The following is a 144179-nucleotide window of genomic DNA, read 5'->3' as shown; positions in this document are numbered from 1 at the left end:
TGCCCCTCAATCGTCCCCAACTGATGTTTATTGTGACAGCAAAAGTGCTATTCAAATTGCTTATCATGATGTTTTCTATGAAGGTACCAACACATTGATATTGATTGTCATTTTGTCCGATAACGCCTTCTTATTGATGTTATTCGTCTCGTAGCTATTGGAACTCTTGATCATACTGCTGATATCTTTAGCTCCTACTTAAATTTGAGAGGGAATGTTAGAGTATAATTAAGATCAATTAGATCAATTAGCATTATTTAGCATATCTGTATATTTATCATAATATATTACGCTTTTATTACTTTAATTCTTCTAACATTTATATATACCCTTGTATATTGTATCATTTTCAACTCACTCAATAATACATCATATTTTTTTAATTTAATCTCTTGTTTCTAACAATAAATATTTGACTGTTTATACTTTTTTAATTTGTAAATAAAATATTTAATTAATTTAAATAAAAAAATCCTAATAATCATCGGAGCCAAAACTTATTATAATAAAAAAGGCGTACATGAACTGCTGGCCTATATTTAATATATAGATGACTTACGACACGAGTGATGACTGTAGTATATATCTAAAATTATTTTACAAAACTAAATTGTTACTAAACACATACAGAAAGATCCAGGGCATTAGAATATTGAGAAAGTCACCTTTATTAGTAGCATGATCATAAATCATAATACAATACTAAAGAGGAATTATGGACTTCGTTAATTATTAATTTCATACTGTAGGGTGAATGAGATACATAAACAAGAAACTTGTGCGACACTTGAAAATTGATATATAGAACAAGCAAGTATCTTTTTGACCAATGCAAATTAAAACTTATTATGATTAAAGCATATGTTGAAGCAAAAATCTAGTTAGTACGTAATCGCCATTATTATAGGTCAAGCTAGCTTCTCCCTATAGCTTAAGCCCCATCAGCTATAGCTAGGGATCGCAACAGATTAAATTAAACTATATATATATGATGCAATATGCTAATTCTAATAAAAAAATTTCTACATACATAGTATCGTTTATTTTATTTTAATTTCACTGGTTCTTTTCACCAAAACTTGCTCTTCAATCTTTAATTTCTGGGATAATGTTATTTATGTTAGGAATTTGGTTTGTTAGTAATTTAAAGTCTAAAATCTTTACTTAACTAGCACATGATTGAGGTTATTTAATCGATAAAGGGAGCTGTTCATCACGGGGATAATTAAGCATTAAATCCGTTCTTAGACTTTATGTGGGACTTGTTGCTCATCTAATTATGACAGGGAATGAGTACTTTCAATTTCTTAAAACAATTAAAGAAATAAAATATAATTTTTTATTATTAATTTTATAGGTGAAATTAAAAAATATATATATAAAAAAATATATTTAAAAATTAAAAAATATATTTTATTTTTTTAGTTATTAAAAAAAATTAAGAAAATCCATTTCTGATTCCCTGGCTAGTTTCCTTCCGGATACATGTTGTCAGATTTAATTTTTCTAACATCTACCTTATCAATAATTAAATGCGACGATTAATGAATAAGTAAAGTTATATGGCCAACAAAATCTATTAATTTTAATCAATATTTAATTATCTTTAAATATTAAATTTTAAATTCTAATAGTATAAAAATAAAATATTAATCTATAATATTAGCAAATATTAATGTAATTAAAAATATATATTTAAAAATGTTTATCATAATAAATAATTAAAAATGTTGTTCATAAAGCATGCATTAAACATATATGTTTCTTGTAAGTATTTCTCTCCATCCACGTTTATTAACAAAAATGTTAAAAAATATATATTTTTTATTTATCGTAAAAATAATTAAATAATACTAAATATAATAAATATATAATTATAAATACTACATGTATAAAATTATAAATATTAACTTAAATAAAATAATTTTAAATTATTATCTTTCTATAATAACTTTCTCTTATATGTAAAAAAATTAACTACTAAATTAACTATCGATATAAAATATATATTAAAATATAAAATATACATTAAAAATAAATTTAATAATATATATATTTGTATATAATTATATGATAATTAATTTAATGACTAATTTTTTATATATGTGTTCATAATATTTTTATAAATAAAATCCCACCATATGCACCAATTTAGTAGTAGTAAGTTAATTAGTACAACCAGAATATAAGAGATAATCTGTAATGCTATTATGTTCTCATTCATATCTTATTAATGAGTTAGCCATTTGAATTTTTATTTATTATTAATTTGATGATATTATAAATTTATTTTTAATATTTCTCCATTTGCATTATTGGTAGGACATGTTATTCTATGAATTAATTAAATTTTATGAAAGAGATACATGTGCACATATACAGCCCCAACAAGTTCTGTTCTGTTCTGTTTGTGAGCTCTGAAATGGCTAGAATATATCATGGTAGGAACATGACAAAGGTGAGGAGTGCCACAATCATAATAATGAGACATGGCTAAAATATTTATGACTTTGCAAAAATTAAAGGAAATATAAACAATTTATGGGGCTTTGACACTTGGCGTAGATGAGTACGTTAAACTCTAGTTATAATAAAAAATTAAAAACAAACCAAACCCCTTTACGATTTATGGTTAGAGGGAATTATAGTTTATATATATAACGCATGCCATCTTTTAATCATAATATATATATCTCTAGTGTGTTATTAGTGTTAAAAGTTCTAAAATAAAAAATATCTTTTCGGTGTTGATTTTGGACCAAATTAAAGCTGCACAGAATGCGAAAGATATATATAAATTAAAGCAGGCTAACATGCACACTATATTATATCAAATTAAATATTCAATCCTCTAACATTTTTAATTATTCATTAACTGTTGTTATATATGAAAAAAAAAACTATAGGGTCACTAAAATTTATTATTTTTAGTTAATAATTAGTTAATAATATTTAAAGATATAAATTAAAAGTATATTATTAAATTATTAAATTAAAAAAATTAAATTAATGGCTAAAAATATTAGACAAAAATAATAAACTTTATTAAATCTTAATATTTTCTCTTTAAAAACCGAAATGTTGTCATCTAATAAGAGAACACATAACTAAATCTCACTTAACTTGTAAAATATAGAAGGCTTGAATACAAAATTACAAGTAATATAAAATCCTAGCTAGTAACTATTAATTTATATTCTATAGAAGCTCAAACAATACCACCTTGTGAGCCGACACACCAACCTCGGAATTAAATATTTATTGGTTGATAATAAAAAAAATGATATATGCATCATTTTTTATATATATTTTTATATACTTTTATTTTAATATTAAAATAATTGATAAAAAATAAAATATTTGTCTTTTATATTATTATAAATATAAAAAAAATACACAAAAAGTAATACCTAGATCGTTTGTCAATAATAAATAGGTAAATATCAATTATTCAACTATACTATATATATACTAAAATTAGCTATTAAATTTAATTATTAATATATACGTTATAATATAAAATACATATTAAAAATAAATTAAATAATATATATATTTATATTAATTTTAGTGACTAATTTTAATATACAAATAATATTTTTACAATTATCTCTATCCAAAATCAATGTTTGATTGAATTTATTATTTAAAAATAATAATAAATACATAACTATTTCTAACCATAAATAATTCAAACGCTGATAAAATTAATTATAAAAAAAATTAAACAAATGTTATATCCATAGAAGATTGATATGTTTGACAAAAGTAATCCATTATTAAATTTTAAGTTTATTCTATTAATAATTTTTTTTTTAAATTTTCCAAATAACTCTTTTTATCATCTTCTCCATCCTAACCCCTTCAATCTAACCTCTTTTAAAATCAGAATCAACTCTAATAACCCTTATCCCTCACCTAATAAATTACCTTCCTCATCCATTCTCGCCCAATTCAACCTTACTCACTCAATCATAATGACAAGCTCATCTTTTAGTAACACTATCTTCAATCACCTCCAACTCCCCATATCGTTGCTGCTGTATCTACTTCTTCTCGCTAGCATCGTCATCTCGTCGTGACCATTGGATTACTATGTCTATATAGCTATAACTATAATTGCAACAATTTTTTTTTTTTATTTTTTGAATTTGAGTCTAAATTTTATGGAGGTGCGGAGCCTAAGACGAGGATGGAGCAGAAGCATAGATGGATGTGTGGGAGGTCACGGTAAAGTAAAGATTGAGAATGAAGGAAAATGAATATTCTAAAGAACAAGAGAAAAATTTCAACCTTTTTAACTTTTAATGATCATAAGTTCATAACAATGAAGAATCTTATTGATTTATCATAACATTTTCATTTTGTCCAAACAATTTTACATATAATTGTTAAAAAGCCACAAATTCTAAAGGTTGAGAGGAAATACCGTTAATTTCTGCAAAACAAACTTTTGCAAATCCATAAAAATAAAAGGTAATTAAGAAAACTACAAAGAACAATACCCAACTATTTGGTCACAATAAAAGGTGATTTTTCTGCTGTGTTATGTTATTTTGATGACGTTGCTAGTGATGTTAGTAGTAAAGGTGGTGATAAAAGAGGATTCTGGTGATTTATGTAACACTCTTATTTTTAACATCTCATTATTGTACTAAAAGTTTAATCGTTATTTACCTTTAATTTTTTAATTTGATATTATATTTATTTAATATTAAGTTTTGTGAATATGAACCGAATATTTAATTATGAATATTACATTCAACTCATCTCATAAAAATTTTTGTCCTCAAAAATTAAAATAATACATAAAATATTACATAATTTTGATACATTACTTTTAAATACTTTAGAAAAGTAAAAAATTTTGGTATATACATAAATTTTCAAATACCGAATAAACCATATAAAGAAATTTTTTTGAATCTATGTAGGGAAGTATATGCTAAATAAAAAGTGATCTCATAAAAAAATTCAAAAGATGATTGGGGAACAGAATTAGACAAGAAAAGAGTCAATTCAAAACTTTTTCAATCCGGAACAAGAACTCTAGAAATAGATTGTAAGGAATGATGCATCACACCATAACAAGCTCAGTTTACGTCAAAGAATTACACAGATCACATAGAGGAATTCAAGGTCAGGAACTATGATATCAAAAATTGAAGAGATAATCAAGAAGATGGTCAGATCTCGATATACATTAGGCATGAAGCAAAAGCATCAAATTACATGATTAGCTTAGTTTGAATCATAACTTTCAAAGTTCAGACCGCTCAAGATTTAAGGATCATGCATTGCGCAAAATCAGGTTCAAGATAAGATCAATAAGCACTGAATTTATGAAGAAGAGTATAATCAATGATAAAGATGGATATTTTTGAAAAACGCAAGCACACTCTCAAGAATACAATCAAGCAAAATTATGGACGAATAATAAAATATGGTTGGAGAATGGTCAAATCATGGTTCAAGAAAGGAATCTGAGTCAAGAAACTTCAATGAAAGTAGTAAAGAAGAATTGATATGCCAACTTAAGCGACGCAAACAAAAATTCGAAAGTCGAAATCAAGCACGAAAAGTGAACTCTAGCATTCCTGAACCACGTGACTCGCATTACCCATTACTTATCAATTTCAATTTATCTATAATAACCTATTAACTTCTCCGTACACATAAATCATCAACATTAAATTGGCTAGACTTAAAATCAACAGATATGGGATGGTAAGCTAACATTGTTAATTAATAGACAGTCATGTACATAAAGTTCTAATTCTTGTTATCTAGACAAGACTTACAACATGACAGACACTCAAAGTATGCAATGAAGTATAATCAGTCTATTTTTAAGGCTCTAATCAAAATGAACTGCTCTAATACCGTAATGTAATACCCTTACTTTTAACACTGCATGATTATACTAAAAGTTCAAGCGCTACTTACCTCTAATCCTTTAATTTGATACTATATTTATTTAATATTGACACTTTGCGAATATGAATCAAATCTTTAATTATGAAAACAAAAAGTCTTTACGGAATAAATATATTAAAATTAACTTATAATAAGATTTTTTAAAAATTTTGGATCTTACAATTTAGAGTTTTTAAAACGGAGGGTTGGTGGTTTTAATTGTTGTTGAACATGTTAAGAGATTGAAGATTATGACATGGGTAAGGTGTTTTTTTAACATAGTTAATGCAATTAGTTTTGTCTAACAGAATTAATCTTTTATGACTATAATATTAGTTTAATTTTTTCATAGTCAGTTTTGTTAATATTCAAATTTTTTTTAGCAAAAAATTATTATGTGCTCATAATAATAATAGTAATAATATTAATAGTAATAATACATGCGATATGATAGTATAATAAAAATATATAATTTTGATATATTATCATTGTAAAATAATTTACATATATATTTGTAAAACAAAAACTAATTACTTTTTATTTTGACAGCTTGAATCATTATTAAAAAGTAGATATAATTAGAGGATGGAGTAAAATATATATTATACATGAATCAAAATTAAATATTATAATAAGACAAGTCATTTAAATAAAATGATTGGAATCCAAATTTACTATATTACAATTTTTTAAAATAGCATACGTCATTGCAACATTTTTATATCTATATAAATTGCTAAAGCGTGTAGTAGTTTTTAAATTGAACGTAATCTGCTACAAGCATCCATGGTTTACGTAAAAAAGTGAGCTAGGCAGAAACTACTAGAGGTTGTAGCAGTTTTTGAAGGAGATAACACTCTATATAAGCCACTGTTTGCTATAGCAGTTTATGAAAAAATATTATGTTGCTCAATCCGTAACACACTGTAGCGGTTTTATGTATAGATGAATTCTCTATATATACCCGTGAAAGGCAATTAGAAAGAAGTAGAGTGTCCTTTTTACATATGGATAGTGAAAAAAATTTTCTAGCTCTAGTGTATTGCTTTGAAAAAATTCAGAAAAGTAAAAGATATGGTGTTAAGTTTTCGAACAGGAAACTGTTGAGTGTCTTTATCCGGTCATCAAATATCTTGCCAGAGCTAAAGATAAGTATATTACAAAAGTTGGAAGGTGTGTGAGACAAAGTGGGTGACAAGATTGTTTTACAATATCTCTATTACTGTTGTGTCAACCGGTGTGGAGTATATATGATACATTTATCATAGGTTCCGATGAAGATATGCACGTCTTGTTTCATTGTATGCAAAGTTTTCCATAAGTTAGATTACACGAGTTATTTGCCAAGTTAGAAGATGATGTCAATAGTTCTGGGGCATCAGCCCCGAATCTTCAATCGGTTACGTTGGGGGGTGCTTCAACCTTGATACCTGTGGTTGCATCTGCTTGTCCGTTGGTTGATCCTCCATGTATTGTAGTTGGAATGGCTAGTTTACTTCGTCTGATTCTTAATTTTATAGTTGAGGGTGGACCGGATCGAGTTGAAAATGCGATGCAAGATGATGATTCGGATGAAGAGCCCATTGACATTGTTGGGGACAGTGACAAGGATACTCTGAGAAATTCACCTACACATCATGAACCATCGAGTTTCGGTACACAGCAACATCCTCCACATTTCTCAATCTTGAACTTGGAAGCCATCGGCTAACAGCCGGACGTAGATCCTTCTTTTGGGAGTCAAGGACTGCATGATAGAACCGCTCTTATAGAATTTCAAATTGGCCAGAGTTTTCGAAGGAGGAAGCTGAGTTGAGTGAAAAGGATTACAGCATCTATCGTAGAGTTGAGTACAGGGTGATAGAATCAGATCATCTTAAATACCATGGGAGATGTAAGTAGTTTTGTAAAGATTGCACGTGGTTGATTCGCATTACACTATAGCAACGAAAGTGTACTTGGGAGGTTAGAGGGTACAACGGACCTCACACTTGCTTGGCTACCTTGATTTCATGCGATCACCGGCAACTTGATTGTCATGTCATTTGTGCGAGGATCTTTTCGTTGGTTAGAGATGATGCCGCGGTTACGATAAAGGTGTTGTAGCAAGCTACAGAAGCAACCTATGGATTCAGGCCTAGCGATAGGAAGGTCTGGATGGCGAAGTAAAAGGCAATAGCACAAATCTATGGAGATTGGGAAGAGTCTTATGGCGAGTTGCTTCGATGGATCTTTGGTGTGCAATCCATCATGGAGGGAACTATTACTCTGTCGAAGACTTCTTCAATTAGAGTTGTTGATCAAGTTGATGAATCCTCTACCTTATACTTTTATCGTCTCTTATTGACTTCTCCTCCTTGTATTGAGTCTTTTTAACATTGCAAGCCACTGGTCGACATCGATACTACTCACTTGTATGGCAAGTATGGAGGTACTTTGTTCCTGACTTTCGCGCAAGATGGAAACTCGAATATCTTGCCAATTGCGTTTGCACTTTTGGAAGGGAAAAATGCAGAGTCCTGGAATAGTATCCTCACTCACATCGGCTAGTAGCACTCTAAACATCTCGTGGAACCATGTGAAGTGGACTGTCATCTGCTTGACCTTATTTGGCGGTGGCAGCTCATCGAATAATTCCTGAAACCACTTCCAAGCTGATCTGCCGTCCTCCATAAAATTTTCAAAGTCAGTGAGGCACCTACTAACAGCTTTTCCATGGATGGGCAACCCCATTTGATGCGCGACATCTTGCAGCATGATGGTACACTCTCTGAACGGCATGTGAAAAATGTGCGTCTCAAGACGCCACCTCTCAATGAATGCGCTGACCATAGACTCATCCAACTAGAACCAACGACTGTTCAGCCTGGACAAGTGGTACAAACCAGCCTTCTCCAAATAAGGTATGATCCTTTCATGCATGGGTATATTCTGTTGCCTTCGAATGCTGTAAATAGTATACACCTACTCGGCTGCATCATGTGATAAAAATAACTACACCGTAATTATAATCAAATACTTTCAAGCCTAAACTATAAATTATTACTACAAATGTCCTAATCTAGTGCAATAACTACGTAACTGTTTTCTATCCAATCCTTTAGAAGTGAAAATAAGAAACATAAAAATTCCAATATATTAAAACATAATCAATAAATTACTGATAATTCTAATATATACATTAATCACATATTTAATATATATGACTGTCTAAATAATAAAATAGAATGAATGCTAATGTATTTTAGAATAAGTTACAAATTCATCAGTTTTGAATCTTAAATCTTAAATTTTAAATATTAAATTATAAATTTTAAATTTTATATTCTAATTCCTATATTCTAAATACTAGATTTTATATTCTAAACTCTAATACTAAAAAAAACAAATTAACCTCTTTATTAATGCCTCCAACAACGTGAATAACGCTGTTGAGTTAGTACAAGCGGTCTTTGTCCACCATGGTCCCACTTAAATATCCAAATGAAAGATTCGTCGGTGGCTATCGCGGTTTTATAATCAGCTTTCACGTAAATCGCGACATCTTCTAACAATTTATGACCGCCGTTGTTTTTTTCATAAATTGCTATAGACAACAACTATTTATGTAATCTACATTTTTTGTAGAAATTGTTACAGTTTTTAACAGTTTTTATCCAACTCGTTTGTTTATGTAGATCGCAGATGTCTATAGTGAATTATGTTCAATTTAAAAATTACTACAGTACTACACCGTGCAGCGGTTTATATAGATAAAAAAAAAAGTATACGTATCAAATTTTACAAAATTATAATATGATAAAATTGAATTTCAATAATTTTATTTAAGTAAGTCGTCCTTTATATAAATTTAAAAATTTAGGATCGCGTAGTAGGCACGCTCCGGGATCATGAGTGATCAAATGTTTCAACCTATTATATTTTTATTCAATTTGTGTCCTTCGAAGAAGAAAGCTTATTAAAACATTCATTTCCCCAACCAATTATTATTTGAATAATAAAGTTTTGTTTGGCCAAACAAATGACTGCGTCTTAGTGTTTGTCTCCTCCTGCAACTCTCTCCTCCTCCGTCTTCTTCTTCATTCCTTTTTCTCTCTGTGCACTCCATCCATCACACCCTCCTCTCTCCTTTGTTTTTCAACCCTCTCTATCTCTCTCTCTTCTGTCTTCTCCATTTCTCTCTTCTCTCATCTTTCTATGCATAAACTAAAAGCATTTATCTGATCCAATATTACATACACACACTACTTCCCTTATTTTAAAGGCAAGGGGGGGCAAAAGAACAGTTTTTATAAGGGAGAAATTTATTCAATTCACTCCTACTTCAATTCCATCCTATATTATTAATTATTAATAATATAAAATACTATATATATATTAAAAAGTTTTTACTAGTTTTGAGTTAATATATAATTCATTCTAATAATAATAAAAATAAATCTCTCTTTCTCTCTCTTGGGTTTGATGTGTCTATGGCTGGTTTGGATTTAGGAACAGCTTCACGCTTCGTTCAAAACCTGCACAGACCAGAATTCAACCTGCATCACAACCATCATCATCAACAACAACATCATCATCATCATCATCACCAACAAGATTCTGAAGAAGACGCCAACAACAACCACCAAGATCACTATGAGGATGATGCTCCCCACGACCACACGGGTTTGGACCTCGCAACGGCCTCCGCGGGAGATGTCGTCGCACGCCGTCCTAGGGGTAGGCCGCCGGGATCCAAGAACAAGCCCAAGCCGCCGGTCATCATAACCAGGGAGAGCGCCAACACGCTCAGAGCACACATCCTCGAGGTAGCCAGCGGCTGCGACGTCTTTGACAGCGTCGCCACCTACGCCCGCCGCCGCCAGCGCGGGATCTGCATCCTCAGTGGCAGCGGCACCGTCAATAACGTCACCATCAGGCAACCAGCCGCCGCCGGAGCAGTAGTCACGCTCCACGGCAGGTTCGAGATATTGTCCCTCTCCGGCTCGTTCCTTCCGCCGCCGGCTCCCCCCGGCGCCACCAGCCTAAGCATATACCTCGCCGGAGGGCAGGGACAGGTGGTCGGAGGGAGTGTGGTTGGAGAGTTGATCGCGGCGGGGCCGGTGATTGTGATCGCTTCTTCGTTCACGAACGTGGCTTATGAGAGGTTGCCTTTGGACGAAGATGAACAGCAGCTTCCAGGTGGCGGCGGCGGTCAGGGTTCCGGTGGTGGTGGTGGTAATAGTCCGTTTGGTGACCCGTCCTCAGGGCTTCCTTTCTTTAATTTGCCGGTGAATATGCCGAATAATGTTCAGTTGCCATCAGCAGTGGATGGGTTTTCACGTCCACCACCACCACCACCACCACCATTTTAATTTGATTACTATTGCACTCTTAATCTAATTAATGTGGATGTTCAAAGTGTTGATCCAGCAATTTTTGCAACTGCGCGCCCCTTCATCATGATCATGAGTTTGCCTTTCTTGAATTTGAGGTCAGCAAAATCAAATCGCGGACTACATATATATATTTGTTCTTCTTCTTCTTCTTGTTCTTGTAGTGTGGTTTATTCAGTGAGTCATGTCATGTGTACTTTTTTTTATCACTTGTTTTACTTACTTTCTTATATGAATTAATTAGTGTTTGTCTCAAATGTTTTTTATTTCAATTTTCAGAACTTTAGCTTGCCATTGAACTATATTTATAGTATGTTAGTCTTCTGTAATGTTGATCTTTTTTTTTTTAACTTCAAATTTCGTCTCTCTAATTAATTACTATCTAAATAATCATATCCACTGGTGCCTTCTATTTTATATACCTACATATCCCTAATTAAGGAGGATACATATATATTTGATATAAATATATAACAAGCGATATTATAGATACATTAGCGGTCTTAATATAATTCCGGCGTTGAATGTATATTAATAAACCGCAGCATAAGATCAAATATATAGCAGGTTTCTTCCGTATAAGAACTTCAAGTTGGTGATGCACAAGAATATAATATATAATCATCATGTACTCTAATTACATATAACACATTATCAATTTTTCGTCAATAAATCTTTATTAATGTTCCGCATGTTCACTGCCACACTCTATATTTTAGTTTGGATTATTAAGCCTATTTTTGATAAGCTTTCCCCACTGCAATAATATATCTATAGAGAGAAATGATATATATAAATAAATAAGCCTTTACCAACTCAAAAGGCTAACTTATATATATGCCATGCATCATCAAGCTAAGCTTTCCTGTCATTTTTGTTTAATTTGTGGCTGCATCCATGGAAGTCAAAATTTGTGAACCCAAAATCTGATGATAGTTTATTTTAGAATTCTTTTGATTGTTTTTATGAGACCTAAGCGTTTCATAATTATGTAAAAGAAATAAATTAAGGAAATGTATGCTTTTTTTTTTACTTAAAATTACTTATCTTAAAAGTTTAAAACAATAAAATGAGATAAATATATAATTATATTTTTAGGACATATTTTTATATAAAAGTCTCTTTAGAATTGATATAAATTTTGTATAAATTTCGAATTCTAAATTTTTTTTGTCATAAAAATATGAGTAAATACTCTTTTTAATTTATGATTATTTATTCGAAAAAAATAACATCTTTTCTATAATTCAAAAATTTTTAAGTAGTCTTCAAGTAATTAGTCTAAGTAGTTTTTGTAAATAAGTACCTGTTGAAGTGTTAAGGATCGGTTAGTCCAATAACAAAAACTATTTAGACCAATTAATTGTATAGTTGGAGACTGATTAAGAATTTTTGAATTATAAAAAAATATTTTTGACTTTTTGACAAAATAGTTAGAAATTATAAAAGACATTTATTCTAAAAATATTAAAGAGAAAGTTTTGGAGGTTAGCACTTTTATTAAAATTTGGCTAATATTTAATCAACAAAAGAAAAGTGATTAATTTCATATCATTGGACTCACACCATTTAAAATATTACTGATGATTAATTGATAACTACAAATCACAAAAACTACTCACCCTAACACTCTTCAATAATAATACTATTTTATAAAATTGTTTGTTCAAAAAATTTAAACTAATAAAAAAAACTAACACAATAATACTTCTTAGCCTAAGACTTGGACCAAAACTCCTGTCAATGAAATCAAATTAAACCCCAAAAAAATGCAATCATAATGAACAAACATAGTTAGGTATCGAACTATAAGTCAAATAGTGTAATTTCTTCATTTTTATTTAGAAATTTAAAATTCGAGTCTCGCTCTTAATTTAAAAAAAAAAAAAAACAAGTATAGCTATTTGGCTAATCCACTTGCTTAATTAGTATTATTAATATTATCTCAAATGAAAAATGTTGTTAAAAACGCTTTCTAACTCTACCAAGATAATTAATTACAATTAACAATATTATATAACTAGTAAATATTATCATTTTAAATTAATACGTAATCAGTAATAATTTATATTTAAAAAAATTTACACACATGAGATACATAATTTATATTTGTATTTATTAGAATTTATATAAATAAATCAACATAATTTATACCTACATCTGCTAAAAATAATAGACCAAAATTATTAAAATCTGCTTACTCCTAACACTTTCTGAATTATAAATTGTGAAATCGATTGCGTACAACCTACCAAGTTCCCCTTTGTTTGCCGGAATAGCACTCATCTTATTACAACTAAGTTTTGAGAAGCATGGAGGGTCTAATTTCGAAGTTCAACGACTCATGAATTATATATATGTTTTAGATAAGCAAATAATTATATACGAGTAGGCAGCTAGGTTTCCGGCGCCCAAAGGATTTTAATATAGCAAACATGTAATGTCAACTTTTAGTTATTCCCCACTATATTATTATTTTATATTTATATGCTAAGTGGGTTGCATATTTCTCTAATGGACAAAGTGCTGGGTTTGCAACCATAGTAGCTAGGGAAACCGTACTACACTTTGATCAAACAAGCCCTTCTTTCTTTCTTTATATCGTATCCTCCCCCTCAAATGCATTTGATTCCATAAAGCACTTAGCTTCGAGAATATGCTGCCAAAATAAATTAGTTTGCCCCCCTCCAACCAATGATCTTTGGTTACTATTACGTACCTTATTAGATGGTTATAAACATCTAAGATGTTTTCTGATCTCAGTATTATTTGAAAATGGAGTACTAGCTAGCTAGTTCAAGTGAAAAAGCAAGTGACACTTGAAGAATTTTAATACTAGTTTCTTTGGATATGACACTTAATTAATACTTTAGTAGTTTTGTAGAATATTTAAAATTATATATATCTTGTTGCTATTTTAGCTGCATTTTTAATGTTTAGATCTGAGCATTATTGAATGACTGTGTTTTAAAAATCTCTGACTTTATTAATTTAAACAAAACTAAGAATCTCTAGTGACGATCAAGTAATTAATAAGGTATAGCTAGCATAAATATATAGATTCTCTTTGACAATCAATTTTTTTTTTGATGAGCAAAGGGGGGAAGGACCCCAACAGCAAAAGAAAACAGAAAAGAAAAAAGCAAAAATAAAAGAGCAGATCAGGACCCTCTTAAACGGAGGGCCCCGTAACAATCACAAAAAAGTGCATAAGTAATATCAGATGGTGCTCTATCAAACAGGTGTAAACCAAGAGGCATGTCTTGCCCTTTTTTGGCTAGAAGGTCTGCTACAGAGTTAGCTTCACGAAGGGAGTGTAACCAAATAATGTGCTGCAAGCGAGCTGCCATGATACGAATGTCCTGAATGAGGGGGGCACAGGGATGAGTTGGGGAGCAGCCATGATTGATGAACTTGATAGCCGCAGCTGAATCAGATTCTACGACAATGGACTGGTATCCGTTAACTACCGCAATTTGTAGGCCATGGACGATTGCCCATAATTCAGCATGCATAATAGAGCATCCACCTAAATTACATGAGAAACCTTTCAAAAATCTACCATCTGCATCTCTAAACACTCCACCACATGCCGCATTGTTTCTATAGGCATAAAGGGAGCCGTCAACATTAAGTTTAACAAAATCTGTAGGGGGTCGAGACCAAGCAATGTAACAATTCCCGGCAGCCTGGAGGTTCCTGGGTAGAATGTTGCTTTTCGTGACTTTTAGAAACTCCTCCGACCGCGCTTTAATTCGACTCACCGCTGTGACCATAGGAACAGACTGGCCATTAAAAATGAGCTTGTTCCTGAAGTGCCATATAGAGGAGGCAGCTACACCAAAGAGACATGGCCAGTCATTCTTGCTAGTGAGGTTCTGCATCAACCAGTCCTTCAGATCCGTATTGAAAAAAGAGTTCACAAAATTGGGAGGGAGAAGATATTTCCAAATGCATTGTGCGTAGGAACAGTCTCGTAGCACATGAATAACTGTTTCATCATGATGATGGCACCGTGGGCAGGAATCATCGTTCGTCAGGTGTCTTCGCCTTCTCTCTGAATTAGTAAGGATGGCATTATGAGCCACCAACCAGAGGAACGTTCTGATTCGCTCCGGACCTTGCCAATTCCAGACTTGCCTAAAAACTGTATTCGGAGTATGTTGCTCTTCAGACAAGCTCTGGTACGCTGACTTGGTGTTGAACAACCCATCAGGGGTGAGACCCCAAGCTAAATGGTCAGTACCCTTCCATGGAGAGGGAGAAGAAATCGCCACTATCTTTTTCACCACATCCTCCGGTAATAGTTCTTGTAGCTTCCCAGTATCCCAATGCCCTGAAACGTCAAGAAACTCCATCAGTGAATTTGAGTAATTAAAATTACTACTTACCTGGTTTGCAACTCTATCGAGACGACCTAATCCCGGAACCCAGTTGTGGTCCCAGAAACGAATTTGGGCCCCATCCCCTATCCTCCAAATGCAGTTACTTTGGACTTCCGGCCACAACTGACAAATTCCTTTCCAGAGATTCGAGTTGCTCCTCTTCCTTTCTACTCTAGGAATGACATTGTTACCACTGCCATATTTTGATCTAAGAATTCTGACCCAAAGTGCGTCTTTCTTCTCAACCAAACCCCATCCCGCCTTCATCATGAACGCCTTGTTCATTTGGCTTGCATGTCTAATACCCAATCCACCAGAATTTTTCGGTTCACAAACTTTCTTCCAATTTAGCAGGTGTATCTTCTTAGACTGCTCTGTATCTCCCCAAAGAAAATTCCTGCATTTACGATCAATCATATCACAAGTAGAAGAAGGCAAATAGGCAGATTGCATAGTATAAGAAGGCATAGAGGATAAGACAGATTTCACCAGGGTAACTCTTCCCGCAAGAGAAAGAGATGAGGCTTTCCAGGAATTGAGCCTGGTATTGAGTTTGTTGATGATATCTTCAAAGGTATTTCTTGAGACTTTAGAGTGAAGAATAGGAACACCTAGGTATTTCCCTAAGTCATCAGTCCTGGCAAATTGCAACGTGTTGCTTATCTCTGTTCGGACATTATGCCCCACATTCTTGGAAAAGAAAATACGAGTCTTTTCTTTACTGACTTTCTGCCCGGAGCTTTCACAAAATGCCTCAAGGCACTTGTTAATAACATTGGCTTGATCTAGACTGGCTTCAGCAAACAGGATAAGGTCATCTGCAAAGCAGAGATGAGAGATAGGTGGGCCGTCCTTTTTCAGCCTGATAGGCTTCCAGAATTTATGATCCACCGCTGCACCAATAAGCTGGGACAGCCTCTCAATACAGAGAACAAAGATGTAGGGAGATATAGGATCTCCCTGTCTGATGCCTCTTAAGGGGGAGAACTCTTCCAACTCTTCACCATTCCACAGGACTCTCATCTTAGCAGTTGAGATGCAGTTAAGAATTAACTTTATAAACATTTGGGGAAGACCAATATCCATAAGGGTGTCACTGATGAAACTCCATTTTAACCGGTCATAAGCTTTCTCCAAGTCAATCTTGATGGCCATCCATCCTTTCTTCCCTTTTTTTTGTCGCATAGAGTGGATGACTTCTTGGGTGATGATGATGTTATCGGAACTGTGTCTCCCCGGAACAAAGCTACATTGAGTAGGCATCACCAATTTATCCATAATTTTTCTCAGGCGATTTGCCAAGATTTTTGTAACCACCTTATAGGATACATTACATAGGCTGATGGGCCGCAATTGTTTAAGGTGAGTAACAGGATCTACTTTAGGGATAAGAGTAATAAGAGTTTCATTAACCTCTCCAATCTTGTCAGGTTGGTTGAAGATATTCTTTATCAGGTTGCAGACATCATCCCCAATTCTATTCCACTGACTCTGATAGAAAATGGCTTGTAGACCGTCTCTTCCTGGGGCTTTCCAGCTTCCAATACTAAAGATAGCATCTTTAATATCAGCATTAGATACCTCTTGGTTCAAGCTTTGCAAATCAGTACTATTAAGATTGGGAAACATATTATTTACAATGTAAGGAACATTTATAGAGTTGTCAGAATAGAGATCCATGAAGAAGGAAGTAGCCATAACCTCGAGAGTTGCCTTGTCTGTGACCCAATTTCCATTATCATCCTGGAGAGACACAATCTTGTTTCTACGTCTTCGGATCATAGTTGAGCCATGAAAAAATTTCGTATTGCGATCCCCAAACTCAATCCACTTGCACCTAGACTTCTGGAACCAAAGAATTTCTTCTTGGATAAGGATATCTTCATACTCTCGCCATAGGTCCTGTTGTAGCTTATCAAGAAAAGGATTTGAATTGTATATCAAACTGCTGGTTATGCCTTGTAATCTTCTAAGGATTTTCTGCTTTCGTTTGAAAATATTCCCAAACACCGACCTGTTCCAATCCCTGATATGGTCTTTAAATGTCGATAAACCCTCAGTCCAGGAGGTCTGAATATTCCAAGAATTATTAACCACATTTCCAAAATCAGGGTGAGTAAGCCAAGAAGCAAGAAAGCGGAAGGGGCGTCGACCTCTATTATGATCCATAGGAGAAAGAAGTTGAAGGCATATAGGTGAATGATCTGACTTGAGCATGGGCAGATGCTTTATTCTTGCTTCAGGAAAAGCAATTTGCCAGTCCAGATTACTCAACCCCCTATCCAACCTCTCCGCAAGGTTCCCTCTCTTCCAGGTGAAGGGCCAGCCAGAGAAACCCAAATCGACTAAACCGCAAGTGGAGACACAGTCTTGAAAGTCCTTACAGGCACTTTGACCGTTATTAATTGCCCCTCCCTGCTTCTCATGGTTGTGTAGCATCGCGTTGAAATCGCCCATCAGACACCAAGGAAGGATAACATTATTGGCATACTCTTTTAGAGAATTCCATAGAGACCTCCTATACACCTTATGAGGATTGCCATAAATAGCTGTAAGGAGCCAAGGGTTATGATTATTACCAGATATTTTGAGGTGCACAAATTGCCTATCGTGTTCCAGCACTTCAACTATCCATTTAGAAGAATCCCACAAGCACCAGATACCACCAGCGCGACCCACTGCTTCCACAACATAAGACTTATCAAAGCCCATCTTATCCCTAATCTGCTTCCCTCGATCACCGCTGATCTGAGTTTCAAGAAGGATGATGAAGTTCACCCCATATTCATGTCGAAGATCTCTGATGAGGGAGGGGAAGGCTTTACTGCCAACACCGCGGCAATTCCAACTAATGATGTTCATCATTAAAACTAAAACGTAGAGGAGGGGTCACATAGGACCAATGTCATTTACGGCCAGAGGCCCTCTGATCTGGACCAGCTTGGTCCCGGGAGGTAGACTCCTCTTTCTTGCCATCCATCATAACATCACCCATAGTGGTGTCCGCATGTTTTGCTAGGCTGCTAGTAGTTCCAGCGACCACAGTTGGCGCCTCCGTTCTCATTTGGTTGTGCCCAGAGTTGAACAGAAGATTGTCTCTTATGGTATGGTTTCCCAAATTAGCACTAGCCTTCTTCAACACTTCGGAGGCTTCCCATTGATCTTTCTCCATACGTTTCATATATTCCCTGACGACAAGCTCCATGTCTTCGATTTCAACCTTTTTGCCTTTCCCTTTCACGGAACTTGGTGAGGCTTCCAATCCTTTAGGGTTCACATTAGAGTCTTCAGGAATTTTAATTTTGTTTCTATTTCCTTTTCCATTTGGGTCGGTTCCAAGTTTTGGATGGGAGATTGATTTCCTTTGATTTTGTGGATTTTTCCCGGCGCCTGGTCTTAGGATCTTTTTTTGCACGGATTGGGTTTTACCATTCACAAGTTGGGCTTGTGGCTTTTGAGGCCCACATTGATTTGGCTCTTCTTGGGCCTTTTCCTCATGATTTACAATTTCATGCATGTTCTCTTGCCTTTCCTCATGTAATATAATAAATCGAGACCCTGATTCCATATCTTTCTTTCTTGGAGAATTATCCTCTTCGGAATTATATATAGTGGCATGATCTTGAACGGCGGAGGATCTTCCTTGCCTTAATGGGACTTTCTTTTTTTTACTATATCTTTTAACTAGCATCCAAGGTCCGAAGTCAGTGGAGATATTTTCGGTACTAGGATCACGCTGATTGGATGAAAATTCATTCTTTCCATTTTGGTTTTCAACCGTTGCAGCCTTCCCTTCCGTTGTGGAGCTTTCTTCAGCAGCTGCTACGTCCACAGGATCACCGTTAGCCACCGGATTCTCCATACATTGCTCCGCCCTATGACCATACTTGCCGCAGGAAAAGCAGATTTGGTAAAGGCCTTCATACTCCAGATGAAGTTCGCACCCAAGCACGGAGATCCGCGGTACTAATTGCTTAGCAAGGTCTATCTCGACACAAATACGTGCAAACTTTCCCCTCGAATGAATGGATGTAGTACGATCAATTTTGAGCATATGTCCGATGGCCGAGCCTACCCTCCAAAGAAACCGTTGGTTGTATAGCTCAATTGGGAGATTCGGAATGCGAATCCAAGCGGCAATTTTTCTAACTTCCGTTGAGCCTGCGAGGAAGAAGGGTCTCCATCTTTGCACAATGAGGTAGTGTCCCGCAATCATCCAAGGTCCTTCCATAAGTGCATGCGAATAATCCTCCTCATCTGAAAAGTGAACTAAAAAATAATCACGATTCATATCAATAACATGAATCTTACCTTTATTAGCCCAGTCTCTATGTAATCGTTGCTCCATGAATGCAAAAGACATCCTTTTTCCTAGAACCTTGACCATGAGTGCACTTTTCCATGGTTTACACCATTCTTCAAACTCCTCCTTTGACACTGGGATCGTGGGACAAGGGTCAAAAGGTTTATCTTCGTTCTCTCGTTCTTCATTGTCTTTGTACCACTTATCTTCAGGATTAGGACCATCATCGTCTATGTCTATTGGTTCATCTTCCTCATGATAGCCTCCCAAACCAGGGCCAGTCAAAAGAGTATCCTTATAGGAGCCTTTTGGTGTTGGTTTTATGGCACTTTCATCACTTGGCATAATATCCATACAGTCGGGAGGCTTGTGTAGTTCCACCTCTCGGCGAGTCTTCACTTTTTTCGTGCTTCTTTGCATTTGGTCATCCTCTAGTGGTGAAACTCTAGGAGAGCGAGTTTCCATTATTTTGACAATCAATTAGTAAAGTATATATGTTACTTTTGTTTTTGAGTTGGCTGAAATTGAGTATTGTGTTTGATAATTAGAATTTAAAATTAAAATTTTAAAAGATAGAGATTGAAATTTTAATAATATCTTTTTAAAAAATTATTTTATTTAATTTTTTAAATTTTAAATTTATCTTTTAGTCTTTATATTTATCTTAAATCAAATATGATACTAAAATATATTTATTTTAATACATTTTATATTAATATATATAGTACAAAAACTTAATTTAGTTTTTGTGTCTTATTCTTAGACTTGATTTTATAAAATTTTTCGAAGAGATATTTGTACTTTTCAAAAGTACAAGCACCTAATTTTGCATTTGGTAAATCAAAAAATTTATGTATTTGTACTTGTAGTTTTTAAAGGTTAGGAGTGCTTTTAAAAGCATCTAAAAGAAAACTTTTTAAAGTTGACTTGTGTTTATCAAAATTAAAAAGTTTAATATAATTTTATATATTAATTAATATCTAAATTTTAAAAACTATTTTAAAAGTATTTATTATCTATTATAGTATTTTTATATTTTAAAAATTATTTTACTAAATACATTTGTTGTTGTTTGTATTTATTAAAAGTTATTTTTAATTTAATTTACTAAACAAAAATATTACAATTTTTAAAAAATTAATTTCTAAAAATTAACTTTTATAAACTTCTTTTAAAAAATAAAATCTTTACTAAACTAATATTAGCCTTTCTTCCAAATGTAGCGATAATAATAAAAGACATTCTCTTACCTACTACCAATATAAAATTTCTTCCAAATTTGAAGAGTGAGACAATAATCGCCTCTAGTATTAATTTACATTAAGCTGGTGAGAAATTTATTGATTCAAGAACTAGTCCCCATAAAAAAAAAGAATTATATATAGATTTATCTTGAGGGAACTTATTCAAGTCTTCATAATTATTTACTAGTGAAGGTTTTAACACACAGTTGATGAGAACATATATGAAACATGGTACACGACACCTGAAGGGGTTGTTGGGAAGGAAGATTCCAACTCCATCCCGAACATAAATTATTAGTGCAAGTTTGGTTAATTAATAATTAAGTTTTTTTTTAAATATAAAAAGAAGAAGATAAAATAGTAGTCTTGGATAAAAGAATCAAACTGAGACTTAGTCGTGTGTGGAATTTATTAATTTAATACCATTTTATCCGAATGCTTGCACCCATTTGATTCTAAGATGTCACCTTTTCAAATATAATATACCACAAGATAGAGCAGTTGAATTTTATACTTAATTTCAAACAGAAAACTTATTAGTTTTGTGTTCAATTTAATTAAATTAATTATACTAGGTGTATATTATAATTATTTATTAGAGTAGTACTAGGGAGCTAATGACCTAAATGTACAATGTGTACAATCACCTATATTATCCAGAATAATCATCCGGATACCAGGATAACCATCCGAATTCGAACTCTTGACCTTCCGGATCTGAAACTCTAATATCATGTCCTGAAACTATTCATCCCAAAAGCATAACCTGATAGGATAATGTAACACTAATAATCATATCTCTAATACTTTCTAAACCTTCATTGTACACATTATACGCTTAGGTCATTAATTCTCTATACTTTTTCTATTTATTAAAATAGAATATATATCATAAAATAAAATATATATTAAAAATATATTAAATTATATATTTATGTATAAATATATAATAATTAATTTTAGTAGCTGATTTTGACCGTACAGTATTAGTTTTGTAATTCAATATTATATGTTGAAAATCAAGAGCGACAAAGCAAAACCACGTTATATCGAGGGCTGTTTTATGATGTTTGTCGTATAGTGACCATTATGAGATGAGGCCAAAATTACAATGATGTCAAAGTACTACGGAGTTGCTTTGGTCTTATATTTGATCAAGCTTTAAACAATAAAAGGGCATAGTACATATAAAATTCAAGTAATGATGAACATACACTTATGTTAATTGTTATATATATATCACCATGGGACATGGGATGAAACTTGAAGGTCTACTTTTCCTAATATATATTCTGGACATGCTGTCCTAACTCCAAAAGATGCTACATATCAACAATATAATATGGCTCCATTTCATCACAAGTATATGAAGTAATAATAATGTAACCCCATTTCAGGAACCTCAGCAGCAAACTAGTTAAATATTATTAATTTTTTATAAATTATAAGCATTATTTTTTATTAAATATATATAAATATAATAAAAATAGAATTAGTTGAGATAATAATTAATTTATAATTTATCTAAAAAGTTTTAGATTTAAATTTTAGAAAGAGAAAAATTAAAATTATATATAAAAAAAATATCTAAAAAAAAAGTTTCACACCAGAGTATCGAATTTTCATCCATTTGTACCGACTTGCATTAGTTTTTCTATATCTTTATTAGATAAAAAAAAAAACTTTAAACTGTCATATTTGAAGGCTGTACGGCAACTACGCCGATAGAGCTAACATGAGGTTTGTTTGACCCTTCAATCTGCTAAGAGGAAGATAATAATAACCTTTTGGGTGTAGGTGAGTGAAATACGCTTAAAGATGTCACAATCTGAAATAATGTTTAAACTTATGGGAGAACACTGTATCAAAAGTTTCCCATAAAGTCAAAGACGATTTTTGCTTACTTTATTCTTCGCTTTCTTTGATTCTACCCTTGTGTTCTGATTTGGCCGAATTAATCCAACTTCTAAATATTGGGTCAAATTTGAACTGTCCTTCCTTTCTTGCTTGATTGAAATATGTGCTCCAATCATTTTAGTGAAGGTAATGCAAAATGTGACATAATAAAAAAGAAGAGACTTTAAGAATAATGAAAGTAAGGGAAAAAAACCTTACATGTTCAAATGAGATATGTAAACATAACAACTAAACTATAAGTTCAACCTTAATCCCATGCACCACTTAAAAAGAAAAATACGTGGAGGCAAAATTATCCATATTAACATTAGAAAATTTTTCAATGGTTATTTTTATCAGATAGATCGAACAATTCTCAATTTTAGAAAACTACATGATTATTGTCAAGATTTAAATTCGGGTGTAACATATTAAGAAGTAACGCATATAACTATTCAACTAGGGGTGATAATGGGTATGATAGAGTAGGGTTTGGATCCAATCCTAATTTTATCCACGGGTTGAGATTTTTATATAAATTCAACTCTTTTTTATTTGTGAGTTCAGAATATCCCAACCTTAACCCTACCAATTCTTAATCTGTGGATACCCGACCCTACTTACTGGTTAAAAAAAAGATGCAACATTATTATATAACCTGATGATAATTTAAAATAGAATTGACTTTTATGTAAAAAAATATATTAAATTAATGATTTCTTTTAGTGATTAAGGATCTTTTGCATTTAGTGAGAGGACTTTAGTTTAACATCAACTTAAAACATATTTTTATATAAAAATATAACATATACATATATAAGATGTGAGTTGGTCGGTAGAATTGTGACTCAACCCGCATGAGAACTCTACCCAATTCGCATGAGAATCCTACCCGCACTTTACCCTACTCATTGCAGATCGAGTTCACAACTCTACCCGACCAGGTTGAGTAGCCACAGTAGAGTGCATGTTTCCACTACTACATTCAACCAAAGCCTCAGTTGCCTTCAATGGTTTTTGTGTACAAACTTTTTCAACCTTTTTTTTGTTTCTCTTTTACTTTTTTTTTTTTTTTTGGTGTGGGGTTAGAGGCAGTGAACAACTTGCTGATCCCAGTTAGCCCAAATTTGAGAAACTGTGCCAAACCTAATTGTAAGATCTGTAGAAAACTAATATTGAAAAAGGTGAAGTCCAATTCTTGATATGGATTATGAATTTGAGAATGTTGACCAAAATTGTTTGCACCCTTTTTTAGAAAGAAATGACTCCATAATAGTTATCCATCATAAAAGTGGGCCTATAACTTTTTTTATTCAAAAGTGGGCCTATAACTTGTACACATGATTTCTACTTTTGAGCCCAACACATTTCCCATTTTCCTAAAACAAGCCGAAAAGCAAAATGAAAGCTAAATCTTGACCAAAAAAAAAAAAAAAGCTAAATAAAATAAGCACGTAGTTTCCTTTTCATGGTAGCAAACTAGCAATGTAGAAAAAATGAAAAGATAAAAGCAACAAAGGTTCCTTTCATGGCGATAAAGTATAGATTAGCTGATAATTGACAGGGGACCTACAATTTTAATATGGTTTTTAAGTGTCTTTTAGACACCAACAAAAATATAGTTAGAAATTTAAGCCTTTTAGATTGATCGATAGAAAAGGAAAACTACATGTAACATGTCTATATCTTGCATTAGATGATGAGCATGAAAAAGCCTTTTGGAAGTTATCAAGAGATGACGCCAGCAAAGCATACATTTGAAGAAACAAATTTATCCAATCCGCCGTATAAAGAAGGGTTACATTACAAGGTAAGAAACTTAATAGGGACAAATCCACAGCCCCAACAACAACTTGAATTACTCACTCACAAATCACAACATAAGATAATTTAGAAATCAATAACACTATTCATACACTAAACCCTCGTAATCGGTTGTTATTAATTGCGTATGAGAACATTGTTACAAAAATCCTAGCAGGATTCTTTTGAAATTATCTTATCTAGAGGTGTTTATGGTGCAGTTCTTTTAGAAACGAACCGAATGGTTTAGAAACTGCACTAAACCACATTCTTATATAACAAAGTGACTTTAGCCTAGTTTATAGTAAGGTAAAATTAAAATTTAGCAAAAGAAAAGAAACAGGGGATAACATATTAATTATGAGGTATATTACTGAAATCTATGAGTTATATTATTACATTAAATATCCTGAGAATAGAAGTCAATGATCTCCTTCAAATTGAGCTGGAAGAGAGAAGAGGCATCATTTTGCATTAGCCACAGCATATGCTCGAACAATATTGAATCCACATCCACAAATATCACTCTTCTTTCGTTGCTCGTGAAGTGGAAGTGATCCTTCTCCGCCTTCTTCATTGAAATTTCCATCAAAACCCTGAATGGATTCTCTCGCAAGATGAAAGGCTCCACCATGAACACCCTCCTCTCTTTCCCAACCACAACAGTCACCGGCCTCTCATGATCATCCAACAGCCCATCATTGCCCAGTGGCCTATACCCCATCCGAGAGTTCACGGAGCGTCGCCGGATCAACGAGACCGGCATCACCAAGCAATCCATGGAAGGGGCTAGAAGAATAGAGATTGAAAATTGGAACAAGAAGGGAACAAAACAAACTTAGCAATTTGGTTATTTATGTTGGTGGGTTAAGTAAGTTTGCATGGAAAGTAGCCGTTGGAGAGTGCTTACGCGTGTGAGGAGGCGCGTGGTGTGAGTGTATGAGGTGGCCTCTCGCTTTCAGTGGTGTTAGGCTCCTGGACACGCAACTTATATACATAACCCATTGTTAACTTCGTTAGCCAGCACCGTCTTTAATGTTAAATTTTAGTTACCATTTCATATTCAATGTGGACATAAATATGTACCCAAAAAGTGTATAGTACTTATAATACTAATATGATAAATCATGTGACGCATCAATTCAAGATTAGGTTTTCAACATTTAAAATCCCAAGTGATATCCACATGAATATTTTTAAAAAGGGAGCTAGTTGTCGTTTCGTGCCCCTCAGTATCCGTTTAGCTGGATGAGAATGACATTGACGCCTTACATCAGAAATTAATTAATACTACTGCGTTTTAATGATTCCTCATGAAACTAACACAACAATTAATTGCAAAAGCTATTTATTAAAATATGGAAATAAGTTATTCCTTGCTGAACTTGAAATATAGCGAGTATTTAAAATTTTGAAAACATCTGCCAACTAGATTGGGAGTCAAAAGGCCAAGAAATATATTGAAAAACGAAAATGAAGAACCGAAGAGGGTTGGGTATTGTGTTGGTACGTCGGCGAGAAAATATTGTGGTGCATCCATACACGGTACATCAACATAAGTCGTCATGCAAAGCCATATTCTAAGTGGACTTAATCAAACTTGGTCATTATCATGTTGCTCTACACTTTGCACGGTTTTTCGCCCATTTCATACCATAGGCCGTAGTGCAAACTACCAACCAAAATCGTGATTTTGGCCACATATAGTGCTCCAATTCCTAAATTACAATTCAATCAAATCACACATAAAGCTTGGGTTATTAAACTCAGCCATTTGTATATAAAATATATGTATTTCTACGTGTCCCTAGTGTGATGATCACCACCTTATCACCTATGGCTTACTTTAAAACAACTTTTGCACCCATAACCCATCACAAATATTAGAAGAGAATAAAAAGCTGACATCTCAACTATTAATGGAACCGCGATACTCATCCCATAATTTAATAATGCATGTCAAAGGACAAATTTGGCTGCAAAGTTAGTCTTGGTTGACCAAACCACATCTTTGTCAAAGCCAAAACAACCAGAAAGAATTTGACTCAATCTATGGATGAGGCAGGATAGCAATTTGATGTCCATTGCCAGAGCGCTTTGGTAAGCTTAACTGCTTAAGCAAAGCCAAAGAGATATATACCACACAGCATCTAAAAATGGACACGTACCTCAGAACACAATACAAGCACCTAATGAACACAAACGGATCAAATTCCGCAACAAGCTCAAAAGACTAAAAGCTATCATCACTGGCAACGTTAGCATCACCTGAATTATGATTTTAAAAACCCTAATCAACATAAAAATGGAGAGAAACAAACTCCAGCCTTAGGATAGGCTCTTCGAAATCAGTCCCAATAAGGCATGTTAGCATTTTAGAATTTGACCTCTAGCCACTACATTCAACAGTCATCATGAAAATACCCCGCCCCCGCACTGCACTGAACTCTTCAAACCTAAAATCTGTCCTCACTGCTGAGTTTGGCCAGCCCATAGTTGATGATGGTACATCGACATATTATGAATGGGCTGACTAGCATTATTGTAGAGTCCAGGCCCCCTATTAGGAGGACTCTGATCATTGTCGTCAGATGATTCCGAGGAAGCCCCCTGAGAGGTAGGACTGGTTGGAGTCATAGGAGCGCCAAAATTTAGCATTTGGGTTGATGGCGTTGACGAAGGCCCTGATTTATTGTTACTTGAGCTATTTGACTTTTTGCCATCTTCAATAAAGCTACCCACAATGACCTGTTAATCATTTTAAATAAGCCACACAGTTTAATCATTCATGCCGAAAGGGGAGGAAAACCCTTCAATGCCTATGAGGTGATGAACTATAAACAATTTTAGATAATCTATACAGGGTTAAGGCCGAGAACCATTATGAAAAATAGATATAAATTTTCTACCCCTTAAGAGCTTTACCTGTACTGGTGATGCTGCAGTTAGCATTCCAGCAACTCCACCCCCTAAAACTCGTCCATCGGAACCTGCAAGGGAGACATTCAAGCCGCCCGGTCTGCTTCGATCACTATTATTTTCAGAATGTAGTAAAGAACCCGACAGAGATATAATTTCAAATCGGCCCTGTAACGAAAACATCAAGTGAAGAGAATTATTAAACCTATATGCATAATAATGTAATCAGCCAACAATGTCAAATAATGACATCTTCAGATCTTTATATAAATTTAAAGCTATATGTAATGGAAGATTCTGAGAAACCTGGTTCCTTCTCAAAAAACAAACCGCCATAAGTCCAAACAGTGAATTTGAAAATAAATTTTAAGGGGTAAACCTGAATGTGATGTGAATCAAATTATTCCAACAAACTTGTTTCATTTTCAGTATTATGTGAAGGAAAAATTGAAAATAAGAAATGAAAACACCTTTTCATTGTTTTCTTTATTCTTCTCTTTGTTAAAATTTAAAAAACAGGAAACATAAATCGCAGAGACCCTTAATATGCTCAATTATGTGTTCCAAAACTTGGTTCAGTGAAGGTCAACACCACCAACCAGGAATGAAATTAAGGAGCATCTACAAATAGTAGTTATTCTCAGAATTAGGAATTAGGACAAAAACCACACTCCAAAATGTACCAAACTACTGACCCCCCATCACCACTACCCAAATTATTATCAGACCAACAACAACTGGTCTAAGAAAAACAGGTTAAAACAACACTTGAAAAAAACACGCAAAGTGTTTGGTATCTATTTTCATTTTCTGACTTTCAATTTTGGTGTTTTTTTTCTTTTCAAAATTTTGTGATGGAAAAAGAATAAATAATAAAACATTTTTCTAATTTCCTGTGTCTCATAATTCCCTTCACAATCCTAAAAACAAAAAATATAATAAATGAGTGCTGATCAGAGGATTAAATATACATCAAGAAAATGAGTGCTGATCCATGTGTTTATTTAACATTTTTAATTAAGCAACCATGAAAAATTCTCATCAAGATATTCTTATAAGTAATACTTCACGTAAAGCTTCACAGCATTCTTAGTTGTTGGATCAACAGAAAAAACCTGAGATAGACAAGAAAGGGAGTAGAAAGGTGATGACTTTTAACCTGACAAATTAAATTGTGGAAGGCACTTCAAAATATGAAAGATCTTTCCTTCGCTGGCCAAATTACATATGGATACAGAATCCTGGTGGAGCTGCACCATACAATGTAAGGTCCAGCTCCCTCCAGCAGGAATAAATGTCCAAAGAACATATTTTCCAGCTCATTCATGGATAAAAAAGAAAAATATGAAAACATTTCATATGCATCTCATAACTCAGATTCTAATCCAATATCATTCAAATCAATTTTAAGGTTTTTAATTCTAACTGAACATGCAGAATTCAGTATACCTTTTGAAACCTTTTCTTAAAGTAGATGTGCCTAAATAGTTCCAGTAATTCAAGATTTTATGATTCCAAATATCTTCAATGGCACAGAAAATAACGCTTGCAAATTATTTAACCAACCAAAACGACGGGAATATAAAGAAAGGATGTTAAATTAAAGATACAAAACTATTATTTCAGCTGGTATCCCACAAGGTACACAGGCTTTCATGTTTTATTACGAGGTAAATGAAGCACTATGATATATAATACTGATAGATTATACATTTACAAGCAAAATAGTGGAGAATATGGAATATGTTGATTACATGCTAGACAACAAGAAATGCATGTAGTTTCATGTCCTCGCCAACCCATACTTTTAGGAATATGCATATCAATTACCAAGCAAGTATATATTATACCATATCATTGATATAAACAATATTAATAAATCTTTCATCATGGCAGATAAACAGTTGTTAATATATTGTAAAAGGGACCTAAAAAAGTACCTCGTATGTCACAGTACCCCCCAACGTTGTCGGCTGCTTAAGGGTGACATTACAGATTGCACCATTAGCCGAAAGAATGACTACAGTCCGAGGTCCTTGCTGGCAGAAGGCCATAATTTTAGCTGCAACATCCTGCAAACAAGAGAAACATGCCAGTGAGAAGAAGGATATAAGACAATGGATACTTAAGAAGAAGATGATTTACAAACCCACCTAAAAAGAAAGTAATTCACAATATAAGATTGCAATACAGATACAGGTGATCTACACTATCAATGCAATTTATAACATAACCAACCTTCAAAATCCTGAAAGCGAAGCATTATATCCATCATCACTAAAATGGAAAGAGGCAATCCAATAACACGGTACCAACATCAACACTCAATGAATACATGAAACCATCATGCCACTTCCATTTACCAAATATATTGAGATACTACAGTAAACAAAACAATCTAAACTCATTGCAAGTATTAATTCTGCTTCTATTTCAAGCATCCATTGAACCAAATAGTAATCAAAACCCAAAAAAATGCAACTAAGAAGATAGATAATTAGTTAATATCAGTGATTTGTAGACTATATAGAACTCATAATCATTAGCTTCATCTATGTCTCAGTGATCCTACTGCATACCTCACCAGACTCCACTAAGATCACGTGCGGAGTAAAACCTATCCCACCAGCTCCTGCACATTCCAATAAAGAAAGCCATTAATCGATAACCAACGAACCAATGACATTAAAAAGAAAATTACTTCAAACAAATAATAGTACCAAGCGCATCCATCTGCTTTTTGCCGGAGCCAGGAGGCCTCCCTCTGTGCTTCTTGGCCAGAGGCTCCGATGAGGGGGTTGCGCCACCGCCACCAGAACCTCCGGCAGAGAATCGGCGCGTGGTGGTACTGCGGGAGAGGGAGAGGCGTGGGTGGTAGAGAGTCCCAAGGCAATGTTGCCGTCTGGGGAGTACTTCCGGGGTCGGCCCCTCTTCTTCTTGGCGGCGGAGGCGGAGTCGGTGGTGGGGAATCCGCAGGGCTTAAGGGCGGAAGAGGAACCGTCGTAAAGCGCGACGGTGTTGTTGTTATCGTTAGCGGCGTTGCCGTTGTTGTTGGTGGGTGGAACGGGCGGCTGCTGGTGCTGGTGCTGGTGCTGGTGCTGGTGGTGCTGCTGCTGTTGCTGCTGTTGTTGTTGCTGGTGCTGCTGATGCTGGTGGTGGACGACGGAGGTAAAGGGAAATCGGGCGGTGGTGGGGGCCATCATGGAGGGAGAGTATTGGGTGGGTCCCATGCCGACCATCATGTTGGGAGGAGGTGGTGGTTGCTGGTGGTGGTGGTGGTGAGGGTGGTGGTGATGGGAAGGTTGGTGGTGGGGTTCCCGAGAATCCATGGAGAATGCGGTTACGGGAAACGAGAGAAGTGAGGTTGTTGGCGATGGTTGCGGTGCTGCCTCTAATTGAAGGGAAGATTTGAAGAGAGAGAAAGAGAGAGTGGGATTTGTATAAACAAAACAAAATACGAGTGAGTATATCACTGACTCGGCTGACTGGAACAATGGGAACGCGGACCCCAACACTCTCTCTCATTCATAAATACACACATTGCCTGGGAAACCTTCTCTTCCTTCTTTCTTTTCTTTGGGTTTATTAATTTAGGGTTTTGTAATCTCTCTTAGATTTCCATCTTATTCCCCTCCTCCTTTTCGCCTTATTTACTATTCATCGTTACTGGGTTTGTTTAGCCGAACTTCTAAAAAAGATTTTTTTTAGTTATTTTTTTTTAATCTTATGATATAGAGGTAATTTTATATTTATATAAAAAAAATTTATTTATTAATTATGTTTGGATATAATAATATAAAAATATTTTTTTATTTATTTCCTACATAAAAAATATCTTTTTTTTAAATTAAAAAAAATGTAAACAGAAAAGATATATTTTTATTTTTCTAGTATTTTTACTTTTATTACTAAAAATTTATCAAATACGTTAAAAAATAAAAAAGACATTTTTTATCAAAATAATAGCGTCCAAACAAGCATATTATCTTCACTAATGTTAGGCTTTGTTTGGTAATGTTTTTATTTTTTGAAAGTAGTTTATGAAAGCTACTTTTTAAAAGCTGCAACACTTGCGTTTAGTAAAATCAAATTAAAAATAATTTTTAATAAGCACAAGTACCACAATTATGTTTAATAAACATCTTTTAAAACTTAAAAAAATTATAATAAATATGTTTATAACGAAAAATAATTTATTTTTTCAAATTCTTTAAAATTTTATATAATATTTTAAAATAAAATAATTTTAAAATAAAAAATTCATAATAAACAATTGTAATAAATAAACTCTTTTATTTTTTAAATTTAAAATTTTATATAAATATTAACAAAATTTATTTTATCCTAAACATTATTATTAAAAATACTAAATTACCTAACTCAAATTTTAGAGACTAATAGTTTAAATATTTACTTGATTGTACTAATATAAATAGAGTTATCATTAGTCAATAATAAAATTTATATGTATATTAGCTCACCTCTACAGATCACAAAAAATGGGACACATATCTCAAATAAACTACTCTTATGATTATATATCTATATATATATTGTTATTATAATTTTGACTAATGTTCTTGTAAGAAAAATTTTATGATTAGTTTTCATAAACCAAGTCAACCTCTTCACATTTCAAAGAAAAGATAAAAAACAAACAAACATAGATCTATTAAAAAAATACAAAAACAACGCACAAAAAAGTAATATAAATAGATAGAAGTCGATACCTAATATGTGATAGAGATGTATTTGTATTGAAATTTGTGAAGATCAGGTTAAAAAATAAAAAATATATGAAAATTGTGTTAGAATTTATGAAGGTGATGAGAAGTTAAAAATATACGAGAATTTCAATGTCAATATAATAATGAAAAATATGTGCTGAAAAATAATTTCAAAATATTTTAAAATACGATAAAAATATCCAATCATTAAATATATATTTTCAAAAATTTTAAAAATTAAAATTTGATATCATTTTTAACAAATATAGAAAAATGATATATTTTTATTCTTAAAATTTAATATTTAAATAAATAAATTTTTTTCCATATTTTTTTTATAAATGGACTAAACTATCTTTAAAAATAAAAAATTTAAAAATTGAATTTTAGTTTATTTTTTTATACATTTTTTAAATTGTTATTTAAACATTCCTACCAAATTTAGGATCAAATATACAAGTGGTTTAGTAAATACAAAAGACTTATAAAAAAATGTACTTTTGTTATATTTCATAACGTAAATAAAGATAAAAGTATTTGTTAGCCAAATTTAAAAATTAAATCTAAAATTTAACATAATCCAGTATATATGTTATTTGGATTTTGGTGGTATTATATAGAGGTGACAAATGATTTAAAACTCATCGGACCATTTTTTAAGATTATGAATTTTTAAGAGTGTTAATTTTACTTGTAGCACCATTTTATTTAAAAAAAAAAATTGACTCTATATTTTGAAAAAAATAAATCCGAACCTTCTGATTTTTAAGGGGAAAAAATCGAGCTTTTTAATTTCTATTTTTAAAAAATTAAAATATTTTAAATTATTTATTTCAAATCGAATCAGACCTTTTAATTTTTACTTTAAAAAATAAAAAATTTAAAATTTTGTGATTAGATTGATGATCAGACAGTCAAAAAAGGCGATTCGATCAACGAAAATCAATTTATCCAAAAATTGCATAGATAATAATCTCTATTGTTCAGTAGGTTAATCTTTAAAGTTTTTCGATGGAAACCAAAAGAACTCTATAGTAGTGTTTTGCGAGGTTGTAGAGCGGATAATTCTCGTTCGCCTAAAGTCGTACAAGCGACGACGAAACGATGAAGTAGGACTAAAATTCCTGGTAAATATATATAAAAATGAGTTAGTTTATTATTGACAAGTGCAAATATGATTAAAATTATGTATTAAAGTTTATTTAGAATTGGACGTTAAGGCTTTCTTTTACTTTTAAACACTCTGATTTTTTTTAAAAATAAAAAAAATTAAAATTAAAATCAGATCATTTGATTTTATTTTCTGCTAAACTATCTCCATATTTTGGGGTGAAAAAATAATATACTTGAAAACTCAAGTTTTGGTCCTATATTAAAATTGTTCCCCCTCTTTGGCCCATAACCATCTTAATAAGTGAAAAGTTATCTAGAATTTTACCCTATGTGTAAAAAGTTTTATGAACAATTAAAAGACATGTCTCATAATAAATATATTAGAATCGAAAAGCAACGAGAAAGAGAATGACAACGCAAAGGATTTTTAGTGTGTTTTCCCCTTTAACCTCTAATTTGAAGGGTCAAAATAAAAAAGATAGAGATTTCAAATAGATGGCAATAGTAACTACTAACGTTTGTGCTTGTTCGGTTGCTATTAAATTGATAATAAAATTTTTCTTAATAAAAAGTATTTTTTTAATATATTTAATAAATTTTTAATAATAAAAATAAAAAAAATTAAAATTTTTTTTTGAAAAATTACAATTTATAATTTTTTTTAAAAAAATTTTCTTAAAAAAAGATGTTTTTACATAATAAATTAACAAAAAGTATTTTTATTTTATTTTATTCAAACATAATTAATAAATAAAAAATATTTTTATATGAGATATCCAAAAATAAAATTATTTTTATTTTTATAAAAAATCTTTAAAAAAAATACCATTGAAAAAAAAATTTTGTAACTCATTCATCTTTCCCCCACTTCCTTCAAAACAAGGCATCCTTTAACTTTGTCCATTATAATTATAAGTGAGATTTCTCATCAAATTTTAATTTTTCAATTTGAATAAACTATTTTACAAGTTAAAAATCACATTGAGTCAACCATTCAATTTGAGGACCAAAATCCACATCACTTGGAATTGATTATATTGGAATTGGAATATTCATTACTGTTGAATTTATCCGTTTTTTTATCCTGATTTATTATTACACTTTAAATTGGCATAGAAACTCGAAAGGAGAGCGTGCATCATCAAAGCAGATTGGTGTCGTTGCTAAGTCTCTTCGTTTCGCTGCTTCAAAATTTCTAAGCTTGCGTGCAGAAAACACACCAATCAAACCAAACGCTGCTGTTACTGCTGCCACGACGTCGTTTTCTGTATTCCATCTGACTAATGGGATTCTTCAAAAAGGTAGCTGGATTGTTAGGGTTTTCGAAGGACGAACCCCATGACCACGATCCCAGGCACGATGCCGACGCCGAACCCGATGCTCAACCTCGTGCTACACCGCTTCGCGTCCAGGAAACTGGGCTTCCGAGAAGGGGCTTTAGCGTTCCCGCCCAAGTCGTCGTCGATCGCCCCCAACCTGGTCCCGTTATCACGCCTTGTACCTCCGGCAACGGCGGAGTTCAGGTCCGTCAATCGTCAATTTCAATTAGCCAATTTTATTTTTTCCCCTTTCACTTGCTTGAATTGAGGGTAGTTTTGGTTTTGATTAACTTCGAATCGAATCTAATTTCCTGAGACCTTGAATCTAATTTGCGCGACCAGAAAAGGGCTTAACTTGGTGTATTCGGGATGCTCAATTTATGCTTTTTATTTACCTTCTGCGCTGCTAAGTATCTGAATTTCAGGGTATAAATTGGTAACTGTTGTAGTGTTTGTTTTCATGGTCATGATCATGAAGAATGCAGATCATATGGCCCTTCCATTGTTTTTCACTTGGAGTTCCAGCATCTATATATAGAGAGTAGAACTGCTATTGACTGCTACATTTTTTTTGTATCGTGTTTTTGGTTGTTGTGAGAATGTTATTACTATCATTCTTAAACTAGGAAAATCTTATTCTTGTGGAATGTGGAATTTTGCAATATCGTTAACCTAATTTTTTTTTTTATGCACTTTAATGGGGTTTGGCTGACATGTATTGACTGAAAATAGAGGAATTAGGTACTATGGTAGTATTGGTAACATATGAGGCTTGTGCATGCTTTACTATCTTCTGCTGGATTTAGTTTAACTATGTATGTTAGATCAAGCATTAAGCCTATTCTGCTCACCTTTATGTCACTTGAATTGTTCACGGTGAAATTTTAGACTGCTCGGTTTGTCATATGCCTTGTATCCAAAATATTTCACTGGCCTTGTTAATTGCATATCAATGGGCATTGTCCTGCTTGATAAGAAAGAATTATCGTAACTTTTCTGGCCTGAGATCTGGATAAGGTTTTGCATTGCTTCTTGCTTATGCAGTTTCCAGTGCTTCATTTTTTGCGGGTTCTGCTAAATCCAATTGATGCATTTATTTTGTTTTCTCAAATACATTAGGGGAGTTGCATAGTTAGATGACATTTTGCACTTTTAAACTTTTTCCCCTTCCTTTGTCCAGTTATTCACTGATGAGCGCCTAGCAGGTCATTAATCTTTTTGAGTTGTCGTGTTTCTCTTTATCAGGGTCTAAAGTGGTATGCAAAGCGTCTTAGGATAGATGAAGATGGAGATGTAGCAGACGAATTCATTGAGGAGATTTCTTCAGAGTCATCAGCACCTGCAGTAGATCATTATCAAATGGAGCCAAGGTTTAAGCTGAAGTACAATACTAAACTGGTCAAAGTGAGAAAACAGATCATGTCAGATGAGAGGAAACTTCAGCATTGTGTGGAACACCAGGGCAGATTGTTGTTGGTATAAAATATCCTTACATGAAACCGGTCTAGAAATTGATTCTTTGGACTTTCTGTACGGTGGGGGAAGTTGCACAAGAAAGGGTCTAAAAACTAGTGTTTTAAATGAGCTTTACTTGATGGTTCCTTTTTGCTCTTTGGATATATCTTAAGTTATGAATATGCCTGGGAAATGCTTGTGGGGATTCAATGTAAAATTTAAGAAAGTCCGAGTGAGTCACCCTACAAATTAAGCTTCTGAATCTTCTCTCTAGTATTATACACAGCTTTTGTGTCAAGTTTCTGCATTTTTTGGTACAAACATTGAATAATGTAATGTAGAAGGGTATTTGATTGAACAGGACCATGTTTGAGGAGAGTTATGGAGCTCTTAACTTCCAAGCTCCAAGTAGTTTTCCAATGAAGCTCCTTCCGAGTTGCGAGGAATGGCAGTGTTCTGTAATTATTGAAATGTTGCACGTTTGATTCTGCTAACCAAAAAGCCGATCTGTTCTTTGTCTCTTTCTAACTACTGTTTTAACTGTTTGTTATGCTAAATAGTTTGATATTATGTGAATGTCAAAATTAAGGGTATAAAAACAGGCCATCGATAAGGAGGGTGGTTGTTACCATCTGATTACATGTGCCTGGCTTGTGTCTCTGTTCTCTTCTTCTACATAATATGTAAACTAAACGTAAATGTTTCATTGATTTGTCTGCCAAATGAGGCATTCATTAGCGTATTGAATTGAATTACCGATAAGGTCATTATAAGATTAACCATTGTAGGGAAACGCATTTATTTAACAGTAAAAGCTTTTGTTCAATTATTGAACCATATCTTTTGGCATACTTCTTAGTCGTTGTTTTGCTGTTGTGAGTTTGCCAGAGCACACTTTTGCATAATGCAAATGCAATTATTAATTCTTGTTATTTAGTGTTGCTTGTGGTTGTGGGTGTCAATTTTATACAGCTATAAATTGATACTTGGTGGTCCAAAATTTGGACCATACATTGATAAGGTGAATGTAATTTATCTCTTGTGTTGAAGAAGTTTTGGTGGGTATGGTGACACTTTGGTCCACTGGGAACTATTTTTTTACTCCCATTTAATTGGAGCCAGTAACAACAAATTAACCAGATTAAGGAATAGGATTTTGAGATTTTCAGGACCTAGTTAGTAAGATGGTTTCTTCCTCAACTTTGCACCCATAACCACTACTTTTGATATTTGATATTTCTTTTTCACAGGCAACTATGCAAAGTCATCAAGTTAAAATGATGCACGCCTGATGAACACAAAATAGTAACTTTCAATTGATCCTGACATTCTTGTAATGATTGAATCCAAATATATAGTGGGGTTAGATAGATTTTGCTACCTCCTAATGGTTCAAGTTGAAGACAGAACACGGGAAGATCGGCACAGAAGACTCTGAAAAGAGCTTTGATCTATCTATATAACCAAAAGGCTGCATATGTTGCTGTGATTGTTGTTCGGTTTAAAGATACATTGGCCTATTGTCTATTCAACATGTCTGCAACATGCTAAATTGAGTATTTATCCATTTTGGTCTCCAAACATTTTCGGACTAGAAATTTTAGTCCTTAATTAAAATTAATTACTCGATTGGTCTCTAATAATTAACTCCGTCAGTTATTTAGGTTTTTTGTTCCATCAACTTTAATGGGAGACAAAATAGTTCCTAGCAACTCTAATAGGAGACAAAATGATCCCTGAGCCCCTCTGTTCGGAAACGATATCGTTCTTCCCCAATTTCCATCATATCTCGTATAACCCTAATTTTTATACTCTTCTTGTCACCTTCACAGTCTTTTTATCCATCTTTTCCTTCCTCCTCTTCAGCTTTAAGATCAAGTCATAGTGTAATTGTCACGCGTGTCGCACCTACCTCAACATATCATGGACCACACACTTCCTAAATCTCTGTGACTGGTACATCTACCTCCTCCGCACTTTACCCACCAGAAACATTCACCTCCACGTCCTGATAACAGCATCACCTCCAACCCCGATAACATCCACTACATCTTCAAGACCAAGTTCCTCAACTATCCCAAGGACACGCCTTTCTCTACTCTCCAACAAGCAATATAGATTATTGGTCATTAGGACATCATGAGAAGATTCTCCTTCGACATCATATGCAAATTCTCATTTGGAATGGACCCTGAGTGCTTCATTCCTTCGAGTCCAAGCTGGCAAACAGTTTCGACCTTGCATCCAAGCTATCAGTACAGCGAGCAATATCGTCATCGCTGCTTATATCGAAACTGAAGTAATTACTGAACATTGGTTCGGAGAAGAAGCTAAATGAAGCGATCAGAGTGGTAGACAAGATGGCCATGGAGATAATAGGGTAGAGGAGGAGGGAGATAGTGACGACGACGACGGGTCTTAACAAATTGGACTTGCTGTCTAGATTCATAGGATCCATCGAAGACGACAAGTACTTGAGAGACATAGTCATTAGTTTTTTTAGTATGAATTGGTTAAGAACAAATTGAATATTTTTATTCTTGTAAACATTGAAGTTGCAGAGTGTACATTGTGTAACTTGAAGTTGATGAGTTAAACAGTTAGAGCTATGCGATATATGCGAGATATGATAGAAATTGGAGGAAGACAGTGTCGTTTTCGAACAGAGAAGGTTAGAGACCATTTGTTCGCTATTAAAATTACTAGAGACTATTTTGTCTTCGTTAGAGTTGACAGAGCAAATGATCTAAGTGACTAACGGAACTAATTATTAGGGACCAATCGAATAATTAATTTTAGTTAAAAACTAAAATATCTTGTCCAAAATTCTTTAGAGATCAAAATGTTTGCTCTCTTCACCACAGTTTTCTGTCTCATGAAAAATTTAATTGAAAAGTTGCACTATGGTCACATTCATATTTTGATAATAATAGCCTCAAAATTTGAATGGGAATGCGACTATCGATTAATCAATTTGCCTTCCTAGAATACTGGTGGCACCAGTCATGCAAGTCAAAAATCAGTTGTTAGTAACCATGGAACTTAGATTGTGGGGCACAATCTTCTCTCACATTGTTCCACAGAATTGGTCCATTGGCTATAATCAACTTGGAAGTTGGGGGTGACAACTACAGGAGTTGGGACAGGTGAAATTAATTAATGCATTGGACTTATTTTGGATCTTTTCATGTTTGCTTTTAGCAACAAAACATAAGATATTATTAGGCTTTTATCTTTGGGGGTTAAATTTGGATATATATCTATTTCGAACTGTGAATATATATATACACAATTAGAGTTAGGATAAAATGAAACCTATGTCAATTTATGTAAAATTATGTCGCTTATAGCATTTTAGATGATAAATATTTTATCTAATTATTAAATCATAAATAACATACAATGAATATCATCTCTACTAGATTTCACCAAATCGGACATCAATAAAAATGTAATTAAAGAACACTTTATTTATGTATATTTCGAATAAATATATTAGGTCGATTTTATAGTATATATTAAAAAAGATACCAAACAATTTTGAATTGAGATGAATTTTTCTTAGATATGAGCCATGGCATATAAGCTTTTAATCTAACACTTACATGAAAAATGATCCTCTCATGAAAAAATTAGAAAGTAAAAAAGTGATGGTTTAATCACTATTAAATTTTAAACTTTGATAACGTATAAGTTTTACTATCTTGATTCATAGATGATTAAACTGTTATTTTCTCATTTTACCAAGCTCAAGGTGGAACTTTTTAGTCTTAATAGTAAAATTTAAACGAGAATCACCGTTTTGATATATATTCTATCTCTGATATAAAAATGATATGGGAGGAGTTTGATGCATAAATTTCTTTTTCTAAAATACTCTTTATTATATAGAATAATGATTAAATATTTGAATAAATAAAAATTGAAATATATGTTATTTTTAATATCAAAATGATAAAAGAACTTATTTTAAAATTAGAAGAAAAAAATTAAGAGAATGAACTAATACTTTTAAATATTTTTCTATTATTTATAAATTATAAAAAATATATTTTTACTATTTTGCAGACTCAAACCCAAAAACTTATTAGAATATTAAAGATTTACTAAAATAATTTCAAATTTGTTACTATTATATATTTAATTCATAAAAAATATATATTACTAGACAGATTTCTAGTATTTATGATGTCAAAATCTAGTGATTTTCTCTTGTAAGTCACTAAGTTGGATCATAAATTATTGCAAGTACTATGGATTTTGAACAGGAATCTGTATGTATGTTGGATTTCACACTCAGATGTTATCCTGTCGAATTTATGGACCCATGTGGGCTGTGGCGTTTTATGTAATGAAAACCAAGATTCGGTGGCCGTACTTGGACCTTTTGTTGTTTGAAGGGGCAGGGGAGAAAAAATACAACAAAAAATTAAATTTCTTCAAAAGCACCCAGAAGCAGGAAAAACATATAATGATAAATAGTTTATCCTTACACCCCAATAATAATACCAAAACTATTTAATCAAATCACTCGAGGGAAAAATAGCTCTATACATGTGAAGAGAATCTCCTCCATCGTACTCGTCTTTTATGCGCTTGTTATTCTCTCAAGGGTGATATATTATAATATATCATATGTAATATGGTGTTTATATATATATATATGTCAATAGCAAAACCAAGGTTTTTAGAGCTTGTGCTGAGTTATCAAGTGCTGAATTTCTGCTCTGTGGTGCTTGTTGATGAGTCCTGCAATGCATCATTCCCAGTTACATCATATTAAACCATAACACCAATATATACCTTATAACAAATAATTTTGTTTAACTAAAATATCATCTAATTACTTTTAACTATCAATTTCAGATGGTAAGTTTCACTTCCTAGAATACTAATTTTCAATTCATATTAGCTTACTACTAATAATAAATAAATGGTTAAATTAGTCTATAAAAGATCACTCGTTTTTTAATTTGGTCTTCAAAAATTTTGTTTTAATCAAATTCGTCCTTTAAAGATTTTAAATTAGTAGTAGTTCTTTTTCCATTTTTTTTATTGATAGTGTCAAAATGCGTTAATATGGCACCATAAGTGACATCACAACACATTTCTAAAAGTCTCAATTGACTATTAACATAATAAATTTATGAATTTAGATCAAATCAAAACCTAATTGAAAAAAAAAACTTGAGATATTAAAATTTTTTAATTTGGAATTGATTTGATCTAATTTATTAAATTAATCATATTAGTAGTTAATTAGGACTACTAGGTATGTGTAGTAATATTAATTAACGTACCATATCAATAAACTTTTTTTTATAAACTAATTTAAAAAATGAATGATCTGGACTAATTTGACTATTTACTCCACTAGTAATAAAAAAATACGATATTTAGCAAGTGATTATTAGGTGTGATTTGCGGGGAAGCTAAGTTGATTATGAAGTTGAAACTGAAGAGAAAAGCAGTGTGTACTGACCCCAACAGAGGTTACAAAACTGCAGACCGCACATTTCACGGATCTTGCTCCATATTGGTACATCAGCAACATCCTACAGTTGCCACAATTAACATGCGCCACTTGATTTGCTGTTACAACAATCACAACCATACATTAACAAAACATTTAGATAGATAGACATAATAAACCCATAATAACATCATCGTACCTTCCAGTGCTAGATTGACGGTGTGGCAACAAGAGCATTGTACACTTGTCGCTCCGCGGATGTACATCAGTAAAGTGTGACATCCTCCACAAATTAACTGGGCCATTTCTGTGCCTGCACACATTAATAAAATGCTTGGTTCTTTTGAGAAACAAACAAAACAGAGAAATTTGTGAATTGGATCATACCAGGTGGTGGCACTGCTGTCACTGCATTGCAAACTGCACAACACACTGACGTGGCTCCAACTGGATACATCAGTAGGTTTCTGCAACCGGAACACACAAGTTGACTCTGTGCACCTACTTAGACCATTCACGTTTTCACATTATCTATTTATTCATAATAATATCAACATCTAACCACTTATTAAATCAAATCCAAACGTCACTAAGGTGTTTCACAATAAATTAGAATATTAGTCTTCAAATTGGAATTTCCCAAACAGAGAGAAAGAGTGAGGAAGATACCATTTGATGGAGGCGTAGTATATGGAACCGATGGTGTTGGGTAGGGAGCAAGTGGAACTGGTGGCATTATAACAAAACTCTCAAACAATATGTATTTTTTTTCTTCTTTTTTAGAACTCTAATCAGAGCATAAAGCTCCCTCTTTCTCCCATTTTCACAGCTCCTACAAAATGTGAAAACATTGCAAAGCAAAGCATCAAAACAAGTGATGATGGGGAATAAAAAGGCATGAAGAAAAGTTAATTAGTTAAGAGTTTGCCATTAATTAGTACCAATTAGCAGCAGCAGCACAGAAGGAGAAGAAGAATAAGAGTGGAGGCTTTGTTGGTTCCTTCAACCATGCATGGAGCTAATTAAAGAGAAGGAAGCACTACCTAAGCTAGGCCCTCTCACCAGAAAAAATGAGACTTTTTTGGTTGAATAATGTGAAAGTGGGGGCGAATATGCAAACTTGCCTTCACAGCTTGCTCTAGATAAGGTGGAGAGAGAGACACATACACTTATAAATGAAAAGGGCCCAAGAAAGGATGTCACTTGGGGAAAAACAATCATTAAATTAATTTAATAAACGTTAAGGTAGTACTAATGGGCAATGGCCATAGGTAAGTGAAAGAAGAAGAAGAAAAAAAAAGAACTCTTTTCATCTTCTTCACTATTTAATGGTCTATTGTAATTTGTAAATAATTAAAATTAAAATAAGTATTCTCGAGATCAAGTCTGACATGGGAAGGCTGGTCCTACTTTGTAGCTTTGAAGCTCAGCCATTGGTGGAATAAGTGAATAACAGTGGAAGCACTTGAGTTCAGCAGGAATGTAATTGTTTCTTTCTTCTCATGGTTAAGATTTGATGGTTCACATTGAACCACGTAGCCTGAACAGTTAAAGTTAAATGAGTATTGTTTGTATGAGAGTGATTTGCATTATATTACTATTATTATTCTGTGTGCTGGGATAATGCCTCTGATTGTAATTGTGGTCCTGCACAAGTGCCATTGAAGACTCTCATTTCCCTTCACCTGCAAACTTGTAATATCACAACTAATTTCGTAGGACATTTTTAAAGATTATAACTTCTCATATCTGAATTAGGTATTGTGGGGGTGGGGGGAACAGTTCATGAGTAACTCTCATGGTTTAGGATTCTGCTTAATTATCCTTTCTTCTCTTATTATTCTATTGAACAAGCGAGTGATAATAGGATAAATCACAAAAAAATGTATTCGAATAATTTTGTTGTTGATGAAAATGTATTTAAATTTTGTTATTGTCAAAAATGTTTTTAAATTATTTAAAAATGCGATAAAAATACCCAACATTAAATATGTATTCTCAAAAAATGTTTTAGAGATTGAATTTTAATGTAATTTTTTATAAGTATGATTAGAAAATTGAGATATTTTTATTCTTAAAATTTGTGATTTTCCGTTAAGTATAGATTTTTTGTGTGTTTTTGTCAACAACTAATAATACTTTTAAAAAATTACAAAAAATATATAGCTAGCGAAAAATCACCAAAATTTAAGAATAAAAATATCTGAACTTTCTAATTATGCTTGCGAAAAATTGCATCAAAATTCAAGTTCTAAGTATTTTTTTAGAAATACATATTTAATATTAAATATTTTTGTCGTATTTTAAAATTATTTGAGAGTATTTTTATCAATAACAAAATTTGGGTATATTCTTCTCAGCAACAAAATTATTCAAATACATTTTTTGTAGTTTATCTGTGACAATAAGTAAATTTGTAAAAATGTTATATGGATACTAACGGTGTACTAAAAAATGTCATTAAATTAAAGTTTAATTATTCTACCGATTCTTATAGTTTTATCAAATTTTTAATTAGATTTATATTTTTTTCAATTTCGTTTCTATATACTATATTAAATTTTGTAACTAAATTCATACCGTAATAAAAATATTAGAATTAACAAAATATTCTATTAAATTATACGGAATATTTAATCCAGGCATATTTATTTTGTTTAACATAATATTTTATTAATTCTAACAAAAAAATATAAAGATATAATTAAAAATTTAATAAAACTATATATAGAAACGAAAAGAATAATTAAACTTTAAATTAATCATTATATTTATATATATATATATATATATTAATTAAATTATTTTTAATTTATATTTTATATTTTAACATGTATTTTATATAAATAATTAATTTTTTGTATGTACCAAATACATAATCTCGTTATATATATATATATATATATATATTTCACTATTGTTGAATTGTGTTTATTTCATAATAAAACATAAATTATTTTCTTAAGTTTATGTTAAGAAAGTTATTTTATTAAATTTGATATAATAATAGTAATAATAATTACCATACTAAAAATTTGATTTTATATTAAAAATAAATAAATAAATAATCCAATTCAATTAAAAAATCAATAAACAAGGGTAGTGAACTTTATGACCGTAATAAAAGAAAATTAGTTTTTTAAACATAAAAGAAATTAATAGTTTTTTTTCTTATTTTCAATAGTTAGTTGAGATAATAAATTATATTATCTATTTTTTTAAAAATTATGCCATCATATTATAAAACTAGCTTTTGTAATTGAATAGTCGATAATGAATAGTTGAATACTTGTTTTAGAACATATATTAAACAGTGATATTTAATTATGTTGGAAATAAAAAGAGATGAATAATTGTAAATTATTTTTTAGTTTGATTATTTTGTTAGTTCACATAGTTTAACTAATTATTTAATCAAGTTCTTGTAATATAAAAGTTTATAATTAGATAGATGTACTAGATAAAAAGAGATATACTACACGTGTAAGATTTTTTGTGAACTAAGTTTAATTAAATTGAACAATAAAATTTGAGTGAGTCGGTGAGTGAGAGTGACAATTTTTTTTTATTGATATTAGACTAATTTAGTTCAACTTAACTAATAAAAAAATTTATACGTATATTAGTTAGATAAAATTTTTAGTTAAATTCTTACTAGTAGTTATTTAAAAAGAATAATAATTATAAAATATTCGTAATTCACCTTACATCAAATATAAAAAATAAATACTCCAAGAATATTTCATATTTTTCAAAAAAAAAATTAACAAGGACTAATTGAATTTTTTTTAAGTTTTATCTAACGTATAGATTTAATTATAAACTTTTAAATAATAAGGATGACCAAACTAAAAATTTCTTAAAATGATAAGAAATTAAATGATAGAATAATTAAAATTTTTTAATTATTTTAGATTAATATACTTTTTATATATAGTTTGATTAAATTCTCTAATATTTGTATGTAGTTCCAGTTTCAATTGATAAACATATTCATGCCAAAAGAAAAAAATTATCCTTATATATTTTTGCTTTTATAGAAGAAAAGATTTTAGTCCTTCATTCAATGTATATACTCTCATCACATCAGCATATATATTTATATTTAATTAATGTCTGATGTATGTTTATAGAATATATATGTCCTGCTATCAAAATGAACACTATAATCAGAGTTGAGAGAGACTTGGAATATAATGTTTGGTTATTTTTACTCCATTTTATCTTAATGTGGTTGATATCCTCCAAGATTCTTCTTTCTAATTTAGATGAATAATTGAGATATAAACAGAGGTGGAGCTAGATAAAATATTAGAGGAGTTAAAAATATTTATACAATAAATTAAGACTAAAATAAAATTTTAAAAAAGAACTAAACTGAAATTTATATATAATTTATATGTAAAAAATTAAAATTAGAGGAGGTCATCGCTCCCCTTTCCTACCACCTAGCTCCGCCCCTGGATATAAAGCACAGCAGCAAGATTCTACTGCTGCTTCCCTTTCTTAAAGAGATTACTAATGTGTACATATTTAAAAAATACTACTCATTCCTAACTCCTAAGTAGAAGTAATAAGATAAGAATCTCTTTAATAAAATAGAGGAGGTAGCATCAAAGTGGTCCTTGAAGTTGTTCTCGAGAATCAAAGTAATCCCTGAAGTTAAAAATTTGTCTAGATCGTCCCTGAAATTGATCTCTGGTACTCATAGTGGTCCTTCTGGTGAATTTCGTCCACCTGGCGCAACCGGAAAGCTAAGTTGGCATCGTTGGTGATACGTTAGCAGGCCAAAACGACGTCGTTTGTTGGGTGGCGCCAAAAAGGCATAAAACGTCGTCGTTTTATGCGAAAAAAAAACCCCACCCTCAACGTTTCACTAACGTCTCGTCTCCCACACTCAAACACACAAACATAACACAAAGCAGAGTTATCTTCTTCTCCGTTACCTTCTTCAGTGGCGCCAATGCTGTTGCCTTCACCAGAGCGTATTTGGGTGGAGAACGTAAGCTCCAGAGGATCGCCTTCATCATCTGCATCAGGCAGAGAGTTGTGAAGACGGGTTTCTCTGATAAAGGTACGCAAAAAAATTTAAATGTGTGGTGAAGCTCTGTTTTTTGAATTTTGTTGTTAATCTATTCTTCAGAAGGGGAAAAAACGTTTTCTTGGAGTGTTTTGTGTTGGAATGCATGCTTGTGTTTTGAGGTATTGGCTAGGGTTTGATCGGGAGGAGGTTTTTTAATGGCTAGGCTAAGTAAGGGGGTTTTTGTTAAGACGGAAACTTGTTTTTTTGTCCAAGGGTTTACTGCTGTTGTAGTTTTAGTTATGGAGGTAGTAAGTTGGTAATGTGCTTGAAGTTTAGGGAGGCTGATATAAGATAAAAAAAATTAAATTGCAGATGGGTGATGATTTGCTTACCATCCTATTTCACCATGGAGGATCATTCATCACTGATGATGGAGGTGTGACTTACAATGGTGGAGATGTCTCTGAGTTTCCAGGAGTTGATACAGACAAACTGGACGTCTTCTTTGTCCGAGACTACCACAAGGATCTTGGATATGACAAGGTCACTCAAACATGGTGGCTGGTTCCTAATAGGCCGTTGCAAAATGGTCTAAGGGTTCTAACAAATGACAAGGAGCTAATGGAGATGTGCTACCTTGGTCAGCAGAACAAGGGGGTTGTTCATGTTTACTATGAACATGGAGTCTCAGAACCTCTTTACATTGAGGAAGAAGAGGCAGTTTCATCTAAAGGGAAGGAGGTTTGGTGATACAGGATTTGAATCCCACCCCAAATCCCACCACCAATGATAATGCAGAGCCAATTCCCACCACAGCAGCATCTACTACAACCTCTGTACCAATTCACAGCACTATTCCCACCGAAAAACCAAACTCAACTACAAAGCTTCCACCTATTTCAATTACTGTTAGTAAACCAGCCAAAAAAATACACCACCACCCCACTGCAACTCCTATGCCAAACCCCAATCCACCCCCAAAAACAGTGACTCAGCCCAGTAAAACCAAGCCGAAAAATCCACCCAAAAAAATGTCGCTACCAACTGAAATGCCTAAACCATGGTCGAAATCAAAAGAGTCCAAGAAGTCTGCTGTACCAAGAAGAGGGACTAGGAATGTAAAATCTGCAACACCAAAACCATGTGGAAGGAGGCCATTAACAAGAGCAGCTGCTATTGGAGCTAGTGTAAGAGGTAATGATAAAGGAAAACAGCCCAAACAGAACATGTTGCATTGTCTAGTTCAGAGGATTCCTCAGATAGTGAAGCGAGTGATGGTTGTGAGGAGGATGAACCATATCGGCCTGATGGTGATTTAGTGTCTAGTGAGGAAGATGTGGGTGTGGAGAGATTAGCAGGAAATAAAAAGATAAATGTGAAGGAGAGAACCAGGAAAGCTAAGAAAACTTCTAAACAAAAGAGGGATGTAATGGTTGAGGATGATGGTCCTGTGTGTGCTGACTCAGGCTCTGAGGATAATGCACATTTTTTTGGACCAATTCCTAGGTTCGGGTCCATGGGAACATATGATGATGCCCAAGATGAAAGTTATGAGGAATCTGATGGTGGAGACTCATGGCACTCAGAAGAACTGAAGACTCCTCCAAATTCTGAGGATGAATTGGAGGAGGTTGATTCGGATGAGGTTTTCCCTGTGTTTAGAGATGTAGGTAGGTTTGGGAAGCTTAGGCTTGCTGTTGGAATGACATTTACTACAAAGATGGAGTTCAAAGAGGCTGTGCGTGAATATTGTATACAGGAGGGTCGGAGGATTTGGTTTAAAAAGAATGATAATGTAAGGATGAGAGCAGTGTGTAAGGATGAGAACTGTGGATGGCTTGTCTATGCTGCTAACAACACTGAGAACAATTACTGGCAGATCAAGACGTTCAAAGATGATCACACTTGTGCAAGGGAAACCAAAAATAGATTGGCTACTAGAAAGTGGCTGGTAGGAAAATTGGTAAAGAAGCTACAAAAATATCCTAACTTAAGACACTGTAAGGCTGCTCAGTATTTTAAGACAAAATGTGACTTGGAACTTAGCAAGTGTTCACTGACTAGGGCCTTAGGAGATGCTAGGGCTGTTGTGTATGGTGATGCTGCTGCCCAGTATAGGATGGTAAGGGATTATGGGCTTACACTGCTTAGGAGTAACCCAGGCTCTACTGTCACAGTTGGAGTTATCCCTCAGCCCAACCCTGATGATGAACCAATATTTGAAAAGATGTACATCTGCTTGGATGCCTGTAAGAAGGGATTTTTGGCTGGCTGCAGACCCCTCATAGGCTTGGATGGAGCTTTTCTGAAGACCCAGCATGGTGGCCAGATCTTGTCTGCAATTGGACAAGATGCAAACAATCACATATATGTGATTGCATATGCAATTTTCCCTATTGAAAATACTAAAAATTGGAGGTGGTTCTTGGAATTACTTCACCAAGACTTGAGAGATTATAAGCAAAACAAGCTCTGTTTCATTTCAGATATGCAGAAGGTACGTTTTATCCATTTTTTATTTAAATTTTGTTGTTGTATAATTTGTATAGGCTGCTCTAATTTTAACATGAGTAATTGCATAGAGTACATAATTTGTATAGGCTGCTCTGATATTATTTGTATAGGCTGGTCCATGTTTTTGTTGTTTTGTTGTTGTATAATTTTGTTTTACATATGCTGAACTGCTGTGTTGTAATGAACTGCTGTGTTGTTGTATAATTTTGCTGTAATGTACAAATGCTTTGCCTAAATAGATGGACTACTGCTGGATGAACTGGTATATATATATTGAACTGATATGTACTGCAACGAACAGGGACTAAATTGATGTCACTTATAAAACTTAAGGGACCAAGTTGATGTCACTCATAAAACTTAGGGGACCAAATAGATGTCACTTATAAAACTAAAGGGATCAGTTTGATGCTCGATAACTTGTATGTCACTATTTTCTTTTTTGAAATCAGGACCTAATCCATGCTGTTAAGGAAGTTTTTCCTGGTGTCCATCACAGATTCTGTGTGTGGCACTTATGGAAGAACTTCAATAAGCAGTGGAAAGATCTCTAGTTGAGAGGGTTGCTATGGGAGTGTGCAAGGTGCACCAGCCAAGATGGGTTCCTAGAAAGTATAAAAAAGATTGAGAGAGTTAACAAGAAAGCTTGGGAGTATTTGAACAAGTGACCTAGAGACTCTTGGAGCCGGACTTTCTTCAGCAACGCACCTAAAATAGACAATATTGCAACAATGCTTGTGAAGTCTTCAACTCAAGGATCAAAGAAGCTAGAACCAAACCTATCATTACACTGTTAGAGGAAGTCAGACTGTATGCAATGAGGTCAATCGCTAGGAACAAAGTGAAGCTTAATTCCAACAATGGTATTCTACCACCTATACAGCGCAGCAGATTGGAAAAAATAAGGAAGGAGTAAAAGAGTTGGGTCCCGATGTGGTCTGGTGACTCTGAGTACGAGAAATTCGAGGTTCACGGGTGGCCGACTATCATGGTTGTTGATCTGGAAAAGAGGCTTTGCACATGTGATTTTTGGCAATTGAGTGGTGAGCTACTTTTACCAGTTTCTTCCATTGTTATTTTTTTTCTTGACTGTTGGCTTAATATTGGTAATATTTGGACTTATGATAATGTTATTTAGGGATGCCGTGTGTGCATGCTTGTGCTGCATTGGCAAGGGTTGGTAGAAGACCAGATGAATTTTGTCACCAATGGCTGACAATGGAGGCATATAATAACACATATGCCTTCCATATCAACCCAATTTCAGGTCAAGCCCTATGGGAAAAGTCACCACATAACAGACCACAAGCACCTAAATTAAAAAAGAAACCAGGTCCACTTACGAAAAAAAGAAGAAAGAATGCATATGAGGAGCCAAGTGGGGGTAAAAAGCAGAGGAAGAAGATGAAAAGAATCTATCAAAAAGGTCACTGTCGTTATTGTGGTGAATCAGGACACACCAAGAGAAACTGCGGAAAGAGAGCTGCTGATGAGGTGGCTGCTACTGCTGCTAAGGCTGTTGCTGTCCAACCTCCAGCTGCTAATGGTGGTGAAGCCAGCGTTGTCCCAGAACCCCCCACCGAAATTCAACTTGAAGCCAGTCAACCACCATTGTCACAAACCGATGACTCTCAAGAGGTTACAAAATTATATCACATTCAATCTTATTATGTGCATGTTCTTCTCCACTTTTAGTAACTATTATACATGTCTTCACTAATAGGTCTTGCCTCCTCCTGTGAGGCCACCAAAACTGCCTCCCCAAAAGGAAGTCATCCAAACAAGAAAAGGCAACTCCAGGAAGCAGCTTTCAAGCAGCAACCACTCCACCTGCTGCCACCCCACCAGCAACCACTCAACCCATAACTCTTCCTCCGGCTCATCCTATGCAAGGTGCATCACAAGGGACCGTAACAAGACTTTTTAACTTCATGAAGTTTGTTCCGAATCCTGGATTCAGACCACCAAGAAACAAAAAATGAAGACTAGGTTTATTATGTTTAGCAGAACATTATTTTGTTTAACTTTTTTGATGAAGCAGTGTACTTTTTGCATTTAGAACCCAAGTGTTGGGAATTTTTTTTGTTCAAAACTTGTGTTCTCAATATGTTGAGAACTGCTGACAGACTTGCACAATATTGCCCTGGCTCTTCCTTGCCTATTTTGTATATGTTTACTGCATTAATATATGATTATGGATTATTATGGCCTCATTGAACTTGAGCTGTACCATATTTTCTTTTTGTTGTTCTCTAATATGCCATTACGATTAAAAAAATTAGAGGATTCCATTAGTCCTGCAGGAACAGTTATGTATACATATAACCTCTACTTTATTCAGATTCCAAATTACTCTTGGACAGTCATGTAAAACAGTTTAATCTGCATTCCTTTCAACCAAAATGACAAGTGAAATTACATGAACAGAACAACATATGCATATCACATTTCACTTAGTTTTTGGCTAAATACAATTGACTATGCTGCCTATCCAATCTTAAGACAAACACAACAACTGTAACCAGCAGCATCAGCATACATGTAAACAAGAAAATCCCCCCCATTTTCAGAACTCTAACTTCAGACTCTAGTCTTCCAAGTTTCCAAGCAATCTTCATCTTTCATTCTTCGTTGTCGTTTGAGGAGCTTGTTCTACCATCACATGTCACCGTATCTTCTTCCAGAATTTTGTCCACCCAAAGAAACAACCCACACCACCTCTTACCTGCAGTCTAAACCCAGGAAAGTGAATCAACCAACCTCTAGATTTACCACAAGGAACAGCATCAAGCACTTACATTGTAGTTTGGGAAACCCACGAACGGTCTCCGTGGATTAGAATCCGTCGCTGACCATCGCAGCACTGGTCTCGCCCCGCATGCACACCATTCTGGCAGACGTACATCTCTGTTTGTATTCATCCTCCTCATGATGCTTTCAAATGATCTTGGGTTGTTGGAGCTCCCAGCTGCGTTGCTCACGCTAGCCATCAACACTGGTGTTCGATGATGAAGACAACACCGAAGACTCACCTCTGGTGCGATGGAGAGGAACGGAGAGAAGATGAGAAAAGCGTGTGCGATGGAGAAGAAAGGAGAACAGACTCAATTTGGGGGTTAGGGTTTTTAAACTTAAATTAAGGACCAAATTGACTCCAAAACGTTTACTAGGCCACGTCAACTAGCCGTTGGGCTGCTAACGTGTCACCAACAATGCCAGCTCAGCTTTCTGGTTGCGCCAGGTTGATGAAATTCACCGGAAGGACCACTATGAGTACCGGAGATCAACTTCAGGGACGATTCAGACAAATTTTTAATTTTAGGGATTACTTTGATCCTCGAGGACAACTTCAAAGACCACTTTGATGCCTACCTCTAAAATAGAGTGAATTTTTATTCAAATTACTTAGAATCTCTTTAATAATCGTTTTATAACAAATGTAACGTTTATTTGGAGCGAGTGAGTTGGGAGCTTGTTTGTGATCATGTTGATACTACAAATTAAAGTGGTCCATAGATAAGCATGGAAGACAGCAAGAAGGATGGGGACCACAAAGTTTTTATGCTGTTTGTGTTGGATCCATCCATTGTAATAAGCATGATTCCAAGTGCATATTCCTTCCCTTCAATATATTGTTCTAGATAGAAATATCAATCAATAATTCAGCTTTTAATTTGGAGAAGGAGCAACTTCCACACCCTCATTAATGGACTAATGCTACCTCCTCAGAAGAAGCTGAAAACCATGTATTTTGTTCTTTTGCTCCCAAACAAAACCAAGATTGCTAGTATCTTAGAGAAAATTTAGTTGGATTCTAGCATGTACCAAATGGTTTAGGGCCTAATAGTATGTTTTTTCTGTTTACTTTTCATAATTGAAATATTAAATAAGTTAATGAGTTAATAATCAATTAGTCTCTAAAAAATAAAATATTTTTTAAATTTATTTTTGAAAAATTTTATTAATCAAATCGGTTTCTTAAAATTATAAATTAAATTAATCATATTCGTCCTCTAGTTATTGTATTAATAATTTTCGTCAACGATGAATGATGTAGAATGTTAATTGACAACTTACATAACATCTAATATGTCTAGGGTTTATGTTTGAGGAAAGATACTAAATTAATAGATTTTAATACATATATTTGGTCAATATCTATTGGACATATTAGGTGTCATATATGTTATCAAATTAACATTTTACATTATTAATTGTTGATGAAAATTGTTAATATAACAACTGGAGAATAAATATGATTAATTTTAATCTTTAAAAAACTAATTTAATTGATAAGATTTTTCAAGATCGAATTTAGAGAACGCTCCATCTTTTAGGGACTAATTTTACTATTATCTTCGTAAGGTAAATAAATTAATTATAATTGATATTTATCATATTTATTTGAATTAATCAAATTAAATCATTAATATAATAAACTAATTATAATTGTTGACTCAATAAAATAAGTTAAATAAATAAAAATATCTTATGTTTATGCAAAAATTATAACAATTTTAAAAATTATCAATAAAAATATATAAGACAAAAAAATTAATACAAATTAAAATAAATTTTATTTATTTATTTTAATTAAATCAAATAATTGATATAATTAATTAATTATAGTAAATATGGTTAAACTAAATATTAAATAATTTAATATTTATCTCAATCAAATTAAATAAATAATGAATTATAACACATTTAATTAAAATCATTAGTCAAAATACTTAAGACAAAAAAATTAAAATAAATTAAAATAAAATTAATTTATTTATTCCAGTCAAATAAATAACTAATATAATTAAATAAATAGTCAATTAATTAACGCATTTAATGAATCAAATAAAATAATAATAAAAACCTTCAACGTCGTCATGTTAGGTGAACTATACTATTAATTGAAAATATTTGATTTTAATAATATATAATAGAAAATAGATAATAGATAAGTTATGAAATATAAAAATAGATAAAATAAAAAAGAATAAATAAAATTACATTTTTTAATTTACAATCATATAATTGATAATAGATAAATAGCTATTAGACAATAAATTACAAAAAATATTAAATTTGATATTAAAATAAATATGAACAATGAATAAAATTTTAAAATTTAGAATCAAATTATTCAAGATAAAGAAAAGAAGAGAAATTTTTGGTAAACAACGACTCAAACATTAACATAATAATAAATTGAATTATTAACATATATTTGAATTAAATTAAATTAAATAAATAAAAATATCTTATAAATATGTCACGTAAAAATTATAACATTTTTAAAAATTATTAATCAAAATATATAAAGCAAAAAAATTAATACAAATTAAAATAAATTTATTTATTTATTCTAGCTAAAACAAAATATATGGTCAAATAAAATATTAAATAATTTAATATTTATCTCAATCAAATCAAATAAATAAATAATTATAATACTTTTTAAAATTAGTAATCAAAATATATATAATAAAAAATTAATACAAATTAAAATAAAATTATTTCATTTATTCTAATCAAATAAAAGAATTATTATAATTGATTAATTATAATTAATGTTATAAAAAATAAATAATTTGATTTTAATATTAATTAAATTAAATAAATAATCAATTAATTAATGCGTTTAAATGAATTAAATAACATAAACAAAAAACACCTTCAAAAATATATCAAAAACATATCACGTCAGTTATGCTGTTAATTGAAGAAATTTAATTTTAGTAATATATAATAGATATAATAGATAATACATAAATAATAATTTTATCTTTTTAATTTAAATATAAATGTTTAATTTTTAAAACAACCAAACAACTTTAATCTCTCAAAAAGATATTTTTATCTTTTTAAAATTAATTACAAGCTTATTTTACTTCTTTTAAAATTAAATTAAATTTTTAATTCAAATTAAAATAATCTTAATTTTAAAGGATATTTTAGTTTTTTTTAAATTAATTCTAAAATAATATTATTTATCTTTCATTTCTTTTAACTTGTTTTTGTTTATAATTTTATAATAATCTAGTATCAATCCCAAAAAATTAAAGACTCTAAGTTCAATATCACAATAAATTTTAGAATATTGTATTTAATGGTATTTGTACGGTATTTTAGAATTTTAAAAATATTTTAAATGGTTCTAAAATATTTTTAAAATATTTTAGAAGATTCTAAAAATCCTACAAAATTCTATGAGATTTTGAAATGTCATATAGCATTTTAGAAAAGTGTAAATATATATAAAAGTATAAAGAGTGGTTTAGAATAATTTAAAAGTATTTAGATAAATGTAGTCAGTAAAATATTTGTAATAAAAATTTTAAATATTTAATCTAGACTATTAATTAGATTTAATCCTAACTGTTTATCAAGAAAGTAAATGACTATAAATAAAGAATAAAAGTTTTAAATTAATGTATGTAAATTATTTATAATAAACACTTTAGTAATAAAATATTTTTTATCAATTTTTTTTATATTTTTAATTTTTTTGCTAAATATTGATTAAGTTAATTTAGTTTTAATTTAAGAGAGTAAGTAAATTCAAGTACTAACATTATAGCATTAGAATATGTTCAAAATTACAACACCAAACTTAATTTAAATGCAAATATACAAATTTAAAAAATAAAAACAATTACTTTCGCACAATTTTATAAGTGTAGCTTTGATGCAAAATGTCACGGTAAATTTCTAGAAGGTTAGATTTAACAGTGTTTGTATAGTTTTATGGAGTATTTGAGAATACTCTAGATGGTTCCGAAACATTCTAGAATGTTCTAGAAGGTCCCGGAATACCCTAGAAGGTTCTAGAAGACTTTAGAAGATCATGGAATATTCTAGAAGAGTGTGGATTGATATAAAAGTATGAAGAGTTGTATGGAACAATCTAGAAGTATTTAGAAAGTAGTAGTATGATAGATATTTATAAAGAAGGTTCTAGATGATTAATCTAGACCATTGATTAGATTTAATCATAACCATCCATTGAGGAGGTGGATGGCTATAAATAGGAGGTAAGAGTTAGTGTGGGTGTGTGTGAATCATTTGTAACAAACACTTGAGCAATAAAGTGTTCTTTCCACCAAGCTTCCTTTCTCTTGTGTTCTTAGCTTTCTTGCTAAGTATTGAGGGTTAGGCTGACTTGGTCTTAGCTCAAGAGGTTGAGTAAGTTCGAGTGCCGGCACGGTAGCGTTGGAGTGTGTCCAAGGCCGTGACAACTTGGTATCCGAGCAAGGTTCGAGAGGGAGCACAAGTGGTTTGTGGGTATGGCTTCAAATATCACCATGGAGCATGTTGAGTCACAAAGGGGAAGGGATACTATTCCTTCTCAATGGGGAGGCAAGAAGGTACGTTCTTCAAGTGAGCCTAGAGGTAAGGACCCTAACTTCTTAGAAGAAAGAGTTTCTATGTTGGAAAATATTCTATCCTCTATGGATGAGCGGTTCCAAAGGATAGAACATGACAAGGAGACCCTCGAGGCTCACGTGTTAGGAGAACTAGATGCTTTCAAAGAAAACATGCTCCAAATCGAAGAGAAGCTTGAGAATTCCTTGAAGCTATTTGAGGAAGTTCAAGTTTGGTTCGAGGAGGCAAAATCTCGACCAACCATTATAAGGGAGATGACAAAGATTGATCTCCCAAAGCCAAAGGAGTTCAAGGGCGTGAGGGACGCTCGAGAGGTGGAGAACTTCCTATGGCAAATGGAGAGGTACTTTGAAGGCCAAGGGGTGGTCGAAGAAGCAATAAAGGTACGCACTGCAGCTCTCTACCTTTCTGATAATGCTACTTTGTGGTGGAGGAGAAAGTGCGTAGATATGAAAAAGGGTACTTGCAACATAGCCACATGGGAAGATTTCAAAAGGGAATTGAAAAGACAATTCTTCCCTAAGAATGTGGTTTATGAAGCAAGGAAGAAGTTGAGGGAGTTGAAGCACAAGAGTACGATTAGCGACTACGTAAAGGAGTTTACTACTCTCACGCTTCAAATCCCCAACTTAGCATCAGAGGATGCATTGTTCTTCTTCATTGATGGACTCCAACCTTGGGCAAAGCAAGAACTACAAAGAAGGAATGTTAAGGATGTCGATGAGGCCATCGTGGTGGCCGAATCACTCACTGAGTATCATAGGGGAGACTCTAAACCCAAGTCTTCCTCCAAGCCTAGTTTTGCTAAAGGTGGGGGAGACAAGGGGAAGAGTTTCTCAACCAAGAAGGAAGGAAAATACTCTTCAAAAAAAGAGTACGAAGAAAAGAAGAAGGCTTTCGTGCCCAAAGGAGGATGCTTCGTGTGCAAGGGACCACACCAAATGAAGGATTGTCCCAAGCTAGGGACTTTGGCATCTATCGCTGAAGAACGAGAAGCTCAAACTCAAGTAACTGAGTGTGTTGGATCTATCCAACACATAAATGCTGTGAAGGCCGAAGAGGCAAGCATTGCAGAAAAGAAAGGCTTGATGTATGTCAAAGCCTTTATCAATGAAAAACCCGTCATGGCTATGATCGACACTGGTGCTACACACAACTTCATCACACCTGATGAAGCAAAGAGGCTTGGGTTGAAGATCACCGAAAAGAATGGCTGGTTCAAACCCGTGAATACCAAGGGTAAACCCCTTAAGGGAGTAGCAAAAGGGGTTGAGATGACTCTTGGTTCTTGGAAGGGCCTTGTGGATTTCTCAGTAGCACCCATGGACGATTTTAAAATAGTCATCGGACCCGATTTGCAAAGGAAAGCAAATATAATACCTATGCCATACTACGACGTAGTATGCGTCATGGAGAAAGGGTCTTCATGCATGGTCCCTACAGTATCTAAAGTTGGCGGACCACCGATACTATCTGCCATGCAACTCAAGAAAGGGTTCAAGAAGGGAGAGACTACATATTTGGCTCTATTACAAGAGGAGTCAACATCCGAAAGAGAAGACGTTCCTCCCAAAATCAAGGAAGTCCTTGAAGAAAATAAGGATGTGATGCCTCCCGAGTTGCCAAAACAACTACCACCTAGGAGGAAGGTGGACCACAAGATTGAATTGGAGTTAGGAGCAAAGCCGTCCGCCTCAACACCTTATAGGATGGCACCGCCAGAACTCGATGAGTTGAAGAAGCAACTCAAGGATTTGCTAGATGCTGGGTTCATCCGTCCATCGAAGGCACCTTATGGCGCACCAGTCTTGTTCCAAAAGAAGCATGATGGTTCATTGAGACTATGCATCGACTATCGAGCACTTAACAAGGTAACCATCAAGAACAAATACCCCATTCCTTTGATAGCCGATTTGTTTGATCAACTTGGTAGAGCTAAGTGGTTCTCAAAGCTAGATTTGAGGTCAGGATATCACCAAGTGAGAATTGCCGATGGTGATGAGCCTAAGACCACGTGTGTCACGAGGTATGGATCGTATGAGTGGTTGGTGATGCCTTTTGGCTTGACCAACACTCCTGCGACCTTCTGTACCTTGATGAATGAGATCTTTCGACCTTACCTTGATCGGTTTGTAGTGGTCTACTTGGATGACATTGTTGTCTATAGCAATACTTTGGAGGAACATGTAGAACACTTACGAACCGTGTTCAAGATCTTGCGAGAGAATAACCTATATGTGAAGAAGGAAAAGTGTTCCTTTGCAAGGGACGAAGTCCACTTCTTGGGACACATCATTAAAGATGGAACTCTCTGCATGGATCAAGGAAAAGTGAAGGCTATCAAAGAGTGGGAACCTCCAAACAAGGTATCCGAATTGAGGTCATTCCTTGGGTTGGCTAATTACTATCGGAGGTTTATCAATGGATACTCCGCCAAGGCTGCACCATTAACTGATCTTCTCAAGAAGAACCACTCTTGGGAATGGTCAAAGGAGTGTCAAAAGACTTTTGATGAGTTGAAGGCTGCTATCACAGAAGGACCAGTACTAGCACTACCCGACTACTCAAAGGTGTTTGAAGTCCACACTGATGCTTCTGACTACGCTATTGGAGGAGTTCTGATGCAAGAAGGACATCCTATTGCCTTTGAGAGTCGCAAGTTGAATGATACAGAGAGGCGATACACTGTCCAAGAGAAGGAGATGACCGCGGTGGTGCATTGTCTGAGAACTTGGCGTCACTATTTGCTTGGTTCACACTTCATCGTCAAGACAGACAATGTGGCTACAAGCTACTTCCAAACTCAAAAGAAGTTAAGCCCCAAACAAGCTAGGTGGCAAGACTTCTTGGCTGAGTTTGATTTCGAATTCGAATACAAGTCAGGCAAGACTAATGTGGTAGCAGATGCGCTGAGTCGCAAGGCTAAGTTGGCGGCCATTTCTATGGTTGAAGGAGTTATTGTGCATACCATCAAGGAAGGGTTGCATCACGATCCATTAGCCAAGAAGTTGGTGGAGTTGGCTAGAGAAGGTAAGACCAAAAGATTTTGGTTAGAAAACGACCTTCTCTACACAAAAGGGAGAAGATTATACGTTCCTAAGTGGGAAAATCTGAGAAGGAAGTTGGTAAGAGAATGCCACGACACCAAGTGAGCTGGTCACCAAGGTCAGCGAAGGACCTTAGCACTCATTGAATCTTCTTATTATTGGCCTCAAATGAGAGATGAAGTGGAGAGTTATGTGAAGACTTGTCTTGTGTGCCAACAAGATAAGATTGAAAACAAGACACCAAGTGGGTTGTTGGAACCTCTGCCTCTATCAGAGCGACCGTGGGAAAGTGTCTCTCTAGATTTCATTTCTGCTTTACCGAAGTCTGAGGGGTTTGGATCTATTCTCGTGGTAGTGGATCGATTTTCGAAGTATGCTACCTTTATACCCGCCCCTACTGACTGCACTGCAGAGGAAGCAGCACGACTATTCTTCAAGAATGTGGTGAAGTACTGGGGATTGCCTAAGAGCATCATTAGTAATCGAGATCCACGCTTTACAGGACGACTATGGACAGAGTTGTTCAAACTCCTTGGGTCGGAGCTTCATTTCTCAACAAGCTTCCATCCTCAAACCGATGGGCAGACTGAGAGAGTGAATGCCTTACTTGAGTGTTACTTGAGGCATTTTGTAAGCGCTAATCAGAAGGATTGGACAAAACTCCTAGACATTTCCCAATTCTCATACAATCTGCAAAGGAGTGAGTCTACAGGGAAGAGCCCACTCGAGATTGTGACTGGACAACAGCCGCTTACACCTCACTCTCTTTCTTCCTCTTACTCAGGGAAGAGCCCTGGAGCTTATCATATGATTAAGTCTTGGGAAGAACAAGCAGATGTCACTCGTTCTTATCTCGACAAAGCTGCAAAGAGGATGAAGAAATGGGCAGATAAGAAGAGGAGGCATGCAAGCTATCAAGTGGGAGACAAGGTAATGATCAAACTTCTTCCACAACAATTCAAAGCCTTTCGCAAGGTTCATAAGGGCTTAATCCGCAAATACGAAGGGCCATTTGAGATCATTAGACGTGTTGGGGAGGTTGCTTACAAAGTACAACTTCCTCCCTCTATGAAGATTCACCCGGTCTTCCATGTGAGTATGCTTAAACCATATCACGAAGACCAAGATGAACCGAGTAGAGGTGATTCGAGTCGTGCTCCGCCTGTGGTGATTAGATCCTTCGATAAAGAAATCGAAGAGATCTTAGCTAATCGCGTTGTGAGACGAAGATGGGTACCACCAAGTATTCAATATTTGATCAAGTGGAAAGGGCTCCCGATAACTGAAGCTAGTTGGGAAGCTCGTGAAGATCTGTGGAAATTCCAAGAACACCTAGAGCGCTATCATGAACAGAACGCGACGAGGACGTCTGCGCATTAGGTGGGGGAGAATGTCACGGTAAATTTCTAGAAGGTTAGATTTAACAGTGTTTGTATAGTTTTCTGGAGTATTTGAGAATACTCTAGATGGTTCCGAAACATTCTAGAATGTTCTAGAAGGTCCCGGAATACCCTAGAAGGTTCTAGAAGACTTTAGAAGATCATGGAATATTCTAGAAGAGTGTGGATTGATATAAAAGTATGAAGAGTTGTATGGAACAATCTAGAAGTATTTAGAAAGTAGTAGTAGGATAGATATTTATAAAGAAGGTTCTAGATGATTAATCTAGACCATTGATTAGATTTAATCCTATCCATCCATTGAGGAGGTGGATGGCTATAAATAGGAGGTAAGAGTTAGTGTGGGTGTGTGTGAATCATTTGTAACAAACACTTGAGCAATAAAGTGTTCTTTCCACCAAGCTTCCTTTCTCTTGTGTTCTCTTGTGTTCTTAGCTTTCTTGCTAAGTATTGAGGGTTAGGCTGACTTGGTCTTAGCTCAAGAGGTTGAGTAAGTTCGAGTGCCGGCACGGTAGCGTTGGAGTGTGTCCAAGGCCGTGACAAAAAGCTAAAAACAATTAAAAGGGTATCCACACCACTTGTCCCTTGCCACGTTTATTAAACATATATCCATCCCCCGCGAGAGCGGGGAGAAAATAGCTCTCAAATTTGTTCTTCGACGAATAAATTTTTGTGGATATCTGTGTCATCTAGGAGCGAAAATAGGTTAAGTTAGGCTAGATTTTATTTTTAACAGGCCTAATTTATTATGTAGTTAATTGTCCTGATTTTAATTTATAGTTTGTTATAAGTTATTTATAAAGTATTAGATTTAATAGGAGTATTTAAATTTAAACTGATCTAAATTAAACCGTTTATTTAATCTAATTCAAATTGAAAATCGATTAAAACCGCACTAATTTGGATTTGATTGGATTCTATTTTTTGCAAACCGTTGGATTGGATCGGATTTCGAATCTATTTTTCATAACCGATTCAATCCAATCCAAACCGCACAATATGCTATAATGTTATTATTTTATTATTATATTTACAATTATACTTATAACATGTTCAATTTGTTATACTTTTTTATTATTCATGTATTATTATTATTTAATAAATATTTTATGTTCAAAATATTATTTATTTATTTATTTTAACTAACCTATAATTTTATTTCTATTGTTATGTTATTGTTGGCTTTTTAAGATATTGTTAAGACTTGTTATATCATTGTTAGTTATTTAAAATTTGATGTTAAGACTTTATATATATATTTAATTTTTTTATTTAAAAACCGCAAATCCAAACCAATCCAAACCGCTTGTAATTAGATCGGATCGGATCGGATTTTCAAAAAAAGTTCATCCAATCCAAACCGCACCGCACATAAATTAAGCGTTCGGATCGGATGACTTTTTTCCTTAAAATCAAACCAAATCACACCGTGAACACCCCTAAGATCTGACCTGTTATTTAATCTAGTCTAACTTAAAGTCTATTAAAAAATCTGATAATTTATTTTACAAGAATAAAAATATTATTTAAAAAATTATTTTTTAATAAAAAAATATTTTTATGTAATATGTCATATTTAATATTTATAAAATATTTTAATTTTTTAAAGTATTTAAAACATACAAAAATATTTATAATAAAATATAATAAATTTAAAATATTTCATAATTAATTAATAATAATAAATTATTTATATATTTAATTATGTTTTAACAGATTTAATCAAGTTTGACAGGCCAATAAAATTAATTAATAACTTTAGATCTGATCTACTAACATATTAAAACTTTTAAAAAAAATTTAAATATGTACTTATTTTATAGCAAGTCAAATCAGACTAAACTAAGTCAAACTGCAGGCTGCTAGCTTTTTTCCATCCCTAGTTTCATAAAAAAAATTGCCATTCCTAATCCATCAGCCTGAATCTTTCAGTTTATATTTGTTATAAAATGATTATTATCATGCATCATATTATAGAGTATAGAGTGTTATTATATATAATGGATTATGGAATATTATCAACTAATAGGATATAGATTTTCATAATGTATTTTAACTAATTAGTAAATGAGTTATGTAAATAATATCTTACTATTATTTATTTTAAAACCTTCCTCTACAAATAAATCTTAAAGAAAAAATTTCAAGACACACAAATTTTACAAAGTTTACATTATCTTAGTTCTTGTATTGAATTTTTGTATATTATTTTTATGTAATAAAAAATCTATCTTCATAATTACTAAGTGTTTTATTGAAAAAAATAGTCATTTTCTTACCATGAATGATTTAGGAGCTGATAAAACTAACCTTAAAAAATTAAAATTAAAATTATATCCATAAAAAAATGAATTATGTTTGACAAAAATATCCAATCGTTAATTTTTTATTAATTTCGTTAAAGAATGAATTAAAATACCTAAAGTATTCCTATCTTATTATCTTTAATCTTTCTTTTTTATCTCTAACACTACCATTATTATAAGAGTGACAACATATATCTTATCCGTGAGTATCTAATTCCAAGAGTATACAAGACTCGATCCGACCCAAAGATCCATCACAGACCCAAAGATTTTTGGGACATGTTGGCACAGACTCGAAGTGGCCCGAAAATGACCCAAGAAAAAAAATAAAACCAAAATGGGAGACGAAACTGGGACTGGACCATAGCTCATGTCACCTGGGCCGGCCCGGTGGGGGATCATAGTTTCTAATTTTCGCTACTTGAGTTAGGGGGCACGCATTCATTTCACAAGCTTCACTCAGTTTACTGCTTCTATGCCTCACAAGCCCTCTTCTACGCACTCTAAGCCTGCCACAGTGCCACCTTCAGATCTCAGTCCCCTCTCAGTCCTTCTCTTCAAGCCTTGACAGCGTCGCCGCCAACTTTTCCATCGTAACCATCTTCCTGTTAGTATTTTGATTAAGTCTTTATTATTCTTTCTGTTATTGAAATTTCTTATTAGAAATTTTGATTATTAAAATTTATGATTTTGATAGAATAGAAAACATAGGAACATTATGATGGTGTTGAATGAAAAATTATGTGTTTATTGTGTGTATTTGTCTTGTTTTTAAAATAGATTTGTGTTTTATAATGTGTATAAAAGTGTTGGGATTTTGGAGTGGACGAACATTAGAAATTATGGACAGTGGATATAGATAGTTTAGACATTAGAGGTTTAAAATTTGGTGGAGAATTCATAAGATGATATTTGATAGTAAAAAATTTTTATATATCAATTTAATCGAATATGCCAAATTACTTATAAATTTTTAACTATTAACTTCTAATGAAGATGTATATGATTTTTTACCTTAAAATTAAGAGAAATTTCTAATTAACTCTTGATTTTATTTGTTTAGGATACGAACAATGGGAGAAGGAGATCCTTCACCAATTAATGAAGAGAACAAAACAGTAGAAATTGAAAATTTGAAGTTTTTTCTTTTTATAATTTTTTAAATGAATTTTATTACGTTAATTGTGAAATAATGGTTAGAAATTTGAAGATTTTTACATGCTAAAGACTCGATCTTCACCCAGTTCGAAGGTGTGTAAGTTTCATCGGATTTAGGGTTGGGTTTGGGTCTAAAATTTAAGTCCGGTATATATTTCGAGTCGGGTCTTTGTTAGGCCAAACCCGGTGTGGCCTGACCCATGTATACCTATCCAATCTGGTCAGATAGGATTGCCAATCTCATTCTGCAAGTAGTGACGTAGTGTTAAGTGCGGAGTAGATTTTATTAATGCAAAAGACGTCTCACTTAATGTAAAAAGTCTTTACCATTGAGTTAAGATCGTCAATTATTAATTTAACAATTTTGTTTATATAAAAACTAATTTTATTTTAGTGATATATAAATATAACATTATATCACAATATTTTATTTGTGTTTGTGTTATTTAAGTAAAAACTTTTATATAGAATTAAACATTTGATGATTATATTGTTTAAGAGTAATTGAATTGTCCTGTGGAATAATTGTATTGTGTATATTAATTTTTTAAATTGGATGCTCGTTAGGTTATATAATAACTGCCACCACCCTTACATTGTTAACCATTCTCAAAAAACAAGTTTACATACAGACAAACCACCACCACTACTACTGGTATTGAACTACAGTAGCGGTAGCCGAAACCACAGCTGCACACATACACACACCACACTGCTATACACACACCGTCGCTGACGACATTGAAAAGGCCAAAAACGTGACTCAAACTACTACCACTGCCGCCAACATTAAATTACAACAGTGACTTCATATAGGCTGTATTTGTTTACAGAAATAGTACACTGAGACAGGAACACAAAGACACAAAATTGTGTTTGACAGATGAGACATAGACAGAGACAATGTATTCAGAAACACTGAATTAGTGTATTTTGTGTCCATCCTGATAGGAAAGACACAGAAACACTAACAAGAGATACAACTTACTTTTTATTTTTTTCATTATTCTTGTTAATTTTTTATAATTATATTTTTTATTATTATATTTTTCATCTCAAATTTTTTGAATGAAAAAAAAAGAATAAATTGAATTTTTATAATTTATTTTAATTTATTGCCAAACATAATACAAGAACACAAAATTTTGTATCTTTGCCTATCAGTATCTTGTCTGTTCCGTTCTTAAAAACAAACCAGCCATACAGACACACGAACGGCTACTACCACCACCAACATTGAACCACATCAGCGGTGACTTGAACCACCACCGCGCACATACACACAAGAACCATCGCCGCCGACATTGAACCAATTTGGCTCATATGCAAGGGAAACGCCATCAAACCAATTTAGCGAAGCATGCTGCTCCTGAAGCTAAAGATGCTCCAACTCAACCTTAACCTCACAAGCGCAAAGTTTTCATTCGCAAAACAGTCAGGATTGGTCGGTTTGGATATCGAGTGATAAAGCAATATGATCAGAGACAAAGCAAAATATCTAATTTTTCAGATTGAATATCCTGAGATTGAAGACCTAACAAAACCAAGTTACCGATTTATATCTTCTTATGAGCAGAAGGTGCAACCATTTGATAAAATATATCAATATCTTTTGTTTGCGGTTGAACCTTATGAAATCATTGCTTTCAAGGCCCCTAGAATGAAGTTTGATAAGTTTACACTAAATTTTTTCTTACACTATGACCCAAATTTAAAGATGTTCACGCTACAATTATATTTTAAATCCAAGTTATCACGGGCAAACAAACCACATCCCTCATCTATAGCGAATGGTGCAGCAGCACTCGGTGTTCCACCAAAGTCCATGCCTTTGCCACCTCAAGCTCCACACACGAAAGAGAGGAAAGATTTGAAAAAGAAAACCGTTAAAGTAGGAAAGGAGGAAAGGAGGAAAGGAGGAAGAATGCGTTGTCAGAGAAGATTGTCGTCAGCTCCGTCTTGCCTTTTTTCTGATCTGAGTTTTACTTTCCTTTTTTTTTTCTTTTGAGAATAAAAAATGAAAAGAAGATGCAGGAGATAATAGTGGTGAGGGAGAAGACGTAAACAATAATGAAATTAGAATGATGTAATTTTTTTTTTCAGATGGCTAACAATGGTGGTGTCAAAAAAAAATAAAGATAGAGTTGAAACGAGGAAGATAATAAGACAGAGGTAGTTTGAGTATTTTAATTCATTTTTTAACGATATTAATAAAAAAATTAGGTATGATTGAATAATTTTGTCAAATATAATTTATTTTTCATAAATGTAATTTTAATTTTTGTTTGTATGATCAATTTTATCAGCGTCTAAATTATTAATAACCAGAAATGACTATTTATTTCGTTACATTGTGAGAATATGATCAAGATACAACTTTTTTATATTCTCATATTTAAATGTTTGCTCCTATTTATCTCATAGTTGTAAAAACTGGATCGGACCAGCCGGTTCGACCAAAAAATCGGTGAACCGAATCTTGTATCGGTCCAATTTGGTATATTTTCCGCTTAAGAAAATGGAACGGTCAAAATCGGTACGAACCGATCAAACCGATTTAAACCGGTCAAAACCCACACGGATCAGAACCGAACCGATGCCGTCAACGGTCAATCTGCGTGCTGATGACGTCATGCTGACGTCAGCATGCGGGTTGAGAAATTTGGAAAAATGGATTGCAGCGAGTAGGAGTCAAACTTCGGTCTTCTAAATTGAAGACCAAGTTGACAACCACTGCATTAAACCGTTTCTTTAGTATTGTTAATGCTTTTATAATATATATTTTCATTTTTTATAACTAATACATATATATATATATATATAATATATATATATATATATATATATATGAAAATACTTAACTCAATATTTTTTAAATTAATTATTTTTTAATTGAAGTACAAATTAATTAATTTTAAAATAAAAAATAATAATGAATATAAAAATAAAATAAAAATTATTTATTCTGAGAAAAAATAATTTATATAATTATTTAATTATATAAAAATATTTAGATCTTAAAATTATTCTTTGGATATAATTCATAGATTATTATTCTTATTGTGTCTAATTAAGATACTATATAATAGTATAAACTAATTATATGTCTATTTTTGTATTAGTTATTTATAGAATTCAACTTAATTATTCTTAAAATGTTACTAAAAATATGTATTTTTTAAAATTTAATTTTAGGTTTTTGACTATTTTTATTTTTTATTTGCATAGTACCGAGTCAATTGGTTCAACCAGTGATCCACCAGTTAAACCAATGACTCAGTGATCCAATGACTTGATCGGTTCAATTACCAGTTCGATTCTGATAACTATGATTTATCTACTTTTATCATATTTTCATAATAACATTAATTATATTAGAGAAATCAGAATGTAATAGCCAAGCAGCTTGGAAATGGAACGGACTTCTACCTTTATTAAGCTGGGATTCATTGCACACATTCAATGTGACATCGCAGCTGTAGCTTAGGTTAAGTGGCAATATATGATGCCTCTTAATATGTTATATCCAGTTTCAAACTTTGGCAAGGGCCAAATAGTGGTAGAACTCTTAAATATGTGGATGAGTGTATAGTGTGTGTGAGTTTGTGATGTTTAGAATTGAGGTTGTCTAATTTATTTAAACAAATAAAAATAAATAAATAAACAAGTATTGCAGGTTAAAATTCTGCCTTGTGTATATAGCAATTTATTGATCAGTGACAAATCTTTAAATGAAATTCAAATCTACAATAGATTGGTGTAGAGATGCGGTGGAAAAAAAACTACAAAAACATAAGAAAAATTGTTGGGCATGAGAAGAAGGGCTGGAAATTGACAAAGAGTATAGATGGGGGCCCATGTAATTCAAAACCCCAGGTCCAAACTCCCTATAAAAAAAAATAAAACCCAAACCCTAAAACCTCACCATTACAATTTGGATTGGTCTACTTTTTATTCTTGAGGAGGGAAAAGCGAAGCGAAGCACGAACACAACGCACAAAAATCCCCCTTCATTTCTCTCACTCACTCACTCACCGACTGATCACTGCAACTTCTTCTACTGCTCCTCTTCTTCTTCTTGATCATCATCTTCTTCTTCTCCTTGCTATCTTCAAGAGTCTCCTCTTCCAAAAATTGCACGAATAATCGGATATAAAGGGATGAGGGCCAAAGACAAGCACACCCGAACCAATCGCAAACCTCGATCCTCGCCCAATCCTAATTCCAATTCGGATTCCTGCCATAATAAAACGGTGGCCACGCCCAATTCCAACCGAAACCCTAACATTCCTCCCTACAGCTGGGGTTTCTGCACCGAAGACGAGCTCCAAGAGCTTCTCTTGAGGAACATGGAGATCGTCTACGCTGACGTAGTTTCCAAGATCGTGTCCATGGGCTACAGCGAGGACCAAGCTCTCAAGGCGGTCCTCAACAATGGCCATTGTTTCGGCGGCGTCGATGCGCTGGAGAACATACTCAACAATTCCTTGGCTTATCTCAAAAGCAACGGCAATTTGGAGGGTAGCGATGACACTATGCCTGTTTTCACCGATTTGATGCAATTGGAGGCGTATTCTCTTGCTGCTATGGTGTGTCTCTTGCAGCAGTTGAGGCCCAATTTGACTAAGGGTGATGCATTGTGGTGTTTGCTAGTCACTGATTTTCATGTCGGAAAGGCTAGCACAATTCAGGTTCCGGTTGCAAACAATGAATGTACTTGTTGTTCTTCGCGTACTGCTACTACTACTGCTACTACTACTACCACCAACACTGGTGACAATGCAGTTGGTGTTGTGTCTCCATCTCCACATTTTTGTGAGTCTCGAGGGGGACCTCCGGATTTTAATTTGGTCTTCGCTTGCGGCCATGAGATGAGTTTGCGGTTGCAGAGAGATATTGAATTCCCAAAAAGGTTTAATCTTTCTCCTTCGATGAAGTCCTTGTTGAAAAGAAATGTTGCACTGTGCGCTGCTGGTTTTAAGGCTCACTCAAAACAGTTGCCGCAGCCACAAGCCGTAGCCATTCCCGCTGGTAGCACTGGGCCGGCAGAGGATGCTGTTACCTCCATGATGAATAAATTTCGCGAGCTAAATCTCGATGATTGTATGAAGCTTCTTGCAGAGGATCAGAAGGATGAGGTGTTACTTGCTCTGTTTAATCAGGTTAAGGATCTCGAGAAAGAGCTCAAGGTCCGAAAGGATTGGGCTCATGAGAGGGCAGTGCAAGCAGCTACAAAGCTGAGCAATGATATGGCTGAGTTGAAAATGTTGAGGATGGAAAGCCAAAGAGAGGAGGCTCAGAAGTTAAAGAAAGGCAAGCAAGCGCTCGACGACGCGACAATGAAGAAACTATTAGAGATGGAGGAGGCATTGAGGAAGACTAGTGGTGAAGTTGATCAGGCGAATTCAACTGTCAAAAAGTTAGAGACGGAGAATGCAGAAATTAGAGCAGAGTTGGAGGCTTCTAAATTGAGTGCATCAGAGTCTGTCAAAAACTGTACACAGGTTGAGAAAAGGGAGAAAAAGTGTTTAAAGAGGCTTCTTGCTTGGGAAAAACAGATAGCAAAGCTACAACAGGAGATTTCAGATGAAAAACAGAAGATAGTGGAGATTGAAAAAGAATTGGCTCGGATTAGACAGTGTCAGAAAGAAGCTGAGGTTGCTCTTTTCCCACCTCTAATCTATTTATTTATAGACAATGCTCACACTCAGGCCCCATTAAAAGGAATTTTGTTTACCTGTGGTGTGGTGTTTGTTTTTTGCTATTGTGATACTGAAATCTATATTTTCTGCATGAAGGACTTTGGACTTTAACCTGAACAAATGAATGTGGATCTAACTTGAATTTGTTGTCTACAACTACATTGTGATTTTGAAACCTTATTGTTTATGATGTCTTTCATTTGTAGGATCGTATTTGTATATTACAGGTTTATGCAGTAGAATCCATTTGAATTCACTAATTGTACTAGTGTTCTTGAATTGATCACTTTTGTGGAGAATTGCTCCTACAAGGTATAGCATCTTACGTATTTGTACAGATATTGTTGGAGGGTACATGATTTTATATCGGTTCTTAGCTTTCTTAATTATATTTATTTGCAACACAGGTATTCTCTGATTCGTAATTCTGGAAGTAGATTATTTGGTTATTCCTCATTGCTATTTGCTAATTAGCTATACCTGAGTTTTCTGTCTGTTGATTATATTCAAGTCCTTTCTATGACTAAGCTATGAATTTGCAGCGTTCTGCTAAGTCTGATGCTGATGCTATGAATTGAGAACTTCATTTTTTGGGCTGAACTTTTTGAAATTTTCTGTTTATGCATGCTTTTTACTGAAATTATTTAATACAAATGTTCATTGCCAAGCACATGCTTCTTCTGAATAGTTGAATCTGAATAATAACTTATGACAGGTCAAGGTCAGGGAAGAGTTGAAGGCTAAAGAGGAAGCCCTGGTACTAATTGAGGAGGAACGCCATAGCAAGGAAGCAGCTGAGGTTGACAGTAAGAGAAATCTTAAGGCTTTACGCCTGAAGATAGAGATAGATTTCCAACGTCGCAAGGATGATCTCCTGAGGCTTGAGCAGGAGCTTTCATGCCTTAAAGTATCTTCTCGATCTGCTGATAAGCATCGGAAATCAAAAGCTTCACGGACAGGTAATTCTGATGTTGCAAAGCCCCAAAGGGAGACAATCACAAAGCTTCTTAAAGAATTAGACAATCTTGAGGATTTTGAAGAAGAAGTCAACGGTGCTAGAGAATGTATCATATGCAAGGGAGACGAAGTTTCAATTGTTTTCTTGCCGTGTGCACACCAAATTATGTGTGGTAGCTGCAGCCAGGAGTATGGGAGGAAGGGCAAAGCTACCTGTCCCTGCTGCCGGGTTCCAATTGAACAGAGAATCCGTGTGTTCGGTGCAGGTTCTTAAGCTTGCATTGGTTTATGCAGTGAACTTCTCATTTCTTTGCAGTCATTTCTTGCCCTTTTATCTCTCCCGCCCCCCCCCCCCCCCCCAAATACTGTTTACTGTATGCTGTGAGGCGAGAGCTTAATCAGCAATTTGCATATAAATAAAATCTTTATTTCTGGCGTCAGCTTCTCTTTTGAATAGCTGCAGTTTTGGTGGTTGCTGCCATTTGCTTGTAAATAACAAACATGCAAATGGCAGTTCAATGGCAGTTATGTTATGTTGGGATATGTTACTTGTGTTATAATTGAAAATATTAAGTATCAATGGCAGTTCATGCTGATACTGAAATCCATTTCTTATCCTACTTAAATAGGGAATCGAATAGTGAAATATATAAATCTTTTATTTTAGTAGGTGATATTAGTTAATATTTAAGGTATAATCCAATAATATGTTCTATTTTAGTCAGATGTCATAGACAGAGAGACCTTGAGGGGTACCAACATCCCTTTGCATATTCATGTAGACATGTAGTCACCCTTGCCCTAACGTTAGTTCCACGAATTCCTGATTAACCAATATAATTACCACTTACCAGTGTGTCATTACCGTAATTTGTGATTAATGTTAGCATAGCTAGATACATTGATTAGACTTATGTGTGTGAGTTGAACATTTTCGGTTAAAAATGATTTGAATTATATGACGAATCAAATTGAGAAAAATAAGAGGTAGTTGAAAACAATGGTCAACTTGAGACATAAAGGAATGAAAAAGGTAAATTAAAAAATCAAGAAGTGAGAGGCCAAAAATGCATGTATACCTGTTTTCAGTCTAGAATGGTGCAGCATCTATTTATATAGATTGTAGTATCTAAGAAAGATACGAATAGAAGAGAACAACACAAATGGCAAGTTGTGTGTGGAACCAGATGGTGAAATACGAGCTTCAAATGGTTTGAAGTCATGGAGGGACAAGTTAGAAGTGCACGAGAGAACCGCTCACAAAACATCAACACCAGCTGGTTGTTGAGGACAGTTACGTTTTTGATTTAGAAATAGAGTTACGTTCACATCAAACAAAACAGTTCACACGCACGGCTCGCCTCTTTCCTTTTTATATATTCATTCGCATTATTATGTTATGTTATGGCTATTATCATATCAAACATTTTTCCCGTGAAATGTTCGTGGCTGGCAGCTGGACCCTTTAATAATCCCAACTAGCTAGACTCTCACTCAGTCACACCAAGAATATAATAATATTTTGATTTTTTGAGTTACTGAAAACTGGAATTAATATACACAAAATAAAATAATGCACCCTTAGTTGAACGTCTGCTGCCGCATAATTGTACCTTCATGGACGGACGTACTTCGTAGCCTTAGCTTGGTCGGTGCAACTTTATTTATTTTGTGGCCCTAATTTATTTAATATTCAACATATTTAACCAACTTTTCTTTTCTGCCTAAACCCTATTTATTTAAGCATTTTTCTACCTAGGATGGATAAAATATGTTCAAATTTCAATAACTGGTGGATGTTTTTAAGTTTACACTTTACATAACACAAATCTTTTATATATTCATAGACAATAGTTTGCAACTTTGCATGTTCTCTATTATTTTGGTTTAAAGGTATCTCTCACTCCCATATACTAAGAACTAATATGTAAATCCAAACTTTATTTAAAGATTTATTATTGGTTAATAAATTACTGTATATATAAGATGTAATTCGAACTCTCGATTTATATTTAAGCTAATGAGTGAACTGATCAAATGATGAACCTAAATTGATTTCATGTTAACTGTTATTAGCAGCTGTGAAGAATAAGTTTTGATCTTTTATAAGCTTTAGCTTTTTATAAAAATAGTATAATAATATAGTGTCGTAAAAAGATTATTGTTAATATCAATAGATTAACATTTTCTTTGATTAATATATTGGTCAATTTTGAATGGTTTACATACACATGTGTCCTTCCTAACAATTGACCACAAAAATAGTTATCGTATAAATGTGGTTCCACGCTTTGCTGACTTCTAAATAACACTAGAGAGAAATTAAAGCTACTCACTTTAATGGAATGCATGTGATGAAGGGTAGAAAATGGCATCACCAGTAGCTTCTCCCTATAAATTTGAAGCTGCTCCGTGTCACAAAGTTGGGGTTCACATGTCATACATTTACAATCCCCACTTCGATTTTATTATTTTCTTGCATGCTCAAACATGCATGATCATCGAACTAATTGATAACACTAATCATATATTACAACTTAGTTAAAAAGAAAATGGTTCCTAAAGTTCATGCAGGGTTGGAAATGGCAGTTGGGGAGAATAATAACAATGAGAACAATGGAAGAAGCAGAAGCATTATTGATGGGAAGTGGATGAAGCGTGCAAATGTGTTTGGTGAGAGGATGAGAAAGTTTCCTAGTGTTGCATGGAAGACTACGTGGAGTGTGGGGCGTGAAGACCCTAGAAGGTTGATCCATGCATTCAAAGTTGGTCTCTCTCTCACTCTTGTTTCTTTGATGTATCTCTTGGAGCCCATGTACCATTGGATTGGCCAGAGTGCCATCTGGGCTGTCATGACTGTTGTCGTCGTCCTCGAGTTCACTGCAGGTACAATGACTGATTTAGTAGCTGATTTTTTATGCGCACGTAACATTTTTGTATATATTAATATCTTGGTTGTGTTGTGATGGGTGCAGGAGCAACTTTATGCAAAGGGCTGAATAGAGGATTAGGGACACTGTTAGCAGGGTCTTTGGCATTTATTGTTGGATATATTGCAAATGCATGTAGTAGGGTTGTTCAAGCTATTTTCATTGGGGCTGCAGTTTTTGTTATAGGTATATACTTTAATAATGGTTGTGACAATTGAGTAGCAACAAGGTTGTGATGACTAATAATTTTGAGGTTTATTTTGTTATTCTTGAGCCAGGAGCTGTAGCTACTTATACAAGGTTCTTTCCCTATATAAAGAAGAACTATGACTATGGCATAATCATATTCCTCTTGACCTTCAACTTGATTACTGTGTCAAGCTATAGGGTTGACAATGTGTTGAAGATTGCACATGACAGAATCTACACCATTGCTATTGGCTGTGGCATTTGCCTCCTCATGAGTTTGCTCATATTCCCAAATTGGTCAGGGGAAGATCTCCATAATTCAACAGTTTACAAGCTTGAAGGCCTAGCAAAATCAATAGAAGGTGATATAAATATATATATATATATATACAATCAATTGATAATTTGCCATAGTTAGCACTTAACCATGCTGAGATATGTTGCAGCTTGTGTGAATGAATACTTTTATGGAGAAATTGAATCCTCTGGAGAGGACAAATCATCTGAGGATCCAATATACAAAGGCTATAAAGCTGTTTTGGATTCAAAATCCTCTGATGAAATGTTGGTAAGTCCATTTAATCATTCCTTGGTTCATTATTCCAATGAAGTATTGATGATAGAAGATCTTCTAGTAAGGCAATTATTCTATTTTAATTTGGATAGGCATTACATGCAAGTTGGGAGCCAAGGCATTCATGTCACAGATTTCCATGGCAGCAGTATGTTAAAGTGGGAGCTGTTCTTCGCCAATTCGGATACACTGTGGTTGCTTTACATGGCTGTTTGAGAACAGAAATTCAGGTAATGCATCAGTAATTTCATAAGTTTGAGCTTTAAATCTCACTGATAGAGTGATATTGATAGTTTAGGTTTGATTTTTTATTTGTTTTAGACTCCAAGATCTGTTAGAGCCATGTTCAAGGACCCCTGCATAAGGCTTTCAGCAGAGGTATCAAAAGCACTGATAGAACTTGCTAACAGCATAAGGCACCGGCGCCATATCTCTCCGGAAATACTCTCTGATCATCTCCATGAAGCCCTGCAGGACCTTAACACTGCCATAAAATCCCAGCCACGCCTTTTCTTGGGCTCCAAGAACAAGCACAACCATGGTAACAGCATGTTCAAGATAGCTGCAGCACAAGTTGGCCAAGAAAGACAGGGAAAGACATCTGGATTCTCCTTATCGAGCGTTAAGACGGACTCTTCTGCATTGTTGGAATGGAAAACAAAGAGGGGTTGCAATGAACATTCAAAGGAAACAGAAGGAAAGTCCTTGAGACCACAGTTGAGTAAGATTGCTATCACTAGCCTTGAGTTCTCTGAGGCTCTCCCTTTTGCTGCTTTTGCATCTTTGCTTGTGGAAATGGTGGCCAAACTAGACCTTGTCATTGAGGAAATTGAGGAACTGGGCAGGTTAGCATGCTTCAAAGACTTCAGGCCTGATGATAACATTGTTGTGACTTGTGAGGAACCCCGAGTCGATGTGATGCAGAACCATTTGCCTTCACATGGTGATGCATGATCTTAATTCTTATATATTATGCTTGAGTATGTTTTCAATTTTTAATGTACTCTTAGTAGAAACTTATTAATATAAACATTCTCTTAATCATAATATAGTTCAGGTTATAAGATGCATGATGTCAAAAGGGTAGTAGACTAGTATTTGTGTTCTGTCTAAGCTTTTGACTTCCATTGTAACCTGGATTGCTCACCAAAATGAGAATCTTACCTGTTATTATTATAAGACATTCCCAATCTAAGGATTTAATTGCAAATAGTCACCAAATTGTGCTGCAAGCATATCAAAATCAGAGAACAAGCTAACAAGGGAATAATTTTTCTGATTTTTTATATATATCAAAGGGCCACTTTCTCTCATGGTTGAAAGTTTTGGCAGTATCTATAATCTTTTCTTCATTTTTCATTAGCAACCAATACAAATAAAGTCCCTCCCACATTCAACAAGAAATTGATCAACATATCAAATAGAAGTGTCAATAAAATAACTTCCATTGAGATTGCTTTTCACTCATTTCGTTTTCAACTCTACAAGTGGAGCATAGTGGTTAGACAAGTTTTTCTATCAAAGATGTCTGCTTAGTGAGGAACATGTCACATATATAATACACTTTTTGGTTGGGAATCACAGGGTGGTAGATGCCAAAGATTGTAACAAGAGATTTTTTTCAATTTGTTACAGTTTATAGTTTGACAGTTGTTACTGCTTTAGGAAAGCAATCCAAAAGGTCATGCATTATTAGTCCATGATTCAATCTTCTTTGTTCTTGTTTGGCCAAAACTCTTCCAACAGAATCAGAAGAATACATACCCTAAAATCTTGGTTAGTGTTTGGAAATTGCTAACCAAAAGAATGGATTAATCCATTTCGACACGAGTTAATACTCAATTTAGTCCGATATTGGTAGTGAACAGAAACCAGAATGATCATGAAAATTCAACCTGTCTTTCATCTCTTATCATGCTAGGTTTAGAATCTTGTTCTCCATGCTCTATCTGGCTTCAGATTTTAGATCTATCTGTAATGTTAAACTAGTCAAGTGTTGTAAGAAAATGTGTAGCTAAGAATGTATGATTCACATTTGACTATTTCTAATTAGCTTATTTGGTGTAGGCTTAACCTCTTTTCCTTTTTGCTTTCCATGTGACACCCAATATTTATAGATTTGCATTTTCTCTGCTTGGTGAGGATGCAGTGAATTCAATGCGGGGATTGAACAGGAAGTTCAAGAGGGTCAAAGCGTAAAAGCATAAGGTTTATATCAAATTTCAAACTAAGATAGCACCCAAAGTGAAAACAATGATAGCACCACAGGAGACTGCACTGATCTAAAGATAAAGTAATATCACAGAATTTCTCATCTTAAACTGATTTGTCAAATCTTAGTAATGATATTCAATCTTTTGTTTTTTGTTTGCTTGCACTATAGCACTGCCTTTTCTCTTCATAAATGATAAGGTGAAACTTTTTATGGATGAATTTGATTTTTAAATTTGTTGGAAAACTCATCAAGATTTTAATGATCATTTCCCACTAAGAGTTAAAAGAGTTGGCCCCTAGAAAGCTTGTTGGATGCTTCTCAAAGCAACTAAAGATTGGAATGTCTTGTCAACTCTAAAAGTAAAACTCATCCCCAAGCTTTATTTTCAAATAAAAACTATGCAGTGATAAGCATACATGACGGCTCTTGTGACATAAAGGAGAAACAGGAGTTTGATTTTGTTCATATGCTCATTCTACCTATTTTAGTTTGTCTGCATATAATTTGGAACTTTTCAAAGCCAAACATTTTGATTTCTTTGCTTTTGGAGTAGGGTGGAGAATACAATTCAACTCTAACTTACCTTAATGAAGATTTAATATAAAAAGAATGATTCATGCCTCATATCCCATAGTTATTTGCTGTGTTAACAAATTAGGCAAGCATTGGAGGAAAAGCAAAAATGCATAAGCATGCATTTCAATTCATGTAAGTTACTAAGTTAGTATGTAAAGAAAGGTGAATAAATATAAGAAACATAAGAAATTCTCCTTCATTACATAAGGTGAATGAATTTAAGACCAAACACCAGGTGCAATTTAAAAAATGTGATGTCACCCGAGCATCTTACACAACTGCATGAAATGATAAACATAGCTAGGAGCATTTGTGCAGAAGAAGCAGCTTGTACTCATTATTTTTCACTCCAAGACACACATTAAAAGGCGTTGCCTCAGAGATCCCTCCATCATCAAGATCTCCCTTACTTCCATTCCCATATATGCTTAGCATTACAAGAAAAGGAGAAATTTTCCTTTTCACTTCAGAATTGTCTTGGATCTCTGATTGAATTGATCTGGTCATATCCTTCATATTCATACAGCACTTCCTCATTTCCATAGAAGTCTAACATGTCTACTTGTCCTGAGTAACGCGACATTCGGCCAATTAGGCCGAGTTCATCAGAGAATTCTATCTCCCCATTGAAATTTGAGTAGGATGAACTGGATGAAATCTCTGTATGTTCCAATGATTGCCATGGTGTCATTGTACTTGGCAATTCATGATGCGGAAAGAATCCTGAAATAACATCTTGTGTTTGAGCAAAGTCCTGCAATTTGAGCAAAAATGTCATAAACTTATCCCCTAATACATAGCTATTCAATCAAGTGTTCCTTCTTTTGCTACAAAACACACTACCTTTGAAGAATCAAGAATCATATCAGGGGAGACCAAGAAGGTTGAAGGATTAGTGTCCACAGAAGGTGGCTCAAACCCGGCCGTTGCAGCCACATTGTATGCACAAGGAGAAGCTATAGGGCTCGAATAACGACTCTCGCTGCATAGCTGACTTGCTTGAGAAGAAACATCAGCAGAGATGCTCAAGTGCTCCTTAGAGGATGACAATCTCATTGAGCTCTCATTCTCATTCTCATTCTCATTCTTGGAACTGCTGACACCTCTTTTACCCTTGTAATCACTGGCCTTGTCATTCTTCTTAATAACCCGGCACAAAGCATAAGCACCCTACAAAAGGAACTAAATCTTTAAGGCCAATCCAATCCAAAGCAAAGCATTAACATATGAAAGACTAGAACCAAATATTTACCTGAAAACTTGGTGAGTCTTGGCCAAGATCATCACAGAGGCGATACTCGTGCATAACCCAATCCGTTCGGTCGCCTAAAGGGGCTCTTCCGCGATAGAAAACAAGGGTCTTGCGATATCCGGTGGCTTTCATGATTGATGTTGATGGACTAGATTGGCACACAACCTTTTTGTCTTTTCCAGTGGCTTTCCAGTATCCTGCTTTGGTAGCTCTGTTTGTTCTTGATCCATTCGGATACTTTCGATCCCTTGGACAAAAGAAGAACCATTCCAAGTCTCTTTTTGGTAAGAATGACTTCTCTGCAATTCAAATTAGGCCTCTTAGAAACGAAATCATTGTTTTTTCTTTTGATTCCATTGATATTTAACACTAAAGTAAAGCTGAAAAGTTAGTGCTTCAGCAATAATTATTAACCACTGAAGTAAAGTAAACATACAAAACACTGCTTTCTAGTATTTTTATAGCATCCATAAAGTGTATGTTCACACTAGCATAGATGAAAATCTTTCTTGTGTTTAAGTAAATGATTAAGATGTGAAATTTAAGATTACCCGGCAACTCCCAAGGATCAAACTTGTACAAATCAATCACAGGGATAACTTCAAGTTCAATTTCAAGCTCCTCAACTTTTCTTTTCAGGTAGTATCCTATCAGTTCTTCATCAGTAGGGTGGAAACGAAAACCCGGAGGCAGTGATGCCCCTCCCATTCTCACTTACAGAATGGAAAGTGTATAATTGAGAAACAAGGAACCAAAGGTATATGCAGTTTTCTAGTCTCTTCCGGTCTCAATTTAACACAACAAAAAAGATAGTATTTTCAAGAATGTTGGTGAAGGATATAGAATTTTCCTGTTAGGTACCAAGACTATAGCTATTAAAAATCTGAAAGATCCAAAAGTAGAAACTTTTGTCTATGATATATTCTTTGTGAAGAATAAGGCGAGAATTCAACAGAAGGCACCCGTTGTGTGCCAGAATCATGGTCTTAAAAAGAAATTTGAGGTCTCTTATGAAGCTATCACACCCTTCCCCCACCAACACCCCTTTGATATTAATCCCCGTTAAGAAAAAATGAACCAAACTGAGGAGTAAGTAACCAGATGTTCAAATCAGTGTAACCCAAATACCAACTTTCACAAAAGAAAAATGGGCACTAGTCCAAAATTTGAGTAGGAAAGATTTCCAAAAAAGTTGGAAGCTTTTGAAAGCCCCAGAAGTTAAGATGAACCAAATTAAATAGTAATGTAGTTACTTTGTATGGAGAATGTGAAATTGAGTTGGAAACAGAAAAAAATTGATAGAAATAAGGAAGAGAGTGGAGAGTGGAGAGTGGAGAGTAGAGAGTAGAGTAGAGTAGAGTAAAAGAAGCCAGAGATGGTGTGCTATATATAACAGTTGGGAGAAGGAATTAACAGTTAAAGATTATTGCACACAACACACCGAAAGTTTGAGAATTGAGATTGCTTGTCTCAAGTGCACCCAAAATTCCAAAGCAAATGGCCCCACCAACCACTTCATCAGCCCCGTTCACACCTATAAAGTTTTAGTTTTCTAGTTCTGTTCATATATATATATAAGTCCATATATTCATATAGTTTCTCACATTTGATATAGACTCATAACATGTTTTCTTAGTTTATTTTTGGCGGTTCAAATTATTGGTGACTGTTGACTACATTTCAATTCCCAAATCTCAGCACAAACTTTGCAGGACAATTTTGGTTGAACACATATGACATATCATATCACTTAATTTTGCTGAGAAAGCAAAGAATTTTCAATTTTGTGTGAACATGTAAAAAAACAGGAATAGGGTACCTAAATGGATGGATGATGCGACCAAGACCCTGAACATCAAGTTAAATCCACATCATATTGTGTCGGATTGAACACTTTAATTCATGTGATTGTGTCATCAAAGAGGGTGAGGGTCCAAGTCTCCTAAAAAACTTTCAGAGAGTCTCTTTTATATTCTCACCTCAAAATTCACATGTAGATTGTTAAAAGCAATCTGGCTCCATTTTTTAAACTGCCATTGCTGGGACCAACTTGTAGGGACTATGGAGTGGATGCTGAAGCAAAATACGCGGTAATTAGTGGAATTGTCTTGCGTAGATATGAGTGTATGACCAAGAAAGCACAAAGAAAAGTTAAAAATTAAAGCTTGCTTTGACGTCAGTTTTATTATGCTTTCAACTTTGTCCTTTCTGCCATATTCTTACCACTCCACAATCAACTTTTTTTTTTAATTTAAAAAAAATACTAAAATAAAAATAAATAAATAAATAAAATCTGACCCTACTCCTTGTGAAATTTTTGTAAAAGGTATCATACTATCATGGGTATTTGCATTGGATTTTATAACATTTGAGGTTGAATGGAGGAAAAATGCAGAGTTACAAGTTTGGGATTGAGAATGAGAATATTTGTGACATTTTTCTTTCTTAACTATGCAAGACCTTTTAGTTTTCTTTTGGGCTCTTTCTATATTAATCTTGCATGAATAATGGTCCATGGTTAATATTTGTAATATCTACTTTCTTTCTAAAAACAAAGAAAAGAAGAGAAAAGAAAAGAAAAAACTAAACTATATACAATCACATTACAAAATTGTAGGTTAAGCATTTTGCTCTTTACATTTATTAGTGAAGAAATCAAAGACACATGAACAAAAGCTTTTGCTTTTTCAACATTGTGACATGGAAAAAAAAACAAAGAAAAGCAGAGCGACCCAGCCATCCAGGGGCAGAATAAAAGTTAATTTTCTCATTATTGGACCATTTAAAAACTTCTTGGTTTCATTTATATTTTATACATTGGTCTATTTTCTATGCTGATGTGGCTAACAAGTTATATTAGACAAAGCAGCAATCAAGTGGGACTATTCCTTTTTAAGATGTGAAAAAAAGGCAAAAGGAGTAAAATAATTAAGTGTGTTCCTCTTGCCAATGCTGTGAGCCTTTGTTTTTCTATTTTGAGTTTTGATGTGATTCTCATTCTCCCTTTCTTTCTTTTTACATTTTAATTAATCCAACGGAATTTTGGGTTCACATTGTGCATAGGAAACGGTATTGCTAGTTTGGTCTATTTAAATTTTAAACACAAGTGGCTTATATATATACAGTTTATACACACATCTACAACTTTATCAGCAATTTTTTTCTGCCTTGTGTCACACTCCATTTATTTTCCAACCTTAATCCTCTCTTATATTCTTATCCTTATCTTTTTACTTTTATATAGATGATATCATATATTAATAAATCTGCAAAGATAATGTGGGTAGAATATTATCAAACCAATAAATTAAGATTAGTTTAAGAACATTTAGAGGGAATGAAAAGATATAGATATCTATAGTGTCAAATAGATGGCTAAAGAAATAAAGAACTTAGCAGTAGTTGAGATGATCTGTTTTTGTGTTTATTACAGAAATTTAAACTTTTGATTGATTACGTATGAACATTGTAGAGATTTCATTGACTTCATTTTTCGGATTCATAGTCACTAGGTGGGAATGGAAATTCTCCTTTACAATAAAGGAACACGTAAACTAATTTGGGTTGGTCTGGTATTAATTCACTAATTCGTTTAAATAAGTGTTAGAGTTTGAATTTCACCACATATAATAACTCATTGGTCAACGATAAGCTTTTAAATAGAGCTCTAATTCGCGACGGATTCATCTTTGGCCGGTTAGATTGGGATGTCCGTGAAAAACCAAAAAATAAAGGGATAGCATTTTATGTACATATTTTCTTTATTTCTTATTTGGTATGCACATGACAAGGGTGAATTTGGGTTGTTGGGTTGTGAGGTGGAAAATGAAGAAAATAAAAGATTTCCATGTGTACAGTTCCATTGGGGAATGAAGTGGACAAAAACATGAAGACAATGAACCTTATTAGCTTATCCGATGTTGTTGTTTGTCTGCTCCTTTCGGTTTCTTTGTCTCTTGACTCTCGGTGCAAGTTCACAGCAATGCACAACCATTCTTCAACATTCTCATACTACACTCAAGTGCATTATACAGTAGTACCATTCAGAGGTTATTAAAAAAAAAAAAAAAGTCAACTTCCAATTTGGTCACTTAACTTGTGCTAAGTGGGGATTAGATTTTAGATCGATAATTGATGTTAGTGATAACCAAGTACAGTTATATATACTCTATATCACTAAGATGGAAAGCTAGCTAAAATTGTAATGCTTCAAAATTAAGTTCATATTTATAATAAAATGCATATCGAAGATAAAATGGCTCAACTAGTAAAGTAACAAGTATGCGGCGGAGAATACGCATAGATTGAAGTCCTCTCTTTAATCATGTTGACACCATACCTTAGGGGAGAATGATCAACCCTATCAATGGAAGATGGAAGATATGGAACTATGGGAGGAATAATGAGGTGTATGTATACATAATTTGGCTGCATTATGATCCGATTGGCTTTAGTGCTTTTAGAAAAACTGTTTGCCCAATAGAGACATGAAAGGCCACAACAATTACAAGTAGTTGGTTAATTATAAGAAGGCTTGCAAAATTTTTAGTTTCTATTATATATTAGAATCATTATTATTTTGATTATTTTCTGATATGATTTATTTATCACTTATAAATAACTTTTATCTAAGGAAAAAAAATAGCAAACCAACACCAAAGGAATCCACCTAGCAATTTAGTAAGACAATAAGTTATCCTGTTGTCATCTTTAATATTGTCATTAACAACAAAAGAAATATTCACATCTTCACTCTTTGAAACTAAAAAGTGATATGTTGATAATTTTTTTTTACACATTTTTTTTTATTCTGAAAAATCTTTCTATTTTTTTCCAAACATACTATACGACTCGTTCAGATCACAAACTAAGACAAAAAAAAAAGATTTGTCAATATCGATGTATCGGTTAAAATAATGAACGGAACTCTTTCCTTCACAGAACATGAAATAAAAGATATTGATATCTTAACAGCATTTCGAGTAATTCTTCATCTTGGAGTTCTTGCGAAAAAAGCAGGTACCGCGGCTGAATCTTTTACTGGTACATGGATAATGTTTTATATTACCGCAAAGAAACATATTAATCACTTTTTATGCTTTTTCTTTCTAAATATTGCATTTGTCCAACTTTAAAAATGTTACTTTAAAATACCAAAAAAAATCATAAATGGCCAAATTCAGATAACCATGTGTACTATACTTACCAAGTAAATTTACAGTCAAAAAACAAATATTAAACATATTTAATATTCTTATTTATTTTAATGGCAGTAAAATAAAATTTAAAAAAATTAATTATTTTAGTTTTTATTATTAGTTTATGTTATTAAGTGCTGATATGGTATGTGAAATAGTGGCATATGACAAACGAAAATACTAATACGGTAGGTAGGAAGTATGAAGCAATTGAAGGGTAGATGAGATGTTGATGCATATGAGCGTGAAACACATTTGAATGTGGCAAGAGGCAAGAGAATGGAATATGGAATGAGGGGACATGATTCCGACATAGATTCATGGGACGTCAGCACGCAGGTAGTTGAAAGTTGAAACGTAGGACGTAGTTGGCGCGCAGACATCTTGTCGCGGAAGTGTGAAAAGCCCAATTTTTGTTAGGCCCAAGAAAAGCCCAATTGCCAAAAATAGTGAACTCGCTCAGTTGTGTCTCTCAGGCACTCACAGAGAGAGAGAGAGAAGAAAGGAGTGAAGAGATTGAAGGAAGCAGAGAGAGAGATAATGAGTACTGTAGCCTTCACCCCAACACCTTTGAATCCTTCCTTCAATTCTCACAAATTCGTGAGAACCAAACCCAACAGATTCTCACTCCAATCAAAAGCCATCGTAACCTCAGATCCCTTCGTTTTAGAACTCGCAGAAACCCTCGAAGACTCTCTACCTTCCTCAACAGCCCCTCTCCAGAAGCTTCGAGAAGCTTCCTCCGAATCACTCCTCTCAACACCATGGCCTTCCCGCAGAGACGAGCCTTTCAGGTTCACCGATCTCTCCTTCCTCCGCTACTCCAACATCCTCCCCGTTTCTCAACACCCTCCCACCACCACTCTCCCCGCTGCCGACTCCACCTCCTTCCTCTCACTCAACATCGCCGACGGCCACCCCGTCACGCCCCTCTCCAACTCCTCCCAGCTTCCACAAGGCGTCTACGTAGGCACTCTGTCCGCTCTCGCATCCACCCCCATAATTGACCGCGTAATGGAGCTCATGTGCGCTTTCGACGCCGGCGATCTATTCTGGTCAATCAACGGTGTCGGTGCTCCCGACGCCACGGTGGTGTACGTGCCGGAAGGGTGCCGCGTGGAGACTCCCATCTATTTGAGGTACTTGGCCGTCGAGGGAGGTGCGGAGGGCTCGAAGACGATGCGAATGTCGAATCCGAGAGTGGTGGTGGTGGTGGAGAAGGGCGCCGAAGTGGGTATCATCGAGGAGTTTTCGGCTGCGGAAGAAGGGAATGACTGTTATTGGACAAACTCCGCTTTGGAGGCGGTGGTCGGAGAAGGTGCTAAGCTTACTCATTCTTATATTCAAAACCAATCATCGAGTTCTGCACATATCAAGTGGACCTCTATTCGCCAGGTCAACATCCTCGCTCTTATCATTGTGTTGATTGATTCTATAGCATAGCTTCTATTGGAATATGTACCATTAATTCATTGATTATTTGGGAAAATTCCTTCTTGTAGAACCATGTCACTTGTACCAAATAGTAGCCTTTCTTTTCTTGACCAAAAAGGAACTGCCTTATGACTTTTAATCACCGAAATTGCAGGACAATAGATAGATTAAATAGAACATGGTAGTGGCAAGTGTGGCTTTGTGCTGTTTCTCGAATAGGTCACGCCATTCTACTTACCAGTACATAGTATGTGGAACCTGATGTGGGTTGTTCAACTTTGCTAGCATCATGATATACATGTATAGAGCTATAGGTAGTAACTTGTTTAAGCCAGATATGCGGTGAGGAATTGAGGAAGAACTTATTGGTGTTTAGATTTGATTGAATCCAATTAATGTGATGCCTACCTCATAATTGAGCTGGGTTTTCTGCGCAACCCAAAAATTGACGTGTCTGTTGAACTTGTTTAGGAAGCAGAGTTAGGATGCTGGGCATTGACGCGATTTTAAAGGACCTGCTGTTCAAAAAGAGCATTTCTTGTAGTTGAAACCTTGTTTTCAGTCACAAATATTAGTGAAGATCATGATACTTAAGCGCTACCTATAAAGTATTTCTGTTGCCTTTATAATCTAACAACTCCAAAGAATGCTCTTTTCTCCTGAGAGGTTATAACAGTGGTACATTGAAGAAATGTGATGAGCAGTTTGTGATTTTTTGTTGATTGTTTGCAGGAATCATCTAGTACATATGAGCTTACAGAGATAAGCACGGGAGGAAAATTGGGGAGGCACAATCTTCATATACAACAGCTTGGCCCAGACACGGTGACTGAGTTATCAACCTTGCACTTGTCTGTTGGTGATCAGACACAGGATCTGCATAGTAGTCTGGTCTTGGACCACCCCCGGGGCTATTCCCGTCAACTTCATAAATGCATTGTGGCACATTCAAAGGGACAAGCAGTTTTTGATGGCAATATCAAGGTTAACAGGTAATTCTCTTGACCAATAAATATTCAATCTTTGATTCCAAGTCTTATGCTAATACGTTAACGAGTTTTCTTTTCCCTAAAGTGGAATTGTGGAGTGTTTCATCAGTACGGTCTAGTGAGATTAAGCCATTTCTTATATTATTAATATAGATGCATTTGTTTTACAAATGTCTAGTACTTTATCAGATGAGTCATTCTGTGTCAACGGTACACTGTTCTATTGTAGGTATGCTCAGCAGACAGATGCTGGACAGTTAACAAGAAGCCTTCTCCTCGAGCCTCGCGCTAGCATAAATGTAAAACCAAATCTCCAAATTGTGGCTGATGATGTCAAGTGCTCCCATGGAGCTGCGATAAGTGATCTAGAAGAAAGCCAACTCCTGTATTTCCGAGCACGTGGCATCGACCCAAAGTCAGCTAGAAGAGTTCTAATATTTGCCTTTGGAGGGGAGGTGATAGAGAAGTTGCCTTACCCTTCCATCAGAGAGAGAGTACGAAGTCAGATTAAAAGTTTACTAGATCCATCGCCAAAATGATCATAAAATTCTGAATCGAAACCAAAGCAAAGGTCCTTTATTTGTGATGGTTCTGGACTCCCATTGGTTAAGAAAGAATGAAAAGTTTACTGTGTATTGAATCAATAACATTTGGTGCATCCTGTATAATTATGTATAACTAATTTATAGTTGTATTTGTTTTCTTAATGGTAAATGCATTTGTTAAATAATGTAAGATTATGAGATTTTTCATAATTGGAGTAGTTTCTCTGACTTAATAAACATATTAATCTTCAAAGGCAAAAAGTTTGGTAACAGTTTTTACCAATAAATTTTAGAAGCGGATGAAGTTACACATAACCAAGAAAAATAATAAATAAAAAGAAAGGTTGCTGACATTTTCTTAGCATAGTTATTTGTACTTTCATGGCACACTAAAAAACTAAAACAAAAAACATCAAAATTCAAAATTAAAATGTTGATCACCATGCATAACCGGTTCCCTTTTTGCAAATTGGAAGTTAGAGTGGAAGTGTCCAAGCAATTAAATAGGTAAGAAGTGAAAACTTCAAGTAACTCTTTTGCCGTCTTTTAGTCCTACATCGGGTAAAAAGATGAAGCATTTCAGATTTATAAAATAGATTATTCATACATTGACTGTGTTCGTGAAAAGGAGAGATGGTTGGCATCTCCCCTGACAGGGACGGGAACAGCCTTCGGGCTTTTCTGTTATACACACTCGGTTAAGGCTTACCATCTGTATAGGTGGATCTAACCCAATTTTTTTCCCTCTCCCTCAAGTGAAATGTGTGTTTGAGCTTGAGTTCTCACTTCTCAGTTACTACCACCAGCACCTCTAAGTTGTCCTGTTCCTGAGTTGTTTTGAGTAGGGACCAGTTTCTCTTGCCCGGGCATTTATTCTTCCCCACCAACCAAGCCACCACTACCACCACCTTAACCACTATCTCAATTATACTACTGCCACTACTACTATGCAACAGATAGATAGATATAGATATATGGAATATGCTTTGAGGTTTGAACATTCAACTTAAACAAGAAGAAGATGGTGGATTGATTGGAGGCAGTGAGCTGTTTTATCAGACATGTTATGTATCGGTTTCATTAGGGATACCTTTATTACTTGGAATTCGTCGTAATTACCAGCTTATTACAAAGTAGTTAGTATTAATCAACTACGGTACCAATAATGGAAAATGTAGTCACATCATTGTACTAGTATGATGAATTAAATTAATTTTATAATTATGATATATTTAAATATATTTAATAAAAAAAAGTGGTAAAATTAAACTTATTTGAAAGAGTAGTAGAATATTATCAATTATGTAAAAATTGTTGACATGACATCATTAAAAAAAAATATAGCTTAAACAGTGTAAAAAAACTTAACCAACGACTTTTATATAATAAAAATAGATAGATATAATATTATCTGAGGACTGGTCTGAAGTCTGAATCAAAATGCCTTCAATATCCACCTACTTTGAAAGACACATGACGAGGAATCATATGTGGATATATCATATCGATGTTTAAATCTGATATCACGTTTAGTTTTCACAAGGAGCAGATTATATTGTACATGACTTGATTGAGATCTCTAATTCAGATGAATGTTAATCCGCAAAGGTGGAAATCCACCCTCAATTACACAAGTTCCTTTCCGACTAGGGACTACTAAAAGTTCAATCAGTACATTTGTATCCCCACCAATGTACACCCACATTCTCTTGGCTCTCTGCCAGAGAACGAAAAAGGACAAGAACAAAAACAAAAAATGAATGGAACGAGCCTACGGTATCCAAAACTTCTATCACTTTTCATCTACAAACGGGGAAAAGAGAAAAACTACAGATTGGATTTGAGAAACAATTTATAAAAAGGCTATACTTTGCTCTTCTGCCTAAAGGAACTTAAAAAAAAAACCCATCTCCTATGCCTGTTCTTGAGCTTTTACCAATTTGCATTTGCATCTCCCAATTCTTGACCATTCTTTCTTTTTGGGTGCTGACTAGCCTCTTGCCATTGATAAGTGAAATTCCTCAGTCTGTAACTCTATATGGAGTAACATCCATATGAACACCGAAGACCCACGAAAGGTGGATCAGTTGTGAAGCTGCTTCGTTGCTGACACTTTCGCACCCTTGGGTGATATGCTCTCCAATCACATATGTACAGCCAACAGCAATTTGAGCAAGGCCTCACGGGTACTTCCCTGATGACTTCCAGATTCTTCCTTCGAGTGATATCACCATAACAGTAACATCATCATGGTACTTCCTCCGATCTCCTTGAGGGATATCCAGCAACTCATGAAAATCCATTCCTGTAACAAATAGGAAGATACATTATCAAATCTGAACGCAAGTTGCAGGTTAATGGCGGTGGAGAAGCACCAAAAATATATTATACACATTAAACTGATAATATTCTCATTCAATCCCTTTTGTTCTATTACCTTTTCCTCACTGCCAGGCAGAGTTTGAATACAAACAGATCAACTAGCATAAAAGAAGTGTAACAACAAAGTGTTTTCTCTAAATAAGAGAATCAAACAAACCATTCAAGTTCAAAGAATGCACATAGATGCTACGAAACTCCACAATAGTCCCAAGTGATAGCATTGTGACAAAAGAAGGAATATTTATATATATATATCAGGGGAAATGAGTAACAGTTTATGGATCTACAAAAGTATATGCAGTTGCTGCAGCACAAGGATGCAAGTTGAAATACATAGGCTAGAAAATGGAATCCCAGAATGGCATCTTATATATCCAAAAAAAAACGTAAGGGTATTCATATTCTAAATCTTACAAGAACTGCTCGCTTTTTATCAGAAACTTATGATTTGGTTATTGATGCAGCAAGGAGAAACAATTTTTCATTGTTGGCACAAAAGATAGAGCTGTGGATTTAATACCACGGGCTGCAACACAAGTTTGGTGAAAAATGGCTCGGCAGTATGTTAACTAATTAGTATACTAAAGAAACGAAGATTAGCACAATAAAGAATGACACAAAGCTTTTCAGCGTAAGCTAAAAGAAAAGGACACAGTAGCAAAAGAAGTTGAAGAGAAAATCAGAAACTTTTAATTATAAACCTTCTTGCTCCATATATTGGGGGGAAAATATTTTGAAATAAATAAGTAAACAGATAAATTATCGATTCACCATATTTGGTAATTCAACATATTGGACATGTTCAACAAGACTGCAAAAGTAAAAGAAAGATTCATGAGATGAAAAGGCTTGTTTACCAGCCTTTTTGGCTGCACGGACAAGCAGCTCCTCAATCAAATGTTGGGCAGGATCTCCATCAGGAAACTTTTCCATGAAGCTCTCCACTTGAGAAACCACTTCTTGATTGCTTAGATATTGATATAACCCATCAGATGAGAGGATCAAGAACTGATCTCTAGGGCATAATCTATGATGACGTAATGAAGGGCAGCAGGATACATATGGAGCAGTTCCAATATATTCATTTCGAAACATTTCTAGTACTGCATCATTGAATTTTGGCTGCAGGAACATGTAAAATCATACCATCGCGTAAGAATCCATTTACTAAAGTTATTAAATAAGTCTATGCAGCCAAGCCAAGAGCAGAGATGTGGTGAAAAAAAAAAGTAATATTATATTCAACATGATCATGTATAGCAGCACATAAGCACTAACAAAGTGAAAATATATGTAAAACTATTTTCCATGGCTAGAATTTAAGTTTGGCATACTCTAAAACCAAGGACTGATCCTCACTAAGAAGTACTAACATCTAAAATCTGGAAGGCCGATGACAGATTTTTATATGTACAAGTTCTCAAAGTGCAGCATATAAATAAAAGTTTAGAGCAGACTATTAAAATCATAGTTTCTGTTAATAATTTATGTATCAATTTCCATTTTAACTAATCAGTCCACCCTATCATTAATTTTCTCTGCAACATTATTCACAAGCTTATTGTAAGAATGAAGTATTACTACGATGAAGCAATTTTAAAGACACCTGTTTCAAAAATCCTGCCCCAAACGCTCTGGTGACCTTAAGACGGCCTTTCACTCTATCATTTACAATACAGTGGCTATCATCAGGATGTTCATTCTTGATCCTAATGATTTCCTGCAAAAACAATAAGGCGAATCTTTTAGACAACTGATATAATAGATTGCAATACAACAGAAGAAAAAGAAAACAAGCTTAATACCAGCACTATTAAAAGTGGGACTTATAAATGTGACTCATCAAACTTGTCCATAATCTGACACACAGAAAAACAAACTTGACAGAAGTTAACGAAGAAAGCAATGATACCAAAGTTGTCTTGTAAAGATCCAAAAGATGGGGCATATATAGTATACAAAACAAGGGAACGATCAATGATGTCAAAGAACTATTTTTGTTAATCAAAGAAACAAATTAATACACTAGGACAGGGAGACAAATAAAGAAAGAATGTGAAAAATTCAAAATTTAGACTCTTCAAGGTCAATAAGCATTTAACACCTTAAAAACTGAGGAAATTATATAAGGCAATAGCAAGTCAATTAAGAAGATTGGGAAATTCAGAAAAAGCAACAGTATGAAATCTCCACTAGTTCTAAGACAAAATTGTTTGACATTAAACATGTGCCGAAAAGGGAAATAGGAACATAAGAACGCAGCTAACAAAAAGGAAATAACAGAGAAGTTTCCAGTTTCCACCACATCCACAACTCAATCATTTGAAAAGAAAATGATCCAATTAGCTAAAAGGAGATGAAAAGCTGAATAATCAACTTGCCTCTTCAACACTCGTGCTGTGGTCAGTGGACAATTGCAATGCCACCAACCTCATTTCCTGAGCAGGACCCTCCTTCCCCGACCTGATGGCACGTTCACCTTGGCCTAATGAAGACTCCTCTGTAATGCTCTCTGCACCTGACCCAACATCCCCATGACTTCCGGATTCCTTGCTACAACCAACTTCTATGGGCTCATACTGAGCAACAATGGCCCTGCTATCACCCACGTTCATCACATACACATCCTCGCCCCTCATCAAAGCAACTAGAAGGCAAGACCCCATTAGAGCAAGCTCCGGATTTGTATCGATAACTTTATCCGTCATATCCAAATATGCAAGTTCTGTCATCTCAAGTGCCCGAGACAATGCCCTCAAAACCAGATCATGATCCACTGGACCCACTTTCCGTCTTCTACCACCACCATTGCCATTGCCAGTGCCATCCCCACCATGAGATTTCTCTTCTGCCCGGGTTTCCACTTCAACCTTCTCTTTATCTTCCGTAGCCAAGTTCCAAGGTAACAACTTCCCCCCACGGCCCTCCTTGTGCTTTGACAATCCATGCTTCAATTTTGACAACACCATCCACCTTCTACTACCTGATGAGCCCTCCTTGCTCACGCTGAGTGCATCATCAACCGAAAATGCAAACCTGTCCGAACCCGAAAGATCAAGCCCATCTTCAGCAGCATCCTCCGCAAGAAGCTCCCACAGCCTGCGCCGCCTGCTCTCCGTTCCCTCCACCTGAAATGTCACTCTCTTTGCTGACCCTCCGTCGTCCTTGAAATCTTCTTCAGCAGCCATTGACGATTCAGCTGCAGGTGCAGATGCAGGTTCACTCGAGGGGTTAGTTTCCACTGCTTTTTCTTCTTCTTCGACTTCCCAAAACAACCCCTGAAGCTCACTGTGAACAGCACGGTAGAGGTGACCCATTAAGAACTCCGGCGCGTCGGGGCCGTTGAAGCCGTCGTAGATCCCCACGAACAACCAACCCTGCTCCTCCGACACCACCACGTGCACGCGATCCTCCCCTGCCTTCCCCAGCGCCCACTGCACATTGCTCTCGCCCTTCCCCACCTCCGGCGCTGCAGCCCCGCTCCCTCCTTCAGTCTCCGGCGGATCTTCCTTCCTCCCGACGAAGTTCAGCACGGGCACCACCCAAGGCCGCTTCATCTCCGAGAGGCTTCTCCGATGGAACGCCTTCCTAAGCCCGGGGATCCCCTTCTTCCGCTTCTTCTTGGCGTACAACCCGCCCAGCGGCGCCGAGAAAGGAACACCGGCGCTGGAGGCGGGTCCTCCCCCTTCCGCGGCGGCGCCGGCGTCAAGTGGACCAGACATAGCTCCGCTCTCGATTGGACCGGAGAGGAAGAAAGCCCTTCCAGAAGGCTCACCATTGCCTCTGGGAGCTGGCTGAAGCGGGAGTGCGCTAAACGACGACGTGGCTTCGAATCCATTTACGATACTGCCCCTGGGAGGGAAACCAGCTGCGGCATCAGCGTCAAATTGGAGAACGGTTTTGGGAGCGGAGCTGTTGGCGCTAACGGAGGCACCGGAAATGGACTTGAAAACGGGTTCGGTGTGGGTTGGGGAGAAGCGGAGGGAGGCGGAAGGGGAAGAGAGGAAGCGATCGGAATGAGAGGGTGAGTGAGTGGGAGAAGAGACGAAGCGATTTGAGGATCTGACGTAGCAGAATGAGTGACCTAGGGTTTCGTCTAGCGGTTCGGTTTCTTGGAATGCGAGCTCGGGTGGTTGTTGGTGGTGGTCGTTGGTGGAGGGTGGTGCGAAGCAAGAGAAGAGGTTGCAGAGTGAGGAGGTTCTTCCCATGACATTTGAGTTGAGTTTAGTTGAAGCGTTGAGGGGGAGGGAAGGGAGTGTTTGGCGGCGCAGAAGATTCTACCCACCGATTTTCCCAGAAAATCCCTCCCCAACCCACACAAACAAACTAGTCACAGAGAGAGAGAAAGAGAGAGAGAGAGAGAGAGAGAGGAAACCAAAGAAAGTAAGCAGGAGGAGCAAAAGAAAGGACTTGTTCAATTTTTTTTCTTATTTCCCCCCTTCTATTTATTTATTAATTAATTGAAATAATAATCCAGGTGCTGGTATTTATAAAAAGAAAAAATATGAATAAATAATTTTTAATCAGTCAATTTTAAATAAGAGGAGTATTAAGAGTCGACAATTTTTGTATTTTATAATTATTAATTGATCATTAATAGCACTTTTAATGGTGTGAAATTATATTCAATAATAAAAGATTACCTACTTTTTTTATGATTAAGTGCTGAGTACAAAATACAAAAATTATTGGCCTCCTAAACTTTTTTTTAATTATAATTAATAATTATTAATTTTGTATTTTTAAAAATAAAATTTAATTAATAAGAAGTGCAGTTTAAAAATTCTTGTTATTAGCTAGATCCTTTTCTAGCGGGATTGTTATAAAAATATTTAGTTGAGAGGGGTAATTTTCTTGCGTTGGTTTGAAATGAAAAAACAAAAAAAAAGTAGGAGTAGTATATATTTGTTGTGTTGTCTGTTGTGAGCAGTTGTTTGTCACGGTCCGAGTTGACGGTTACATGAGCTCATGAGCTGGCCTCTTTCTAAAATCCACTCTGTTTCTTTCTTTTTTTTCTTTTTCCTGAATTTATCCTATTAAATTTCCACATTCATTTATGCATTTATCATAATTTCTCTTCTGCATTTTTTACTTTGTTTACTTCCTTTATTCTATAATCTTATATTTATAAATTAGGTTTAATTTGAATACTCTAACAATAATTAGACTTTCTTAATAAATATATTAAAAAAATTAGATAATATATTTTATAACATAAAAAATTAATTATATTATATTTGGCTAATCACGCCATAAAAATTATATTATAAGTTAGATTAGTCTTTCTATTACTCAATAATATAACACGATATAAATATTTTTATAACACATTATATTTAATCAAATGAATGATCAATTTGTCATTGTTGTATTTCTTAATAATTTATTCTTTCAAAAACTAAATTAATATACACATGATATTTTAATTTAACCATTTTTTTAAGTGGCATATCGTTTTATTTCACTATGAAACGTGGCATATCAACAATAGAGATTTTTTTGTTCTTATTTGAAAAGAAGAGTGCTAGGACCAGTAATTATTGTGATTTATAGTCAACTAATTATTAAATAATCATTAATGATAATTTAATAGTATAAAATTTTATCCAATAACTCATTTTTCTTTGTTGATTACATGCTGGTCAAAATTTAATAAAATTGCTAATCCCTAAACTTTTTCATACTAATTAATCTCTTTCATACTGTAAATTCATTTAAAAAAATAGACACCACTACAAAATTTTAAAATATATGTATTCTATCTTTTAATGCATTAACGGTTTTACTTAATGTCTATTGAGATATTGACAAAAGTAATAAATTAAGAAGATACGTTAAGTTTAATTTTTTTTATAATCTTTTAGTAGGTCTTCAAATCTTCAATAATTAATCAATATTTATAACAAAATAATCTTTAATATATTTGATATTATTAAACTTTTAATATTTCATAGCTTTTGTAAATAATGTTATCTTTGATATCCTTAAATTATTTTTTATATCTTTTAATAGCTAAAAACAAACTATAAACTCCCTAAAAACGATGTTCTTAAATGAATATTATGTGCACTATGTGTGTATGCAATTTCTTTTTGGTATGCTTTTCATTTTTTGTATTGAAAGTAATTAATAAGAAGAAAAGAAAATAAAAAAATATTTTTTATATATTAACAAGAAAGTATACAAAAGAGGTGTATAATAAAAATAATAAAATCTAATTTATCTAATTTTCATCCTTAGTTTGAAGTAAACTTTGCATGTAATTTGGTTTTATTGCAATGAATTTAATTTTTATGCTAAGACCATATAAAATATTTTTACATATATTTAGATATATATTGGTACACTAATAAAAATAAATTTTTAAACACATTATTTTAAAAATTTATTTAAACGAATGAACCTAATTAAATGATTATATAAAAATTTTTAAATTTTGATGTATCAAAATTAAATTTTTATTAAAATATATTTTCTTAAAAAAAAAAGTTGCTACACATCCAGGCTAGATCATGAATGAAGACAAATTAAATTGTCTTGAAGTGGAACTTCAAAACTTATCGTACATACTCTATAATTAAGGAATCATTAAACATGTAATAACAATAGCACAATTGAGTGCTACTAACCATCAAATTGATTAAACATGTTTTTTCAAACGAGTGGGACCCTTGGCGAACTTGAAAAATATAACTAACTGGCACAGTACTTGAATACGCTACTAATAATTGCAATTTGCAATAAAAGCCTATTTCACATATTCATTCAATGTTTTAGATTTCCTTCAATATTTTGTTTACTTAAATGGTAAATACACTACTTCTCAACTTTGTTAAGCAAATATAAAACGAATTATTTTAAGGCAGAATTAGATTAAATTAAAGAAAAGCTTAGCTAGTAGGAATTGTTACAGCGGAAAGCAGCATGAAATTTTAAAACCAAAACCAGTGTGTGTTCCCGTGTCTCTCTGCAAGTCAAAGAGTTTGTTGGTTGAAGAAAAAGGCAGATGCTAAACGACGAACAGTGTCTAATGTCACGCGACTGCTGTGAACCCCAATCCTTTTTGTTCCTTTCATATAAACTCTCAAATAATTCATACATATTTCATCCGTAATAAATTAATTCATATTTCTGCTTAATTGAGCAGTAAACCAACTTTCTTTTTTTTTGGTAAAAATTCAGGTAAAGTCGACTTCATGTGAAATTAATATTGAGAGCGATTAAAAAAAAATTTAGTTAAATCAATCAAATTATCTAACAATTTTCAAATATCAACTTCACGTGAAATTAACTATATCCGAGTTTCCAACTTTTTTTTCCTTCAAAATAAATGAAAATGGTAGTTATTAAAAGAAATTAAAAGGGTAGTTATTAACGAGATTTGCAATAAATGTCTCATATGACTGCATTTGTTCACAGAATTAGGATATGAAATAAAAATATAGAAATATAAAATTATATTTGATAGATAAAATATAAATAAAAATATTTTATTTAAAAATATTAAATTAATATATTTTGTATTTATTTTAAAAAATATAAAAATATTAATAAAGATACAATTTTTTTATTAATATTTTATAATTATATTTTTTATTATTATAATTTTTTAAAATTTTAAATAAAAAATAAATTAAATTTTTATCATTTATTTTAATTTAGTATATAAAATATAAAAATATTATTTTTTATATTATTATTTTATATATATTATTATTCTGAATGTTTTATCCAATTGTGAGAACCAAATACGGCCATATTTAATCTCCCGCATGGTTGAAGACTTGAAGTCTGAAGGCATCAGTGACATTGACCCAAGGGAAACCAAATTTCAATTCATATTTTGCTTATTAGTTATTACTTGTCTTTACCTAATCTATTTTTAGAAAATATATTTGGATAATTTTTTGACTATTGCTTGCATTTCTTCTTTATCTATGGTCTCCCCGCAGACAATGATGCCAGCTCCTCTACGCAACTTCAAAACTCCATGAACCTAATAGCAATTCGAATCGGATCAATTTTAGATATATATTTTTTATTTTTATAATAATTAAAATAAATTAAAATTACAATTTATATGAAATATTATTTTTAAAATGATATTGATATTAATAAAAAATATTATATTATTTTAAAGAAAAATTAATAAAATATTATTATTTGTATAATCTATTAAATTCCCACTAAATAAATAATGTAACATTATTATGTATATCGTAATATTATTATTAAAATGAGACTAAGTATTAGAGTGATAAATTTTATATTAAATTTTAAATAATTAAGTTTTGTGATATATGATCTTACAAATATTTATGTAATATTTTGTAAGATCTAAAATAAAATAAAATTAAAATTATACATTGCGGTTGCTCTAAGAGATAACCGATTAATTACTATGTATTCTAAAATTACATACCTTAAAAATACATATTAAAATTATCCATTAAAAAATAAATAAAATATAAATTCTTCATATTTTTATCATATTTTAATGAAGTAAAAAAATTTTAAAGTTTATACTAAAAGTAATCTTAATTTGTATCCTTAATATATATATTAGTTAATTAAATATATAAAACAATAAAATAACATACTTAGTTTAAATATGTTTTACAAAATTATTTAATTCTACTCATTATTATTCTCAGTTATTTAATTCAATAAAAAGGTTATCCTTATTCAAGAACAAAACGAGTAACAACTAATAAATATATATTTCTTAAAAAGAACAATGATTAGTACTATAAGAACAGTTAGCTAAATTTTTTAATTGTAATATTTAGATTAGAAAATGAATTATTTTAAATTATTATTTACTAAATGTATTTAGAAAATTTAATAAAAAAATCCTATAGTATCATTTTTATTCTTATTATTTACATTATAAAAGGCGTGGTGTGTAGATATAAATAAATAAGAATGTTTAATTCACTAATTTGGAGCACAAATTTTGTAGGAATAATAATGCATATTAAAATTCAATAAATATAACTCAACTTTAAAAATTAGTTTAAGAGTTAAAACATGTTTCATACTGATAAATATTCCAAAAACTATGATAACACATCCTTCATGCTCATAAATGAATATATAAAATGTAAAGTTTTTATGAATTAGCTCTAGCACTATATTACCTTTTATTTTAAAATATAATTTTCATTTTGAACATTTTTAATCTATTAAAAAATAATATAGTTAAATATAAAATATGTCTAGATAAAAACTAAGTTAAGTAGGTTTAATTCAACTATGAAAACGAGATAGAATTGGAGAGAGACTTGTGATAACATAAAGTTTCTTTTTCTTTTTTTTTTTTTTTTTGAGTGTCTTCTTGTGATAACATAATACTACTGTTGAACGACATTCTTACTGTATAAAAATTGGATATAAAATTAGAGAAAGTAAATGAAATAAGAGAAATTGATTATGCGGGTATGGGGCCCACGACATAGATCAGTTGGTCAACGACTTTGACAGAGTTGCTGAAACTTAGGTCCACCGTTTTCGACTTTGACGTAAGCCTTGTCGGGACCTTTTCTGGTGCTAATTTCCTTTCCCTACTCTACTCACCCCTCCACTCTCAAATTTATTATAACACACATTTTATAAAAATTAAATATATAATAAAAAAATAAAAATTAAACCCACAATCTCTCTCATATATAATAATTTATCATAAATAAATAACTACTAAACTAGTTAATTAATTTAGTAATTTAAAATATTTGTATATTTATAATAATATGTATGTTTGTAGTTTTATGTTAAATTTTTTTAAATTTTATTATTTTTAATTTTAATTTAAATTTAATTTTTTATTTTTTATTTTATTAATATGTATGAAATTTGGATTGATTGAATTTTATATTTATTTTGAAAAAATTTAATATTTCTGCAAGTAGGATAAGATAGGATAGGGTTTAAAACTTTAGAATACGGGTAGAGTTAGGGTTGGGGAATTTTCAACCCATAGGTAGAATAGGGTAGAATTTTAATAAAAATTTCAACCCGCAGTTAGGGATGGTAGGAGCACCCGAACCCATGGGTACCCGATCCAACACAACCCGACCGGGGGCGGGTTTAAACCCGACTCGGAGCAGGGCGGGTTTCGATCGAGGGCAGGATGGGGTCGGGGTCAGGACAAACCCGTTCTGTTGAGTTAAGGAATTAACTAAATTAATTGAAGATGACAAACATTATTTTATTAGAGTTAACTACCTAATTAGTATTGATCATACTTGACTAAGTGATGCAGGCCACAATTAGTAAACAAAGCAGCAACCCATAATGAAATAAAGAAACGAAATATGTTCTTGTGGGCAACATTTACAAACAAAGCCCAAATAAGAAATAACAAAGGAATTTCATGGGCTGAAAGGTAAGTGAACGAAATTCAAGGCCAACGTACTTTACTCAAGCTGATGCCTTCCAAGGTCTTCACATATGTTCCGGTCAGACTTAGAGAAAAGAAAGAGAAAGCTTAATCCAAAAGGCAAAGGTCAAATCACCCAAAACAAACTATTTCCATTTGCATGCAATTTACTTTCTTCACTCCTTCTCCAACTATCTGCTACTTCAATTTGGGATAAATGGATAAAGTGATTTCTGATAATCACTGTTGTGAATCAAAGGCCAATATTGTTACTTGGGGACAAAGTTGTAGCTCAGGGGTTCAGATCTGGATTTACCATTAAACAACTTTTTTACTGCTAACATGAGGCTTTCGATTAAGTAAAAAGGCTCAGCTTCAAAATTCCTAATTTAGGGATTAATTGAAAATAGTGAAATGGTAAGTTGGTGAAGCACACAGCTCGAGGAGTTGATTTGGAAGAGAGCAACTCAACAACATGAAAAAAGATACAAAAGAAAAATCTGCTTCTTTCTAAAAGCAATGAGAAAAAGAATGAGAGTGAGGTTTTCGTTTGAGAGCTTCCTGAGAAGGTTCAACGTTTTGGACAGTGCTATCTAGAGAAAGAAGCATTCCACCAAGATGAAGAACTTGATCAATGTTTGCTCAACCCGGTTCAACTCGTAGCAATAGAGACTGTTGAAGTATCAATCTCTTTCATATTTTACAGATTGTAATTTTATTTTCAATGTATATCTTTCTGTAATTTCTTGAGTGAAAAAGGATGAATGTGAGAAATAAAAAAAAAGCCTATGACTGATAAAAAGACTGAGTAAAACACTTGAGAGAAAAGTCTAGAGTGATTTCAGATTTCTTTAGATTGGTTATTATGTCTTGTGTCTTGTACCTGTGAGGTACCCTTTTTAAGTTGGGTTAGCATTTAGAGTAGAGAGTTAGGTATTAGCATAACTAAATCAAATTATGATAGAACTTGAGAGGGAAAGGATTGTGTCAATCCTGTAAAATTGGTGTATGCAATATTTTAACTATAGTAGAAATTTCACCACTGTTGTGGTAGAGACTGGATGTATGTTGCATTGCACAAGGCAACTGAACTAGGATACATGTTGGTGTCATTCTTCTTCTCCTTCTTTATGTTCTATTTTCTGATATTTATGAGACAAAATGAAATTGTCTCATAAAGTTTCCGATGCACAGTTCAAACAGAATCTAAGTGAAAGTTTATAAGTAAAGGCTTATTTCATTAAAGTAAAAGAAGGTCATAGATTAAACCCCCTTCTCTAAGCCTTCTATAACCTTCAATTGGTATCTATAGCCAAGGTCTCAAGAATCAAGCTTCACCGCTTGGAGTCAAGGTCCAATGGCGAATAACTTGGACACAGCCACAGTTGCCTACACTCTAACAGAAGGATAGTTAAACAGTAGGCCTACCTTCTTCAACGGGAAGAACTATGCCTACTGGAAAGAGAGGATGCGGATCTTCATCCAATTCATTGATTACAACAAATGGAAGATTGTTGTAAGTGGCCCTAAAATTCCAACAAAAACAAGTGTTGATGGAGTGACGACTCCAAAAGAAGAAACTAAATGGAATGAAGATGATAAGAAGAAAGTGGAGCTGAACGCTAAAGCCATCAATCTTCTACACTGTGCTATCAGTTTTGAGGAGTATCGAAAAGTCAAGATGCAAGACAGCTAAAGAAATCTAGGAGAAACTCCAGGTTACACACAAAGGCACCAAGCAAGTCAAAGAAACGATGATTGATATGTTGCGAAAAGAGAGATGAGATGTTCAACATGAAGGATGGAGAAAGTATTGATGAAATGTTTGAGAGATTCTCAATCATAATAAACAGCCTTGATGCTATGGGTTTAACTCACACAGAACAAACCCTAGTGAGAAAGTCCTTAGAAGCCTCACAAAGGAATGAAAAACAAAAGTCGCTGTCCTAGCCGAGAGTAACAAACTAAGTCCCATAACCTATGATGAGTTAAGAAAAAAACTTCTTGCCTATAAAACCACACACACAAACCAAGACTAAAAAAAAAAAAGGGAATAGCTCTTAAGTCAAGAGTTGAATCAAAAGAAAGTGAGTCTAGTGACGATTTTTCAGATGATGAACTTGTGTTTTTTATTAGGAGACTTAGAAGGCTAATGAGGAACAAAGACAAGTACAAAGATTCAAGCTCAAAGGAGTACAAGAAAGACATGAGTAAAGTGACTTGTCACCATTGCAAAAAGGCTAGAAATCTCAAGTACAACTATCCAAAACTCAAAAAAGAGAACAAAGGAAAGAAAAAAAAAGAAGAGAGTGCTCATGGCATCTTGGAAAGATCTTGAAAATGATTTGGATGAGGAAGATGACTCAGAATGCGAAGCTCAAATCTGCTTCATGGTTGGTGAAGATCAACTTGATGAGGTAAATTATTATGACTTGCCCATAGATGATTTACATGTCATAATTGATGATCTCACACTAAATTCTATAAAACTGCTGGAAAAATACAATAAATGTAAATCTGAAAAAGAAATGTTGAAAGTTGAAAACGATTTTTTGAAAGAGAAGGTGAAGGAATCCGAATGTGCTTTGGACATTATTGAGGAAAACAGATTTCTGAAATCTGAACTTGAGAAACTAAAAAGAAAGCACATTGTGGATCCTTCTTAAGAGCTTATTGTTGAAAATGAAAAATTAAATCAAATGATTAAAAGATTGAACAATGATTTAGCAAAATTTGCTCAAAGTTCCAACAACTTTGATAAATTACTTGCAAATCAAAGACCATTGTTTAAAAAGTCTGGGTTAGGATATGTGACAAAAGATAATGCAGTTTTTGATAACCTTTCAACAAAATTCATAGCCCACATGAGTTTAAAACTTTTGGTTTAGATGCATTTACAAAAAGGAAAAGCAACAACAAAAATTATTTTATCAAAAGAAATACTTATCCATAAAAAATCAGAAAAACTCAACCTTTTAATCATTTCTAGCATCGAAATAAAAATAAATTTCAGTAACATATTTCAGAAAATCATTTCTTTAATTGTAAGAAAACTGGTCACTCTTACTTACAATGCTTCATTGGAAAAAAAATAAGAAACCAAATTTAGAATGTTGTTTGTGACCTTAATGCACTTGAGCAACTAAGGTAGATTAACTTCAAAAGATCCAAATTAATTTGGATACTTAAGGTCAATTGAAATCATATGTAGATTTGCCTAGCATCCAAGAAAAAGAAAGATGCGTGGTACTTAGATAATGGGTGTTCTAGGCACATGACTGGAAGGTCAACTTTCTTTATCAAACTAAACAAGTATGATGGAGATTTTGTGACCTTTGTAGATGATGAAAAAGATAAAATTGTTACTGTTGGAAAAGTAGGTAATGATCACTCTACTTTCATTGATGATGTCTTTTTGGTTAATGGTTTAAGGCACAATCTTTTGAGCATAAGTCAATTGTGTGATTTGGGTTATTTGGTGACTTTTAAAAGATTGGAGTGCTGTATTGTGAATGAAAAGACCAATGATGAATTGTTCATTGCTAAGCATTGTGATAATGTGTATGGACTTACTCTTGATGAACTAAAGGATCAAAATATTGCTTGTTTTAACTCTAAAGAATCTGAAAAGTGGCTATGGCACAAGAGATTGGGTCATGTTAGTATGTTTCAAATAAACAAGCTTGTCAAGAAAGGATTAGTGAGAGGTCTTCTTTTGATAAAATTTGACAAAGACATTACTTATGATGCTTGTCAAATGGAAAAACAAACAGAGTTCGTTTAAATCAAAGGAAGACATTTCTACTAAAAGATCACTAAATGTTTGAATCTGAATATTCCCCTTTCTTTGACATTATGCTCTCTCTGTTTTTTCTTGAAAGGTTTTGATCGATTTGTTCTTTAATTCACATGTATACCGACCTTTAGTTATTTTTTATTTATTTTTAATTTTAAGTTTAAATTATTTGTTTTTGCTTGATCAGGTAACTTCAATTATATGGTTTCTATTTATTTTATCATGATCATCATAGTTCTTGTTAGAGTTTGATTGGAGATTGTTCATTTATCACATTTTTTCCATTAAATTTTGTTTTGTGTTTTTTTTTTATTGTTTTCTCTTGTTGTGATTGAAATTTTGTGTTTGGTAAGGTAATTTCTGTTCTATTTCAGATCTTTTTGAAAAAAGATAAGAAAAAGAAAGGTAGCTTTAATTTCTGTTCTTGTTCTGTTTCACTAAATGAATGTATACATGTAGAAGAAATTGTGTTGGGTTGACTTTTTATTAAAATCTGATTAACTGATTATTTATTTTAGTGAATCATATTTTTTTTGAGTTTGTATTTAGTGAACCATATTATTAAAATTTGAGTAACTGATTATTCATTTTAATGATACAGCAAATTTGATTAACTAATTATACAAAATTGAGAAACTGAGAAGCATGGATTTTGTTACATGACTGAAACTACTACATTTCTCTCGTCATGCTTCAATTAGTAGCTTTCTTAAGTAATTTATATGATGATATTCTTTATACAATATTATCATATGATTTTGTAAGTTTTCTATGTACAAGACATTAATTTCTTTATAGGTGTTAGCATTTGTTACTTATATAATTTTGCTTTTATTATGATTTTGTCTTTACTGCTTTTTTGGTTTATTGAATTATGGATAAGAATTTGTAACTGTCATTTTTGGCCAGCCCTAGGTCCAATAGAAGCAAGTCCTACAGTCAATTCAGTAGCAACAACGGAAGCCGCAGCAATCAGTGGATTCATGATAAGTTCCTCTCATCCAAAAAAGGGAAAATAGTTAATGATACAAGTAACCAATTTTGACTTGAATTTTTCAATTAATAAAAAAGATTTATTCAGCCGAAATAATTGAGGAAAAAAATGAAAAAAATAAAGAAAGAATATTTATTGAATTATTGGAACTACTTCGATATTTCTCTATTTTTCTAATATATATATATATATATATATATATATATATATATATATATATATATATATATAATGAGTTTTATTTTAATCAATACAAAAGAGGACCATTATATTTAATTTATGCTATCTAGCTATATGATCTCTTTATTATCCTCCATAAGTATATATCTCTAGTTTATATGCTTTGTGTTTTTAATATAGGTTTGTTAAGATAATTTTAAGGCTAGTAATGCTAGAGAAGACACACAAAGCAATAATGTTGCTCTTACTGATAATGAAATTGAAGTTCAGAGTAATGCTAATCCAACTTCAAAAATTCCACAAGCAATGGATATTAATGCCTCAAATCCAGAAGGATCAACTTCTGTTGAAGGTGACAATAAGGCTAATGTTAAGAATGTTTATTGGGATTATCTTGATCGTTTAAAAGTTGATGGTGAATGGAAGGTGAAATATAAATTTTGCAAGAGTATGCTTAATGCAAATTCGAAGAATGGTACCAAGTCATTGAGAAACCATATGGACCAATATTGTAAGAGAATAAAAGTGGCGAAGTCAAGGCAATCATCAATTGTTGAATCACTAGCAAAGCAAGCACAAGTGCAAAAAGTAAATGAAGATGGCTTTGTGTTTGACTCTTCAAAGACAAGAAAGTGTGTCGCCGAAATGATTATCCTGCATGAGTATCTTTTGAGTTGTGTGGACCACCATGAACTGAGGTGAGTGTTTGCTTCAATGCAACCAACATTTAAAATGCCTAGTCGCAACACAGTTAGGAAAGACATCTTGAAGATGTTTGGGGGAAGAGAAGCTGAAGTTAACTCTTCAACTGGATGAAAATGATAGTAGAGTTGTAATAACTCGCGACATGTGGACTTCCAATCAAAAAAAAGGTTACATGGTTGTCACAACTCACTATATCAATAGTTCGTGGAAATTACAAATGCGCCTATTGAGGTACTTCAAAAACATAATAAACTTCATAAACTTTTATACATTTGCATTGTTTTTGTATGTTGAGGTCGTTAATCTAAAATACATGCTTGTTTGTTTTATTTTTCAACTTTTGTTATGTTCTTTGTCCCCATACAAGTAAAGTTCTTATTCAAACATTGATGAAAATATTGTTAGAATGGAACGTTAATAGAAAAATGTCTAATGTTACATTGGATAATTGTTCTACTAATGATGCTATGATAGATGAACTGTTGGGGCGTCTAGATTCTTTATTTTTGATGTTGGGGAATAAATTATTGCATATGGGTTGTTGTGCTTAGATATTGAATTTGATTGTGAATGATGGTTTGATTATAGTTAAGGAAAATATTGAAAAGATTTGTAGTAATGTATTGTATTGGACTGCAACGTAGAAAATGAACGAAATTTTTGTGAATTGGTGTGCTAAAACAGCGATTCCATTTACTAAGAAATTGGTTCTTGATTGTCCAACTAGGTGGAACTCAACTTATTTGATGTTAGAAACTGCATTGTTGTATAGAGCTATCTTTCCTAGGTTAAGGCAGCAGGAACTCCAATATAAAACTGTACCAAGTAATGAGGAGTGGGAATTTGACAAGAAAATATATGATAGATTGAAGTTATTTTATGATGTTACTCCACTGTTTTCTGGTTCTAAATTGCTGACTGCCAATCTTTACTTTACTCTAGTATGTAAAATAAAAGTCTCATTGAATGAATGGCAACTTTTCAATAATTCTTTAATTGCTAATATGGCCTCTAGCCTGAAGAAGAAATTTGAGAAGTATTGGGATGAGATTCATGGCATTATGGGTGTTGTTGCTGTTTTAGATCCTAGGTACAAGATGGTTGGGGTTAAATTTTAATTTTAAAAAATGTATCCAAATCCAATAGAATGTTCCAAGCAAGTTGACAGAATTCATCATTTGTGTAATGAGTTGGTTAATGAATACAATCAAAAAATGAGTTCTGATGTGTCACGTATTAGTACAAAAGAAGTTGATGAAAGTGAAAATATAAGCATATTTGGGGACGATGATTATATGGTGTATCTTAAAAGAAGAAAAATGACAAGGGGTTCATGTGTAAATATTGAGTTTGATCATTATCTTGAGGAGAAAATTCATCCTCCAAATGATCATAACTTTAATGTTTTAAAATGGTGAACGAACAATCAAATGAAATTTAAAGTTTTGGCAAAAATAACCAAGGATATATATGCTATTCCGGTATCCACTGTTGCTTCTGAATCTCTTTTTAGTACAAGTGGTCGTGTAATTTCTCCCCATTGCAAAAAGCTCAAAGAAAAGCATAATTGAAGATTTAATGTGTGGCCAAATTGGTTGTAGGTAGCTTTAGGAAATAAATGTGATATATTACTTAATATTTTATTTATGTTAATTTTTTACATAATAGTAATTAATTTATTAATTGCTATTTCTTTCGATTTTTAGGTTTGAATCTTGACCTTCAAACCTTTAAGATGATGAAAATGTGAAAAGTGATCAAGAATAAGGATCGAAGACTTTTTTATATTTTAATGATGTAATCTCTTTATGTTTATATTTTAATTTAGTTATTTGATATTGTATGGACTTTTTTTTTTATTTTAAGTATAAATCTTATGTTTGTATTTTAATTTAGTTATGAATTTTAAGTTTTTATCTTAATTTATATATAAATATGTAAAAATTAAAATGTCATTTAATTTTTATAGGAGCGGGTAGAGGCGGGACGGGTATCCATGGAGACGGGTTATGGTAGAGTAGCTTACTACCCGCGGGTAGGAGTGGGGCGGGTAATAGTGGAGTGCAAGGAGGGCGGGGCAAGGTCGGATAGGAAAAAAATCCGCCCCACTACTACACCCTACCCACGGGTAGAGGTAGGGTAGGGTCCAAATCCTACTATACTCTACTCATTGCCAACTCTATTTAAGCGGATTAGTAAGCTAACCACTAGATCAATCCAATTTGGTTTAAGTGCTACTTTTATTATACACAACAAAATTTCTAATAAAATAAAAAATTTCCAATATTTTTTAAAAAAGTATATTAATTTTTAATTTTTAATTTTTAAAAATATATATGAGAAATTAAATTATTTAAAATGTTGTTTCTTATTTTATTTAAAATTAAATTATTCAACTTTAAAATAATTTAAATATAAAATTATTATATATATACAAAAATTAACCACAAAATTTATAATTATGTATTTATGTATATTTTACATGTGTTATTTTAAATATTTTTCATATATTTTAAAATTTTAATATATATTTTATATTTTATTAGTAAATAATTTTTTACTGCATATTAATATAGTGGCTTAGAATATTTCTCCTTTAATTTAATTTTCTGGATTTTATTTATTATAAATCCTTTCGTCTTGCCGTTTTCATGTTGGGCTATCATAAGCCAACCTGAATTTATATATATTTTAAAGAGTTCATATTTTAAACAAAATTAATGTTAGTTGAACGTAAAATTAATTTTAAAATGGGATTAATTTTGTTGTAATTCAATAAAATAGAATTTGGAGTGATTTACATGTTTGCAGAATCTTTGTTTTTCGCAAAATACAAGAAAGTTTTGCAAAAATGTGAAAAAGTTTAAGATTGTTATACATTAAGGTCGATTTGTTAAAGAAAAAAAATTCTACCAGAAGTTGAATCCATCCCATCACAAAAAGGTTTTTTGTAATTGAAAAAATCTAAAAAAAAGCGCAAATTACAAAGAAAAAAATTATCATTTCTGTGGATGAATATTTAAAATGTCGATAAAATTATTCAAAATATAAAAAATAATATTTTACACATAAAAACAAATTTTGTATAACAAAAATATAAAAATATTCAAATCCTAACAAATGACTATTTTAAAATTCTCTTTATTATTATTATTATCATAGTCACCATTTATACCCTCATTTCATCACTTTAGCTTTCTCTATCTCTTTTAAGAAGCTAATTGTTCATGCCCAATACAAAACATAAGCTAGACCCAAAGTAGAGAAAGTCCAAAAAAATCGTCGCCAAATAAGGTCAAACAAGACACCACAAAGAAGTAACTTTTTTTTGAAGGAGTTATAATTAATTTCTACTATCTCTCATCCATTTCTAGAAGAATATCCTAACAATTTCCTACTTAAAACGGACGATTATTCACCATCAATAGTGGAGTTATTTCAACGGTGGTTATTAGCTTATCACTTATAAATATACTGACACTTCAAGTATACTTAAAATCTAATATATTATAAATCTACTTGTACTATTGCTGACTTAAGTATCGGAATCTCTTACAGGTATCACCCCACCTCCTCACGAGAAATTCGAACAGACGACATTTCGGTATTGCACAAATATACCGACACCAAATAAGATTTAGGCATCACGTCCAGACCCAAAACAACATTTTAAACAACCTTCAAAATACCAATCAACACGCACTAAATAATAGAATAAGAAGTAGGAATAAAAGAAGAGCTACCTTGCTTCTCTTGTTCTTGTGCATCATATTTAAGCATGGCATTGGAGTTTTCTCATTAATAGAACAAGTAGTTGGATATAACTATACCATCTCAAGTGTGGCCTCTGACCATTTTGAAAACCACTCTTAATTTAATCAACTCTTCTTCTCTCTATGTTAAAATTTCATGGCTTTAGACTCTCTACTATGTAATAACACTTTAAATTATTAGTGTGCTCTCCGATCCTCAATCATTTTTAAATTTAAAATTCTCAATCTTCATATCTTCGAATATAAACGGTAGAATGAAAAAAAGAAGATTCAAAATTAAACTTTAAAATACTGAAACCAAAAATTTTTTTATTCTCTTTTAAGTGAGTGAAGATGAAAGAAAAGCATTTTATTAAATATCCTAATTTTGATGGAAAACGGTAAAAAAGAAAAAAAGAAAATGAAAAAAAAAAGAGATTTTTGGACGATAATAATAGTGGCGGTGATAATATTAACAAGGATAATTTAGAATTAAAATAATTTTTTAGGATTTAGATATTTTTATTATATAGAGTTTATTTTTTAGAATAGAATATTAGTTTCAATTTTGTGTGTGAATAATTATGCTAATATTTTGACTTATGAATATTTATGAGTAAAAATAGTATATTTTCAAAATAAAAATTTCTCCCAAGTACTAGAAGTTCAATTTTAGTTGAATGGTTAGACTTTTATGTTTTAAGCAATACTTTTACATATTATAAAATATTACTTTTGTATTAAATTAAAATAATTTAATATAACATACGTGTAAGGGAAATGTTTAATAAATTATGGCTTTAAGCTCTACATCACACTATACCTTCTTAAACATATATATTATCTAATCTAAATTTAATTGACTCAAAATTTTCGAATTGTAATCATCTAAAATCAGATTAAATTCCGAACTAAAGTATTTGTTTCTAGAAATTAAGATAGGTCTGTCCGAATACACTTCAACCCGTTTCAACCTCCTTGATGCGCCGTTGCCCACTCCTTTTATACTTCAAAACAATGTTATACAACTATGTGAATGAATATTCAATATAAAAAAGATCTATATCGATATTGTAGACTTGTAGTACAAAAATTCTAATTAGATTTTAAAAAATATTTAATTGAAAGAAGTCAAAGAACTAAGTGTATTAAAAAAAAAAGACCTATATGTCATTGACCTTTTTAGAAAGCTTTCAAAAAGAAAAAAAATTAATAACTCATGCATCTAGGTAAGTCTAAAACTGTGTTTATTAGACACGATAGAGTAGTATATTCAAAACAATAGAATAAAGACATTAAAATTTATTTTTTATATATTATGTTTAAATATAATGTATAAGATACTAATATAATATTTAGTATTATATTTTCATACACATAAATAAGACTAAAATATTATACAAAAGAAAAGGTATAGAAAGTCAATGAAATATTTGTACAATGTGTACAATGGAGGTTTAGAAAATATTACAAATATAACCATTAGTGTTATCTTTTCTCATCAGTTAAAACTTTTGAAATGAGTGCAACCCACCACCAGCACAAGTACACTCTCTTCTCCGCCAACCACTACTCGCGAAGAAGGGATTAGAGGAATACGTTGTTGTAGATGTCTTCTTTTTCGCTCATCAAGTCTACGGAAACCAACCAACATTTAAAACTGTGTGGATATAATTATTTTGTATTTTTTTATTTTTTTATTTTTTTGCTTCTAAATTTTTAATTATGTAAATTGAAAGATTCAATACGTTTTAAATTTAGTTTTTTTACTCTAATTGAAAGAAGAAGAAGAACATAGAGAAAAAAAAAACACAGAGATAAAGAAAGAGCAAAAAAAAGAAAATATCTCTCTAAAAACAACGATACAGATAAAAAGTTTAAATTAGAGTTTTCTCGTAAGAGAATAAAAAGGATAATAATAAAATAATAAAAATTATCTATAAAAAATAATTAAAAATTCATATCTACTTTCTTAAATGATATGATAAAAAGGATAATAATAAAATAACAAAAATTATCTAAAAAAAATTAAAAATTTATATCCACTTTTTTAAATTATATGTCTATCATTGTCTTTTATTTAAAAATAAACAGAAAAAAAATTATTCTAAAAGTTCAGTATCTAATATTCATATTTTTCTATTCAAACACTTTTTAATTTAAATACTTACTGTTTATATCTCTTTGTCCTGTCTAAAAAACAATAGCAGCCTAATAGATCTTTACATATCCACATGGCCATAGTAATTATCAGTTTGATACCCTATGGTTAAAGACACTCCTAATTTGTCATGTAAAATATAATTCATTCTCCATCTCAGAGTCTCACATGACAGCATAAGGACAAGTGATCTGAAATTTGGACTTTTTTCTTAAGGGTCTTAGGCTCTTAGCTTGCTCATGTTGGTTTCTTTCGTTATTGGCCTACGCACCGTAATTGTCTTACTCATCTTTTTATTTCTTATCAAATAATAATAAATAGAGATATAACAATCAAATTAGGCAGTACATATTTTGCTAACATAATTTTTTTTATTTAAATTAATTAAATATTTTATTTATCAAAATATATAATCCATAAAATATTTATTATTATATGTGTCACATATCATATATTGAGATTGCGGTCTTAATCAAATTAGATCTCAAGTGGTATACACTTGAAACAAAAAATATGAAATTTTAAACCAATCTTAAGTATACTCGAAATATATAATAAATCTCTATTTGCGTGACGTGCAATTAGGATGTGATAGAAAAATTCCTTTATTATCGAACGGAAATTCAGATGTAGTCGATTTCACCTAAAGTTAATAACTGAGAGTCGTTAGATAACTTAACTAAATTTTTATCTAATGACTCTCAACTATCAACTTTATGTGAAATCGACTACACTTAAATTTTACCTTATTATCAAGTCTCAACACCCGAGATCAACACATTCGCACTTATATTTTAGTGCAGCTGAGATGTGTTTTTCATTTGGAAAGAATTTGGTAGTTTGGAGAGTTTGTTTGCATATTTTTAAAAACATATGGCAAGTTGACCATATATGTATGCTCAGAGATATCAACCAATTAAATTTAAAATTGTTTTTTCCTGATTTCAGGTGTACAACATTTTAAATCTATACAACTCATGTAGATATAATTTATTTTGGATACATTCGAGTTTTTTTTTTTTTTTAAAGTATTACACATTTCGGTGTACAATATCTAATCTTTGTGATTATTTTTTATCCATCTTTTGTACTTAAGATGTGTAACATCAATATAAAAATATAATTTTTCAATTTTTAAATAATCAAATTAATTTTTTTTATTTTAAATTATCAACCAAATTAATTTCTTCATCAATTGATACTTCAATGACATTAACGAAAATCTCATTAGAACCTTAACTATTGCGAGACATATTATTAGATAAGCTGGCATTGCATATCACAAAAAAATGTTTCAATCAATTTGGTAGACTAATTTAAAAATTATTTTGTGCTATTAAATTTTAATGTTATATCGTGATAACTTTTAATGATTAGAAAAACTAAATCTTAGTCTTTTTTATAAGAATATAATTTAGTTATATGATTATTTCATGTTAATTCACAATTTTAGTTAACTATTTTATTCATTATAAAGTTACAAAAACTCGTATTTTTGTATTTTTATTTTAGTAGTTAGGAATTGCATGAAACATTTTTTTAGGTATCATATCAACTTACCTAATAATATGTCACATGATAGTTAAGATTCTGGAAAAAAAATTGTTAATCTCATTGACTGATTAGTTGAAGGAGATGGCTTATTTCATTTTTTTTTTTGAAATAAAGGAGTTCAAGACAATAAAGTGGAGCAAACATAAAAACAAGCAAATGAACAACACCTAAAGCAAACACAACATAAAGAAGCTTTTATGTCATCTCCAGTATAGCCATCAACAACATGAAGAGCACACATCTTCCCACTCTTTAACGCTAAGCAAGGACATATTGATGATTTCTTTGACACCTCTACTTTCATTCTGAAATATCCTCATATTTCTTTCCATCCAAATGTTCTAGATGACAGCACAGAAACACCTCAACCGCTGCTTATGATCCCCCTTCCTACGCGGTTCTTCTGTCCAGCTTAGAAAGTGGTCCTTCATCAATTCCGGAAGAGACCATAGTCGGCCAAACACAAATATTCAAGCATTCCACACCTATCAGGCAAAATCGCATCCAAAAAACAAGTGATGGACCTGCTCAACATTCCTGTTGCATAAGACGCACCTCGTATCCTCCTGATTGAGGATCCCAAATCGACTCAGCATTTCCTTCGTGTTCACCCCGCCTATCAGTACAAACCAGGTAAACAGCTCTACTTTTGGTGGAACTAAATTTTTTTAAATGGAGCTAGTGAAGCTGTAGCTGGTAATATCCTCTCCAAGCATTCCTTCTTGTAGCACCTGCACAAAAGAGTTAGTCGAATAAATACAAAGTCTATCATATTTCCACACCGCTCTATCCTCCTCAGTGTTTACTAGCTTCACAGGTCGCAAAGTCTCATGCAACTGATCCACAAGTCCCAATTCCCACTCGAAGAGCTCTCTCCTCCGTAGGAAGTTCCACACCCACTCTAGAACATCCCAAAATCCACAATCCCCAATAAAAGAACCACACTGGTTTGAAACAGAGAATAAGCGGGGGAACCGATCTTTCAAGGCACCACAATGTAGACAAACATCCTCCCAGAATCGAGTCCGGCGACCATCACCAACCTCCATGGACAAACTTGTAATCATCTTATCCCTTAATAATTGATCTGTTATCTGTATCTGGCATATATCCTTCCAATAGTCTCCTCTAGTAGGTAACATCTGAGTGGCCACTAACTCATCCTGCTTCAGATTATTACAGGAGCATACCACCTTTTTTCACAAAGGACACTCTTCCTTCGCAAATTGCCACCACCACTTAAACAAGAGTGCAGTGTTTTGAATCATAGCGTCTCCCACTCCCAAACCACCTAACCTCTTTGGGGCCTGCACCAACTCCCATCGAACCAATGCCATACCATTCCTGCCATCCTCCTTGCTCCAAAGAAACCTTCTCTGCAAGAAAATTAATTTCTCCGCAACCGCCTTCGCCATCTTATACAAGCTCAAGTAATACACCGGCAAACTATTTAACACTGACTTGATAAGCACTAGCTTCCCGGTTTTGTTTAGTACCTTAGCTTTCGATAGGCTTAGTTTCTCTTCTATCTTGTCAATTATAGGCTTTCAGGTATTGACCAACTTTGAGTTAGCACCCAAGGGAACTCCAAGGTATTTAACTGTGAAGGTACCTTCCTTACAACCCCACAAGTTACACATGCGTTGTAACAAGTGCTCTTCTCGGAATCAGAGGCTTATTTTATAATGATTTAAAATCGAAATGGCTAACCTTATCAATTTAAAAATTGAGAGGCCAATTTAAATTTATTTTTCTATTTTTTTTCTTTCACTTCTACATGTTAATTTAGCGAAACTATATATTTTTTATTCAATTAATATTAAACAATAATGTAGTCGATTCCATTTAATAAGACAAAAATTTGTTGTTCTTATAATATTAAATAAATAATTCTAAAACAAAATTACTAATCTTATAAAAATTCACATAATCGTAGTTTATCCGATCACGTGTAATAATAAATCAGGGTAAAAACAAATAATATGTGACATAATTTTATTTGATTGGTGGTTGACGAGATACCAAATCTCACTCAATGAGATTTTGCTCCTGCAGTCTTCAATGATATGAGCATTTTCATTGCATGAGCATGTTTGTGTTGAATTGTTGATCAGAGATGTTTTGAAAGAAAAGTAAATTAAATTCAGGTATGGGGTACATTATATTGTTTATTATTATATAGATAAAATAGACACTATATTTCATAATAAAGTTAGTTTTAAAATCAAAGTAAGTCAAATTCTAGTGACTTAACTTTAAATCCTAATTAACAACTTCATTGCCTATGTTCTAATATATAAATGAATTTTAAGATAAATTAATCTATTTTACAAACAAAAAATTGAAAAGTATTTTAAACTTTTTCATGCCATGTTAAACAGTTATTAACAACAATATGAGTCAAATCAATTAATTCGAACCTCACTATATATGGATAATAATGATGATTGCTACTACTGTCATTACTAGTAAAGAATAAGACATACAATTCTTATTGGAGTCCTTAGTAAAGCAAGCAAATACACATGTAATATTATATAATTAGATATACATAAAAAATTATTTTATATTAATAATATATTAAAATTAAATTTTTATTATTACGTCATTGTTTGGTGATCCCTCATCGACATAACTGACGTAAGAGTGAGTCGGTGTTTTAATTTCTAAAGCTGTGTTTAATTTTAGCATTAAAAAAAATTAATTATTCTGTTTGGTTTTTATAATTTTTCGAAATTTTTAATTATGTTTTTATACTTTTTTTTTCAATTGAGTCTTTGCACTAAAATTTTTTTTAATTGGTTCCCTATACTTTTTTTTTTCTTTTATTTAGGTCCTTATACCAATTCTTTTTTTTAGTTTGATCCCTATAAAATTAAGTTAATTACTATTAAGAGGGACTTAATTAAAAAAAAAATTAGTGCAGTGACCCAATTTAAAAAAAAAAGATAGGAACCTAATTAAAAATTTTACGAAACTATAGAGACTAACAGAGTAATTAAACCTAAAAAAAATAGGTTTGAGTGTATTGAACGTCTTCTTTTTATGTTTGAATGTTTTTTATTCTAAACTGTAAAAGTAATTTTATGTTCTCAATTATAAAAAGTCAGAAGTTATAACTTCTACGTTTAAAAAATCATATTGGAATATTTATTTTTTCTTATATATCAATTCTACTCTTTATTTCTCTTTTTGTAATCTCTTTAGTACTCAAATCTTTTAAATATATAATTATATTTTTTTATAAAATTTGTATTTTTTGTTATGAATAAATTTTTTTTATTTTTGGTTTGCCTCTGTTAAAATTTGTGAGTGTAATACTTGTATATTAGTTTATTATTATAATTTTGTTATAATATAAATTATTGATCCTATTAAAAAGAATAAAATAAATAAAAAATTAATTATAACTAATAATAAAATGATAAATAATTAAAATTTATAATTTAAAATAGTATTAAATAAAAGAGTACTTAGAGTATTAAACAAAATTATGAATAATATAATTTAATAAAGTATATTTTGATATATTATTCATATATTATTTTTGTTTTTGATATAAAATATATTTTGTAAATTTTAATATATTATTTTTAATTTAATAATTAAATATTAATTTTTATTATAAAATTGGTTCATAAAATTTATTTAAATATTTAAAATAAAATAATAAAATAATAATTTAAATTCACGTTCTTTAGTAAATTTTTACTTAAAAATGATTTTTAACAATATAATCCAAATAATATTTATTTTATTATAATTTATTTTAATATAAAGTTGTAAAAAATAAATCATATTAATACTAACTCACTTTTATTTAAAATTAATTTTATAAAAATAATTTTATACAAACTGTTATTTACAAACTTTAATTCAAACATGCACAAATGCATATGGACGTGCTTTACATTTTCACTATCAAAGTTAAACTTTACTTTACTAATCTAAAAACAAATTTAAATATTTTCAACTTAATTAATAACTCAGGAGAGAAAAGTGAGTGAGAGCCAAAACCATTTAAAATTTGAAGATAGTGGGTGCTGTTGGAACTTGAAGCAAAGGTATTTCAAACAATAAAAAAGCTGTACATTTATACTTTGGGAATTGAGTATAGGCCAACCTTGCATGATATTTGCTTTGGCTCAAATGATTGCAATCTTCTGAATCCATAAAGCCTATTTTTTTTGCTGTAAAAATTTGATATATTAATGGACAAATATATGATTTGAGATAACTAAATTTTTATATGAACAGGGAAATAAATACAGAGAAAATTTAGAGTAATAAAAGAGAAAATATAATGTATAGTTATGTCTTGTTCAAGATTATGGCCATAACTCTTTTTAAATTGTTAATTAAAATTTTAAAATAATAACTATGAATTCGTTTTTTTGTTATTATCAAAATTTTATTTGATTGTCCACGGTATTCTTTAACAGGTTAAAGTTTAATCCGCTGCGAATTTAAGCTCCATTTAACAATTTATCGCTGACCAATGAGTTGCTGAATGCACATTCGAACTCTCTACAGATTCTTAATTTTTTTTTCTTTCAATTTATATGTCATAGAAAGATGAAACTGTCTAAGACCTATTTTTTTCTTGTCTAAAGTGTATAGTGGGCTTTGAGAGCCCAACAATGAAAGAAGGCGTTAGTCTTGACTGTGGTTCTGTCCTGTGAAGGAAGCAATTGGTTGATAAGAATTAAATTCGTCTAAAGTGTATTTAAAGAGAGTAATAGTAACATATGTTTTATGGATAACATTAAAGAAACATAAGATAAAGGAGACGGTGGAAACAAAAAGTATAAGGATGAGGTATTGGCTGGCTACCATACATCCAAGATAAAGAGAAAAATTTGCCAGAGATAAAACAGACACACGTATCTCTCTATCATATTCTTCTTAGAACCATGGCACTCAGGCTGTGGGCTTCTTCAACTGCAAATGTACTCAAACTATCTTCAGCAGCTTGTAGAACTCATCACCTCCCATCTCCCTTCTCTCTCTCCAGATGCTTCTCTACCGGTATATATAACATTCTACCATACACTCTATTCTGTTCGTTCATGTTTGTTTTGCTTAATTAATTATCATGTTTGCAGTGTTGGATGGACTCAAGTACGCAAACTCACATGAATGGGTCAAACATGAAGGCTCAGTGGCCACCATTGGAATCACTGACCATGCTCAGGTTTGTTATTACTACACATAGAGTTATTTCCAATGAAATTGAAGTAATGAATTCAACAAATTGAATTTGCATAATCAGGACCATCTTGGAGAGGTTGTGTTTGTAGATCTGCCTGAACCAGGTGGTTCAGTGAAACAAGGAGGCAGCTTTGGAGCCGTTGAGAGTGTAAAGGCAACCAGTGATGTCAACTCTCCAATCTCTGGTGAAATCATTGAGGTTAACGCTTCTCTCAAGGAAACCCCTGGCCTGGTATGTATATGTTAGTTACTTACTCAGTCAATATATATTAATTAGCAGACTAACAATGATGCTTATTGTGACATTAATGAAGATAAACTCGAGCCCGTACGAAGGTGGATGGATGATAAAAGTAAAGCCAAATAGTCCAGCTGAATTGGATTCCTTGCTGGGACCAAAGGAGTACACTAAATTCTGCCAGGAAGAAGATGCTGCACATTGAATATCTTCTAATATGCATCGGACTAACTATTTTTTCACTATCTTATATCATCGTCGTCATCGTCATCTTGTTATCTTGATAAACAGCTGTTTCTTTCTTTCAACTGCTTTTCCCTTTCTTCAAAACTTTGAAGTTTGAAATCGCTGTACAATGTAATGGAGTGGAATTATTTATGCTAAGAAAAGATGTTATATGAATAGTTATATTTTTAATATGTTAATGTTAATGTTGTTCTTAGTACAAGTCACAACTAATTTAAGTTATACACAATAAGATGATGTTTCTCAGACTTTGATGTTAATACAAATTGAAGTAGGTTGGACAAGAGAACATTTTTTCTGTAGTACTTTCAGAATCAGAACTAGCTTTCTTAATTGGAATTAATTTAAATTATGGACAAACTCTTACCAAGTCATAATGCAATACCAACTACCAACCATTTCATTTCTCTCCACCATTTTTGTTTTAATGGCCTATTTGCTAAAACGAACATTAAAATTTCATGGCTCCTAAGGGCTCAATTATTCAAAGATATTATTTACTACAATGCAAAAGGAGTAATAAAAATTATTAAGAGCCCGTAAATGCGACAAATTATTATCACAGAAGAGGTAAATGACAAGATTTTGGTAACAAGAAAAATTATAGAAAGAAAAAAATTATGTTCACAAGAAAGGATCTTACCAGAAGTAGGATAAAGAAAGAAACAATGGGTAAAATAAATCAACAGATAATAAATATTTTTGTTATGGTGGAAAAGGCCATTGGTCACGTACCTGTCATACTCCAAGACACCTAGTTGATTTTTATCAAGTATCTTTGAAGAGGGACGACAAAAGAAAGGAGTCGAATTTTGTTTCAGATGATGCTGAAAATTACACCACTCATTATGATGTATCTAATTTCTTTGAGGATCCTGAAAAAAATATTGACCATTTGATCAACGATGAAAAAGTTTAATATGTGAGTTTGTTAAGTATTCATGTAAATAAATAATGTAAGAAGCTTCTTGTTAAATTTTATTTTCTATGCATTTGAATTTCAAGTGTGATGTATATAAATAACGTTTGATAAAATATTTATATTTATGAATTTCAAGATTACTAAATGTGCCAAGATAATAATAATAATAAAATTTTTAGTATATACTATAATTCTTAGAAAAATATTTTCAATCAAAAAAATAATTTTACTGCATAAATTTTTCTACTCATTTTATTATTATTTGTCTTTGAAAAAAATGGTAAGGATATATAGTGAAGATGTATACGTTACGAATAGTGCAAGTTCGCACACCATTCTCAAAAGTAATATATTCTTTGCTCATCTTGTGCCAAAAGAAGAATATGGTAATACTATTAATGTGATAGAAGGCTCCGAAAGAGATATAATTTTATTTTCTAGGGGAACAAAATTCATAAAAAATAATGAACTATTGTCTACTAGTCTTTGAGAAACTTATTAAGCTTCAAAGATATTCGCCGAAATGGATATCATATTGAAACTATGAGTAAGAAAAATTATGAGTACTTTTGTATAACAACTCAGGATTCAAATAAAAAGGTTATATTAGAAAAGTTACCATCACTTTCATCTAGGTTATATTATACCAAAATTAGTGCAATTGAATCACATGCCATTGTAAACCAGAAGTTTACTAACCCAAATGAATTCATAACTTGGCATGATCGATTGGGTCATCCGGGAATAACCATGATGCGGAGAATTATTGAAAACTCCCATGGACATTCACTAAAGAGCCATAAGATTCTTAAATCTAGTGAATTTTGTTGTGGTGCATGTTCTCAAGGAAAACTAATTTTAAGGCTATCACAAATAAAGATTGGATTTGAGTCATCTGAATTCCTAGAAATGATTCAAGGCGATATATGTGAACATATTCATCCACCATGTGGATCTTTTAGATATTTTATGATTCTAATAGACGCATCTTCAAAATGGTCACATGTGTGCTTATTATCTCGCAACCTGGCGTCTGCGAGATTACTTGCTCAAATTATTTGATTAAAAGCACAGTTTCCAGAAAATCCAATCAAAGCAGTTCGTCTTGATAATGCTGGTGAATTTACCTCCCAAGCCTTTGATACTTATTGTATGGCTAATGGAATAAGCGTTGAACATCTAGTAGTTCATGTTCACACACAAAATGAATTAGCAGAATCACTTATTAAACGCCTCCAATTAATTGCTAGACCCTTACTTATTAGAACAAATCTCCCAACCTCGATTTGGGGGCATGCTATTTTACATACCGCAACACTTATTTGTTTGAGGCCAATAAGTTATCATCAGTTTTCTCCTATGCAATTAGCTTTTGGTCAGCAGCCAAATGCTTCTCATTTAAGAATATTCGAGTGTGTGATATATGTTCCCATTGCACCACTTTTTTGCACCAAAATGGGACCCCAAAAAAATTGGGGATATAGGTTGGATATGATTCTCCCTCTATAGTAAGGTATCTTGAGATACAAACTAGAGATGCATTTAAAGCCCGATTTGCGGATTGTCATTTTAATGAATCAAAATTTCCAATATTAGGGGGAGAGAAAAAGTTTCATGAAAAGGAACTTAATTGGAATATATCATCCTTAATGCATTTAGATCCTTGATCAGGGAAATGAGAACTAGAAGTTCAAAAGATTATACATTTGCGAAGAATAGCAAATAAATTGCCCGATGCATTTTCTGATACGAAAAGGATAACTAAATCCTATATACTGACTGAAAATGCTCCAATTCGAATTGATGACCCAGTCAGACAAATTGCCACCGAAGCAAATTCACGTCAGAAGCGTGGCAAGCATGTCGGTTCCAAAAGCAAAAATCCTCGAAAAAGAAAAGAGGTAAATACTACTTCTGTTGAAAAAGATAAAGACATAATAAAGACACATGCAGTTGTCCAAAATTCTGATATAATTTTAACGCTAGAAGACGTTCAGGTACCTGAAAATTGTGAAAATGATGAAATCTCGATAAATTACGTCTTTATAGGAGAAAAATGGGAGCGAAATAAGACAATTGTCAATGAATATTTGCATATAATATGGCATTAAATATCATGCATCAAAGTAAGGATCTTGAGCCAAGAATAATTGAAGAATGTCGACAAATGAATGATTGGCCAAAATGGGAAGAAGCTATGAAGGCTAAGTTAGACTCACTTGCAAAACGTGAAGTCTTTGGACCTGTAGTCCGTACATCAGAAGATGTAAAACCTGTTGGATACAGGTGGGTATTTGTGAGAAAACGAAATGAGAAAAATGAAGTTGTATGCTACAAGGCTCGACTTGTGGCACAAGATTTTTCACAAAAGCCTGGTATAGATTATGAAAAAACATATTCTCCTATAGTGGATACAATAACATTGCATTATTTGGTCAGTTTATTCGCATATCATAAACTACAAATGCATTTAATGGATGTGGTAACAGCTTATTTATATGGATCATTAGATCGTGATATCTATATGAAAGTCCCTTAAAGACTAAAGATATCTAAACCATCCAATGAATATTCACAAGGGTTATACTTAGTCAAATTGTAAATATCTTTATATAATTTGAAGCAATCTAGATGAATGTGGTATAATCGTCTTACTGAGTATCTGGCCAAAAAACGAATTCAAGAATGATGATATCTGTCCATGTGTTTTCATAAAAAAAAAATATGCACCTGGATTCATTATAATTGTTGTGTACCTTGATGATTTAAATATCATTGGAACTCCTGAAGAGATTCCAACAACTATAAAAGCTCTAAAAGAAGAGTTTAAGATGAAAGATTTCGGAAAGACTAAATTTTGTCTCGACCTGCAAATTGAGCATACAAAAAAGGGATCTTTATTCATCAAACAACATACACAGAAAAGATCTTGAAGAGATTTTATATGGGTAAGTCACATCCATTTAGGGGTGGCAGGAGTACCCGAATCCGCGGGTATCCGACCGGCCTCTACCCACGCGGGGCAGGTTTAAACCCGACCCGAGGGCGGGGCGGGTAGTTTAGCGGGGCGGGGCGGGGTCGGGTCAGGGTAAACCCACCCCGGAGTACTTAATATATATATATGTTTTTATGAGAGTGAGATTAGGGTTTGCCTCCAGTTCACCAACCATCAGATCCCAAGTCCCCAAATCCCTAGTTGGTCGTCTTCTTCCTCATAGGCATAGAACCAAAGCTCCTTGCTCCTCAGCTCAGCCTCTCATCCCCTCCCAGCCATTGTGCCGTCGCTCCGCAGCTCATTGCCGTCGTCGCAATTTCGGGGCGTCACCACTTAGTCCCACTGCTCCTTGCTGTCGCTGCTCACCTCCCGCTTGCCATCGGCCCGTTACTGCTCAGCCGCACAACTCCTCGCCCTCGCTGCTCAGTCGCGCAACTCCTCGCCCTCGCTACTCAGCTCACACAGCTCTATAAGTTCCTCTCTCTCTCTCTCTCTCTTGCTCTCTCGTGCTCTCTGTCTCTCCATCATTGTGGATCTAAGTTCTTCTCTTGTTCTTCTACAGAATCATCACTTGGTCGCCGTCGTTGTTGCATGTGAGTCTGTCACCGACTCATCGGAGCCTTTTTTCTCTGTCTCTGACCGCCGGTAAGTCTTTGAACCCCTCTGTCTTTGCAGATTTGCCATCCCACAAGCATGCTCTACTAGATTTGAAAAATTAAAGTTGTTTTGATTGATAAGTAGTGCATATTTAGTTTTGATAACAATCTAATTATGGAGAGAATTAGGCATTTGAAATTTCTCCTGGAGAATAAATATAAAGTCACCCACATGATAAATTCTTTAAACAGAATTGAACAATATTCAAGATTACTGAGCTACAGATAATGATTATTTGAATAAAAAATTCTATTACAGAAATATGGGCCAAAATCGATTTTCACATTGTTAACTCATTACTTGCAATAAATGGTCTAGAGAGATGAAACTTGCTAGCAGTAATGGTGCTAACAGTTATATGCTAAAAAGGAAGAAAGCCATTAGAGAACTAAGTCTCAAATCTAATCTGACTGAACTTGAACATTTTCTATATCCTATAAGATGGCATATTACTCTATACATCTTCTGCCGTTATTAGATCATAACATGTATTATCTAAAACCACACTCAAAATTTCATGCAATAAGATAAGGCATGTAGTTGTTCATGGCAAATTTATAAACTGCTAGATAGATAGAAGAATTCTTATGCCTCTTTCTCAAAAGGTTTTTCTTTGAGACACTTTGATGTGGTTCTTTATAAGGTATCATAAATTCTAACTATGCGCCAATGCAATTATTGCTGATAATTTAAATTAAACTTTTTTACAAGATATAGTATATGTATGTTAGCTCATACTTTAAGCCCGAAGAGCTCTGGCAGTTTTACATGAGATATGAAGGAGATGGAAAATAATAAATTGGTCATCACCTAATAACTGTGCCTATCAAATCTTCATTGTTTTGCATAAACCATAAATTCTGCTATTTTTTTCTATTTTATAGTGTAATGTTAACTATTAGAATTAGTAATGTGCGTCAGCTTATTATATTAGGAACAAAAGAATATTAATAAATCAGTAGATAAATTTATTATTTTGTTAATTTTACATAGTACCAATTAATTTGTTAATTGTTATATCTTTTAATTTTTAAGTTTAAATCTTGATTTACAAATTTTTAATGATGATGAAGATGTTAAAAGTGATTAAGAATAAGGGTTGAAGATTTCTTTATATCTAATATTGTAATTTCTTTATTATGGTGTTAAATTTGTAGTGATCTAACACTTTTTTTTTTATTTCAAGTTAATTGAGCTAATGACATTGTATGAATTTTTATGTTTATATTTTAATTTATCTATGAATTTTAAGTTTTTGTCTTAATTTAGATATGAATATGTAAAAATTAAAATATTTAATTTTTATAGCGGCGGGTAGGGTAGGGGCAGGTACCCCAGAGGCGGATTCGGGTACTGCAATTTACTACCCGCGGATTGTGGCGGGGCGGGTAGTACTTGAGTGACGGGACGACGGGGCGGGGTCGGGTATGGTAAAAACCCGCCCCCACTGCCACCCCTACATCCATTAAGTACCCCAATTATCCTAATGTATTTGGATGTGGAAAAGGATCAATTCCGTCCTAAAGAAGAAAATGAAGATATTATTCTTGGTCATGAAATACCATATCTTAGTACCGTTGGAGCGCTAATGTACCTTGCTAATAATACGCGACTTAACATATCATTTGCTGTAAATTTAGTAGCAAGGTATATTTTTTCTCCAACCAGAAGACATTGGAATGGAATCGAATAAATCTTTCGATATTTTTTCTATTTTATAGTGTAATGTTAACTATTAGAATTAGTAATGTGCGTCAGCTTATTATATTAGGAACAAAAGAATATTAATAAATCAGTAGATAAATTTATTATTTTGTTAATTTTACATAGTACCAATTAATTTGTTAATTGTTATATCTTTTGATTTTCAAGTTTAAATCTTGATTTGCAAACTTTTAATGATGATGAAGATGTTGAAAGTGATTAAGAATAAGGGTTGAAGATTTCTTTATATATAATATTGTAATTTCTTTTATTATGGTGTTAAATTTGTAGTGATCTAACACTTTTTTTTTTCAAGTTAATTGAGCTAATAACATTGTATGAATTTTTATGTTTGTATTTTAATTTATCTATGAATTTTAAGTTTTTGTCTTAATTTAGATATGAATATGTAAAAATTAAAATATTTAATTTTTATAGCGGCGGGTAGGGTAGGGGCAGGTACCCCAGGGGCGGGTTCGGGTACTGCAATTTACTACCCGCGGGTTGTGGCGGGGCGAGCAGTACTTGAGTGACGGGACGGCGGGGCGGGGTCGGGTATGGTAAAAACCCGCCCCCACTGCCACCCCTACATCCATTAAGTACCCCAATTATCCTAATGTCTTTGGATGTGGAAAAGGATCAATTCCGTCCTAAAGAAGAAAATGAAGATATTATTCTTGGTCATGAAATACCATATTTTAGTGCCATTGGAGCGCTAATATACCTTGCTAATAATACGCGATCTAACATATCATTTGCTGTAAATTTAGTAGCAAGGTATATTTTTTCTCCAACCAGAAGATATTGGAATGGAATCAAATAAATCTTTCGATATCTTTATAGAACGGTTGATATAAGATTGTTTTACCCATATGGATCCAAGTCACAATTAGTTGACTATGCAAATTCTGGATACTTGTCTGATCCACACAAAGTGAAATCTCAAATAGGATACTTATTCACGTATGGTGATATAGCTATATCATGGAGGTCCATGAAACTGACGATATCAACAACCTCCTCTAATCATGCTGAAATACTAGTGATACATGAAGCAAGTTGCAAGTGTTTTTGGTTTAGGAGTCTAATCCAATATATTCTGTCATTATGTGGACTGATTGATTAGAAGATAGCTCCAACTATTTTGTATGAAGATAATACAGCATGCATTTTTTAACTTAAGGGTGGATACATCAAAGGTGATAGAACAAAGTATATTTCTCCCAAATTTTTCTTCACTCATGGCCTTCAAAATCAAATAACAATTGATATCTAACAGATCTGCTCAAGCGATAATCTGGTAGATTTATTTACAAAGTCGCTTTTAAAATCCTTTTTTTGAAAGATTAGTACATCAAATTGAGATGCGTCAATTTCGAGATATTAAATAATATTAACAAGAGGGGGAGATTATACACTTTTTTCTTGGTAAGATTTTTTTTTCATTGGATTTTTTTTTACAATAAAGAAAATTTAGTGTAATATAGAGAAAATATAGTGTATAGTTTTATGGCAATAACTATTTTTAAATTACCAATTAAAGTTTTAAAATGATAACTATCAATTAGTTTTTTATTATCAATTTAATGAGAGTTAATATTTAAAATAAATCCTAAAATTTGATTTTTAAATTAATTTAGCCCTCAAAATTCTAATTGATTTGATTTATATCCGAAAATTTTGAGGTATGACTCAAATTGACCCTTTTGTGAGTTTCTATTTTTCTCAAATGAATAATTAGTAAATTGGAGTTTATAATGAGAAATTTTCTTTGAAAATGACAAGTTGATGGAAGAGGATTGAATCTTATTAGTTGGAAGATACTCGTTACTCCAAAAAAATATGGAGGCTTGGGATTAGAGATCCTTATTGTGTGAAAATTGCTTTTCTTGAGAAGCTAGTTTGGATTTTTTCCAGCAGCCAAACAAGTTATGTATCCAATTGTTGGATGCCAAATACAGATCATCTCTATATGAATGTTTAAGTTGTCCTAAGAACAAGAACTCTCCCATTTGGAGGAGTCTTTGCAAGACTTGGAAAGTGTTGAAGGATGTGTTTGTTTGGTATATTGAGGATTTGAACCAAATTTTTTTATTTTCTAATTGGAGGAGGAAGGACGGTTATCTAATGAGATAGATTACGTTCACATTTCTGATTCGAATCTCCGGATACAAGATATTTGGTCAGTTGGTAGGTGGCATTTAGATACTCTTTATTCTATTTTATCTCAAAATTTGAAAGGTAATAATTCTTTCTTACAATCCAGATGTGCAAGCAGGTCCGGAAGTGGGTTGATATTGGTTTGGGTCTGCTACCAAAGTCTATGACTCACGCAATGGTTACTTGTGATTGTGTAAGCAGCTGTTTGGTTGGAAGGAGTGGGAGAATTAGCTTTGATTTTGGCGCCAACTTGTTCCGAAAAAGCACAAGTTTTTGGCGTGACTGTGTCTTAAGAAGGCTCTTACTAGTACAAGCTTTCTTTTCAGAAGAGGGATGTCGTCATCGGATAGGTGTCCAAAATGTCTTTCTAACCAGGAATCGATTTTACATTGTGTTCAGGATTATCCAAAAGCTCAGCTTGTATGGTATAAGTTGGATATTTCTTGTCATCCTTTGGATTTGAAGAACTGGTTCTTGTATCATAGCAGAGAGCATCCGTTCAAGTTCTTTTCGGGACTTTGGTGGATATGGCGAGTAAGGAATAATGACATTTTTAATCTTTATGAAACTAAGCCTCCGAAAAAAGTGATTTGTCTGGCATTAACTTCAGAAAATGAGTTTAGGAATATTTTTGAATTACAACGTATGTCCCTTCCCTCTATTTTAAATGGTTTTTAAAATCCTCCATCCATTGGTACTTTTAAGATTAATTGTGATGCTAGTTATTCTGATTCAAGTGATAGTGTTGGTTTTGCTTGTGTTATTAGAGATTGGAATGAGAGTTGGTAAAAGTGGTGTTTGAGAATGATTGAGAATAATAATATTTTTTAAAGGGATTTGTTTGTTATTTGGAGAGGATATCTCTTGACTTGAGATATAGGTCAACGAGATGTTATTTGTGAGATGAATTTCAAGATGGTTTTGGATTTATTGATCCATTGGTACTCAAAATAAGAGATATTATGCATTAGAATGGCGTGTTGACTTTCGTTTGATTATGAAAAATATAAATACAGTAGCAGACAAACAAAAATGATAATAAAATTATAATTTTCTCATGTAAAACTTCTTTTATTTTAAAAAAAATTAAGAATAAACTTGAGCGGATCTATTTAAGCAGTTTTTTATTTTATTTATTTTATTTTATTTATTTAAATCACAAAAAAAATAGACACTTGTGTGTGTTTCTGTCACTGAAAACTAGCAAATTTTGATGACAACTGGCACTACATAAACAACGTCGTGCAATTGTAGGCGTCTAAAATATTGCAAAACTACATCGTTAAAGTTCTCTCCTTTTTCGCACCTCTTTTTTCTCTTTCGGCTCACATCCTCTGTGTCCCTTTCCCCGATCACACAATGACCAAACCAAGTCCGCGCTCGCGCTGCCGCTGCCAAGAAGAAGAAATCTGAACAGTCACAGCTCTTCTCCCCAGAAACAGAAAACCCACATCCTCTACACTCCCCACACCAACCTCCACGCTAAACCCTAACAACCCCAAACCCTCCGAAACCGTTCCTACGCTGCCAGTGACCCACCCAAGCAAGAACCGGAGAAAGAAGTCCCTCCTTCGACAAGACACGCCATGTGTCCTCTTCATCTGTCTTGCAGGAGCTGAACAAGCGCGTTCCACAGCTGAAGGCGAAGCCTTCGAAATTCGATCCTAGCTTAGTGGCTTGCTGGGAGATGGGCACGCCTGTGCCGTTCTCATTACTGGCCTTGGCGCTTCACATGATTTTTGAGGAGTCTGGGAGAAGATGACAGATATTGCGTGCAATTTGATGAAGATTGATTGTGATATACTCGAGGATCTTGTGCCTCTGATCTATCTGTTGGCGAAAAGTGTGTGTTTTGATTACAAGATGTCATTTTGATTCAAAAGTTGTGAAATTTAATTTTCATTTTAAGATTCTTTATTATTTTACAGTGCTTTGGATGCAAATTAAGCTAGTTGAAATGCATGTTAGGGGTTCCTCTAGCGCATGAAGGTTTGGACCTGGGTTGGTAGTTTTTAAATGTCTCTTTTTCAATGCGGAATGTTTTGATGGGTTGCCATTTTGCTAAGGGATTTTTAAGAATGGGAGTTTGAGTGCCACGTCATCTTCATTCAAAAGGTGGAATTCAAACTTCTAACACTCTTTAAAAAGACAAATGATTCGACCAATGGTTGCTGGCTACACAAACTTACTCGACAACCTAAATTGTTTTAATTTAAAAATTTTAATCAATACTATTTATCATTGCAGTCTATTCATTTTCAACTGTGATTTTAATTTGATTCAAAAATTGGCTATTAAAAAAAAAGCCCTTCTTTTTCTTTCAATTTATATGTCATTAAAACATGAAGTTGTCGTTCAGAAATAAGCCCTATTTTTTTTCTTTGTCCAAGGGTATATTGGGCTTTGAAAGCCCAACAATGAAAGAAGGCATTATTAGTCTTTACTGTGGTGAAAACCAAAAAAAAAAAGTAAGTACTGTGGTTATGTGGTGTGAAGGGAGCAATTGGTTGATAAGAATTAAATTGGTCTAAAGTTTATTTAAAGAGAGTAATAGCAGCATATGTTGTATGGATAACATTAAAGAAGCATAAGATAGAGGAGACGGTGCAAACACAAAGTATAAGGATGAGGAATTGGCTGGCTACCATACATCCAAGATAAAGAGAAAAAATTGCCAGAGATAAAACACACACACATATCTCTCTATCATATTCTTGTTACAACCATGGCACTCAGGCTGTGGGCTTCTTCAACTGCAAATGCACTCAAACTATCTTCAGCAGCTTCTAGAACTCATCACCTCCCTTCTCCCTTCTTTCTCTCCAGATGCTTCTCTACCGGTATATATAACATTCTACCATACATTATTCTCTTCGTTCATGTTTGTTTTGCTTAATTAACTATCATGTTTGCAGTGTTGGATGGACTCAAGTACGCAAACTCACATGAATGGGTCAAGCATGAAGGCTCAGTGGCCACCATTGGAATCACTGACCATGCTCAGGTTTGTTATTACTACACGTATAGTTAGTTACAATGAAATTGAAGTAATGGATTGAATGAATTGAATTTGCATAATCAGGACCATCTTGGAGAGGTTGTGTTTGTAGATCTGCCTGAACCGGGTGGTTCAGTGAAACAAGGAGGTAGTTTTGGAGCGGTTGAGAGTGTGAAGGCAACTAGTGATGTCAACTCTCCAATCTCTGGTGAAATCATTGAGGTTAACGCTTCTCTCAAGGAAACCCCTGGCCTGGTATGTTTGTTAGTTACTTACTTAGTGAATATATATTAATTAGCAGACTAACAATGATGCTTATTGTGACATTAATTAAGATAAACTCGAGCCCGTACGAAGGTGGATGGATGATAAAAGTAAAGCCAACTAGTCCAGCTGAATTGGATTCCTTGCTGGGACCAAAGGAGTACACTAAATTCTGCCAAGAAGAAGATGCTGCACATTGAATATCTTTTAATATGCATTGGACTAACTGTTTTTTCACTATCTTATATTATCATCATCTTGTTATTTTAATGAACAACTGCTTTTTCCTTTCTTCTAAACTTTGAATTTTGAAGCAGTTGTACAATGTAATGGAATGAAATTATTTATGCCAAGAACAAGTGTTATATGAAGGCGAAGTCTGTGGCCAAACCAAAACAAAGGCTAAGGTGGCCAAGGACAAATGTCTAATCTAAAAGGAACACGTGGTATTTTTTAAGAGAGTAGATCAGAGGAGTTGATTGGATCAAACATGGTGAAATTGTTAATGAATAGGAATAAATAGTTTGAATCTCTAATTAAAATTAATTAAACTTCTAACTGAGAGAGATTACTAACAGAGAAACACGGCGAGGAGAGATCAAACGGCGGCGACTCCAACAAGAGGAACACGAGTCCGCGACGGAGTTCGTTGAGGTGCGTGGGCAAAAAAAGACCGTCAGCATGGCTTACATTAACCTGAGCGACGCCCACGGAAGAAGTGGGAGGAAAAGGTTAGGCTAGTCCGGCGGCTACGGCACCATATGGCCGACGGAGAGTACCTGGGCGATAGAGAACGTAGGTTTCAGTAGCTGATAGGGTTCAGTTTGGGTCTGTCTTTAGTTTTCTCTGAGAAAATGGACGATGGGTATGGGTATTTTGAAATGAGAAAGTATGCAATTTTTATTAAAATTTAATCGGTATTTAATAACAAAAGTAAAATGAATAATTTTATAAAAATGCTAGAGAATCAACAGTATATCAGTCAAAAATCAATCAAAATGCATCTCGGCTCCGTGAAGAATTGAGTTTTGGTTTGTGCTTCGTGTGATTCTTGGAGCAGTTTTTCAAACATATTATTCAAAAAGTAATTCTAATTAAACGGTTTTGTTTATTTTTTGGTTGGTCACCTCTTGATTTTATATTATTAAAAAGAAAAAATATAAGAAGCTAATAAAATATTTGTATAATATATATAATGGAATATAGGGATGTCCAATTTAATAGGATATCAGATATTTATTATTCCTAGTATCCGAATGATTATTCTGGATAATATGAGTATACTGTGTTTGAGAAATGGATATGTCTAAAACAAGCTCAACCATTATGTGCTTATTGAATGAGCCACACTTATATAGACCATTAGATTTTATTAGATAAAAATCAAAGGCTAATATAAAACAAGAGCATTGATGAACTCTAATAAATATAGAATATCCTACTATATAAATAAATGTTTTAAATGGTAATATTTTAATACACAATACTTTAAACGACAACAAAATCTTTTATTCTTAAATAATTAAATATAAAATATATGAGTATTTTTTATTTATTAAAATTAATTATTGCAAAAAATTTTATAATATTAAAAAATTATATTAAAATAATATTTTAAACTATAACTAACATAAAAATATAAAATAATTAAAATTTTATTTTATATTACTTGACAAATAATTAAATTATTATATTTAAAATTTATTAACTAACTAAGTTTATTAAATATATTATTGTATAATATAATTTTTTATAAAAATATTTTAAAAATATAATTTATTTAAAATATTATATATAATACATGAAAATATTAACTTTTTTATTTTTTTCAATTTTTTTAGAAAAATATAATAAATAATATAATCTTAAATACATACCTAAATAAAAAAGTTAATATTTTCATGTATTTTATATAATTTTTTAAATAAATTTTACTTTTATAAATATTTTGATAAAAAATTATATGATATAATAATATATTTAATAAATTAATTAGTTAATAAATTTTAAATATAATAATCTAATTTTTTGTCAAGTAATATAAAATAAATTTTAATTATTTTATATTTTATATTATAGCTTAAAATATTATTTTAATATTATAAAAAAAATTGCATAATAATTAATCTTAATGAATAAAAAAATTTATATTTTTTGTATTTATTTAATTTATATTTTTTAGATCAAAAAGTTTTTATCTTTATATAGTAAAATATGTGATAATCTTCTTAATATATATTAGGGGTGGCAAAACGGATTGAGTTCGTCGGGCCGACCCGCCGAATTCGCTAAAAAAGGTGGATCGGAGTAGTATTTGAAACCGGTCAAATTAAAAAAATTTGCCAAACCCACAAAATTTTTATGTAAAATTATTTTATAATATTAAAATATTATATAAAAAAGATATTTTAAATAGTTATACTATAATAGATTTAATATGTTTTCTGATTTCAATGTTATTATATGATTATAATTATTTAATATATAAAAAATTACTAAATAGTATATATATAGGGGTGTGGCAAACGGGCCTAAATTCGCCGGGTCGGTGTGCGTAACCTGCCAAAAAAGGCGGGCTGGGCTCAGAAATTGGGACCGCCAAATAGCAAAAGCCCGCCTAACTCGCACCGCTTAAACCACGGGCTTTGGCGGGGCAGGGTGTGTTTCCCCGCCGGGCTTATTATTTTTAGCAAGGGGTATTTTTACAATTTTTTTTGTCAAAACCCAACTTCCCCCAACCTAACTTACAAGAGAATGAACATGAAAATTGAGTGTTTTGGATTATATTTATTTTGTTTTAGAGACAATATTTATAATTATGTTTTAGATTATGTTTATTTTACTTTGGGAACAATATTTATAATTATTCTTTGGATGAAAACTTGGTTTATATTTATATTTATTAGATATTTATAATTACAAAGACTTTAATATTTGTGAATATAAAAATTATAATTTGTTTATACTTTTAGAAATTATAATAGTTAAAAGTAAAAAATAGGAGAGATTTTTTATGCCTTTATATATATTATTTAATAGTTAAAAGTAAAAAAAAAAAGAGGATATTTGGCAGGCTATGCCTGCCGCTAGGCGAGGAGGGCTAGAATTTTGGGACCGCCTCACTAGGCGGGGCGGGCTTCCCCACTTACCACCCCTATATATATATATTAGGGGTGGCAATGCGGGCCGGCTCGCCCCAACCCGCCCCGCCTCACCTAGGCCCGCATCTTAAGCGGGACGGGCCAGCCCGCCCCACCAACTAAAGTGGGTACAAAATGCTAGTCGTTTGACTTTGTTTTTTTTTTGAAAAATAAAATTAATTAAAATTAACTAAAAAATAATAATTAAACAATTAATTACAAATAAAAAATAGTCAAATTATAATATAACTTTTTATTATTATTTTTAAAATTTTTAACTTCAATAAATTTGTTTAAAATAATATTTGTCAATAGAACCATCTTTATTTTAAAAAATAAGTCACATAAGTTGAACATATATACGAAATTATAAAATAAAATAAATAAAGTCACATAATTGGAAGTTAGAACATATATACATAATTTAGCGAATTTTTTTAATTTGACAGGTTTCAAATTCTAACCCAACCCATATTTTTTAGCGAGTTCGGCGAGTCGGCCCGACGAATTCGACTCGTTTTACCACCCCTAATAAGAAGATTATCACATATTTTATTATATAAAGATAAAAAAAAAATTATTTTAAAAAATATAAAATATAAATACAAAATAATATAAGTTTTTTTATTCATTAAAATCAATTATTATATACAAATTTTTTATAATATTAAAATGATATTTTAAACTACAACATAAAAATATGAAATAAATAAAGTTTATTTTATATTACTTGACAAATAATTATTTTATTATATTTAAAATTTATTAACTAATTACTTTATTAAATATATTCTTATATAATATAATTTTTTATTAAAATATTTGTAAAAGTAAAATTTATTTAAAACGTTATATATAATACATGAAAATATTAATTTTTTTATTTAGGTATGTATTTAAAATTATATTATTTATTTTGTTTTTCTAAAAAAATTAAAAAATAAAAAATAATATTTTTATGTATTATATATAATATTTTAAATAAATTATTTTTTAAAAATATTTTTATAAAAAATTATACTATATAATAATATCTTTAATAAAAGTAGTAAGTTAATAAATTTTGAATATAATTATCTAATTATTTATCAAGTAATATAAAATAAATTTTAATAATTTTATAGTTTTATGCTAGTTATAGTTTAAAATATTATTTTAATATTATAAAATTTTTTTGCAATAATTAATTTTAATAAATAAAAAATACTCATATATTTTATATTTAATTATTTAAGAATAAAAGATTTTGTTGTCGTTTAAAGTATTGTGTATTAAAATATTGCCATTTAAAACATTTATTTATGTACTAGGATATTCTATATTTATTAGAGTCCATCAATGCTCTTGTTTTATATTAGCCTTTAATTTTTATCTAATAAAATCTAATGGCCTATATAAGTGTGGCTCATTCAATAAGCACATAATAGTTGAGCTCGTTTTAGACATACCCTTGAGAAATGAGTAATATTTTATCCCGAATATTCATTTTTAATTCATATTAAACTAAATAAATAACCTATTATACACATTGTATAAATATTCTATTGACTCTATAGCAAAATTCTATTAAAAATTAATTAATAGTTACAAATGATAAGATCTTCACCCCAACACTCCTCTTATGAAATTGATTTCAATTAACTTAGTGTTTCAGCTAATTTAATTTTACTATCCCAAAATATGAACTTATCGTTATCAGCTTCTTATTATTAAATACTATATTAGTTTTACAATTTTAATTTAATCATAAATTGTTGTGAAATTTATACTTTTAAAAATTAAAAAAAGTGAGTTACAAAATAAATTTCTAACATCATTGTTACATTTTAATTATAAAAAAATGCTCCTAAAATGGTTTAATTTTCACATCCCTTTTTACAAATTAATTTAAAGCTTATTATTTGTGAAATACAATGGGAGATAGGAAACATGAGAATTTTTTTTCTTATAAATCAATATCTTCTTAAAAAAAGTTGGTAATAAAATAATAAAATAAAAAATTAATTATTTTTAAATTAAAATAATAAAACATATATGGTCTCTACATTTTCAGTAAAATTGCAAATTAGTTCATATATTTTAAAATTTTTTAATTGAGTCCTTAAAGAGAATTAAAATTTGTAATTTAGTCCCTACCATTTAAAAAGTGTTTGATTTAATAGAATATTCTTAGCATATTCTCTATTTTAAACATGTGAGCTGCACATGTTTGATAACAGGGACCAATTTACAATTTTAGTGAAAGTATGAGGACCAACCGTATAATTTAACTATTTGAAAATGACCAAAAACTTCCTAGGCTATCTGAACCCACTTCGTCCCACTATAGCTCTCTGACTCTCACTTTCTCACTTTCCGAATCGATACCCCAACTCCAGCATTTTCTGTCCCTCACTTCTATGAGTGTTCAAATCCAAACAGATCTAAATTAAACCGCTCATCCAATCCAATCCAAATTGAAAATCGATTGAAATCGCACTAATTCAGATTTGATTGGATTTTATTTTTTGCAAACCGCTGGATCGGATCGGATTTCGAATCTACTTTTCATAACCAATCAAATCCAATCCAAACCGCATAATGTGTTATAATATTATTGTTTTATTATTATATTTACAATTATACTTATAACATATTCAATCTGTTATAAATTTTTATATTTTTCATGTATTATTATTTAATAAATATTTTATGTTCAAAATGTGATTTATTTATTTATTTTAACTAACCTATAATTTTATTTCTATTGTTATGTTATCGTTGGTTTTTTAAGATATTGTTTAAGACTTGTTATGTCATTGTTTGTTATTTAAAATTTGATGTTGAGACTTGTTATATATATTTAATTTTTTTAATTTACAAAACCGCAAATTTAATCCAATCCAAACCGCTCAAAATTGGATCAGATTGGATCGGATTTTTTAAAAAAATCATCCAATCCAAATCGCACCGCGAACACCCCTACTCACCTCGATTCACCGTTGTCATGCCGAATTCACCGCATTTGTGCTCACGGGTCGGGTCTCGCCTCCTTCCTCCAACTCACCTCTCTCATCCAACAACTTTTTCTTCTCTTCCAATCCTGATACTGAACACCGATAAATAAAAGAGAACAATTCCAATCCCAAACATGCTCAAAGCGAACAAGTCAATATCTAAGAAAAAATAGCAACAAATCAATATAAAAATAGTAACTCAATTTATCGGTGAATCCGATGCGCGGCAATGGAGGCAAGAGGCACGTCAATGGTGAGGCGAGGTGATAAAGAGCGCTGGAGTTGGGGTTGGGGTACCATTTTGTAAAGTGAGAAAGTAAGAGTGAGAGAGTCGGAGAGGGGCGGGGTGGGTTCAGATAGCCTAGGGAGTTTTTGATCATTTTCAAATAGTTAAATTACACTGTTGGTCTCTATATTTTCGCTAAAATTACAAATTGGTCCCTATTGTCACACATGTGCAGCTCACATGTTTAAAATAGGAATATGCTGAGAATATTCTGTTAAATCAAATTTTTTTTGAATGGCGGAGACTAAATTACAAATTTTTATTTTTTTAAGGACCCAATTATAAACTTTTAAAGTGTAAAGATTAATTTACAATTTCACTAAAAGTGTATGACCAACTGTATAATTTAACTTATATTTTATAAAAGTTACTACTAACTTTTTCACCAAAAAATATTTAAATTTTTTTATATATAAAAAATTTATTATCTCCAAAAAAATTACAACGGAAGGTAAATTAGTATTTTTTTAATTAATACAATTTTACTTTTAATTAATATAAGAAAATTTTCGTACTAACACGTCTTTGTGTAAGTTTTTCAATTCAGGTCTTAAAGGATTACTTTGGTTTCTTTAAATTTCACCATTAAAAGAATCAATCAATCTAATCCTAAAATAAATAAAAGTTCCTTCTTTATTTTTTTTCCTCTACGTTATCCTCTCCACCTTAGTTTTTATTTTTTATTTGGTAAAATCTTAGTTTTTGTTTTTAATTCATTTCTAAAAATCAAATTTATTCTTTGTCTAACATATGTTTTGGACATTTAAACATTTTTCGAAACAAGTATTTTTGTCCATTCACACTTTTGTCCGTCCATGTCACAACCATTTTTTTGAAGTCAAAATTTTCTCCCTGTTCCTGTAGTAAACCTCACAAACTTACAGCCCTCAACACTAAGAGGCCCTTTGGAGCAGCGTCGATGCATGCATAGATAAGACTCATCACTTATACATTTCAATATATTATTGGTCAGTTAAACATCAGTCACCTAAAATTATATCATCAGAAAATTTATCTTATATAAATAGTTATATTTTTAATATGTTAATATTATTCTTAGTACAAGTCACAACTAATTTAAATTATACATATTAAGATGGTATTTCTCAGACTTTGATGTTGATACAAATTGAAGTAGGTTGGGCAAGAGGAATTTTTTTCCATAGTGCTTTCATAACTCTGCTTTCTTAATTGAAATTAATTTAATTTGTGGACAAACTCTTATCAAATCAAAATGCACTACCAACTACCAACGATTTCATTTCTCTCCATTTTTGTTTTATTGGACTATTTGCTAAAACGAATATTAAAATTCCATGCCCCTGAGGGCTCAATTATTCAAAGATATTATTTAGAAGGAGTAATGAAAAATATTAACGCTAAGTATCTTCTGCGATTTATGTGGCCTTCACAATTTTTGCAAGGCAGTTGTCACTTGGCCTTGGCACCGGTAAATAAATCACCGGACAATCAGGATTAATTCTCTCCATTCTGCATAATCAAAATCATTTTTAGAAAACAACGATAATATAATATAAGTACTAAGTACTACTTGCCTTCTTCAATCAGTAAATTAATAATACTAAGACATTTACTAACTTGTAATTTAGAAGAAAATGATGGAGGAAAATGGTGATCTCAAGCTTGGCTAGGTCACCTCCAGGACATAACCGACTTCCTAATCCGAACGGAAGAAAAGACCCTGCTCTAGCATGGTAATTCTGCACCACATTTTAGTAATTTAGTAACATATATACATTAGATTAATGGACTTTTTGTTTATTAAATTAAATTAAATTATAAAAAGTAATTAATGGTCATCATACATACATCCCATCTGGAAGGATCAAATTCCATTGGATTGGGATAAGTTTCAGGATCCATGTGAACACCTCTATTCCAAACCAAGATTTTCCAGTCTTTTGGTATAGTATAACCTGCAATTTTTAAACGGTTAAGAATTTTGTGACAATAAATGTAAATAAACATTGAGATTAAAGGATACCACTGAATATATAACTAACCATTAATGTTAACATTAACTTTTGCCTGTCTAAAGTTTGCAAAGGAGATAGTTGTTCTGCGCAGCATCTCATCAATAACCTAACAATAATTGAAAGCAATTAATTAATTAAAGCTTAGGTTTGACATGGATGTAAAATAAATTAAATATATACCTTTGATAAATAAGTCATCCGCTTAATTTCCTTAATGTCCAATCCTGTCTGCATGGAAGGCCTTGTGTTGATGATCTCTTGTTGTTCTCGCTGATGATGGAATATGAATAGAATAAAAACAAGTAACATGAGTTGAATTAGTATATAGTAGTAGGGAGTAGGGAGGATATCTTAGTAGAAATGTTTGATAACCAAAGAAAATTAGTCAAAAACAGCCATAACTTGCCTTATTTAACATTCGTTAATTGTTTAACATTCGTTAATTGTTACGACAACTAATGAATGTTAAATAAGATAAGTTCTGATTGTTTTTTTATTTTTTTGTCTGGCTAACATTACCCGTACCTTAGCTGTAAGGAAGAGAACGGGGTGTTGGGTGAGGTAGATGATGGTCCACAAGATGCCATGAGCAGAGCTTTCGTGACCGGCTAACAAGAATATGACAAGTAAGTCTACGATGTCTTCATCTTCCAGCTGCCTACCCTCTTCATCTTTCACTTCCATCAATACTGAAATCAAATCTCTCCTCATCATCTCATCCTTTCTTTTATTATTATTTCTCTTTCGCTCCAACACCCCTTCAAGAATCCTCTTAAGCTTCTTTCGTGCCTGATTCAATCACAAATAATATTTCATTTTCAACCTCTAATGGAAATTTAGCTCTTATTTTTATTTTTTTTCCATAAAAATTATATTTACTTTTTTAAGATATTTTTTAATTTGGTTGTAAATCTGAATTTTGTTTTAGAATTCTTTACTAGTTAATAAATTATTATAGGTAGAAGACAATATTTAAACTCTCTGTATATATGTAAATAAATGAATGAACTTACGACCTGCTAGTTTAGAAAAAAAAATTTATATACAAAATACTGTACATTTAGGAAAAAACTTATATGCAATTTTCTTTACATAAAACAGAGAATTAAAAATCATTAAATGATAATTTAATTAAATTTATCAAATCGATTTTTAAGTATAAATTTCACATAAAAACAGACGCAAGTTTTTACCGTGTACTTAATTAGTTGAAGACATTTATAGAAAGAGACCTTGAGTGCTCTATGAAATGCAAAGCCAGGAAGATTGATCGCCATAGACTTCATTCCTAGATTCAAGATTGTGTACAAGTTGTCTACCATGTCAAGGTCAACGTGATCATGATCATGAAAGCCAAAAAAGATAGTGGTAAAAACTTTGAATGCGAACTTCCTCATCTCAACCAGAAACTCAAAAGGTCTGTCCATGCTGCTCAACTCATGGAGAGACTTGATGGAAATATCCTCTATGAGACCAACATACGTGGACAAGGTGTCATGGCCAGTCATCGAAGCAGTGGTTAGACGGCGTAGGCGCTTGTGCTCGGCGTTTGATATGCCGTGGAATGATCTCTTGCCTACAAGCGCCATGGTTGAAGCCGGGTATCCAAGCTTGAGCCTCTCAACGTCAGTTAGCACCTTTCTGCATGTCTCTGGGCTGCACACTATTATGCTCGGCCATCCAAACAGGTGCGTTCTATACATCCCTGTCCTCCCATATCTATATGGAAATGTTTAATAACAAAAGAATATTAATAAAAAAATTAAAATTGAATAATTAATAAATATTAAATAAAATAAGTTTTGATTATTTTTTTAACATTATTATATCTGCATATACGTAGGATTCCACAATTACATTTCAATCAAATTACACCTTACTAATCACGTGATAATATTTGATAATAATAAAATATATATATATAAAATACGAATCATCTTAAATTATTAACTTCACATCAAATATTTTGATATAATCATTAATTTATTTATACATTAAAGAACTAATGTACTTAGATTCAAAATATTAATTTTTTAATACATAATTATTTATAGGTTTTGAATTAATATTTTTAGAAAAAAGATAGAAAATAGAAATTAGATCGATTTTTGTGCGAAAAACATGTTAGAGATATATATGTATATGTGTATGATTTTAAAATTAGAGAAGGGGAGGATGGGACCTGGAAAGAAGGTTATGGATGAAGGAATCAGGGTCGGAGTTGAAAGCTTTGAGGAAGGAAGGCATGTTGCCGAGGAAAGGCCAACCCAAATCACCAGGTGGAAGAGGGTATTTAGTTTTTCCCACTCTCCAAACATAGTACCAATTGTTTATCCTTCTCAACAACCCAAACACAAATGCATATCCTCCCAACAAACCTACTACCACCATTAACCACACCATTCTTATCATCCTATATATATAATCTTGCTTAATTATATCATATATACCATGATTCCCAAAGGGTACGGATTCGTTGTTTGGTAAATAACTCTGTTTATTTTGCTACCAAGCTAGTATCTCATTTATTAGTATTTTAAAGATATTATATTAAAATCTTATTATTTTATAAATGTCTTAAGAACACTTCTCCACGATACCCTTTCAATTTTGGGACATCGGTTATTATTTCCTTGCTTAATTAAGTCTTGATTAACAGTATTATATTTATATATAAAACCAGAATCATCACTTAAGCTAGGAATTAAATGATATAGCTTTGACTTCAATAATAAATGCACATGCAATCATGGATACTATATCAAAATCGATGAAGCTGTCCGGAAGTTATCGACAAGTTCATAGTGATGGTTCATTTTTGACCAATTCTTATTCTATTTATGGCTTAATAATTTTATGATACATTATTTGTTGTTTTTTCCGATTGAGTAGCGTATTGTGAAATTGTGTCTGCCAGGTGGCAACAGGTTCTTTGATATGAGTTGTGAAAACATAAACTCATCGAATATATATATTGATATTTACATGGTAACCGATTCGAAGTGCATACCAAGTTTTCTTTACTTACAAAGATTAAATAAGATTAACTCCCTTGATTATCAGACTTTGAGACTTTTCCCCACCGATAAATTATTCATTTCTAACGTGCTTTTCTGTGCTTATTGAAAGTTGAAAGTCCTTTTATATTTAAAAATATATAATGTGAAGAAATAATTCTCACATTTTGTCAAGAATTTTAAAGAGGGTATACGTTGAGGACTCAGGAGTATTTTAATTTTTACGCCTACTTCAATCTTCAACGAACCACACACGCATGAATAAGAAATTTCCAAGAAGAAATAATGTATTGCACGTTTAGAAGACAGAAAACTGATTTTGAACATTTAAATGATCATACTCTGTATAAAAAATATTTCTTCTCCATTAAATTTGAATATGATTCTTTTTTTAATGGTTTTATGAATATTTTATTGGACATTTTTTTTCAACGAACATTTAATTTGGAATGCTTTAATAATGGCATTAAATCGTGTATTTAAATATAGAGTAAACGATAAATAGGTATCTAATTTTTTATCTTAAAAATAAATAAGTCATCGACTAATTAAAAATATAAAAATATCTTGCACTTTTCAAAATGAGAGACATTTAAGTCTTTTTAGGAGAACGATTTGTTTTTGTATATTTTAGACAAAAAAACTTAAATATTTCATATTTTAGAAAATCAGAGATATTTTTTATTTTTAAATTAATCATAAATTTATGTGTCTACTTATTAAAAAGTTAGGAACCTATTTATTTTTGGGAAGTGTTAGGTAAACAATGACTATTTTGAACAACATGAACAACCATCAATCAAATAAAAATATATTACACTTCCAAATTAATTATCTAAATTTTAATATTAAAATAACCATCTGTAAACTTAGTAAAATAAACATCCGATATATCTATTGTTCACATTGTTTAATATTTTTATTGTCTACTTATACTTTTCCTTTATTTTTTATCTTAAATATACGTTTTATGTAGTAACTTGTCTAACCCTCCAAAGAAGATTGGTGATGTAACCTCTCGTTCAAATTTCCTAATTTTCACCCTAATTGGTTGATTAATTCAAGCAAGAAACCGAGTTAAACTACTCATGCAAGAATATAAAAACGTACGGTTAGACTGGGTTAAGAGAAATAATAATGTAGATTAACTTTTTTTTCTTTTTCCTATCGAAAAACTTTGTTTTGAAATGCGAAAAAATGAACAGAAATGAAATGGAATTCAGTACAAGTTATCTAATTTCAGCAATAACATTTTGGTTTTTAATTGTTTTTCTCCCTTGGTGAATCGATTACGTGTCAAGTTTAATTCATCGATAAGCAAGTAGTACATATCATAAGTTAAGAATTAAGTAGACTTCATTTTATAACTCATCTGGTTTGATGATTTTGACTCCTAAAGAGTGCAATTTTACTTTGATTATCACAATATCAAGAGAGATGTATATTACTCCAATACCCTGTAAAAACTATATCTAAGGCTTTTTTTATAATATTTTTAAAATAACACTCATATTAATTAGTGTTAGTCGATGAAGTTCTTTTCGACAAATGAAATTATCGATCAACAGGTTTCGACTGAAAATCTTTTAGAAAAAAATATAAACTAGTTTTTAAAGTGGATAATATATATATACTAATTCTTATATTCTAGCGACTTTTTGAGACTTAGGGCCGTTTGAGAAATTTTAGAAGTAATTTTTTCTAACTTTTGACTTATAAAAAGTAGTAGTATTAATGTTTGGTGCAATTTTCAAAACTAAATTGTAACTTTTTAAGAAGCTATATAGGAGCTTATAGAGAAGTTAAAAAAAAATGACTTCTCTCATAATACTTCTACTTTTCATCACATTTCTATAAAATAAGTACCTTTAGAGTTAAAAATTCAAACACAAAATAATTTATTTATAAATTACTTTTAACAGGGTCATTTATTATTTAAGTTATTTTATCAAAAAGAGCTTAATTAAGTTAGTTACTAAAACTGAACTTAGTCTCAAATTAATTTTCTGTTTCTTTCCATATACTTTATTGTTATTTACAAATTTCTGCACTTTACAATATGCAATTTATTTTTCTTGCAAAAATTAATTTATTTTACTTGATACTTTTTAAAATTCTGTAAAGGTTCT

The 144179-nt window shown here is 32.6% G+C and overlaps 14 protein-coding genes and 1 non-coding gene across 16 annotated transcripts; 9 read left to right on the top strand and 6 right to left on the bottom strand.

The window, feature by feature from the left end:
• The first annotated feature begins 9881 nt into the window (after nucleotides 1-9881).
• Nucleotides 9882-11620, top strand: LOC112800432 (AT-hook motif nuclear-localized protein 23-like). Its single transcript, XM_025842702.3, has one exon. It carries the CDS (start codon nucleotides 10389-10391, stop codon nucleotides 11268-11270), a length of 882 nt encoding a protein of 293 aa, XP_025698487.1. The 5' UTR covers nucleotides 9882-10388; the 3' UTR covers nucleotides 11271-11620.
• A 13702-nt stretch (nucleotides 11621-25322) lies between these two features.
• LOC112800431 (auxin-responsive protein SAUR77-like) lies at nucleotides 25323-25703 on the bottom strand. Its single transcript, XM_025842701.2, has one exon. It carries the CDS (start codon nucleotides 25701-25703, stop codon nucleotides 25323-25325), a length of 381 nt encoding a protein of 126 aa, XP_025698486.1.
• Nucleotides 25704-26838: 1135 nt separating this feature from the next.
• On the bottom strand, nucleotides 26839-30740 carry LOC112800430 (AT-hook motif nuclear-localized protein 10-like). Its single transcript, XM_025842700.3, has 5 exons — nucleotides 30562-30740; nucleotides 30421-30473; nucleotides 29782-29913; nucleotides 27848-28009; nucleotides 26839-27670 (listed from the first exon to the last, which is right to left on the bottom strand). The coding sequence occupies exons 1-5, from the start codon at nucleotides 30572-30574 to the stop codon at nucleotides 27392-27394; spliced, it is 639 nt and encodes a 212-aa protein (XP_025698485.2). The 5' UTR covers nucleotides 30575-30740; the 3' UTR covers nucleotides 26839-27391.
• A 3732-nt stretch (nucleotides 30741-34472) lies between these two features.
• LOC112800429 (uncharacterized) lies at nucleotides 34473-36956 on the top strand. The gene is made up of 2 exons (XM_025842699.2): nucleotides 34473-35204; nucleotides 36246-36956. The coding sequence occupies exons 1-2, from the start codon at nucleotides 34965-34967 to the stop codon at nucleotides 36480-36482; spliced, it is 477 nt and encodes a 158-aa protein (XP_025698484.1). The 5' UTR covers nucleotides 34473-34964; the 3' UTR covers nucleotides 36483-36956.
• A 3933-nt stretch (nucleotides 36957-40889) lies between these two features.
• On the bottom strand, nucleotides 40890-43499 carry LOC112800428 (protein LOL1-like). The gene is made up of 6 exons (XM_025842697.3): nucleotides 42870-43499; nucleotides 42598-42760; nucleotides 42316-42429; nucleotides 42128-42241; nucleotides 41938-42047; nucleotides 40890-41204 (listed from the first exon to the last, which is right to left on the bottom strand). The coding sequence occupies exons 2-6, from the start codon at nucleotides 42662-42664 to the stop codon at nucleotides 41163-41165; spliced, it is 447 nt and encodes a 148-aa protein (XP_025698482.1). The 5' UTR covers nucleotides 42665-42760; nucleotides 42870-43499; the 3' UTR covers nucleotides 40890-41162.
• Nucleotides 43500-56536: 13037 nt separating this feature from the next.
• Nucleotides 56537-60019, top strand: LOC140184655 (uncharacterized). Its single transcript, XM_072236632.1, has one exon. The coding sequence runs from the start codon at nucleotides 56746-56748 to the stop codon at nucleotides 59995-59997; it is 3252 nt and encodes a 1083-aa protein (XP_072092733.1). The 5' UTR covers nucleotides 56537-56745; the 3' UTR covers nucleotides 59998-60019.
• Nucleotides 60020-68682: 8663 nt separating this feature from the next.
• On the top strand, nucleotides 68683-71855 carry LOC112800427 (MND1-interacting protein 1-like). Its single transcript, XM_025842694.3, has 2 exons — nucleotides 68683-70413; nucleotides 71174-71855. The coding sequence occupies exons 1-2, from the start codon at nucleotides 68917-68919 to the stop codon at nucleotides 71687-71689; spliced, it is 2013 nt and encodes a 670-aa protein (XP_025698479.1). The 5' UTR covers nucleotides 68683-68916; the 3' UTR covers nucleotides 71690-71855.
• Nucleotides 71856-72911: 1056 nt separating this feature from the next.
• LOC112800426 (aluminum-activated malate transporter 12-like) lies at nucleotides 72912-76318 on the top strand. The gene is made up of 6 exons (XM_025842693.2): nucleotides 72912-74301; nucleotides 74391-74531; nucleotides 74624-74896; nucleotides 74981-75102; nucleotides 75201-75338; nucleotides 75430-76318. The coding sequence occupies exons 1-6, from the start codon at nucleotides 73968-73970 to the stop codon at nucleotides 76060-76062; spliced, it is 1641 nt and encodes a 546-aa protein (XP_025698478.1). The 5' UTR covers nucleotides 72912-73967; the 3' UTR covers nucleotides 76063-76318.
• Nucleotides 76319-78070: 1752 nt separating this feature from the next.
• Nucleotides 78071-80513, bottom strand: LOC112800424 (NAC domain-containing protein 71-like). Its single transcript, XM_025842692.3, has 4 exons — nucleotides 79703-80513; nucleotides 79152-79450; nucleotides 78743-79069; nucleotides 78071-78653 (listed from the first exon to the last, which is right to left on the bottom strand). The coding sequence occupies exons 1-4, from the start codon at nucleotides 79857-79859 to the stop codon at nucleotides 78366-78368; spliced, it is 1071 nt and encodes a 356-aa protein (XP_025698477.1). The 5' UTR covers nucleotides 79860-80513; the 3' UTR covers nucleotides 78071-78365.
• Nucleotides 80514-84190: 3677 nt separating this feature from the next.
• Nucleotides 84191-87527, top strand: LOC112800423 (protein ABCI7, chloroplastic-like). The gene is made up of 3 exons (XM_025842691.3): nucleotides 84191-85744; nucleotides 86516-86775; nucleotides 87002-87527. Exons 1-3 carry the CDS (start codon nucleotides 84890-84892, stop codon nucleotides 87309-87311), a joined length of 1425 nt encoding a protein of 474 aa, XP_025698476.1. The 5' UTR covers nucleotides 84191-84889; the 3' UTR covers nucleotides 87312-87527.
• Nucleotides 87528-87931: 404 nt separating this feature from the next.
• On the top strand, nucleotides 87932-88059 carry LOC112804646 (U6atac minor spliceosomal RNA). The gene has a single exon (XR_003203260.1). It is a non-coding gene; the product is annotated as a U6atac minor spliceosomal RNA (small nuclear RNA).
• A 785-nt stretch (nucleotides 88060-88844) lies between these two features.
• LOC112800422 (protein phosphatase 2C 29-like) lies at nucleotides 88845-94161 on the bottom strand. The gene is made up of 4 exons (XM_025842690.3): nucleotides 92081-94161; nucleotides 91306-91419; nucleotides 90557-90821; nucleotides 88845-89622 (listed from the first exon to the last, which is right to left on the bottom strand). The coding sequence occupies exons 1-4, from the start codon at nucleotides 93905-93907 to the stop codon at nucleotides 89498-89500; spliced, it is 2331 nt and encodes a 776-aa protein (XP_025698475.1). The 5' UTR covers nucleotides 93908-94161; the 3' UTR covers nucleotides 88845-89497.
• Nucleotides 94162-117932: 23771 nt separating this feature from the next.
• On the top strand, nucleotides 117933-119070 carry LOC112800421 (glycine cleavage system H protein, mitochondrial-like). The gene is made up of 4 exons (XM_025842689.3): nucleotides 117933-118247; nucleotides 118325-118413; nucleotides 118492-118662; nucleotides 118745-119070. Exons 1-4 carry the CDS (start codon nucleotides 118133-118135, stop codon nucleotides 118871-118873), a joined length of 504 nt encoding a protein of 167 aa, XP_025698474.1. The 5' UTR covers nucleotides 117933-118132; the 3' UTR covers nucleotides 118874-119070.
• A 9550-nt stretch (nucleotides 119071-128620) lies between these two features.
• Nucleotides 128621-130985, top strand: LOC112800420 (glycine cleavage system H protein, mitochondrial-like). Its single transcript, XM_025842688.2, has 4 exons — nucleotides 128621-130192; nucleotides 130268-130356; nucleotides 130435-130605; nucleotides 130686-130985. Exons 1-4 carry the CDS (start codon nucleotides 130078-130080, stop codon nucleotides 130812-130814), a joined length of 504 nt encoding a protein of 167 aa, XP_025698473.1. The 5' UTR covers nucleotides 128621-130077; the 3' UTR covers nucleotides 130815-130985.
• Nucleotides 130986-138257: 7272 nt separating this feature from the next.
• Nucleotides 138258-141527, bottom strand: LOC112800419 (7,8-epoxymelianol synthase CYP88A51-like). Of its 2 annotated transcripts, none has more exons than XM_025842686.3 (8): nucleotides 141216-141527; nucleotides 140227-140752; nucleotides 139559-139822; nucleotides 139214-139303; nucleotides 139061-139139; nucleotides 138867-138973; nucleotides 138636-138757; nucleotides 138258-138527 (listed from the first exon to the last, which is right to left on the bottom strand). In XM_025842686.3, exons 1-8 carry the CDS (start codon nucleotides 141443-141445, stop codon nucleotides 138434-138436), a joined length of 1512 nt encoding a protein of 503 aa, XP_025698471.1. In that variant the 5' UTR covers nucleotides 141446-141527; the 3' UTR covers nucleotides 138258-138433. The 2 variants fall into 2 exon arrangements, with proteins under 2 accessions (XP_025698471.1, XP_025698472.1); XM_025842687.3 differs by having other exon boundaries at nucleotides 140266-140752; nucleotides 141216-141526.
• Between the last annotated feature and the right edge of the window lie 2652 nt (nucleotides 141528-144179).

Source organism: Arachis hypogaea, chromosome 5 (genome assembly GCF_003086295.3).
Source record: "Arachis hypogaea cultivar Tifrunner chromosome 5, arahy.Tifrunner.gnm2.J5K5, whole genome shotgun sequence".
Taxonomy (NCBI): domain Eukaryota; kingdom Viridiplantae; phylum Streptophyta; class Magnoliopsida; order Fabales; family Fabaceae; genus Arachis; species Arachis hypogaea.
Note: the sequence above shows the minus strand (reverse complement) of the source record. Positions and strands in the feature narration are given on the sequence as shown.

Bases quoted from the DNA above. Each gene is read 5' to 3' on its own strand.
- LOC112800432 (XM_025842702.3), top strand. From the start codon at position 10,389: ATGGCTGGTTTGGATTTAGGAACAGCTTCACGCTTCGTTCAAAACCTG.
- LOC112800431 (XM_025842701.2), bottom strand. From the start codon at position 25,703: ATGGATTGCTTGGTGATGCCGGTCTCGTTGATCCGGCGACGCTCCGTG.
- LOC112800430 (XM_025842700.3), bottom strand. The intron at 29,914-30,420 runs GTATGCAGTAGG...TCTTGTTTGCAG, and splicing joins TCTTAGTGGAGTCTGGTGAG to GATGTTGCAGCTAAAATTAT. The intron at 27,671-27,847 runs GTAAAGCTCTTA...AATGATTAACAG, and splicing joins CTGCAGCATCACCAGTACAG to GTCATTGTGGGTAGCTTTAT.
- LOC112800429 (XM_025842699.2), top strand. From the start codon at position 34,965: ATGGGATTCTTCAAAAAGGTAGCTGGATTGTTAGGGTTTTCGAAGGAC. The intron at 35,205-36,245 runs GTCCGTCAATCG...TCTCTTTATCAG, and splicing joins CCGGCAACGGCGGAGTTCAG to GGTCTAAAGTGGTATGCAAA.
- LOC112800428 (XM_025842697.3), bottom strand. From the start codon at position 42,664: ATGCCACCAGTTCCACTTGCTCCCTACCCAACACCATCGGTTCCATAT. The intron at 42,430-42,597 runs GTATCTTCCTCA...TGGTCTAAGTAG, and splicing joins TACTACGCCTCCATCAAATG to GTGCACAGAGTCAACTTGTG. The intron at 42,048-42,127 runs GTACGATGATGT...TTGTTGTAACAG, and splicing joins CGTCAATCTAGCACTGGAAG to CAAATCAAGTGGCGCATGTT.
- LOC140184655 (XM_072236632.1), top strand. From the start codon at position 56,746: ATGGCTTCAAATATCACCATGGAGCATGTTGAGTCACAAAGGGGAAGG.
- LOC112800427 (XM_025842694.3), top strand. From the start codon at position 68,917: ATGAGGGCCAAAGACAAGCACACCCGAACCAATCGCAAACCTCGATCC. The intron at 70,414-71,173 runs GTTGCTCTTTTC...AACTTATGACAG, and splicing joins AGTGTCAGAAAGAAGCTGAG to GTCAAGGTCAGGGAAGAGTT.
- LOC112800426 (XM_025842693.2), top strand. From the start codon at position 73,968: ATGGTTCCTAAAGTTCATGCAGGGTTGGAAATGGCAGTTGGGGAGAAT. The intron at 74,302-74,390 runs GTACAATGACTG...TGATGGGTGCAG, and splicing joins CGTCCTCGAGTTCACTGCAG to GAGCAACTTTATGCAAAGGG. The intron at 75,103-75,200 runs GTAAGTCCATTT...TAATTTGGATAG, and splicing joins AATCCTCTGATGAAATGTTG to GCATTACATGCAAGTTGGGA.
- LOC112800424 (XM_025842692.3), bottom strand. From the start codon at position 79,859: ATGGGAGGGGCATCACTGCCTCCGGGTTTTCGTTTCCACCCTACTGAT. The intron at 79,451-79,702 runs GTAATCTTAAAT...TTTGAATTGCAG, and splicing joins TGATCCTTGGGAGTTGCCGG to AGAAGTCATTCTTACCAAAA. The intron at 79,070-79,151 runs GTAAATATTTGG...TTCCTTTTGTAG, and splicing joins AAGACTCACCAAGTTTTCAG to GGTGCTTATGCTTTGTGCCG.
- LOC112800423 (XM_025842691.3), top strand. From the start codon at position 84,890: ATGAGTACTGTAGCCTTCACCCCAACACCTTTGAATCCTTCCTTCAAT. The intron at 85,745-86,515 runs GTCAACATCCTC...GATTGTTTGCAG, and splicing joins AGTGGACCTCTATTCGCCAG to GAATCATCTAGTACATATGA. The intron at 86,776-87,001 runs GTAATTCTCTTG...GTTCTATTGTAG, and splicing joins GGCAATATCAAGGTTAACAG to GTATGCTCAGCAGACAGATG.
- LOC112800422 (XM_025842690.3), bottom strand. From the start codon at position 93,907: ATGGGAAGAACCTCCTCACTCTGCAACCTCTTCTCTTGCTTCGCACCA. The intron at 91,420-92,080 runs GCAAGTTGATTA...TTGTTTTTGCAG, and splicing joins ACAGCACGAGTGTTGAAGAG to GAAATCATTAGGATCAAGAA. The intron at 89,623-90,556 runs GTAAACAAGCCT...TATTTGTTACAG, and splicing joins CCGTGCAGCCAAAAAGGCTG to GAATGGATTTTCATGAGTTG.
- LOC112800421 (XM_025842689.3), top strand. From the start codon at position 118,133: ATGGCACTCAGGCTGTGGGCTTCTTCAACTGCAAATGTACTCAAACTA. The intron at 118,414-118,491 runs GTTTGTTATTAC...TTGCATAATCAG, and splicing joins GAATCACTGACCATGCTCAG to GACCATCTTGGAGAGGTTGT. The intron at 118,663-118,744 runs GTATGTATATGT...ACATTAATGAAG, and splicing joins TCAAGGAAACCCCTGGCCTG to ATAAACTCGAGCCCGTACGA.
- LOC112800420 (XM_025842688.2), top strand. From the start codon at position 130,078: ATGGCACTCAGGCTGTGGGCTTCTTCAACTGCAAATGCACTCAAACTA. The intron at 130,357-130,434 runs GTTTGTTATTAC...TTGCATAATCAG, and splicing joins GAATCACTGACCATGCTCAG to GACCATCTTGGAGAGGTTGT. The intron at 130,606-130,685 runs GTATGTTTGTTA...ACATTAATTAAG, and splicing joins TCAAGGAAACCCCTGGCCTG to ATAAACTCGAGCCCGTACGA.
- LOC112800419 (XM_025842686.3), bottom strand. From the start codon at position 141,445: ATGATAAGAATGGTGTGGTTAATGGTGGTAGTAGGTTTGTTGGGAGGA. The intron at 139,140-139,213 runs GTATATATTTAA...AATTATTGTTAG, and splicing joins GGATGACTTATTTATCAAAG to GTTATTGATGAGATGCTGCG. The intron at 138,528-138,635 runs GTTAGTAAATGT...TTGATTATGCAG, and splicing joins CATTTTCTTCTAAATTACAA to AATGGAGAGAATTAATCCTG.